Source organism: Excalfactoria chinensis, chromosome 4, assembly GCF_039878825.1.
Source record: "Excalfactoria chinensis isolate bCotChi1 chromosome 4, bCotChi1.hap2, whole genome shotgun sequence".
NCBI lineage: Eukaryota > Metazoa > Chordata > Aves > Galliformes > Phasianidae > Excalfactoria > Excalfactoria chinensis.
In genome coordinates, this window is record NC_092828.1 from 25,114,782 (window position 1) to 25,258,960 (window position 144,179).

The following is a 144,179-nucleotide window of genomic DNA, read 5'->3' on the forward strand; positions in this document are numbered from 1 at the left end:
AAAGAGGGAAAAGAGAGAATTAAAACTCTACAGCTTCTCATTTTGTTCAGCTGAGGTTTTTGGCTAGAACTGGCCTTTGACTTGAACGTAGGCATGACATGACCTTACCAGACTGGCAGGACAGGATTAGGGTGCTATGTAACCCAAAGCTTTCAAAATGTATGAAACAATTCTGTTACTGCAGTGTTGAACCTGTAATCCTGCTAGCTGAGAAGATCCCGAAGCTAGCCATTGAGATGCTTTCTGTCCCCATTCATCTGCGCCTTGTTTCTGAACAGGCATTGGATTTTCACTAGCCCAGACTGGTTTTTAACTCTGCCCATCCATCTTGTCAAATGTTATGATTGATTTCAAGTTGGTTTGGCAAACACAAAGCATTCCTCTTTCCTTGAAGGACATTTGTGCTTACTGTAGTGCTGGATTGTTCTGTAGGTCACATGCATAATTGAGATTATTGAAATCTCACAGGGCATTTCTCAGCTAACCTGGCAGGGCTTGTTTTATTTGCTGTGACAAAAGCCACTGCATGTGGGGAAAGTTCTCCAGCAGCTGATGAGACAGAAGTCTACCAAGTAATAGTTGAGAGAAAAAGAGCTTGAAGCTCTTGAACCTTATCTTGAGGATACGGTTTTGTCCATATACAAGTTTGATTTGTCTTTTAAGCAGAAAATGGAGGAAACTTTAATATTTGCTGTTGCAAATCTGCAGAGTGGACATCACTGTCTCTGCTTGGTAGGAGATAGAACTGAGGAGTGAACGTTGGGTTACTAACTGCTAATGGGCAAGTCATGGTGGAGTGTGCAACGAAGCTTGCTAGCATTTGAGTTTCTTACTTGGCCTCTTTATTGCTGTTGAGATGTACGTGAGCTGTTCTGGAAGGGTGTTGTTTTGCTTTGCTTCACTAACTAATGGAGTTGTCTTCTCACCCACGGTTCTCCAAAAGGAAAGGTTTGAATGTTCTAAAGAAACAGAATCACAGAATTGTAGGGGTTGGAAGGGACCTCTAGAGATCATCAAGTCCAACCCCCCTGCCAAAGCAGGCTCCCTACACCACGTCACACAGGTAGGCATCCAGGTGGGTCTTGAATATCTCCAGAGAAGGAGACTCCACCACCTCCCTGGGCAGCCTGTTCCAGTGCTCCGTCACCCTCACTGTAAAGAAGTTCTTGCGCACATTCATGCGGAACTTCCTATGCTGAAGTTTCAGCCCATTTCCCCTAGTCCTGTCCCCACGAACTACTGAAAACAGACCAGCCTCAAACGTAGTCTTGTTGATAGGTGAGCCAAAAAGGCATGTACTCACCATGAGACAAGCCTGTCCTGCACCTACATTTCCATCTAAAGAATGAAGAGAACATTAATGAAGATGATTTTTGTTCCCACAGGTGGTTTACTCATTTTTATGTCGTTTCTATACTCTGGAATGGCTTTCTGCTGATCAGGCTTTTTCAAGCTGAGTTTCTTGGAGCATCGCTCCCCCCGTGGATTCAGATCTTCCATAGTGCTTTTGGCAGAGATTTGCAGGACCAGAATACGGGTGGGTATTCCAGCTATTATGAAGAAGCCACGTAAATATTACAAAACTGTGTTACCATCCTTTGCTTAATATGTATTCTTCATGTGCTACCTCATAAGCTGCTCTTAGGCTAGGCTCCAAGTGACTTTCCTGCAATACTGGTTCCCTTTGGCATTATTCAAGGTGGAAGTCATTCTGTGTTATGCATTTAGTAGCTTTCAGCAGTTTTTTTTAGCAGGAGCAACTATTAGCACCTTGTAGATGTAGTTTTGCTCAGTCTCTGCAGTCAGCAGTGCATCAAATGTACAAATACTTTTCCCAGTGCTAGGTTAGTTTAAAAAGAGGGTAAGGATTTTGCTTTGGGGAGAGGAAAATGAGCTCTTTTGAAGTATTATTAGGGTTGAATCGGTCCTATTAAGTTGCTATTTTTAATTTGTAAGCAGACAGTGAACACTTCTCTGCACTCTTGGTTCTCCTGCTCCTATGGCTGCATAGCTTTCGAAGACTTGCAGAATGCCTCAATACCAGCGTGTTTTCCAATGGGGTCATCCACATTGCGCAGTATTGCTTTGGACTTGGTTATTACGTTGCTGTTGGCTCAACTGTGCTATGTCAGGTGCCTGCTGATGTTAGGAATGGTGAGTACCTGCTTCATTGTTACCGTTTCTTTCCGTGGAGGCAGTTGGCTCGCTTGATTTGGTGGAGGACTTGTGTGAGAAGTGTGTTAATTGATGAGAAGTAATAATAACTCTGCCTTATTTCAGTCAGCCTCTTCTTTCTTTTGGTACTGTGATGTCTCCGTGAATAAAACAGAAATTGTATGACCTGTTTCTGCCAGCACATTCCACTGAACTGTTGCTTGCTTCTCTGCAACCCTTGAGCTGACTGTAGCATTTCTCCTGTGACTTGATTTATGCAAAGTGGTCATTACCAAGTATGTGAGTTTGGCAAAGCTTTTAACCACTTAGAACCACATCAGGCCTAGTTTAATCAAGTTATTTTTAAAACAGCCTTCAGACTGCGTATGAGTAGATAAAGCCTTTGTAATCTGGACCTGTTTAATACTTATCTGACGGATACTCAGAGATGATATATTCACTTGTACATAAAAGACCATCTTCAGCACAGAGTTTTTGCTGGGGTAAGTGGTTTACAGTGTATATGTACCACTCACTGTGAACAGGACAAACTGTACTTATGTGTTGACTCTAGACATGGCAGTGTCTTTCATTAGGATAATAAGAGTTATAAACAGAGTTCAGTACTGAGATCTGAGGCTGTGAATTATATATCAGTCGTATGCAGTAGTGTACCTAAAGATTAAGAAACAAATTAGCATCTTACTGCTAGGATTTTATAAGACAAAAATGTGTATGTACCGTTTTGGGACAATGCTCAGAAAAAGATGAACCATATTGTAACGAAGCTTATTTTATTCAGGAAAAGGACTTTCTGTGCAGATCCTCTGGTATCACATCGTAGGCATTGTGATGTACGTTTGGGCCTCTCTTCACCAGCACAGATGTCTCGTGATTCTAGCTAATCTTAGAAAAAGTAAATCAGGTAAGGCGTTTCATTGCTGGGAACAAGTTACTTGTGGAAATATTTGCTGGTTGCTTCAATAGGCTCCTTATAGCTTCTAACACCTTAAAATGCCGGTATTGTTTCATGTTGTAGTGCGGCACTCTTTAAGATTTTCAGCAGGTTAAATGAAACCGTTTGGAAAAGAGATCAGACAGCTGAATGTCACGTACGTGTGTGTGTATCTCCAGAAGTTCCACTGAAGGGTCTGGCTTCTGTCATCCTAAGGACAGACAAATTATAATGCGCAGGATTTGTGCCGCTCCTCTGAGACCTCACTTCTATCTCCACAGGGGCTAAGAGTACATTTCCTTCTATGTATTTACACAAACAGCCAGAGGGTGATGCCTTACTTCATTAAGACATGCAAAGCTGCCAGATCAGATGGAGAGAATGATGATGATCATTTTAATGAGTGTGTTGTTCTGTAATTGTGAGTAGAGGAGTTCATTTAATGCGTTGTTCTCAATTAATTTCTTTCTGTTTGCTTGCAGGAGAGGTTTTAAGTCTGACCCACAATATACCTTTTGGAGACTGGTTTGAAAGAGTTTCTTGCCCTCATTATTTTGCAGAACTCCTTATCTATATATCTATGGCCGTCACGTTTGGATTTCACAACGTGACCTGGTGGTTTGTAGTGATGTATGTCTTTTTTAACCAGACACTGGCTGCTGTTTTGTGTCATGAGTTCTATCAGGAAAAATTTACCTCCTACCCAAAGCATCGAAAAGCATTCATACCATTTGTGTTTTAGAAGATGCCTTCTAAAGTGTATTTGGTGCAAAATGGCAAATGTTTTACTAAAGCCGAGGCAAAATCGCACACTTTCTCTATGCTACAGAGGTTAAAAACTCTTAATTTTCATCTCATCAGTGTTGCTAATTTATGTGGGGAAACTTAAGGTCTCTGTGTATTGTACAAGCAAAGGAGTTTAATGAAGACCTTAATTAGAACTGATGAGATGCTAACTGGGTCTTCTCTATTTTATAGTCCTCTTTTATGCAAAAAGCATTTACTGTTGTGCAGCAAACCACGATACATATACAGGAGAACCAAGGAGAAACGATAGTGCAGGGAATCATTTGAACTGCTGTATTTCATGCCTTGCCCAACACTTAAACATATTTATATGCGTTCTCTTTTCTTTGCCTCCCCCTGAAGAGTTGCAAATGACGTATTGGCTTTCTGTGCTTCCCTGGTGGTAATGAAAACCAGGCAGCGCCTTGCAACTGTGAACACAAGGAGCGGTGGAGGAAGCTGTGCTGGAGGGGTGACTCACTCTCAGCAGCAGCAATAAACAGCACAAAACACGCCTTGTTTATCCTCAATCTGGGAAAATCGTGGAAGGTTCTCAGCCTAGAGAATTTGCAGATTGCATCCTAAGTTCAGATCCTTGACGTCCTTCGTGTTTTGTGGGGTGGCAGCAGCCTGCCCTGGTCCTTAAGGGGCCTGTGTGGGCAGGTGCAAGGAACCGCCTGCAGCAGCCTGCAGCTCGGAGGTGCTGCCGGACGGGGCGGTCCTCCTCATGGTACGGGAGGGGCTGAGATCTGTGTGACGGAGCAGATGGCCGGTCGTATTCCAGCGCGTTCAGGTTTCTTTGTGTATAGTTCAGAGTGTTTTGTATATGACGAGTTTTTATGTACTTCGGGAATATCCTGCGACGCAAAATATTTAATTAAAAGATGTTTGATACATTCCGTTCCCGTTTCGTCTCATTTCTCAAAGTCGCGGTAAATACACCCCAGAACCTCAGCTCCTGCTCTCCTTGGGGCGCTGCGCCTCTCCCGCGGACCCCGTAACGCCGGCTGAGGAACGCAGAGCCGCTCCTTCCCGGCCCCTGGACCACGTCGCGTTCTTTCGGCGGCAGCGCTCTGGCGGCCCTCCGGAGGCGCCGCGAAGCGACCCGCTCCATTCACCGCCCTCCCAAGCGCCGTGGGCGGGTCGTGCCGCTGCCGTCACGGCGGGCGGGCCGGGTGGAAGAGCCGCGGCGCCGCCCCGCGCTCCCGGGCCGTGGCAGGAAGCGGTTGGGACGGGCGGCGCGCGGCGGCAGCTCCCCGGCGAGGAGCGATGACGCGCCGCTCGTGAGAGGCCCTCAGCGCCGCGCGGGCCGCCATGGGCTCCCCGCCGCTCTCCCCGCCGGAGCGCGGCCGCCGCGGCCCGGCCCCGCTGCCCGGGGCCGCCTTGCTGGCGCTGCTCGTGCTGCTGGCGGCGCCGGCCGGGCTGCGCGCCGCTCCGGAGGAAGAGCCCGGCAGGAACAAGGTGCCGGCGGCCGCGCCGCAGGGAGCGGGGCAGGGAGCCGAGCCGAGGGCCGAGGTGAGGCGGGGCCGCGCGGCACCGGCCTGCGGGAGGGAGCGCTTCTCTCGTGGCCTCGAGGCCCCGGGGCAGAGCGAGGGCCGGAGCGAACGAGGGAGCGAACGAGGGAGCGAGCGCCCCGGGGCTGTGCGGGAGGGAGGGGCGGGCGACGGGAACGCGGCTCCGCGCTCACTACGTCAAGGTGAACCGCGCGGAGTGACCGCGGGTGCGCGCAAAGGCTGCGACGGGAGGAGGCTTCTCCGGGAGGGCAGAAAGGCAGAGGAAGTGCAAAAGTAACGTTCTATCAGATAGCGCTGTAACGACCGCCCGAGTGTGGCTTCGGGAGCAGCCGGGGGAGTGGAAGTGAAGCCCCAGCTGTAGTGTTGCAGGTAACACGAGAACAGCGCTGCGAAGAGGGCGGTGGGAACGGAACGCGGAGGCAGGGCCGGGCCGCGTGTGGCCGCGTGTGGCCGCCCGGCCCTCACCTGGCGGCCCGCTGGCGGCTGCCCGCCTTCTGGAACGCGGCTCGAGAAGAGCTTCCACCGCGCTGCCAGACCTGCAGTTTGAATTGTGGTCAGGCTGTGGCACGGCTGCACAGAGCTGGGGGTGCCCCATTCCTGGAGGTGTTCAAGGCCAGGTTGGATAGGGGCCCTGGGCAGCCCGAGCTGATGGGGGGCAACCCTGCCCACGGCAGGGGGGTGGAACTGGGAGGGCTTTAAGGCCCTTCCCAACTCAGAGCAGTCCGTGACTCCATCCTCGTGGGTCTCTTCCAGCTTAGGATGTTCGGTGTGTGATTCTGTTGCTATGGCTGCTCTTGTGGCCGAGCAAGCATCCCTATTGTCATCTGTGATCCGGTTGACCACCAGTGGTTGAGCTCTGGTGATTTTTAAAGGATGGGAAAAGTTCACCAAAGTGTTATTTTTCATCCCCCTTTTCTGTTCACCACTTCATTGAAGTGTGCTCTGCTGGTTGTGTTGAAGAGATTGTGAGGTACTGGGGTTAAAGCTGGCAATGAATTTTGCCCAGGTTTTTTTATGTCAATAGGCATAATATTGATAAAGGTGGAGCACAGAGGAGATTATTCTTAAGTAGTTCAACGTTTTCTGTTTCAGTTACACGTGCCAAACAAAAGCCAGCATTTTGGCAAGCTAAAGATAGAAAGGCTGTGATTATCGGGGTTTGTTTTAATGCTAAAAGAAAGGAATTTAGGGGTCTGTGACAAAAAAAGAAGTGGTGTTGAGTCATCATCTGAGAAGCAGTAATTGACAAACTCACTCATTGGAAGAAAAGAGTTTGTTTTAGCAGCTTGTGTGTTTGCTTTCAGTAAACTACAGCGGGGAGGTGGTACCCGATGCTGTGCTGGGCAGCTGAGCGTGGCCAAATGAGCTCATGTTTTTCAACAGATAAATATTTTTGTACTAAGCCCCCATTGCTTGCATGCTGATGGGGGGGAAGGAGTCCTGTGTGTGCAAGCAGAAGAAAGCCTATCGGGTTGCAGCTCGGGACTCTTCTGCTTTTATCGGCGTTTAGGATTAGTTACTTTGTATTCAAACTTCTTAAATGTTACTCTTGGGGCTCCATTGCCGAGTGATGATGCAAGATAGGGAGCGTGAGAGTTTCAAACATCAAACCTCAGACTTCCCAGCATTATTGAGGCGAGTCTCCTGACGAAACACGCTGCTATCTGTCTCTGTCTCTGTTCGTGGAGATGTTAACTTTCTTGGCCATCTCTGGCCAAGCACGTGAACAGCAGCTTTGTTGTTTCGGGTCTGCTTTTGATTATAGGTATCTTAATCTTTATGAGAGTAAACACTGATTATTGAGGGAATTCTGGAATGTGCTGAGCTGGTTTGAGCACCGGGGAGCCTTCGAGCTGGTGTTCAACGGTGTGTACAAAAAGAAGTATATGAGAAGTTACATAAGACTTGAATGTGGCTGAGATGCAAAGATTCTTCAAGGGGAACTCTTAAAGAATTCCCTTTTCTCCCGGGTGCTCATAATTGCTCAGTTTCTTCTTGAAGATTTGAAGAGTTGGGTTCTTAGTATTCATATCATAAAGGTGCTTGCTTGCTTGAGCGTCATAATGTAAGCAGACAACAACCGCAGCAATAGCAAATAAAGTTGCTTCTCCCCTGTTTGACTGTGGTAGTGGCTCTCACGTTCCAGTAGAACGTTCCAATCATCAGAGCAGGTGCATCTTGTGAAAGGACCACCTATTAATTTCAGGTAGGTGGCAGCCAGTAACTAGTTAATAATAGCTAATACACGGAGGGTGTATAGTTAAAATGCCGCAGTAGGCAATGCGATGTAACAGGAGAAGCAGAGAGCTCAGTACTTCCAGGAATTACATGTTCAAGCCTAATTAACCGGTGTTTGTTTCATTTTGTCTCCTCCCCCGCATACAGAAGGGACCCTCGCCAGTTGCTCCAGTTCATCTTGTCAATGAAGAGTCAACTGACAAGACTAATTTGGGCTTTATTCATGCATTTGTGGCTGCTATATCGGTCATCATTGTATCAGAACTTGGAGATAAGACCTTCTTCATTGCAGCCATCATGGCAATGCGATACAACCGTTTGACTGTACTGGCTGGTGCTATGCTTGCCTTAGGACTGATGACGTGCTTATCAGGTTAGCCCTCGTTTTGTTTTGTGTATTTGAATGTGCTGGATAAGTCTGTATTTATTAGTAAGCCTTAACTGAAATTAAATTGAAGGTAGTAGGTCAGCAGGTGTGTGCAGCCTTCTGTTTCATGTAGATTTTGGGGGGCTGTGGCATTTGACTCTGAGCTCCAATTAGGTTCTCACACTCCCTATGCGTTTTTTAAGGAAAAGGAATAGAAGTTGGAGAGCCCAAGCAATCCCTTGTCTTTTAGGTTTCTTCATTCCTTTTTTTAGTATTATCTCCTGTTAAATTAGCATACCTAAAGAGAATGTAGGGCTGAGGTCTTTTCCTTCCCCAGGGGAAAGGTGCTTAATAGGATGTCATGTTTCCCTTGACTGACACTTGTGTCGTTGTATGAGTAGCTGGCTGTAAAAGGTTCAGTCATGAACCTTTGTGGTACACAGTACAGAGCAAAGAGCTGGAGGGGGATCAAGGTGTCAAATGGCACGTGGGGAGCTGTAGCTTTGGGTTGATTTTTTGATGTTTATTTTCAAGCTGTGCTTAGAAACGTTTTTGCCCTTGTGATATAATGAGCTGCAGTTATCATTCTAATTATTTCATGTGTACTGCAGCCTAATTTGATTTTGATCTGGTGATGTTACTTTGGTAGTGACAGTGTGGATGCCAGCAAGGAAGGATGTATGCATACATTAACATGTTTCCACTTGGCTCAGTGCACATGCAGTATGATGGTGTGGTCCAAACAGCTGAGAACATTAGGTGTGAGGTTATCATTTCCTTGTATTTACACAGGGCTTTTATGTCCGTAACTGTGATCTTTGTGGAGCAATCAGTCTTGGGTACATATTTCTTCCAGTTGAGAGGTAGCTTTGGCTTAGTTTGATCACCTTCAATACCCATAAAGGTAGATGCACTGTGGAAGCAGTTCTTTAGTCTTTGAGTGGGATTGATGATTTGAAATTAAAGGAGGATTGAAGTTGGTGGAGTGCAGGAGAGAGAGAGAGGAATAGTGGCTTCCAGGTATTTGCACTCAGCCAACGAAGAAAGGTGTGAATTCAGGCAATTGGATGCGGGCACGTCTAGTAAGTTTATCTTGTAGAAAATCTCATTTTGCCTTCATCTAATGAAGATGGGTCTGAAATAAGTGAAAACGTGGTTGGAAGAAGATGGCATCCAACATACAGCCATGTAAATAAATAGAATTAATTGATGTGCTCCATAACCAACCCAAAGTGATTATGGGTGAAATCTCTTGGTGTGCTTGGGGGAAAGCAGACTTTGTGTAGACCTTGAGTGGAAAAATAGATTTGCTTGGACAGATATGGGAGAAATAATTATACTCATTCTTATTTTTCAAATGATGCATTTGTTTTCTTTTCAGTTTTGTTTGGCTATGCCACAACAGTTATTCCTCGTGTGTATACGTACTATGTGTCAACTGCTCTGTTTGCCATTTTTGGCATCAGAATGCTTCGAGAAGGCTTGAAAATGAGTCCAGATGAGGGCCAGGAAGAGCTGGAGGAAGTTCAGGCAGAAATTAAGAAAAAAGATGAAGAAGTAAGTCATGAACTCTCTCTGTGAATTATGGTTAATGAAGCAGCTATGGCTTTGAAGTTGCAGAGCAGCGCCATGTTTCATGTTCGGGGCGTTCAGCCGCGGCTGCAGTTAATAAGTCTAACACAACAAACGTGTGGTCAGCTGGATGGAAGCGGCCATATGGATGCTGTTTCAGCAGGTGATTCCAGATCTGTGGCATATCCCACTTCTCTGGAGAAAAGGGGTTTTCCCTGTAGAATTTCTTACATTTTTTTTAATGGTCCACTTATAAGGAATAGTAATCTTGGTTCTTTGGGTCAATTCTATCCACTCCTGATTTGAGAGCCACCACTTTTGAAGAGAGGTTCCTGCTTTAGGAAGTTAGTAATGCACAGTCAGTGGCTAATAGCATTCCAGATATTAACAGCTTTGCAACTTAAGTATTTCATTTGGATTCTTTAGTTGACATTTCTAACCTTATATATATTTTTTAATCCCCTTTGTCTTCTGCAGCTTCAGAGGACTAAATTGTTAAATGGGCCAGGTGATGTGGAAACGGGATCAACTGCCACTATACCTCAGAAGAAATGGCTCCATTTTATTTCTCCCATCTTTGTACAAGCATTTACTTTAACGTTTTTAGCAGAGTGGGGTGATCGTTCCCAGTTAACAACCATCGTCTTGGCAGCCAGAGAGGTGAGTGATGCAGAATGCCCCTTCTTTTGCTCACCTTGGGTTGTCTGCAGTTATGTTAAAGAGATGAATATCCTCGTGTAAGGTGTCACATTCACACCTGCTGCTTTATAGTGCCTTACTTAGTGTCACAACTGTGCAGAGATGTGAAAATAAATGCACGGAGGCTCTGCATATTATTATAACTACGGTCACATGATTAGAACTGCACGGGCATTTCTGAAGAGTTGTTTGACATCATGCAGCTGAATGCAGTTACTTGATACTGTATAAAGACTGGGATGTTACAGAACTACTTTTTCTTTGATCTGTGAGATAACGCAGCTTTAACACAGCACCTTTAAAAAGAGACCTTAATCCTAGCAAATTTGGAACTGTTGTTAAGATACTGCTCTTTTAAAAATCACAGATCACAGAATCACAGAATGACCCGGGTTGGAAGGGACCTCAAGGATCATGTAGTTCCAACCCCCCTGCCTAGCAGGGCCACCAAACATACGCCTTTACTAGATCAGGTTGCCCAGAGCCCTGTCCAACCTGGCCTTGAACACCTCCAAGGACGGGGCATCCACAACCTCCCTGGGCAGCCTGTTCCAGGACCTAACCACTCTCCTAGTAAAGAACTTCCCCCTAACATCCAACCTAAATCTTCCCTCTTTTAACTTAAAACCATTTCCCCTAGTCCTGCTATTATCAGCCCTTTCGAAGAGTTTACTCCCCTCCTGGAAGTAAGTTCCCTTCAGGTATTGAATCTAAATGAATTTGTTCAAGTGTGTGGAAGTAAAACTCTGAACTGTGTGTATAACTGTTATACGTTTAGAGGAAAATCAGGCTTATTAAAAGGCTGACTATAAGCCTTCAGTAGTTGCCCTGTGTTTTTTCCATGCATTGAGATGATTTGCATCTTTTTCCTAGAGCTGATGTTTCTTTCAATGCACTCTCAGACCTTCCCGGGGAAGAAATCAAGGCTGCATAATGAAGGAGGCTATAATCTGTAGGAGCCTCTTGCCTTTATTACAGTGTAGAGAAGGCACTGAGAGCTAGTGAGGCAGGGAGCAGGTGAGAGAGGAGGGTCTCATTGTTCAGGTGGCTACGTGCCATGTGGCAAACCAGGAATTATTGTTACTGCCCCCACTGAAGATATTGTACGGTGCTGGGTAAGTTGCTTAAGCCCGTCCTATCACAGGTTGACTTCTCTTTTGTGTTTTTTCAAGTGTCCCATTAGGAAATGTCCATCAGGCTCTGAGGTGCAGTCCGTGTGAAGTACTGAGGACTGTGAAAGGAAACTGTGGATGTTAAGCTTTTAACATATGAAACATTTGTATAAGTGCTGCTTCAGTGAAAATACAATACGCTGCTCATTAAGTGAGTAGTATCCCTCCTGTCACTGTGAATGGTTTCTTTGGAGGGAAAAACAGGATCATGTAAACTGTCTCAGAGCGCACACCAGGAGAAAGATTTAAGTCTGTCTTAACCTAATCCTGACAACAATCCCCAGGAACTTGAATTTACACCGTAGTAGTTTTCAGTGTGTAAGAAACACTCATCTGCCTAATTATTTGGAAAGGGAACTGAAATTCTATCGCATCGCGTTAGGCTGATTTTCTTGGCTGTATCTGGGCATTTCTACTGAACGTACTGAACTTGTGGAAGAAGTGATAAATTATTTTCCCCATGGGACAGCAGTTGCCAATGGAGTAGAGGGCAGGATCCACCCTTTGCCAGTGGGCTGCTGTCAGCATGGAAATGAGGAGTTCCTGCAATATTGGATTCTGTTCCCAACTGTGGAGGCAAATGTGTTCTGCTGGCACAGCTCTGCCTCCCTCCTGGGCTCCTGAGTAGCTTGCTGTCTGTTCTTTGTCCACTACTCTTAGCTTCTCTCAGTAGCCTGTGCTTCTGGTTGTCTTGATCAGTCAGTGCTGTGTTTTCCTTACATCAGATCATGTCCTGGACAGTTTCTGTTTGCACGTTAGAGGTTTCATGCATTCCTCATGAAGTGAGGCAGTGCCTTTTTCTCCTCTGAGCTGGAAGTCTTGCTTTGTTTCCTGAAGGAGAGCTTCGCAGGACTGAACTCCACCTTCCCTAATTCATCTTAATGCAGAGGAAAATCAGGCTCTTACCTTGCCTTCTTCATCTGTCATTAAAAGACTTTTTTTTTGTCTGTTTCTAGTGCTGAACTGTTCTGCTTTATCAGGTGTTTAATATATATGCTGTAATTTGTAAGCAGATCTTGGAAACTTCATTCTGTAGTGGATTTGTTACTGTAGTGAGGTGATGCCCATTACACAGTAAAGCTGTTGCTGATACATTTTGAAAGCAGTTTATTATCCTCTGGACTTCTACAATTGGATTTTACAATACTTCTCTCTTTGGTTATTTTTTCTATTGGGGCACCAGAGTATAAAGCACAAACTTGTTGACTTGTTACAAACTTGAGCTGGATAATAAAGTAGTTAGAATATTTTTGCTTCCAAAAGCTTTCGGTTGCGGTTCTTAGGTTTACTTGTGTGTTTTTTCCTTCCTTTATAGTTAAGTTGATGTTCTTCCTGCTGGCGTGTATCAACAGCTGCCACCCTCCCATTAAATATTACTTAACTGTTTAAGCACAGCAGAGCGATCTCTGCATCTACACCAAACCACTTGAAAACGCTTCTTGATTGAAACATCCCAAATACCCCTGTATTAGTCAGGTTTACATTAAGGCTGTCTTACTGGCTGAAGGCTCTGTTACTGTTCTTTAAGGCAGTGATAGATACTGGAGCAGAGTAAACACCTGGGTGGTGTTCCACATGCTTGATGCCAAGCTGTGGTTCCATCATGGTAGGAGGTTGTTGCAGAACTAGCAGGCTTTCCATTGCGCTGATGTTTCCTTTCCCTTCTGTGTTTCCTCCTCAGGATCCTTACGGTGTGGCAGTAGGAGGAACGGTGGGACATTGTCTATGCACTGGTTTAGCAGTTATTGGAGGGAGAATGATAGCACAAAAGATTTCTGTTAGGACTGGTAAGTGAAAACTCATTCCAGCTGAGAAACGTATTCATACTGGTAACGTCTGTGGTGTCAGTGGTTGCACGTTCAGGAAGAATGCTTGATGAGACCTGTGTAAAATCAGTTCAGTGTTTGGGTGTTTTCTGCAGTTTCAGAAAGGGAGATGAAGGGGTAAATTTCACTCGAAAAGGTGAGATGTGCGTTCTGTCTTGTTTGTTAAGACCTTAGATGATGAGCGCTAATTTAGCAATAATTTAATGTGCTATCAATAAGCCCAGCATGGATCTCTGGCAGTAGGAATAACCTTAGATTAGATCAAAGATCCATCTGGCCTGTTAAGCTTGTTTAGAGAAGAATGAGCCAAATGTAGTGATATACTGCTCCAACTTCTAGCAGCCTCTGGCCATTGCAGGCAGTTAATGGTTTCAATACCAGCTCATTCAGTACAGTTACCTTCACACTAGCTGAAGTAATACACATTACTTATTATTGTGTGCCTCCGGTGGCGCAGCGGTAGAATTCCCGTTTGCAACACCAGGGGGCCCGGGTTCGAATCCCCTCCTGTGGAGCAGGGGGTAGAAGTGCCGCTCTGCTACACAGAGGGCTCGAATCCCGGGAGTTGGACTCGATGATCTCTAAGGTCCCTTCCAACTTGCACAATACTATGATACTATGATACTATGATACATGGTCCTTCCTAAGGTCCAGAATATGTCTTTGTAGATAAGATTAAAGAGTGGGATGGTGTATGGGCAAAACTGAAATAGCATCTACTGCTTCACTGTTTGCAGCATTGAGTTTTAAAAAGATTGTTTGGTCATCAGACTTCTTAACAAACAAGTAAATATCTTCCACGACACATTATAAAGATGAATTCATTTAACTTTCTCGATGTCTAATTCATCTTTGCTTTGTTTTTCCTTTTCAGTGACAATCATAGGAGGTATCGTCTTCTTAGCTTTTGCATTTTCCGCACTATTTATAAGTCCAGACTCTGGTTTTTAAATGTTTTTCATCACTGCGAAAGGACGAGGACTGGAAGCATCTCGCAGCTATTCCTCGTCTGGTTTTGTATATTAATGTACAGAATTAGAGTTAAACAAGCACCCAAGATGAGACACTGAATTTTTTATAGCAACTGATTGGTGGGATTGACACGCTTACGGACAGCTTCTGCGGTGGAGATCTGTTTGCTGTCTGGTTTGTATGTTCTGTGGTGCCTGCTGCCTTGGTAGGATTTGCGTGGTTTTCTTGTTTGCTGAACCTGGCTCAGCTGAGTTTTGAGAATCTACGTCCATAAATGTTGGAGCTTTCTCTTTTTTTTTATCCCCCGTTACACATGACTCCCCTTCCTGTTGCTTCAAGAGCTTACTCTTGTGCCTCCTTGGAAGCAGACCGGAGTGTTTTGTTTCATATTGCTGAACGAAGTGTTGAAGAGATAACAGTTGACTCCCACCTCCAAAGACTTTGGTTCTAGGACGTACCTGAGGCTGGCTAATGTAAGCAACAAAAAGCAGGGGTGGGTAGGGTGGACAGTTCCTATAGCATTTAATGGCTGAGCCACCAACAGAAAATACTATGAATTTCATTTAGAGGGCAAACTTCTTCTTAATCAGGGATTTTTATCAGGAAATTGCGTGCTGGTTACCAGCCTGCTGTGTTCGATGTGCAATCTGGAGCTTGTAGCATTGGACTTCTTCTTTTTTTTTCTCCTATTTTTTTCTTTTCCTTCTTTCTAAACGTTATAAAGTACGTGGAAAGTAATAAAGTGGTCCAACTTAACGGCGTGTCATTCCCAGGACTGAACAATAACGGAATCTTTAGATTTAGATACGCTCATATTTTTCTTTTTAGGAATAGAAATGTAATCTGGAGGAGTATTAATAAAACATAGTGTCTCAATTGGAGTCATTTCCACTATTGTTTGTTGGCAGTTCACTGAAGCGCGTGGTTCTCTCTGCTGTTTGGTAACGAATAGATTCTGAGCTAACAGCTTAAAGAAGATGTTAAGAGCTATTCGGTAGCAGTTCTGTAGAGCAGAAGGGAGAGTTTCTAATAGCGTCTGTCTGCTGCTTTAGCCTGAAGCTAAAGTAAGATCAAATGCTACAAATTCCATTGTCCAAATTGTAGCTTGAGAACAGAGGGTAGGAAGCCCCCTCTTGGATTTTGCTGCCAAAGGAAACCCTTTATTGCTGAGGTTCTCGGGCACCGAAGATTGAAGCCACTTGATTCCTGTTAAGCAGAGTGGTATGAAAACAGATCACAGCTCCAGGCCTAGACGTTCATGTCCTGACCTGAAGGCAGGGTGTTGCTGGCAGTGCTGTCGTTAATTACTGGGTCATGCGCTGATTTGTTTAGTTTTGAACCAAGCATTGTAACCAATCGCTGCAGCCTCTTCTTTCCCACACCCTGTAAACACCCTCTGCACTGTGTTTATCCTCGTACCCGCAGGGGATGCATTGCCTGGATCACGTTAAGAAAGAAAGAACAGGGAACCCAAAGCAAGGAAGAGCCTAAACTTTAACTGCTCACCGGGAAGCTGCTTTTTGTGTGGTGCTGCTGCACAGTGTGTTCTTACCCATGTGCTGGGTAATGCTGGGCAATCACAGCGCTGCAGGCTGCCTGCCCTTCATCCTGCTTGAAAATTCTTGATCAAAAGCCAAACCAGTTGGCTGTATCCTAAGGTAGAAAGTTTCTGAACTTCCTGTGCGCTGCTGGAAACGGTTCTGATATTAAACCAATTGTGAGCAACTGAAAATTCCCATACAGCCTCATAGTGTATAGACCCCAGCTGTCTGCTTTGTTGGCTCAGCCAACTGCACATTGACTGGTTCAGTGGCTGGGATTTTAGCAGCTTTCCTTACTGCGTTCTCATACTACCGGTGCGTTGTCTTCGGACAGATGTGGCACTGTCCAGCCTTGAAACTCCTGTAGGCTTGAGACGGGTTACTGCCATAAGATGTGTATAGATGGACAGATGTCACACCTAATGTGGCCTACGCTTATGGGCAGTCTGCATCCTAAGCTAATGCCTGCAGTGCTGGGAGAGTGAGCCGTGATTCACTAAATAAACCAAACTGTCTCTGCTTCTCCCTGAGCCAAGAGATGCAGTGAGAAGTGTTGTGTGCTGTCTGAATGACTGGTTCACTCACTGCACCTCTGTCCAATTTCCTCCATTGTACCCAGTGAGTTGTAATGTGTTTAGCAGTGGAGTTGAGCACAGGAGAATGGGAAACAATGTCTTTTCAGCAGCAAACTGACTGTTGCTCTTTGGAGATGCAGATGTAGCAATCTGCTCACCAACTTGCACGCGGTGTTACAGCGCTGAGAAGAGCAGAGCGGTGGGTGAACAGGTGGGGCTGACCTGAGGTGTAATGTTGCAAGAGATGCGCAAGCTGTAAAACATCCAAGTGGGCTCTCAGCTGCATGGAAGCGGTCAGTAACTAACGGTCAGTTCTGAAGCTGTCCAGAATGATTTGCTTTTGCCTTGTAAACAAGAATACCAATTAGCAGGGAATAAAAGCATGAAGAAGAGCCACGTATTGGTCTGATTTAATGCTTTTGGCCACGTCAGCTCGCTCACAAGGATGAAATGCAATGCTGGCCTTGTTCAGTCCTGCAGCAGCTCTCAGGTGGGGAGGAGGAGCCATTTTCAGTGCTAGGAATTACAAAAGCTCATAAACCTTGTTTGCAAGATGGCAGAGCAGGCTTGATGCTGTGCTGCTGGGACACGTCTGCCTGGGCTTACAAATGCTTACGTCCTGGGTGTAACTGCTGCTCAGAAGACAATGGTATTGTGGGGGAAGGAGCTGCTGGTTGTATTAGCCAGTCAAGGCCCTGCTTTCCAGAAATGAAATGTATACAATTTTAAACAGTACTCTTAAATGTTTTGAGTTTGCTTGCACATAGAATGAGAAACAGAGACTAAAGGAGCTGGAGCTTTTGATGGTTCTCTGCTATTTTGTTTCCTTTTGTGGCTGGAGGATGTTAAATGTGGTGAGTGGATGCTCAGGCAGTGAAGATAAGGCTCTGCAAATCACCGCACCAGCAACGTGAACATAAGCCAAAGTACAGGTCCAGCTCAAAAACCAGCCTGTGCTCAGAGCAGCACAGATAGGCCTGTGTCCTGTGAGCTGCTGTTTGGAGGTGTTACAAGTGGCTGTATTCAGAGCTCTTGAAAAGGCCGCCTGCTGCTGTATGGCTTTCCTTTGCATCAAGCAGACTTGGCTCTTGAGCAAACAGAATCCAAATTCCCCCAGTTATTTCCATGATGCTGGGCTGTGCTGACATGGCATTTTCTCACAGCTCACCTTGCTTCACCCAGAAGCCAGCACTCACAGCAGGTTGCCACTACAACCTTGGACTGATGTTATTACTGAGGTGCAAAGCGGTGGCTGCACCCATCTATGTGATGTGCTACTGAGGTATATCATCCTCAGGCTCATTTACACTTCCTAAGTGAAAACAGAGTTGCTAAAGGTGTTTGAAAGAGTCTGCGTGCTACGGTGACTGCTGGAGATTGGAACTCTTGGTTGTTACCCACTGCCCTCTGACTGCTGAGGTCTGGAATTTGTATTGCTGACGCTGAGCCGGGGTGCTGAGGCAGCTGACCTTTGGATTGCTAATCTTCCCAGGTACCCAACATTCTCCTGCTAGCAGAGCTGTTCTCTTTCAGTTTCACAACAACCAAGTGTCATTGAACAGCACTGCTTCAGGTGCTGCAGTAGTTATTCATAGTTACAGCTCTTCTTGATAAGTGAGTCTATGGAAAAACATATTGATATTTCCAAAGTTCAGACCTAAGAAGATTGCTAATTGTGCTGTGCGCTATCAGCCTTGCTGTCGGTGGGTGGAGGCAGTTTTTAACTGGTGCTTCTTCAGCTCGTTTAGTTCCCTGTGGCATGTGGGGCTGCTGAGGGGCTGGAGGTGGTACACAACTTGCACGAGGATGCTTTAATCCCCAAAGGCAAGCGATTAGTAGCTTTAATGTGAGCATCTGCTGTGATGGTGAGGCAGAGGGAAAAGAACAGCAGACTGAAAAGAGTATTTATCACTTCCTCCAGGTATTCAGCCTCAACTGCGGGATCCCCTTCTCTCTCACCTTCCCTTAAACATTTGGTTAACTTCATATTACTCAATGACTGCCCTTGGCATTCCCGCTTTGCTCAGTGAGGACTGGAGCAGCCTGTAAGAGGGGCAGTGCAACCACACAAGCTGAAGGTGTCCGGCCAGCAGTTCACAAAGAGATAGAGCAGACAAGCAAGGAGTACAGTATGCATTTTTACTGAAGGTCTCACAAGTCATTTCTCTGGGGAGGGAGAGAAGGTAAAATTGACATCGAGCAACTTCTCACAACGTCAGTTGTTGGGGGGTAGAGAGTGCCTTGGTTACATCTGTGGGAAGGAAAGGTACGAGAGCACTTCACTGTGAAACTCATACCGAAGTGACATTGAGGAACTCAGAAAGAAGAACCAACCCAGAATTGTACAACCTCGGAAGCTACGAAAAGCAAAATTTGAAACGTTACATTTATTCAATTAAAAAAAAAAACAAAAACAAAACAACAAAACAAAACAACCAAAAATTGACAGTTAGTAAATGGTCACACGAACACCAGGGAACTGCATCTACATTTCCTGACGTCAATACGAGCGGCATTAGGGGCTGTTGGTGAACGGGTACAAAGCTAATGCCGGTTCGAAAAGTACAAAACAAAACTGGAACCCGAGACGCTGTGAAATCAGCACTGCTTTAAAAACCCAACCTTCCATCCGATGTGCTTTAAAATAAATAGTTTTTACCTTCCTTCTTAGAAAACACGACTGCTTTCAAAGCAGGAACACCTTTAAGACCGTTCCCGAAAGTGTTTCATAAATAATTTACCCATTGATTGTCTGTTAATGCAGCATCTCTCAGTCCTAGCTGGGGTCTCCATATAGGCCACACAGTATTTTGTTCAGACACAGTGTTTTGTTTTGTGGTTCCCCCCCCCCCCCCCCCATCCCTCCATTTTATTCAGTTTCTTTGAACAGAGCGTATCATGCTGGCACAATTCATGCAGGTGACACAGCATGAAGTATAACAGAGCTTAAATCACCTGGTTAAAAAACGAAATAGACAAGGAATGTAGTGTTACAAATCATGATACTGAAAAAGCAACCATCCAGTCTCAGGACAACCACAACAGTTTCAGTCAGACGTTCGCTCACAGTTGTCTCACCTACTGTAATTGGTTTAAACACGTCTTTCTTTTTTAACCCAAATTCATTCAACTCTTCGACTCCTTTTTTCCACCAGGGATAAGTAAAAAAATAAAAAGTTAATTATTAAAACTATTCTCTCTCCTTTTAATCAAAATAACCTTTCTTTCCAGTCCTCTGACTGTACATAACATCTCATTTTAATAATGATTTCAAATAGAGAATCTCACGGATGTGAGGTCCGCCATCTCCCGATGCCGTGACATCTACGGCACTCATGGTAATACCCGGGTTAAGTTCTCTGAACGTACGCGTGCTTTTGGAACTGACTTCAACATCTGCAAAAGGCCACGTCTCTAACCCTGCGGGGTGCGCTGTCACACGCCTGGTCATCCTAAGGGACGCTTACAATGACTGAGCAGGCGGCCGGGCCTCCCATGAGTCTCCCTCATAGGCAACTGTGCAACGTAAAAGCTCTCCTCCCTAGGAAGCCATAATTGTTCATCCTTTCCCCGCGCCGTGTGAAACACGAAGCCAACCAGGCCCAGAAGCCCTTCTCACCTCGCTCTTTGAGCCTCAAAGGATCACCGTTTTAAAGAAACATTTTCCAGAAATGTCTCTGTCTGACAGTTTGACGCGTCATTCCTCGATGCCCCCTTAACAGTTTCACCGACTAAAGAAATAAACCGCTTTTCAAATAGTCTTTTCAGTAAAGTGCTTCTTATTACTCCAAAAAATAATAATAATTAAAAAAAAAAAAGATAAGAAAGTGCTATTTGAATCTTAAGAGAATTTCATTATATATATTTTTTTTTTCCATGAGAAACTGCCTGATTGGTACAGCTTTAATTCATTCATTTATTACATAAAGCTGAAATGAAGCCTACCTGTCGTAAGGATACTGGGTTACTGATTTTGGTGTTTGGCAGCAGGCAGGATGCCCACACAAGTGGCGACACACCGGAAACCATAGTGCAGAAGGTAAACCTTCTAGATGAAATGGAAGGCATATGGAGAGCTCCTACTAGAATCTTTTCATATTTATATACAAATATATATTAAATATAATATAAAAATAGCTATATATTCTTTTTCTCTGTAATTTTCCTAGAAGCTTTACTTCAAATCCTCACCCATCGCAGGCGAACAATGTCTGTCTTCTAAACTCCCTGCAACTCTTGTCTGTTTCACTCCGTTCCGGACCACCAGACCGTGCCTTCACAAATACAACCCTCTCCTTAACAGACTCCTTCCCTTCTGTCAGAGTCATTCTGTAACATCTGCACCCCAAAACCTGCAGCGTCGCAGCATTCCTTATCGTGCTATTGATTAGGATGTTGCAAATAATCTATGACTGTAGTAAATGAGTCAGGCAGAAGCAAAAGGCTGATTAAGAAAGAGGCGACAGCCTGGTCCTCTTCCCACTAAAATCAAGGACAGCTCAGCAATCGATTCAGCAAGGGGGAAGCTACAGACACCTGAAATATACACCTTTGAGTCAGCAGCTGTGAAACAAAGCATCTGCATCCTTGCACAGAACACGGAACGAGCTCGACATACTCGCTTCTGTATAAAGTTGGCCTGATTAGCGGTAGGTATTTTTCAAACGGGTGCTGTATTTTTCCAGTTCCTTTGAATTTCCCCACCTTCTATGCTTTGTCTACTGGCTGGTAGCACCGTAATTGAACGAGCTCTCTCCAAGGTTACAAAAAGCTCCTTCATCAAAGCGTACATTTCTTTATTCTCTTTCAGCAGCCCCGCTACCGCTGTCATCTATTTTCTCTCACCTAGTTCAGCGTTTTACCAACAGACCTATAGCAGCACACGAGAGTATTGGGGAGGGGGGGAATGGGAAGAGAAGTTTAAATGGAGCTTCGTATCAAAAGCTGCATCATTAACTGGCTGGCTGTTATCTCTATTTTTTTTTTTTGTAATTCTCAGTATAATAGCTTAATAAACCTATTTTACCACTATTCCGTGGTTCTAACAGCACTATTAAAGCTCTCCCAGATTTCTTTTTTAGTGCTCTGTTATTACTGTAAATGGCTAACAATTTTTCTCTAACCTACTTCCATTAAGCAGCAGTGCTGCTAGCACAGACCTCCGGTAATGCAGCTCATTTCAGGAACAGGTGGATGGTGCAGCAGCAGAGCAGAGCAAGGCAAACTTTGTTACATGGAGCTCTACAGCAGCGGGCTTCTGACCCTTCTCCCAGCTCAGAGAATGGCAGAAATCCTATTAGAGAAGGGGAATTTCTCCTTGCCATGTCTGATACTGGCACCTGTTCCTCGCTACAAGAGGCCTCTCGGAGCAGAACGCAATCTAACTCTCTTTGGTACTGTATTTCTCACACTCCTTCCTTGTTCACATCTATGCTTTTTGGTACCAAACTCTTGCTTTGTAAGTGGGGAACAACAAAGATACAATGGTGGGACACCTGGAGAGGCAAAGGCCAGCCCCAAAATGCCATCGACGGCACGGAGCGTTCGCTGAACTGGTGCCACCCTCCTGAGGGTTTGGCTCACCCAGTAATACAATCAAACTATTCCAGAGTACAAAACAGTCCGTCACCATTTGGTTACATTCATTCAACTCCTCCTCGGTATTCAAGATTATTCCAGCTTTCTCTCCCTACTACTACTTTTAACTGCTTTTGCTGTTTAATTCTCAGATCTATCTGCGTTTATTTACTTTCCTCTAAAGTTGTGGTTTTCACAAACTAGTACCATAAAACCTTACCTAAAATAGCACATCGTATCTGTTGGAACTTTTTATTTTCTCTATAAAGTGAAGTTGCCTTCTGAAGTCTTAGTTCAGTGGTATCTCCTAACTCGGCCGTGATCTCCCCCACGACATATTCCAAACACTACAGAAATGATTTCAGGCTGTCACTATTTCAAACCGGGTTACCCTCCCTGCTCCCGCTAAAGGAGCGCCTTCTGCTCTTACATCTTCAAGGGCAATACCTCCAAGGTCTGAGATTAAAGAGACTCCTCAGTTTCTGCCTTAGTGTTTGAGGGGGAGCAGCACTCAAAGACGCTCACGTTCTCAACTCAGATGGTTATTGAGATGATCACGATGCAGAAACAGCTACGAAGTAGATACACGAGTTTGGCTGACGATGTACTAAGACTTCGAAATTGAGAATGGTTACAGATTCGAGACGCTGTAAGTCAAGATGTTTAACGTTATCACCTGAATTAAAATCAAGGCACTATGGGTTTTTCTGTCGCTGTTAAAATGACCCTGAATCAGTTCTGACTAAAGAAAGACCTAATTTTCGAATGAGAATAAAAAGATTCCAACATATTTTAACAAGTTACAATTCTCACCACAGAGAAAGTGGTTAAAAAGTGCCCCAAAGGTTATTAAATGTAAATATATTTCTTTTTTTTTTTTTTTTGTGCAAATTATTCCTGTAACTGAAACATTCTTGAAAATTACCATCTTTTTTTTTTTTCTTTTTTTTTTTTCTTTTTTTTTTTTTAAACATTTTACATAAATATTTTCCGACTATGAACTATATCAAAAGATAGCTTTGGGGAATAAAATTCCAAACCATCCGCAAGGAAGCAGTGCAAATTACTGTTATTATTCTTTTTTTTCTTGTCAAATAAAACGCATTAGGTATGAAACGATGGATGATACTCGATGGATCTGAACACCCTGAACCCCGATGCATGACCACCAGTTCAAACGGCTTCGTCAACGATTGAACCTCAAGAAGTCAACTAACCAACACACCGTACCTCACCGGACAGACTGTGACATCACACACAAAGCACAAACGAGAGACTTGTGCCCACGCCGAGGGTGAAAGTAACGATGCAGCATGATGTAAACAAAGGGGCAGAACGGAGGAAAACATCGGTCTGAGTATGGCGTGAAAATTGAGGGAAACATATTCAAACCTACAAATAACAGATTACGTTTCATGCATCATATAAAATATTTTGCTCTTTCTCCTTTTATGCAGACATATACACAATATTTTACAGCATCTGTACAACAGAGAACTGGATTTCACACGACGTTTTCAAAATATTTACTGTCCCATAATCATCTGAAAAAATTAGATGCTTGTCGGACTATATTCCTGCCATCTCTTCTGCTAAATCAAACAATTGCTCTGTGTCCATTTCAATACTTTAAAAATGTACAGAACTGATAAAAAATACCAATATTTCCAGCATCCCTCTCATTTCAGTCACGTTTTTTGATTTCACCTGGACAAATTAACACACGGCAGCAAACCCTTTAGAGCACAGAAACTTGGACAACGATCAAAGTTGGCCACGTCCCTGCCATCACCTGGTGCTCTTCCTTAACAGATTCCAGAAGTTAGCTGTAGGTCTCAATACCGCGGCGTTAGAAAGGCTTTGTACTGCTACCTCTGCAACTTCAGTGCAAGTGGTTATGGAGCAGCCCTCTCCTGGTACGTGACTTCCCAGAGAGGCAGAGCCCCCAGCTACTGTGGCTGCGCTTTGGAAGGATCCGTCATCTTGTCAGTTCTGTGCCGTGAGAGCTGCTGCTGCTGCTGCGGCTGGTGCTGCTGGTGGTGGGACTGAGTGAAAGTGCTTTGCTGTAGTGGGAAAGCAGCAGAGAGGATAAGCTGAGCTGACTGATTCCCGTGAAGTAACCTGGATGTCTAAAACATGCAAACAGAAGAAAATTATGTTTTCTGCTGCTCTGAGAAGTGCAGGCCCGGCTGCTTTTTAACTCTGCGGAGGAATTCAGTCAAAATAAACTTCTGATTTGGCCACTGAAGCTGAACCAACAATGTAAAGATTAGTTGGTATTAATGGAGATCCTTAGAGCATTTGATAAAGCAGCTGGTCTTTGCAGTTTTTTGTGACAACAGGTAGAGCACACGGCAACCTGTCCCCAGTTCAAACCACAAGAGCATAACGGGGTTTAAGGAATCCGTTTTAACCATATACATCGGATACTGCAGTCACATAGGAAAGCATGACTTTGCACACATCGAATTTATCCCTAGATAAAAACTCAAGGAAGAAAACCAAGGGAGCTGCCCCATTTGCAGACCCAAAGATCTCCTTTGAAGGGGATTAATCATTACTGCAAATAACACCTATCTTTAATGTCACTCTCCTTTGAAACAAAAGATGATGGTGCTGAAGAAAAAGCAGCAAAGGACAGGTACAAAAAGAACTGGACATCTCAATCCAGAACAACTAAATCACCTGCAGAACCAGACTGTGAGAAGATCATAAACACGAGGGAAATCAACTTTTTACATGGGGACAGTGAAAGGACATAGGGGACTGGTTTTAAACTAAAGGAGGGAAAATTTAGATAAGATACCAGGGGGGAGTTTTTTACTGAGAGGGCGTTTAGTTTGCGGAAGAGGTTGCCTGGAGAGGCTGTGGATGCCCCATCCCTGGAGGTGTCCAAGACCTGGTTGGATGGTGCCCTGGGCAACCTGGTCAAGTACCAGATCTGGAGGTTGGTGGTCCTGCCTGTGGCAGGGGGGTTGGAACTTGATTACCCTTCAGGTCCTCCCCAATCCAAACTATTCTATTCTATTCTATGATTCTCTGAACACGGGCAGGAAAAGTACTGCTCCTTTCCTCTCTTCTTTAAAGAGGAGAAAAAAAACAAAACAAAACAAAAAGAAAAAACCAAAGCCAAAGCCTAGCAAACCATGAGCTTTATTTCAAATTCTAACAACTTAACAGGGAGGGAGGGCTGAGCATTTTATATGGAAAAATCTGAACTGTTGCCTAAAAAGAAATGTCAGGACAGGAACAGACCACTGGAGACCTTCATCTGCCACAAACCTTCTTGTTTTCAAAAGAATGAAGTCAAAACTGCATAAACTTTTTAATTTAAAAGCAGGGACAGACACTGCCTACCAGCTGAACAGCATGAATGAGTGCTGGAATTCAAATAACTAGGTATTCTTCAGTTCTCTTTTTGATCAGAGATCTCAGCTTGCAGTTAAAAAGCCTTTGCCTGCTGAGTAGCTGAAATTACATTTTCTTATGGAAAAGTTTGTCTAACAAGCTCATATTTTCTGCCACTGGCCCAGATAAAGAAAATTTTACTCATCCACAAATGGAATCTTAACTATTCCTGGTCTATATAAATTTAGATTGAGTTCCCAGCTACTTACTCCACTGTATAAATTCCACCTTTATCCAGGATACCTCCTTTATTGTAAAAGGGAGACTGCACATAGTGGAGTCACCGACCCCGGGGGTGTTCAAGAAATATGTAGATGTCGCAATGAGGGGCATGGTTGGAGTGGGCATGCGGTGATGGGTTGGCAGCTGGACTAAATTACCTTTGTGGTCACTCTAGATGGCCATGCCATCACATGTCACATCATGAAATGAAGAGCATCTGTCAGCTCACCCACATGAATCAGCAGATTATGACCAGGGAACTGCAAACAGAGCTGAAGTTCAGCCTCAGTACGTTGGAAATGACGGCAGCAATGCTAGAATATTGCAAGGTTTGCATCAGATATGTCCCATGAATGCTCACATAGGAACAGAAAGAGCATCTCATGCAAGCTTGTCAGGACCTACTGAACCAATAAGATGCTGCAGGTGACAGTTTATTGGATTGCATCATTACTGGTGACAAGACGTGGTGTCACTGCTACGAGCTGGACTTAAAACGGCAGTCCACAGAATGGTGGCGTGAATTTCCCACTGAAGAAAAAGTTCAAGACATGGCCCTCAGCAGGTAAAGTGATGTGCACTATCTTCTAGGATAAGAATCCTGGATTTCCTGGAACTCAGACAAACCATCAACTCTGACTGTTACACCACAACGCTGACTAAGCTGAAGACACAAACCACCAGATTAAGGTCAAAGAAGAAGACAATCTTTCTCTTGCAACACAGTAGTGCCTGGTCCCATATCAGCTTAGAAGACTGTGGAACAAACAGCCAGTCTTAACTGGACAGTTCTACCACACCCACCATATAGTCTGGATTTGCTACCTTCTGACTTCCATCTGTTTGGGCCAATGAAAGATGGAATGCGTGGGCAACATTTCCTAGCAACAATACCACTATAGCAGCTGTGAAACTGTGGGTCACCTTTGTTGGTACAGATTTTTATGAGCAGAGCATGCAGGTTCTTGTTCATCGCTGGTGAAAATGCATAGCTAATGGTACAGACTATGTTGAAAAACTGTTCTGTAGCTGAGAGCTCTCTCTATCAAATAGTGCTACTGTGTTCCCTGTATCAGTTGTAGATTCAATGGAAATAAATACAAGGCATTACTTTCATGGCAGCCTAAGATAAGCATTAAGATAATTCTATGATAAGCATGCTGAAAGTCTCAGGGCTAACAAATTTCTACAGAATGCTACGTTACCTGTAGGAACTGTTGCGGGTGCTGGGTCAGCTGTGGCTGAGCTGGTTGTTGAACTGCAGTGAGCTGCTGCTGCTGCTGCTGCTGCTGCTGCTGGTCTTGCTGACTTTGCTGCTGCTGCTGCTGTTGCTGTGTTACTGGCAAAGTCTGTGGCTGCTGCTGTTGGGCAGCAAAAGTGGGATAAGCTGTCACCACCTGTCCCATAAACATAGTACTTGGTACCATTACCGCTCCACACGCTACTGGGGCTGTGACAAGTTTTGTTACAAGCTGCTGACCTTGAGAAAATCTGTCAATAGAAAAAAGACGTTTGGCATCACTTCAGGAAAAATGCATGAAGCCTCAGGTACTCTTGACAAATGCAGATTTGTCAGGTTCATACCTTGTAACACTACCGGTTATGATAAGCCTATGAACACACCGTCTCGGGTAAAGTTTAGCTGAACAGCTGTACGATCACAGTAACAAATAATATGGGTTTTATGCTACTTTTCCATACATGGTATTATAAGTGCTGTGGTTATATAGCTACAAGTCATCCCAATGTGCTCTTGAAAACCTACCTGATTTGCCTATCTTGTGTAAAAGTGGTTACTGCAGCAGCATTCTGGTTATTGTTCTGCGGTAAGCTAGAAGGAACCTGGACCACATTTCCGGTTGTTGGCTGAGAAATCACCATAGTGTTATACAAAGGCGTTGAGACTGTGTTCTGTGACTGACTGGCAAGAGAAGATTGTTGACCGTGTCCACTAAGTACATTTGGTTGACTATGCTGTAAAGGAAGAAAATGTAATGAATCAGTCACTTGAAAACAGACAGCTACTACAACCATCTTCCTCAGTGTAATTACTCATGCTTTACAATTGCTAATGTTTTTCTATTACAAATGAATTCTTACTTTAAAGTAGACAGGTATTTCCTATCAATTGAGGATTTGGAGGTGGGACTGGCTCTAGGGCATCTGAAAATCTCTTAATCTCTTCTCCTCTTCAGAAAATCTTTTTCCTTAATATTTCATCTGCTTGCATACTGTTTGTTCAAGATCCTGTCTTCCATTCCTTTAGCATCTCTGTGCCACATTAAAACACGCACATTACCTCAATCAATTTCATACTTCAAAGCCTGGAACTAACTTAATGCTAAAGTGATAAACTGTCCACCATTACTCTGCCTCATCACTAAAAGTCATATGAGATTTGGAAAAAAGTAAAGAGGAGGATGACCACAGAGACTGCAATTATAAGCAGCCTCTCTATAAAATTGTCAAGCATGCTAAAGCTCCTCAGCTTGAGAAAAAGGCTTAGAGAAATACGACAGAAGACTCTGAAATTATGCACAACTAAGAAGATGAAAAGTGAGCAACAACGCAATGTATTTCCCAGTATAAAAGCTAGGTGGCAGGTTCAAAAAACAAACAGCAACAAATTTTGCAGGAGCTAAAGCTGTAGAACTCATTGCACGATACTGTGGAGTTCAGAAGTTTACATACAATCAAAACCAATTGGATAAACTCATAGAAGAAAAATTCATCAAAGGCATTTAAAATGCAAAAGGTATCACCTATGGCATCTGACTGAAGTTGCTGAGGAGCAGAAAAGTCAACTTCAGAATCATCAATATATGCCTTCCCTGTTCTTATGTTCTAAGCATTTACTGTAGAGATCAGTGTCTGGACACTGGGTTTCAAGCTCAGTTAGTACAAATGTTCTCATGCTGTACATTCTGCCAATAGAAAATTCAATAAACATTCACAAAAAGGCAAGCTAATTGTTTTCTGTATATTGGTTTTTCCAAGAAGCATTTGGAATTATTTGCATTTGTAAACTGTAATTAATTATACTTGGAATTATTTACATTTTTAGCTTTAAAATTAAAGCAAGGTGTGAAACCGCATTAGCGAGAATGTCAGTACATTTCAATTGTAAAACTTTGAATATCAGGAAATAAACTCAATTCGAAGGACATAGTCACAAAAAAATTCGCAGGGGGAGAAGTCAGGGAAGCTGTTATTGCATTTCTCACTAGTGAGAATTTTACCTGTGATGCAGAGCTCTGCAAAGGCTGTTGCTGGATCATGTGAGGTGTACTTGTATGTCCTGTGCTCATCCCACTTTGAGTCTGATTAGTCTGAACAACCTGACCTTGCATGTTTGCTGGTGCAAGTTGCTGAACACTTGAAGAATTTCCAGATGTAAGCTGCACAGAACTGAAGTTTAGTCCAGAAGTTGACTGCTGCAAGAACATCTTAAAAAAAATCCTAAAATTAGCTCTTAAGAAAAATCTGTTAATCGTGCAATACCTCAGGAAAAAACTAAAATGAATTTCTTAAGATATTAATACAAGATAAAGCTTCATCCCAGTTACTAGATGTTCAAACAGCACTGCAGTTACCAAGAGCAAACGGCTAACTCCCACACAGGGTCTGTATTCAGAGACTCTACTATAACAGCTAAGAATGAGAATCCTAAATTTTAAAGCCCAAAACTTTGAGGTTGAATAGTTGTTCTTAAATTAGAAGTGATATTTGCAGACTGATTTATAATGTAGGTTGTGACAGTCTAAAGGTTAACTTCTTCTGAGATCTTGCTTCTACTTGTCAAGCCTCTGGAAGTGAAACTAATTCAGAATCTCAGAACCATTTGATACAGACCTCGCACCAAGAGGGCAATCTTCCTTGGCAATTACAAAACCATACTGGTTATACTGAATTTTCCAATATCACCTTGTTACAATAAACTCAATTTAGCATCACAGTGTCTTGAGTCTTTACAAAATGTAAGACTAAGAACTACAATGACTCAATGTAACAACATAAAATGTGCTTTGATTTGCCTTCTACTTTCCTTCATCCTAAATAAGGTCCCTTTGCGGTGCAGGGGATGATAGTTGTGACAGCTCTCCTTTCAAGCACCTGTAAAGCAATCTACTGCTGGAAGGCTTATGTGAGATCACAGTAAAACACAAAAAAGCACATGCCAGAAACTCTTATTCCTCAACAGAATTTAAGCAACGTACTCAATACTTCCAGGAAGCACAGTTTTTTTTTACTCTTTATTCGCAGTGCATACTGAAAATATTTAGATTCTTTTCTTATGATGTACTTTAGTTTTTTGTTTGTTTTGGCTTTTTTTTATCAAGCTAGAAAAGTCCAATCAATAAGGTCATTCTTTTCTTCCCAAGATAGCTGCTGCAAACAGAATGACAAAAATACATAAAATACGGATCTTGGTTAAAACACAAAAATCAGGTAGATGGGTCTTTGTTACTCTCAGCTGCTAGACTGAGTAATGCACAGGACCACAGAATCACCCAGGCTGGAAAAGACCTACAAGATCGCCCAGTCCAACCATCCACCCATCACCAATAGTTCTCACTAATTCATGTCCCTCAACAGAACATCCAAACATTCCTTGAACACCTCCAAGGTCGGTGACTCCACCACCTCCCTGGGCAGCCCATTCCATTGCCTGACCACTCTGTCAGAAAAGTGATATTTTGTAACCTCCAGCCTGAAGCTGCCCTGCACAACTTGAGGCCATTCCCTCTAGCCCTCTAGACTTCCTGTCTTTGTGGCTGAGTAACTACTCCAGAACACCACACAATCTCTAATCACCTCACTAGAAGAGTGTGTAAGAGGATCTAATCCTGATAGTTGGGACAATCTTCTAAGAGGTATGCATTCATCCAAGAGGATTTACACCCCTGAGCTAAAAGGGGAAATAAATATTCATTTTCACATTTTGAATGGCAGAGCTATCCAAGAAGTAACAATCACTGCAACACATTTGTGAAAGAATGTGAAAAAATATGAAAATTTAGGTAGCACAAGCCACTCAACATTGAAAGAATATATTGGGGCACACCTAGATACGTTCAGAAGCAAAATTATAAGTACCTCAGAAAACAGTAACATTAGTTCTACGAATTTTGGGCAGGCAGGGTCCAGAAGACAGCTGACAAGGAGTACAGAGAATCCACTGCGGAATGAAGTGCCCAAATCTAATTTTAGATCCCTAAATTCTCTACAGATCAAATGTGTATGAGTTACGCTGACTCACCTGCAGTCCTTGACCGTGGACAATCTGAAGCTGTTCTTGAATTTTCCGCAACTCTTCCTGCTGCCGATGAATATTTGCCTCTATCATGCGCGTTCTTTGCTCTAGCTGGTCCTTTAGGTGCTGCATGGCTCCCAATTGAGCTGAAAACTGAAAGACAGGCTGTAATGCCATGTATAAATTATAAGCTGAGCAAAAATAATCACATTTAATTCACAAGTAGTAATTATACTCCTCCAGACTAGCGAAGAAATCAAGCATTGCTTTTTAAACTGCTACTAGTCATCAACCAAGGACAAAATCATCAGTACAAAAAATGTCACAGATTTCATGCTTATATGTTTAACTGATGCATCAGGATTAGTCTGCTTAGAACAAAACAAAACAATTCACAGCAAAAGAAACTGACTGGCACTCAAATCACTAAGACCCTATGAAAACTTTAGTAATTCACATGGCACTGTGGATGCTAAAAGCTCTCACAATTTAGAATCTGTCAAACAGAAATTTGCTCATTTTGAGAAGAACATTAAAGGCAACTTTAACACCTATGAACTCAGTTTTTGAAAGAGAAATGAACACGATAGTCAGATTAAGACTGTTTAAGAAATAATAAACCAACTTAGTAAACTAACTTAATCCATACCTGGGACATGCTGGACTGGAGCTGTAAGGTAGCAGGCTGAGACATCGTTGGCTGTGTTACTGGTTGTCCAAGAGACTGGGAGCTTAAAGACTAGGATTTAAAACAAAAGATGTTCCATAACTTGAAGAAAATAAACTTCATACATGGTGTGAAATATTTCCTACGTAAACTATCAATTCCAAAATGGCATCACATGAGTTTATGAAAAAAAAAACCAAACACAGGTATATTTCTTGAAATACCTAAACCTAAATATTAAAGAATTAAGAACAAACACACACAAATTCACAGTATACATAATCTCTGTGTAATTGTTTCTCTGATAAAAATATATAAGAAGCAGCAGGTTATAAAACAGGAAAAACAAGGCTGCTTTAAAATTCTTTTTCACAGTAAGGGCAAAATCTTTTCAACAAGTTTGAAAGTTTGACCCTTCTGTTCTTAAACTAATACATTACACAACATAGTAGGCAAATACGTGATTTAATACACATTCTGTTTTTGAAGTAAATGTGGTAGTTCCTCTGGAACACGAGCACTAAGCACACAAAGCATTTGTATTTTCTCACATTATGTATCAGAAACTGTATTAAAGTATCTGTTGATATTCTTAGAGGTATAAATCTATATGAATAATCTATAGGGACACACAGCATTATGTTGGCAATTATATATAAAGTTTTATATACACACACACAGCAATACATATAAAATGCAGAATCATATAAAGAAGTTATGTGTGAGTGAAAGCACAGACTCGGACACATCTGTACAAATTCTGAAGCTTGAAACATAAATATCTACATGCTTCATTATTGCATTCCCTTAAAATGTAGTATACTGAAGGTGCGTAGAAATGACAGACAAATACCCCAAGTAAAAGTCTTACAGTTTAAATGTTGTGTTTTTAGAGGAAATAGAATGAAGGTTACATGAACTTAAAGGAATTTTAAAGGAAATACGCACTGATTTAAGTACAAAAATTCTTCCTCAAAGAGTTACCTGACTACTCAGAGATGATCTTCTTTGTGTAGACTTTTCATGAGCTGATAAGCTTTGTCTTGGGGGAGTGCTAGTGTCCACTGTCATTTTAGTTGGTGTCGCTGACAAAGTTGTTACAAAAAGAGACATATTAATAGTAATCTCAATTCTGCAATGCAATAATCAAATCACAGGAAGCTCTTCCTGAATAAAAAAAGCTTAGGGCTTGAACTCTATTTTTCTTTGCCTTGCATATCCAACAATAATGCAATCTGATGGACTGAAACAGGGCAGCGTAGGGGCTCCTATTGCAGTTTTAGAAGTAGAAACCACGATACAAGGTCTGAAAATCTTAGTGGCCAGAATATCTCTGACACATCATAAAGGACATTCTCGTCTGCACACTTTTAATAAAATGATGATCAACTGCTAGAGATGGATTTAATTAAGTTAAACAGGGAAAGTCTTCACTAAGGAAATTATATATTCAATAGTTGATGCTTACACGAATGATCTGATACTGCAGTATGTGAAGATTTTCTTGAACTCCTGGAGGACGCGGAAGGTGTGGGGCTGGTATCAAACCTTTCCAGAGCTTCTTTGAGGCTCACTGTGTTTATGTGATTATCAGATCCAGAGTCTTGACTCTGAGGAGACACACAGAAACAACAGCTATTTTATCAGACGCATCCCACAATGGACATCCGGTGGCGCAGTGGTAGAATTGCCGCTTGCAACACCAGAGGCCCGGGGTTCGAATCCCCCTGTAGCGCAAGTGGCAGAAGTGCTGCTCTGCTACACAGAGGGCTCAAATCCCGGGAGTTGGACTCGATGATCTCTAAGGTCCCTTCCAACTCGCACGATACTATGATACTATGATATGATACTATGGACATTTCTGGAAGCAATATCCAAAACCATACAGCAGCTCATCAATCCCTTTCATCACTAACTGCACAGAAGTAGCATCCTGCTTTGCATCTGTAATTTCTACTCTTTTGTAACAATTTTTATAACAAAACAAAGCCACAGAAGCCTACAAAACAAAACGTACGCAGACATCACAAATTGACTGCTGAGCTGACCTCCTTCTCCAGCAACCCAGTTAAGTCTGAACACCTGTGTTAGGAGTGAACTGCTTATCCTTTTGAAGAAGGAAAAGTTAATTCCACTATAAGGAGCGATGCCAGATGGAACTTTCTGAACTGCCAAGGGAAAAACACCACAGTGTATCTGCACAAGCTTGCACAACTAAGACTTGCTGAGCTTCCAAGGATGTTCATTCAAAACAAATTTGGCATACATCTGAGAAGTAGAAGAAAGTCGCATAATGACACAATTCCTAGATTCTTGTGAATTCCTTTAAGTCATCTTTGTGTGCTGACCTTGTTCTTTCATGTTACAGGTCCTTCCAGTAAAGAATATTCATGTATGAACCTAACTAGACATGCTATAATTATTGGTATGTAAACTGCTGAGAAGAGGAGGAGAGGAATAACAGTTAAACATCCTCCCTAAACTTCTTTAATGACTTCAAATAGATATATTATTCAAAGATTGAAATAATTACTTAAACAGGACAAATACTCCTTGCTGCTAAGTATTTACTACATATTACTTCTACTGTGAAATAAAGAGGTGAAACAAAATGTTTGTTACTCACTTTATCTGCTTTTATCTCTGGAAGAGACTCCTCAATACCCAGTTCTCGCCGCCTTTCTGCTCTGACTTCTGCATAACTAGAAAAGAACAAACCAAATATGACTGCTTAATCCCTAGATGATTTTAAAAATACATCTCAGAAAACAAACTCCTCCAACGTATCTTGCTTACAAAATACCTCAGGAAACTTTCCAGTAATTCTTTACTATTTATTATTCTCTATCTCAAAAATATACTGACTAGCAATACACCTCCTATGTAATCTAAATATCGCTAACATGGATTTAGCAACAAAAACTTACCTTACAACTGTGTGCGTACAGACAATAAACTCTGGCCTGGAATTCCACTGGTGATACGTGATATAGTAATGTGTTTGCAGCCAAATCCATTGCTGTCCCTTTGTAAGGAATCTGTAATAACACGACTTCCCTTTCCCATATTGCATTACTGTAAAAGCGAAGAATAAAGTTTACTGCCTTTCCAGTTTATAAATACTGCAATTATATAATAAGCATTATTTCCCAACTCTTTATGTTCTGAGCCCATGTTCAATCTGATATGAAGGCTAAGAAGAGAATTAAAACTGTAGTTTTCTACCAGAAAGAATTTGCATTTGTCTGAGAAGTGCAAAATTCAAAATAGCATTTTTGTAAAGCTTTTATATATAGTGAAACACTCACGTGCAAAAATATTGAAGAAAATCATAGCTAAACAGAGAATTTATTCTATCACATGCCTAGAGTGTTTTTGTATTTATTAAACATCAAGGAGCCTTTTAAATGCTATTGGAAGAACTGGAGCTGTACATTCCAATTCACCACAACAAAAAATCTAAGCTAAAAGCTGAATCTATTTTCCAGTTCTGTATCAAAAGAAAAATATCAAGATCAGCAGTAAGTCTCAAATCAACAGGAGTAAAGAAACTTCACTCACAGATACAACAAAACTTCACTCAAACCACTAAACAAACTTGAAACCGAACATCCAGAAAGCAAATTCACAACGTGGTCATACTCACAATGCTCATGACATTTTGCCAGATTATCTAGATCATCCACATGATAATAATCATAGCCCGACGTTCCCAAAACTTCAAATGGAAGATAGCCTATTATTGGAGGTGCCCTAATGAATAGAAAAATTACAGTCATTTTCTTTTCACGAGAAAAAAAATCATTATATACATTTTTTTTTTTTGCATTGCATTTTTTATGCTCCATTTTTCTCAGAAAAAAATAAAAAATTAAACCCAACATAAGCTTTGAATAGTTACTACTGATTAGCGAACTCTACATATTATAGCCATAAAAGTGATTCAGCTCCTATTGCTGCCTTATATAGAAAGAATTGCAGCACCTGTGATCCAAGAATAGGAACTTCCATTCTAAGCTATGCCTAGATGTGAACTCTTCATTGGGTTCTTCAACAGTGCACATTTCCTGGAAAGTGAAAAAGAAAAATGAATCTCTTTCAAAACTGCTCTATTCTAATTCATAAGTTCTTTTTAAATCCAGGCTTACCTCCAGTTAGTGGATAATTTTACAGGAGGTACAGAATTTGTAAATTTCACTGAGATTTTTGGTTAGTTGCATAGCACTGAGGTAGAATCTAATGTCAGCCCTGCAAGGCTGACGCTCAGATGATTTAAATGCAGCTAGTAAACTCATTCTCAGTGTCTACAAGCACAGCAGTACAAGCAGTATGTGCTTATAATGCACAAGAAGTATCATTAGGAAGATGGTCACCTTACTTTGGCTTTACAAATAGGACAGAGAGTACTCTAAATCTCTTTCAGCTACTGCAGGAACTTGCAACAGCACTCCCATAGTAAGAAACATGGACATTTTCAGTTTCATATGACAGAACTCCTTATGATTTCCATCAATAATATCTGAAGTGCTCTATGCATTTTCTCTAAAGTGTTCCTGTTCAGACTACGGTTAAAGATATATAAAATTGATATGATATAAAAGCGCATACCTTGATAAACTGAGGTGTAGCTAATCTAACTGTGGCTATAAAGCAAACTTTGTCTTCATATGAAGGCCGGTGCGACCGCTGAATAGTTCCTTCAAAACCATTGTGTGCTGAATTGGGAACTGAGGGAAGACAGAGAAGAGGTCAGCAAAGGTTACAACAGAGGCATGGAGAACAGCAGTCATATCACAACTCAAATGGATCAGTATTTATCTATTGCAGTTTCTTCAGAATTTGTCACCAGCGTGAAAACTGCTGCACAGAATACGATGCACAGATGTACAAAGGAACAGTGGTAATAGGAGCACAACCATCAGGAAATTTTCTCCACTAAAATGCAATAATTTGGTGACTGGTAAAGCACTTTGGCCATGTTCACTTTACCTTCCACAGTAACCGCTTTTTCTGAAGGACTATTACTTAACTGTCGAGAATCTTTTTTCCACTGTAAGGTTGGTTATTCCCGAACGCAGCATTTTGCATTTGTTCTTCACGAATGTGCCTGTTTTCCTCCCCCAAACCCATTTATTTGCTATACTTGCTTCATTTTGCATGTTTTTATCATTCTTGCTTCACTGTATGACTGCAAACTACGTTCCCTTATTCAAAATAAAAATGAAAATACTGACAAAAGCCGGGAAAAGAAAAAACATCAAAACCTTCATTTGACAGCGCTCATTTGTGGTAACTTTTTCAACCTGTTCCTGCAGCTACTCCTAGCAATTTCAATTAGCATGTGCTTCCCTTACATGCTCATGGGTATGTACTATGATCATGGTCGAAAGCCATCTTAAAGCACACAGTTTTTGTCTTATCCACACAGTGTGTTACTCTGGTAGAGAAAATTGAATGGATGTGAATGCTGTTTGTACCTGAAAAGTTCACAATGGCTGCTACTCAACTCCTTGTTAGCCTCCTGAGGCTCCTATATACTTCAGCTATTTGTTTGGGAACATATGATTCTGTGATTTCCCTATCTTGAATTGCAACTTATAAGCCCACAGTTTTCCAGCTCCTCTTTCTGAGACTAATACTATATTTGATCTTTACAGACCCGTCTTTCTAGCTTTTCTACAGTATCAGATACTGAGCACAGCCCACAGTCCATCTATCTGGCTAACCAAACAGATGTGCCTCTCAAGCAGCTACTCTGCACAGGCTGCACAAACAAACTTAAGATACCGTAGTACAGAAGTGGGAATAATGAATAAAATAAGTTCAGTGGATGAGAGAGGTCACTCAGTGCAGAAAAGTGAAATCCTACAACAGTCCATCCACTGATCTGAGTAGTAACTGTGAAAGCAGAAACTGTGGGGGGAGGAGTGCAGAACACACATTTTCCTTGTCAGCTCACTGCAAGAATGATGAGAACAGCAGATACTTAGTATTGGTGAACATGAAGTAACTCAGCCACCTGCTTAAATACGGATTATACTTAAATTAATTCAGGCTCTTACTTCAAAGTGTCGACTTAAATTTCTCTCGCACTCTATTTAAAAATGTTTTGAAGCTTTCTTTAACTGAAAGACTGAATATTTTGCCTTCAAATGCACATATGTGCAATATCTGATGGGCGGTCTGACTTTGTTTTCATTAAAACAAGAAAAAATTGATGTAACTCTGTTTCAGGCTCTTTTCAAAGACTGATTTTAGCTTTTCCTTAAGTTTTGCACTGTCATCCTAAGCCTGCTCACGTATGAAGCTCACAAAGTATTCCACTCTAATGTGACTGAAATTACTTACCATTATTCAAACACTTGAAATTTCCTATGAATTTTACATATTCATATGTAGGTTGCTCTTTTGGGTCTATTGTTCCTCGCAGCATATGGCAGCAGAATTCTAGCTGATTTTTTGCTGAAAAAAGAACAAACAAATTAAAAGATTGCGTGGTTGATGAAACGCACAGGGAACAAGAAACTGAAAGCAGGAATAATTAAGTTGCACACTTTACTGAGATGCTGTAAATGTGGTGATTACAAATAGCTACAGCCTTTGCTTTTAGCCAGTGTAATATCAGCTAAGCTAAAGAAAAGGAGAACTCATTTGGAATGTGTGTGTGAGAGGACTGAATGTCAATGACATAGAGATCCCGTGAAAAAAATAGAACCATTTTAAACAAGCATCTGCCCAAAACACAACTTTATGTCCTTCCAACACCCATGGCCTGTTTTCATTCTTGTCAGCTGCTAGAATGGTCTAAATAGAAGCTATGTAAACAAAGTCATAGAGTGAAATGCCGCGCAACACAAAATTACTCTTCAAGGAAAAGAGGAACAGCACAGCATGAAAGTGCTTCCATTCAAGCTGCACGTTTCATTCTGAATGTCTCATCTACACATTTCCACTTACATAGCACTGTAAAAAGGAACTAATCACATACAACATGAAGGGGATTGTTCTTAATGCAACTACTTACATTTTAAGTATTCCGGTGTCAATGAATCACTTTCCAGCAGATGAGAAGACAGAATTTTATATATTTCTGAATGTTCCCCCTCTGGGATAAAATTAAATACACTCTGATCCACAAGATCAGACTGAAAGGAAAATATTTAATACATTTTAAAATAATGCAAGACGTACAAAATCATAAACGTCACTATTTTAGTGCAAAACAATTACAGAGATCAGAAAAAGATGACTGAAATATTCCTAACTCATTACCGCCACTTAATGGATTACATGCAAACACTTTGCAGGTTAAAAAAAACCACCATTTTCATTTGCTTTGGTATTATGAATCATTGAATGAAAATGCCATGAATGCATCAGATATGCATGCGCATATAAGTACAGTGGAACTTCTATTAATCTCTCCAGGTGGTAAATAAAGCAGCATTTAAACGAGAAATTATATAATGGTGGCCTAGTGCATTGTAATCTGTCAGTGGCAATCAACACATCCAAACAGCATTTTGTAACAAAAAGCAGCACTCCCTACAGCCCTACATCAGTTCTTCTCTTACCACTGTAAGACAACTCGCCCGTACCAATTATTTGTCCAACTCTTCTAGCTCTGCTCCACTCAGCAACTCTACATCTTTGAGTCCTAATGTTTCTCATTTCTTAGTGATATTATTCAAAGGTAACTTCTAAAACGTTTAATTTAGCAGCGAGCAATGTCAACAAAATTAAAGATGAGTGAACGTGATAAAATTCAAAGTATTCACCTGGCCTAAAAAGCAAAATCAGCAGTAATGCATTTCTTATGAGAGTTCTTTGTCAAATAGACAAAAGTAAAAAAAACAGTTAAAAAAAATTCCAAGGTACTGCTCTTTAGCGATATTCTTTTGATTCATGTAGAGGCCATGATAGAAGTGAACTCTAAAGAACCTCCTACAGTCACATCTGTTGTTACAGTCATGTTGAAGAGAAACTGATGCTAGTCTGGTCACTCTTAATCCTGCATAAGAGAGCACCAGCTGCATTCTGCATATCCGAAGGAAATGTTTAATGTGGGACACAAACCAGGAGCAAGGATTTGTGCAAAAGCATGAGAATACCGTACACATCTGCCCAACTACAATGCCCAAAAGAACAAAGATCATTAGTACTCATAGTAGAATATCACCCGCAGACAAACTGGCACATTACTGAAAGGAATTCATACTTACTGGCAAATGTTCAAGTAAAGGAGTTACACTTTCAGACACATATATTATATTTCCATCTGTCATAATTGCTAAAAAAAAACCATCAAGAGCCTGAAATTAAACATAATAGGCAGTTAAATAAAAAGAAACTGCATGTTAAAAGTGTTAAGCTATATGCAACACTGAAAAGAATTTAGACCAATTTTAATTGAATTTATTATAACAACGAGAGTTCTGTATTAAAACTTCTCACTCCCGCTTTTACACCATGAGCATTACAATTTCCATATTGCTCTGTTCTCAAATAATCTATGATTTCACAAGCAAGATTTTGGTCCTTACGCATCTAGCTGTTGTTAAGTTGGCTCTGAGGCCTGCCATCTTGTCTGCTTGTTATTTTTAATTACACCATCTTTTTGAACACCATGAAGCTCAGGAAAATGAGCTGGCAGCAAAAGAAAGAAAAGCAGGAGAAATGATACAAAGAACAAATGAATCAGGCGGTGAAATCAATACATTTCAGTATTTAAAATCTCAATATCTCCAATTTCAATAGGAGAAATTTGTAGCAAGATCTCACTTAAGCTCAAACACTGTGAAATACACTTCTGATTGCTTTATCTTCTGCTTAGCTCAGACATATTCCCACTGAAAAAAAAAAACATGACCGACTTTTGGTGGAAAACTACCAAACTGGAAGGCACGACAGAACTGCATTTCTAAATAGGAAATTTTAAAGGTCACATCTTCAAAAATCTTGCTTCATTTTCTTCTAACTGTAAGTCACTAGTTGTGGACACAATACTTTGTAAGAAGACGCGAGAAATACTACAAACAGCTAGCAAAGCCTTTAAAAACAGAAGCAGCTACTTCACTATGGTATACATTTCATGTACATGGAAAATTCAGCTGTTTACCTTCATGAAAACACACGGATGGAACTAAAATAGGCAAATGAAAGACATGCCACCAAATCAAAAAACGTCACCATGGACTGACAGCTCCCTAGGATGTAATATTCTACTTCCAGGAAAACTGAAATAACATACCTCTAACATTAACTGTGTGAACTCTTCATTACTAAGGAATGTTGGCTTCCAGTCCTGTCGAATCTCACTGGCATCCGATTGTGCAGTAATTTCTACAATGAAACAAAAATACAGTGTAAGGATTCACGCTCCTAAAAGCCACTGTTTTTTCACTAAGTCACACATCAACAGCAGGAAATAGCAAAAGCTTCTCCAATCTCCTCTGTGTGTGGACGTTGCTCATATATCAATCCTTCAATACTTTAGCATTTTCAAAGTTTTCTTGTTTACAAATTCAAAGCAAAGTGCAGCACTCAAAGCAGCAGTACAAAGGGAGAAGTTCTCAGCAACGTAATTTCAGCGAGTTCAGCCTGTTTTTTTGTTTGTTGTTTCCTCTACAATAAGAAGCAGAATCCACTCTGGCCAACAAACAAATCAGACAGTTCATTTGGACCCGTTCCCAGTGTACCAAGCTTAGTCAAAGTGGAAGTGGTCCAGAAAGAACCAGAAGCAACATACTTAATCTAAATCTGGTGGCTGAGCACAGTAGGATTGTCAACAGAAAAGCAGGCGATCTTTGAGGACAATTTATTCACTGCTAGGGTAATATAGTGAACAGATCCAAGGACCTCAGGAGGCAAAGCAAGCCTCCTTAAGTCTGACCTTAGCCAGCGTTTGTGTGAAATATTGTAATGTAAACCTGTGCAGAACAATGCTGGTAAGCAATGGCTGTTGGAGCTTTAGATACCTTAATATGATAACTGCAGTCACACATATATTCTGCCCCATTAGGTCAAGGACAAAATCCCAAGGCCTTAAAACATATCCACTCCTACAGCTACATTTTTTCTTTTATTCTCAAAACCAAAACCAACCAAAACCACTCACACACACACAAAAAAAAAAAAACAACAAAAAACAACGACAGAATAAAAACAGCAACAGAAAAAAAATAACTTTGAGTTTATTCTATGGCACTCTGCAGAACACATCTGGTGCTGCTTGAACTGTGTTAATAATACTAAGGGAATATTTACCACATCTTAACATACCTTGAACTTACACACTGTGGGATAAACAAATACCTATTCACACCCTTAAGAGCCTACTTATTTTGTAACTAACTAGGAGCTGCTTCCTTTGTTGCTACAGTTTTCTAATCAGCGTACAAGCTCAGAAATTACTCAAGGAAATGGCTAAACTTGGGAAAGAGCTTCTTTTCTTGAATTCTAATCTTGTTTTTGGCACTGTGAACCACAAGGTACCATATTAAGAACAAGAGTACAAGCAGACTTAGGGATTTATCATTTACAGAAATATCAGCCATAAATAGTGTAGGCTTAGTAGAAGATGGGTTTTTTTGCTAAAAGAAAACAACTGGTAATGAATTTCAATATAACTCATCTTGATGCATCCCCCCTCATCAGCCGATGCAAACAACCAAAGAAACAAACGCACAGCAAAGATATCCAAAGATATTTCTAGTTTTAACATTTCACATCAAGTTCACAGAGCATACGCTCATTGCCTTATATATAAGTGGATATGTCTCAAAAATGAGAAAGTTCAGCTGAAAACATTTATAGATTTTCTGCCTTTCTTTTCTCCTGAATGCTGCAGCCACAAGGTAAAAAGAAAATGCCTGTGTTCCAGGTCTGCATTCCCAAATTCCCAAGGCATGCCACTCTCTCTCTCATCAAACAAACTAGCCCGATAAAGCTTGCTGGAGAACACAATACTCTATCATCCCAGTTAAAGCTGACAGCCATGTGGATGTCAGCCAGCAGAGAGGGAGCACAGATTCCCTTGCATTAGCTTTTTCAGTAATTTATCTTGCTTTATATGGAAGCAGGAGAGACAAACCAACTGTTCAAAGCACAGCCTTAAGTATCAAAATATGTGCTTCCAACAAATACGTTCACTGAAACGGATCAGCAGAGCTCTCCTGACAAGCAAAACTTTGACAGCTTGAATCTTATGAAGCAACTGTATAATGGAGGTCTCCATCGGCCCAGCTCAAATGATTTCAAGGTTATTTAGAAAACAAATGCTTCTCTTAATGAAACAGTCTTGTTCGACAGCTAAGAGATTAAAAAAAAAAACACCAAAAAACAATACTGATTTTGAAAAATACTGTCAAAAACATAGTAATACAACTGGTACCTAAGTTATGATCACAGGAATGTCTTTTTTTGGGGGCCCTTTAGATTTTTTCACAATCCCCTTAAAGGAGCTGCACAATTGCTAATGCTTTATGCACTATATGATACTTTGTGAGTATCATATATACTTTCATAATTTACAAATATATTTTTTCTTGTTACAATTACCTTTGTGCTTCCGTAAAAAGTCAATGCTCTTCTGCAGTACAGTGGATTTATCCATCTTCCGAGCATTACCTGGAAGCATGGAACCCAGCTCTTTGATAAGAACATTAAACTGATCTCGACGTTTCTTTTCAGACTTGTTTCTAGACACTCTGACAAATAAAACAGAAAATGTTTGATAGCAATTATGAGAACTTATAATACACACCACAAACCTCCGCTGTAAGAACTGTCACACCTACTCCAAATCACAGGCAACATTTTCAAAGAATGGCATCCTTCTCAAGGAGGGGTGCACTTGGGCCTTCACAACTGACCCCACTAGACAAAAATACAAATAAACATGCAAGGTATCTAGAGAGTAATAGCAAGAGAAATGCTTGAATGATGTTGCAAAATGTGGTTACTTACAAAAGACTTATGTTTTTTATTCCAATGAGAAATCTTGGTCCAAAAGTACAAGCAAAGGACATACTTAGTATTAGGTAAACTCAAAAATTACCTTTTTGCTTTATCTTTGTCATCTTCTTCCACCAGACCATCAAAAATGCTTCCATCATTTCTGAAAGAAACAAAAATAATGAGGAAGAAAAAAAAAAAATCACAAGAGAGAGCTCATTATACATCACCTCCCTTAAATCAAGAAACTGAAGCACTGTTTTATTACTGCGCTGTCTCACAAGGACCATTATCAATAACCCAAAGTCAATCTGCTATTACTTCTTATAGGCTGTTTACTAAACAGGCAGCATAAAGACCTGCATTTCTGATACAGTCCAAACTAGTTTTAGGATATTTCTAACGTGAACTCAGAACCCTGCACAGACACCTAATTGAAAAGTATTTAATTCTGTTTTTCTATCTTCTTAATTATTTGCTTTACCTTATCCATTTGAAAACATTACAGGAGAAATACAATTTGTTACTTCCACTTTTTCACAACATCTATTATAATATTGGAAATATTTACAGTAAGAAAGTCCTTGCTTTGCCTTAAATACATCAATAATGGAAGGGAGCTCAGGAACATGCTATACTTCACCCATAAAAGTAATTTTATGTATACACAATTAACTCTAAACAATAACACTAATGATTCATTATATTTGGTTCCCAAACAAGTATCACAAGTATCACACAAACTGTGTGTGAATTGCTAAAGAGGTTCTAAGACATCACAATGAGAACATTTTACTTTTAAGAAGCTTCAGTACACTTTATATTTATTTTATCTCCTTTTAAAAGTCAAGCTGAAATTGTTCTTCTGTTTTCCAGAACTGTTGTATGCAGCAGTTAATGATACACTCATATTTTTTTTCTCTCATTTCTTCTGTCTGCACTCAGTTTACTTATTGTTGTCCACCCACTGCCTACTGCGTGTCCAACCCTAATTTTTTAACCTCCTGTTTCCTTCCCTTGAGGCAAGTAACTGTCCATCCAAAAAGCTTACTTCATCACTCTGATTTACACTGATAAATCATCAAGTAATCATATATTATGATAAGCAGAGATGTTAGGAAGTAATTGCCTCTGTCTCTATGTCAACATGAAATGTTCAGAACGAATTCACATATTCAAAATGCTGAAGTTTCAGGGAGATTCAGCAAAACTTCACTATAAAAACCCACATAAGTGTTTTAAAACATTTAACCTTTATATTTATTGGGTTTTATTCAGAATGGGCTTAACTTTCTGTAAATTTTATGCATGTCTCATTTCCTGAAGTCCCAAAAATGGCAGTAAGCAGTGTATTAGGGACAGATGTTCACCCAAGCTGCTAAGAAAGTCTAGGGCAAGGAATCAAGTAGAAACCACGCCTCAGCTATTACTTTTCCCTTGAAATAGGTTACCAGGTCACTTTACTGTCATCTGTAGCACCACTAATCATTTAAGTGCATTTGTTTCCCTTAATCAAACAGTGAAGTACTTAAAAAAAATCAAGTAAGCATTAAAAATCAACTCAACTTGCACAGACGCTGTTCCATGCCTGAAAAAAGCCATACACTTTAAAAGTCATCTCAAACAACAAAATAAACTATTTCCAACGATTACAACACAATTCGTTTAAAGACAACCAAAACAGCGGCCAAAAGTAGCCAAAAACTCACCCTTCTTTTTTTTTTTTGCATAAATTATTGTTCTCTGTATATTAACTGTAAGAACAAAAGCAGTAAAGAAAATATTTAACAGTAATTCTCTCAAAACTCACAGCTTCTACAAACATACCTGTCTGCAATGGAGCTCATTTTATGGGTGCTTATGGTAAAAAACATAACATAGCACACTTTAGTCTTGTGGTAGACATTTGTACGTTTGCCTGTAAGAAAAGAAAAAGAAATCAAAACATAACTCTGGAGGAATAACAATATACTTCACTAGAGCACACTTGTTCTTATTTGCTCTTTAAACTGCTTTTAATCTCCTCTCGGTCTTCTGTTCTGTGCTGCCATCTCATCTAATCTAGTCCCCATTGCCATTTATAATCTGGACTTTCATATTTTATTTTACATGACAGTTTAAGAGAACACTGCTTCATTACATGTCATAATCAATACATTTGGACAAAGCCAATATAAACCTTTTCCTGGCTTCAAATTTGGGGATTTAAAATTAAAGTATGCATTTATTTCAACAAATATCTACTTGCTGGTACCCAAAAACTACAGAAGTACAATGGTGTACAAAAAGATTGAATGCCAAAGATAAAAACAGTGCAGTAAAATCTGACATAAAAAAGCCAGTTGTCAAAAGCTGCTTAAGGAGCAGCAGGACAGGAATGTAAGAGATTAAGGAATAACCGTGTGCAACAAGAAATTTTATATAAGAAATACAGTAGCAGATCTTCAGGTGTTTTTAATACGGTATAAACTTAATATTAAATAGGAATTCCATTTCATAGAATCATAGAATCATAGAATTACTCAGGTTGGAAAAGACCTTGAAGATCATCAAGTCCAACCGCAGCCTAACCAGTACCCCATCTCTTAAAAAACAACCACGAAACAACACCACAACAACAAACCTCTGCTAAATCATATCCCTGAGTACCACATCCAAACGGCTCTTAAACACATCCAGGGATGGCGATTCAACCACCTCCCTGGGGAGCCCATTCCAGTACCTAATCACCCTTTCTGTAAAGAAGTTCTTTCTAATATCCAACCTAAACTTGCCCTGGCGCAACTTGAGGCCATTTCCCCTCGTCCTGTCACATGTCATTAGTGAGAAGAGACCTGCCCCACTCTCACTGTAAGAACCTTTCAGGTACTGGAAGAGAGCAATAAGGTCTCCCCTCAGCCTCCTCTTCCTCAGACTGAACAGCCCCAGCTTCCTTAGTCTCTCCTCATAGGGCTGATTCTCCAAGCCCTTAACGAGCCTCGTTGCCCTTCTCTGGACCTGCTCCAGTATCTCCATGTCCTTCTTGTGCTGAGGTGCCCAAAACTGGACACATTTGTTTCAAAGGAGCTCATTTTAGTCACTGCAGTAACTCACAATTTCTGAGAAAGATTCATTTGTTTCTGAAAGTGCCAAATCTGGCAGAACTTGCAGTGTTAATACCACAAGAAATATGGCAGCTGCTACTTCATGATCCAAAAATTCAACAAAATGTTCCAGGAAGATTTAATTCCAGTTTTTGAACAGAATGGGAAACTGAGGAAGAAAGCTTATGTTCAAACCAAACTGCCTCACTGTCTACAACAGCCACGTATTAAGGACGTTTCCTTCACAATATTAGCCTTTTTCCCTGCAAACTTCAGAACTGAGCACAATGGGAAAGTTATTACTGGGAAAGCTGGGCTGCAGCACAGTCTCTTTCAAGGCACATAAAACAGCGTGCATGCAATTTTGCCTAAAAGCCCTCTTAGCCACTTCTTCAAGGCCCAGCTTTGTGCTGCATTTATTCTTCCAAAGTCCAACGCCCTGTAGAAACACTTGAAGTAAACCATTCTACTGCTGAAACACTTCAAAATAGCAATTATACTGGCTGTCCCTACAAACTGAATTCCCTACACTTGTTGGCCAAGGTTTATAAAGTAACAAATCTATACTATTTGAAAACAAGCCAGAAATGGCAAGAGAAAAACGAATTTTGACAGTTTTTGTTCAAACGTTTGTGAAAAGTAGGCAACAGTAGAGAGGTTACATTGCTCAGCTGTAAAAGCAATCTACCATCACTAGCAAAGAATTAATGATTGGAACTTTGTTTTCATTTAGACTATACAATATGCATTGACAGAGGTACGCGCTAGTCACAATTCTAACCCTGCATCAATTTTTAAACAATTTGGGAACTTACAGGAATCGAGAGTAACATGTAATTCCACTGGCTAAATGATACACTGTTCCATTAATATGCAAAAGAAAAATATACAGCTAAGTGTGTCAGTAAACACAACTTGCAACATAATTGATACCTTCCTTATGCAGAATCTGAATTTTAGAGTCAATATTTTTCCCTTTAACAAAGTGCTCAGTTTATAGAACAAAATAATTCCCTTGTTACACTATACAGATCTTCTGTCAGAACTGGATTTGGCATCCAAGACAATTAAAGGAACTTAAAAACTATCTCAAATGTACACGTAGTGCATTTTTCTCTCTCTTTTCAAGGTCTGAGCCTTTTGCCTTTGCATCTGAAGTAGCAAGACACTGTAACTGTCAGTGATACGTGTCAGTGGATAAGACCGCAGAGATACATCCAACGAAATCAGGCAACTTTAAAGCCAGCAGCACAGAAATCAAGGGCTACGTCTATTTCTAAAAATCAAATTCAGTCATGCTCTACAGCAAAAAAGACACTACTTTGCCACGGACTTTCAGTGATGACAGAAAGCCAGAGGAATTTTATTAATTAAAAAATACCTTTTAATTTACCTTTTATACTTTGGGACTTGTTGAAGTGTATGGTTTAGGGATGAAACGCTGGTTCTTCTCAAGAATAATGTGGAGTATCCTCTTCTGCACAAAAGCGTTAAATTATGAACTGCAAAAAAATCACAAAGGAGAGTTCCTAAGTCAATGAATTACAGAATTATTATGTTCTAAATTAAAAAAGTATTCATTCCAACCAGGGTGACTTTTTAATGCCGTATTCTGCCTACTTTCACTGTCAGAATTCACCTTGCTTTAAAGCTCTGTTCCGTGTTAAGCAGTATATCCTAAAACTATTTCATCTCTGCTTCAAGCTGCTGTCACTTTATGTCTATCTTTAACCTTGACATCATTTAAATGTGGTATCAACCACACCACCTACATCTTCGCTTTCATATGCTACCTGCAAAGCAACTCTCTACACTGTTATTTAAACGTTACTTCTCTAGAACTCTTACCTGGCTCTCCATTGCCTTTTCCACTGATGCCTTCTCTTCTTCAAACCCCCAAAATTGCTACAGGACTGCAGAGTGTATAGAATGCTGCTGGTGACCAGCAAATTCATCAGCTACTTATTGCTGCTGCCTCAGACAAACATTAAACTCTTCTTTCAAAACCCAGATGAAAAACCATTCCAAAAAACTGGAATGGTATTCCAAACTTACCCCACAAATGCAGTATTTACATTAAGAAAATTAGTCTAAATGATCAATTTCTGATGTCCTTATACTATTACTTTACATTGGAATGTATTTTTATAGTTTTTCTCTCGCACCATGTTACCTCCTACATTTCTAAGTTACCTGAAACTGTTTTTTCCCCCTTTATCTCATTTTTCTCTGCCTTGCTTTTTGTTCTAAAAATGAATTCACTGAACAACACGTTCATAAAACTTTCTACAAACCTTATCATAAAAAGCATTAAATTCTAAAAAGGACATCGTGATCTAAAAACAAAGCTTATGCTACTCTCAAATTCATTAATGCTACTGAAAACAACAGAATTATTTCTGTACTTTTAAAAGTATTTGATTAGAGAATTTAAATTTCTCCTTCCCATACGCCTAGCAGAGGTTCTTAAGTGGTTAAAAACCAGACATAAATATTAACATAGGAAGTTAAAACACAGCAGAACAATCTGCCAAAAAGAGGAAAAACAATTACGGCATGATTCAATGAAGCCACTCACTCTTTTCTGGCCAAATAACCTGCTGCCCCATTGACCTACTTTTTTAGGTGCTTACAGCCTCCTCTCCTCTCCTGTTTTGTTCTGTTTGACAAGTGCAAACATTAACAGTGACAAAGAGTCCCATGTAGGCTAGGTTACAGAGACTGCAACATGAAACCCATGTTTTTAAACTGCTTGGAGTTGAAGAACTCTGCCAACTCTCACCCAGCTCCTAACAGAGGAAAAATTTAGACTTCATCTCTGCAGCATGCAGAAGTTTGGGGTTTTTTTGCTTTATGGTTTGGGGTGGGTTTTGGTTTTTTTGCATTTAATCACCATTAAACACCACAGACTATAAGCACAGAACCATATACATTAATGTCTAAAACCAAAAAACCACAAAGTTTTTAAGGATATTTCAAAATGCCATTTCAAGATGAAGAGAACGGGAATATGTTTATGTTATAAAAGAACATAGGCAAGCTTAAACCAGACCAAAAGGAAAGCTAATCACAGTGGAAAAGCTTTTGTAACCAAAACCACATAGATCTCTAACTCAGTAGAAATGGCATGCATGTGAAAGCGAGCAGAAAGGTCTGGACGCCTACACACCAGCTCTTTCAGCCACAAGTGTTCAAAGGTCAGGAGTCTGTCTCTATAAATCATGAGTGCCGAGGTTGTTGGTTTGGTGTTTTCTTTTGCTGTTGTTTTTGAAAGTTATTTTTAATATGGTCCATTTTTTTTTTTCTTTTTGTTTCTATCTTTCGTACACATTCAGTGCATGCTTTCAAATGTTTCTGTCCAATCAAGAAGAATAGCGACTTAAGCATTTTGAGGAAAACCTAAGTTCCTCAATTAAAAACCTCAGCTGCTGCCATGGATATACAAATTATTAATACCCAACATTGCTCAATCTGTAGCAAAAGCAGAGCAGCTAGCAATACCACAGCCTCTGTGCTGTGCTGACTTATCATTCTGAGAGTGACACGCAGTTACTGGATAGCAAGTTACTTCCTGGCCAACGAAACACAGTACTGACTAAGTCCTAGGATAAAGAGCCAATTCCGTATACAGTCAGTAAGCAAAGCCTTTACATCTCCTCCAACGCTTCAACACTAACATTACTAAATATTTGTGAGAAATGTTGTCCTTGTACTGTAAGAAAGAGGTACCTACATACATGTTAATTTTATAAGTAATGCTTTCATCGCTTTACAGATTACAGCTCTCAGACAGAATTATTGGAAGATGACAAGCACTATTAGGACAAATAATTTCACCCTGGAAAGATTTTAGGAAAAATATAGTAAACAATTCAGTTGTCCAACAATACAGCATCTACAAACTGAATCAGATTAGCATTCTTAATACAACCTGATCTCTATGCCATAATCCTATTTTGCCAGGGGAACAAACAGTGATTATAATCACTGAGGATTAGCTTTAGAGATCTTGTTTAAAGAATCAAAATCACAGGACAACAGTCTGTACTTCCACAGCAGCTGATGCCACAGAACAGCGGGAGACTCTTGAGTTACAAAGCACAGTAAGCAAGCCAAGGAGCAGAAAAGTCATACTGTGAGTGAACAGCAAAAGCAGTACCTGACTCCCAACACAAGCATAGCAACAAGAACTTATTTATTAAACAGACTCTGAAGATAATTATAAACCATCTTGATACCACTTTCCAAGAACAAAGGAATGCTTATGTCTGCCAGTTTGTGCTACAGACTTTTCAAGTTTTACTCTAGTGAGACATCCCAACATAACAGGCCAACAGAAACCCATCTGTTGTCTTATGTCCAGAATAGTGAACCACTATAACTCACACTTTCACTTCGTTCTTTCCTTCCTATTTCTCTCCCCGGTCCAATCATTTTTCTCTTCATCTTTTTTGGATGAAGGAGTAGAGAGAAGCAGAGAAAGAATTAGCTTTGTTTAGTTTTGAGTAAATATGGATTTCTGGAGAGAGAAAGGGTGCTTAAGATAAGTGAGCCATAACCTGCTCTCTAATCAGATACAGGATGGCCTAACAGAGCAAGTTAGCATGTTTCAAGATAGTCATTTATCTGCTTGTAATGGTACACACACCAACAGAAAGCAAATTAAAGTAATGGGACAGGAACTGTTTAATATCTTTGTCGGTGACATGGATAGTTGCATTGAATGCACCCTTCACAAGTCTGCAGACAACACCAACACACTTGGTTGTAATCAACATGCGGCAGGAGCAGAGGAAAAACCAAACCTCCAAACCTCTCCTGCATTTTCAAGACGTTTGACTGTCCTGCTACTGGGGAAATACTTCACTTTCTAACTTGGGACTGAAAACAGCCTGCAATTCCTGTCTCTCCAGGCCATGGTTACAGGACGCACCTCCATTCAGCATTTCCCTGTCCCATACCAGTCGGGCTGATCTCTGCTCAACCAGCTGATCTGCTACTACCCTTCCACTTTTCTCTGGAGTCTTCCTCCCCCTTGCTACCTTCAGCATGGAGACTGGCACACCGCTTCCTGTCTTCTGAAGAGTTCTATGTCAAAGAGCTGGCCTTGAGCACAGTGCAGATTTCTAATCTGGGTTCAGGCTCTGACTCACCAGTTGGACTTCATAGCTAGTCTTTAGACTTGACTTCATATCACAGAGTAGAATGATGATCTGGGCTCTTGCCTGAACCTGACTGCACCCTGCCGATCCTTTTGGCTCTCTACAGTGTCTAGAAAGAACTCAGATAGTAATTGCAAAGGTTCACACAAAACTGGTAAATGTGGAGGTTGGTGGCCCTGTCTGTGGCAGGGGGGCTGGAGATTCATGATCGCAGAGTTCCCTTCTACCCTAGGCCATTCCGTGATTGTGTGTGTGATTCTGTGGTCTTTGAAAGTGAGGTGCTGAAGGCCTTTTTTAGTGTTCAAGTGTTCATCAGTCTTCTTTTCCTCCCCTCCATCTGTCCTACTCAGAGTTTGTCAAAGCATCACAGAACAGCTGAAGTTGGAAGGGGTCTCTGGGTGCCTCAGCTCCAGCAGTGACACCCAGAATAGGGTGTCCAAGCACATGCAGCTTTGGAAGATCTCCAAGGAGGAAACTCCACCACCTCCAGGCAGTGCTGGATCACCCTCACAATGAAGTGCATTCTGATGTTTGTTTGAGCCTTTTCACCTGTCCATGGGCACCACTGGCTCCCTTCTCTTTTTCCACCCTCCCTTCAACTCTTTAAAGAAATTCCTCTGAGTCTTCTCTTCTCCAGGCTGAACAGGCCCAGCTCTCTCAGCTAAAAGAGATGCTGCTCCATGCCTTCCCGTCATCTTCAGTGCCTTTAGTTGGACTCTCTAACAGTTCCAGGTCTCTTTTGCACTGGGGAGCCCAGAACTGGACCCAGCAATCCAGGTACAGCCTCAGCAATGCTGAGTAGAGAGGGGAAGGACATCCCTCAACCTGCTGGCAATAATCAATAAAGAGTACAGACCTAAGTAGATTTATAAGATAAACATCAAAGGGCAGCCATGAGGTCAATATTCTTCCATATTCTCACATATAATATCTTCTCATTCCTTTGCATTCACAGTTCTTTATAGGAGATTCTCTTCCCTCAATATCAAAGCCATGTAAGCATGACACAAATGCTGCCTGTATATCCTGTGAAACTAGTTTGCACAAGAGGAAGTCTGCAGCGACACATCACAATTCCTCTTGCACCAGTTTTTATTTTATAAGGTTCCTCCCTGTCTCTTGCCACTCTTACTGGACTTTCACTAGAGGCTTGTACCCTTTTGACTCTGGCCACAGAAAAGCAGATTTGTGAAGTAACGTGTTTAAAAAGAACCCACATATCACTCACAGTTTTAAACACAAACTTTATTATTTTGTTCTTATTTAAAACTGTGGCTTTATGTACCTTTGAAAATTGGCTTAGCTGTGAAGGAGGAAACTATTAAGTAAATCTGTGACTGCTGGGGTTATAACAGGATACCAAGGGTTAAGTCTTGAGAGTATGTGTTGTCTCACATCTGAATTGCAACTTTGCTCATAATAAAGCCTGTCTGAAATGTACCACTAGTACCTCCTTATAGAGTATTTAAAAACAGTACTTCATTGCATGAATTTTAATCTAGACAAGCTATCTTGCTAATGCTACAGTTCCAAACCAGAAACATTCACGTTCCTGAAAATCTCTACTTTAATGGGATTTGGGACTGAAATAGTTTACACAGTCAGCTCAATAACTGTTTCTAAACAGCTGAGCAGAGAAGAAAATGCTCTAAATTGCACAAAATCTTGACGTTCTGCTGTTCTCACAAGAGGGATCTAAACTCGGTCTGTTTTACAGAGAAGAAAATCCCACCTTCATTCTCTTACAGACAACTGAGAATGCACGCAGTTTCAGGTCAGCTGCTTTTTTCAGAAGTTCAAAGAGGTAATAATACCATATATGAGCTCAAAAACTGAAATTCCTACTGAAAATCATTAATTACCCCCAGAAGACGATCTGTTAAGTACAAGATAATTATCTTCTACAGAATAAAACTACCAGACAAACAGAAAGGTTCTCTTCATTTGATTTCTCAAGATTAATAAAGCGTAATGAAAAAAAGCTCATTAAAACACTATTACTACACTGAGAAATGAGACAGATCTACAAGCTGAACATTCTTCTTTCTCTGTCCCAAAAAACAACAAGGAAGAATGTGTAGATATGGCAAGGAAAATGCTTTATGAAAACTGTCCTGGAGATCATCCATTATCAAATTCAATAGATGTAATTACTACACATTCAAAACAAAGTAGGGTAAATTAGGTTCTTCTTCCATTCCATAAAACAATTCTGCTCTGTTTTGATAGAAACCCACATTTAAAAGTATAAAATGAGACCTTACAGTTATTATTACTGCAACAAAAACCAAAGCATTTGTCTGTCCAGTACAATTAATCATATCGGGTGAACACCTTACCTGCCAGACTTTTAGTAGCAGTGCATGTATGCACTGTGAAGTGTGAAACGTAGTTTAAAGCAGTTACTGAAATGCAAACAAATGAACCTTTGCAAAATTCTACCCTAGACCAAGAAATTCAACGCAAGGAACATTACAACAATACTTTAAAAAATCCTAAAGAATGCTCATAGTTTGTACGTGAAGAATCAGACCAACTAACAAAAACCTTTGGTCAAATTTTTTTGCTCTGTTATCACTCCTACATTCTAAAAATCTTTAGAGATCATTGGAGTCAATAAGATGGCCAAGAAGGCCTCTAAGAATTTACGTTATGAAAGTTTAAGGGTTTTTTGTTGTTGTTGTTGGCTTGTTTTTTTATAGGAGACAAAGACTTATTCCTGCATAGGGCACTCATCCAGAATAAGGAGAGACGCACTCAGTGTGTACATGAAAATTACCAGATGTAAGATATCAGGAACTGAGTATGCATAGGCTGTGAAGATAAGGGCATGGCTACAGACATTAGTGACTTTTAATCACCTTTACCAAATTCCTTTGTAAAGCTGAAGATTCTCAAGATGATGTTAGCTTTTTCCAAATTATTATTTTGCCACTCATTTCTACAACTGTACTAGATTCCCTCTCTACTGCTAGCATTAGGAGCTGTGATCACACGGTCAATCTAAAGCCAGTCCAGCCTAAGGACAACCCAAACATTGTTTCATTCAGCTAAATCATCTGAATTTACTTCACCACAGCGCTGCTCAATGTGCCTGATGTTGGCACAAGGGAAGGGGAAGCACTGAATCACCAGGTTAGACATCTTCTGGCAACAACGCCAGCTCGTGCTGATCTACACCATGAGTTAAATTACAACCCAAGGAAAAACAAATTAGAAGGAATGAGATTTCAGTTTCTGCTCACAGAAGACAGTGTTGTAGTTCCTACTTGAGAAGTCTGCTCCATATTTTAGATGAAACAAACTTTTGCACTCTCTCAAGAATTGCTGTATCTCACGTGACAACATGGAACAAATGACATTTCAAGGTGAGGTTTGTATACATGCACAGTTTCAGACTAATGAACAGCTTAGTTCCTTGATATAGAAACAATTCCAGAACTCAGCTTTTTCAATAGGAAACTCATAGAAAATGCAAAGCACAGATGTATCTATATATTATGAGATTACTCACCTGGAGCTACAAAAATTTAATGACAGAAAGACTTATACTAAGACCACAATTGTTAAAGTTGTGCAAGCAAGCATTCCAAATGGACAACCATAAAAAACAAACATAAGGATAGTCGAAAACAGCAACACTTAAAAAATAAATGACAGGTGCTGTAGAAAGCTGATATTTAATCTAAATCTTAATTATTCATCTCATTCAGAAATGCAAATGTAAATACAACACTTGAAAAATATTTAGTGATGGCCCTTTTTTTTTTTTTCCTAATTTGATTGCACAATCCTCAATCTGTGCAGCTGTGCAACTGTTTCTGATGCTTAGATTTCCCAGCACGCATGACTCATGCACAACCAAATTATCCTGTAAAGCATTTGGGAAAAGCAGACTGACTGCCTGTGGAGCGAAGTGACAGAACACTTCATTGGAAACTGTCTTGGAAAAGAAAGAGGAACTGAAACTTCATGTTCATCTTACCATAAAATGGAAGAGACGGAACATTTTTGTTCAAATACTCAAACAAAGTCCAAGTCAAAAATACCAAACTAGTAACTTCTCCTCCCTGTAGCTCTCTCTGTTCCCCCACACCTGTATTAGCACACAGTTGCTGCTGTATTCATAAGATTAACGAGAATTTAATGAAGACTTACTTTTCTACAATCTGGTGTCTGCCAGTAAGTTCTTCAGTGTTTCCTCTCCACAGTACAGCTTACCTGTTACAGAAAGAGTAAATTTATAGATCAAACAAAGTCTCAACACTACAGCTACAAAATTCTGAACATCTGCATTGTTGTGCTCTCTTTCGTCTCATTACGCAGAACATTAGAGTTTGTCTTTTGTCAGAACTTTCAGCATAACAATCCAGGCTCAACTGGAATTACAGTGATTGCAAAACCTGAGACACAGGACACATACTTCATTACAATGGCAAGAAGTACCTTAACTGGATAGAGGAAAATAAAAAAGCAAAATAAATTAGAAAGCTTTACAATTGGTGCTCAGAGGAAATGTCTTAACTGTTGTCTTAGATGCAAAAAATGAACAAATCCAAGGCAAAAGATGCTTCTTGTCCATACAAGACAATCTGTAACTACTCTGGGGATAGGGTTTAAGGTATCCTTTAGTCACCTTGAATGTTATAAACAAGAACCAAAAGGAAATGGATCACGGATCACAACATTTAGCAAAAAGCATGACTTGCTCAGGCAGGAAAGATGGCATATTAGAAAAAGAAAGAACAGTACTGCATGCAGCATGCAGACACAGCACAGCAACAATGTATAAACCCTAAATGTAATTTTACTGTAATCACTCCTTACATACATAGTAATAAAGGAGAAACATCTGCTTAAATATTCAAATATTAGAGTACTGAACACAACTGAATTTCTGAATGTTCAATTAATGCTATTGAAAGGAATGCAATTTGAAGAAGCAAAGCAACTTCTAAACACCTGTCTTTAGCCATTTATCTTTGTGATACCCTATCAGTTTATGCAGATGTGACATTTGTTCAACTTCTTTCTTTATTCTTCTGAGCAGCAGCAGCACACACTCCTTCCTTGTGGCTCACTACTGACACAAGCAGAAACCTTCAGAACTTGTGCATAGTATGCGGAGTTCAGCAAGTCCACCTGCTCACCTTCTGAGGGTCACCAGAGAAGCACCAAAACACACCAACAAATTCCTTGTTCCTATTAACTACAATTACAACCAAAGTCTGGTCTACTTAATTGCAAATTAGTTTGATAGATTATGACGACAGAATTCCTCTTCAAACATCAGGTATTCTTTTAAATGAACATTTTCTGGAGCTTGCAGAGTAATTCAGCGCTTGCAGCACAACTACTCTCAGCCATTTCCGCTCTCCAAGCACTTTCAATAATGTTTTAAAATCATACTTACTGAAAGGCATAAAACATAATACAATTGTAGAGTTTTCAAGCTGAGTGTGTTTAAGCTTGGCTGCTCAGATAAGAACTTTCAAGAGAGGGTATGGGGAAAAAAAAAGTACATTTTTCAAATTAAACTCCTTTTTTATTTTCAGAAATTCAGATTCTATTCTGATACTTCTCTACGTGCTTTTAAGAGCTTCATACGAGTGCTCCAAGTTACCTATGTTAGACCTGTTACTCTTTTGCGCTGTCTGTACTATTCAACATGAAACGATATCAACTATTTGGGACCACACACTGTATCAGCGTGACTCTTTAACTGCTTTTTAGGCTTCCATCAGCTTTTATTTCTTTCACAATTTTTCCAGCTTTTATTTTATGGAACAATAAGCTGACACCACTTCTACTCACCTACACCCAACTCAGCGTGCTTACTTCTTGCCCCCTCAAAGCCTTTTCTGCTCTCTCAAGTTCTCAATAACTCCCAAATTAGTATCACCATGCTTTACTCACAAACACTTAGAACCCTCCCTTCCAGGTCATTACTGAGGATCCTAAAATTAGCACTGCTTAAAAGACTGCCATCTCAAATAGCAAGGAGGATCTAGTTAAAAATCAAGTTGCACTAGATGTGACCTACAGTTAATAGCTGAAATCACAGCAAATGAGGTAGGACGTTCCATTTAGGCTCTTTTCTCACTTTATTAACAGAATCTGATTCAGACTGAGTACTTTAGTCCTGAAAAGTAACACGAAGAAAGTATTTATAAAGGCATTAGAGATTCCTGGGATCTTGCTAGGTTCCTATTTAACACTGGCATCAAGGAATAGGACACCAATATTTATTCACATTCATAAGAAACACTGGAACTAATATAAATCAGATGTTGAGGGCACGTTCTAAAAGGCTAATGAATACAGCCATACTTTACTTAGGCATACATTAAGCTTGAAGCAGTTTAGTTATGCCTAATGCATGAACAAATTTGTAAACAGCAAGGACAAAATACAGAAGAGAGCAATATTCTGAAGGCAACGTTACTTAAAATAACAAGGGCTCATCATCACTTGCTGGCTTACGATTTTCAAGTTTTGACTCTCAACATTTGCCTTCTTTTTAAAGGCTTGTTCTTGCCTCAATAAGGCCTCCTCTTAAGGCTGCTGGATAATGCAGCAGTATTACATTTTGATTTCTACTTAATATTCTGGGTTTTTTTTTTGTTAGCTGAAGTCTTTGATACATGTATATAACAAACTCTTTCAGAAAGGGTTATACAATTTGAACAGAGAGATGCTTTAAGCCTGGGAGAACAAAATATGACACCTAACATTTTCATGCTAGTTATAATATGCAGTAATGCTGTAAATATAACCAATTTAAATTATTCTGCAAATAACTTGGCTTGGAAAAAAGAAACACAACAAAACAACAAATCCACACCACATTCTATACAAAAAAAAACAAAAAACACCCCAAAAATAACAGCCTGAAGTTTTCCTAAATGGTGCTAATAGCTGTAATGCTACAAGTTCAGATTTGTTTAATGATCACATTAAAGAACTGATGCTCTCAATGGCAATCTTGATAGAATACTTGAACCTTGAATGATTCTAAGGAGAAATGCATCAAGAGCTGAAACGTGGAAAAATCCAATAAACAGAAAATATAACTGAGTTTATTCCTAATCACTGCCTTAGACAGGCAGGATATCACCCTAACAGCAACTGTTCACAAGTGTCTGGGAATCTCTGAGAATTAAAGCTGTACAGGCACAGATGGGAAGAACTCTGACAACTGTTTGTTCAAGATGAAATGATTTAACACTGGCAACTAAACATTACATTTTCAAAGCATTAACAGCTGCCATCTTTAACCTCAAGCTGAGGAATGAAGCAAAAAAAATAATCAGTATTGATTCTTGATTTAATGCATAGAAAAGCAGTAGAAACAGCAAACATTTGTGAAAAGCACCTCTTTTTTGTTGCCTTGCTCAGACTTGATGTTTGCAACAGAACTCTGGGCTTGAGGGCCTTTTTGTTTTTTAAATCAACATTGATTAAAAACTCAAGGAAAAATCTGGAATAGGAAATACACAGATTTCAGTGCTGTACATTGTTACTAAATAAAAATAATCATAAGACTCCTATTTTCCACAATTTAAGAACATAAATAGGGAAGAAAACCAGATGAAACAAACAATCAATTACAAAAGACAGCTATAAGCCACTTGATTCACTGTCATTTGCAGGGGTTTTTTTCCCCCTATTTCCTTAACAGTTTGTATAAAACGAAGCTGCAAAGAAAGTCTGTGGAATTTTGAAGGCTGTGTAGGTTGTAAATATTAGTCCTGAAACGTATAACCAGATTCAGAAAACAGATCTGTATCACAGACACTGATGATCCTCAGCTTCTCACTAATAAACAATGCAAACAATTTTGGCCATGTCACCACTATCAAGTAAACTGGAGTAGTAGAAAAGGACCAGCAGACCAAAGCAGCTCATGCTGATACTGCTCAAGCAGGTCTATTTTGTATCAGATTTCATTTATCCTCCAGAAGCAAACGTTACCATCACACAGGCCACTCAAGGTTTTCCAAGGATTTAAGAATTGATTCGGGCCTGTATGTCCCCAGTGGAGACAGAAGAGCACCTCACACCTGCAGCAGAGCTTAAAAGTTTGTTTTCTCAGAAAGGAATGTAATTAAAACACAGTGAACCAGTAGGTGCTACAAGGAACTAGTTGAGAGCTCCTGTCCAAAACCGTATGAATGACATAAATCAAAATGGTAACGCATATACTACAATTGTACTCGTCCTTTCCAAAAAACAGGTACCATCTTGCAAAACAGAACGGGCACTGATTCTAGAAAAACTGAAGCTTTTGCTCATAACTGCTCACCATGTTAAAAGCAAAACTAAACAGAAAACAGTATGTGCCAACCTATTGGCTATTTCTTTCAGATTTTGTGTCTCAGTAATTTGTTTACTCTTATTACCTGTGCTACTAAATACAGCGAGTGAAAACTGAAGTTGCTGGCATCTCTGAACTTTCAAAGCTCACAGTCTTTTTCTCACTCCGCAGTTCACACGGCTGACACTAAAACAGGTCTATAAGCGCTACTACCAAAATTTAACTTGCCCATAACAAACTAAATTGCAGATGAACATGAATTGAAGATAAACTGAAGATGAACATGTACTTTCCTCCATCATTCAAACTCATCTCAACATCCAGCAGTAAATGACTATGTGAATTTAAAAAGAAAAAGGGTTAATGATACATTATTATTTGTTTACGCCAGTATTGAAATGCCTGATCCTAATCATCCCAGAGAGCAGCCACAGGAACACTGTGGCAAATATGCCAATGGAAATGAATCAAGAAACTTTGCAAGTTTCTTTAAAAGAACTGCATTACAAATATAGTTGTACAAAAGCAAAGGAAAAATCCAGGAATACATTCATAATGTTTGTCTTTTTCTGAGCTACATCATTTGCTTATCTAATAATTCAATCTTCTAGATTTTAAGTTAAATGCCAGATTGTATCTTAGCATTGTAAGTTATAAACAGGATTTGGTCTCACGTGATTAACTCATCCTGTTGCTTAGAACGATTAAAACATTCACAGAGACTCACCTAATTTTACCAACATTCAATATACAGCATCCAAAGAACTTTCCAGAGGTTTCTGCTAATGAAGGAATGGGCTTCACACTGCATTTGCTGAAATTGAGATGAAAAGAAAACAAAATCATTTTTAAGCAATGCCCCCCCAAATTTATCTTTTAAGGAAAAAACTCTAAATACATACAACCCTAAAAACATACAAACTTTCTCAGAAGTTGAAATTTTAAGAGATAAAGTATTATATGTATTTTAGAAGATTTCTTCTGTGTGCGCCTGGGCTTCAAAGCAAAAACAACAACAGAATAATAAGGTAATAATCATTTTCATCAACTATAATAATAATTCAGTTGAATGGCTGTAAGCATCATAAAGCATCTGTGAAATTTTAATATGAATACTATGTTCTTAATCTATAAAAGGTGAAGCAGTAAGAAGTCACCCAATTCATTCCTATACAGAACATAAATTCCACCCTCCTGTAACTCATCAACACCAGAAACTTTTGGGTCTGGTTCTACACAGAAAGTCCAAAACACTTGAAAAAAAATTCAGCACCATCCTGTAATAAGCAAAAGGTGGGAGGGGAAGCATTAAGACAGTCCTCAATGCTACAGTCTGTTCTCAGCAAAACAAAGTGGAACTACAGCCTCCTGCCTGTCTTGCAATCTGTATTACTGTTTCACAATTGGAATAGCCTGACAAACAGAGCAGCAATTTTTCCTACACAGCTCCTCTCCCTCCCCACTGCCTGCACAGGGCATAGCTCTGCTTTGGTCAGCAATTTCACTTCTTTATTTAATTTCAGTCAACTCCTCTGATCCAAAGGTAAAAGCCGGGATAAACTCTGAGCTTGCTCAGAAGGAATCTCCTTCTCTTTAAATCTGTTGGGTACCTATAGACCACTTGCAGATAATTACCTCTCTAGAACCTACTAAACATATTTTGATTTAATGAGTTGAGATTTTTCTTCACTGTGATAAATAGAGTGGCCCCAAAAATTATGACAAAGAGAAACTACCCGCCCTATAATGTTACATTTCCCATCTCCTATGGATGGGCTCCAATTGCACCATCATTCCTTCTTACACTATGGAAATACAGCAAATAAGAACAAGTTTAAATGACGGTGGTTTGACTTGACTTTTCTCCTGAGTAAAGGGGTTTTTCCACAAGTGATGACACAGGCACATTTCCAAAGAAGTAAAGGCAGAACTGCACGCATTTACACATGCTCATCAAGGAGAACAGCAACTTTCAAATCTCTGTTCTCTTCCTATTTCTACAAATCAGCATTAAAAATACTTTCATCTCTACTGAGCCATTTGCTTGCATGGAAACATTAGGACAGCATTTATGAATATTCCGGGCTTTACTTTATAAGTAATCAGGATGCTCAAAAAATCCTCTGTTGTGATTTTAACCTTGTACAGCACACGTTATTGCACACAGTCCACTTTATTATGAATCATTCTGAAGACAAAGGCAGCAATAAATAATCATAATAAAGAAAATGTGTGCCAAAAATGCTCAATAATTATAGAAATATCCTACTGAAGGTGAACTGCACAACCAGAATGAACACAAAAATGGGGGTGTGCTAAGGAAAAGCATTGAGAGCACAGAAGTCTCCTTATTCAGTGCTTGTGCCTGACATTACAAAGGCACAGAGCAGATTAGGTCTGTTCACCTATCACAGCCCAGCTAGAGCATGCTCACTTGTTCTGTCTGGTTATAAATAAAGGACCTACCTCATCTGATTTGGACAGATGAAACAGATACACGTAAATCACTGAGCTGGTACAAACAGTATTTTTCAGAAATCTACCATGCTGCCTAATGTAAGAATGTAAGGTGGCACAAAGCAAATAGCCCAATACTGCAATATAACCGTTCTACTTGTCTCCTAAGCACTTGAGTGCTTGCTCTAACATACACAGGTTTTATATCTTCCCATTTCTAAGATTAACACTGCAGTTCGACTCATGAAAACAGTAATGCCCTGCTCATCCATCTCATTCTCAGAGACATACTGACTTCTGGTAAGGCTTGAACTGAAGCAACTTTTGGCTAAGTTTGAACAACAAAAAAAAACTTCTGCTCATTAAATCCTGTTAAATTACAAACAAGAAAAGGTCCTAGAACAGAAAGCCTGAGGCATCATTAACTATAATCACACCAATGCACGACAAAATATCAGGAATACAGGAAGGTTTTCAGCAAGCAAGACAGAACTACCTAGTTTGAGAAAGACTGGCACAAAGTCTGATATGTCTAAATAGATCTGTATTTCTTGAAGGGATTCTTTAATTTAATTTTTTTTTCTTCTTAATTGACAGAATCACCTTAAAAGTTGAACAGTAATACCCAGCCACTCACAAAAGGAACCTCAGACTACCTGCCTGGTCTCGCGTGCTCCTCTTTGCATGACCATGGATGCACAAAGCAATCGGTAAACATACTGCATGACAAGACATGAATGAATCTTGCAGAGATGAAAATCTGCACCTCCTGGCCCATCTTCAGCTGGATAGCACAGAGTACCAAATCAAGGCAGTGGGGAGATGCAACCCTCTCAGAAATATGATTACAAATGAACAGAAGGATTGCTAATTGGAACCTATTAAGGTGCATTTGTTTGCTTTGTATGTAGTTGTATATTAATGGAGTATCATTACCACTTTAACAAGAGCATCTGTGAAAGAAGGCCCCAACAAGCTGTGAGCATAGCAATACATACGCTCATTCACTGCAACATATCCCTGGGAGAGTCACTAATTCAGGCTCCTAAAGCAGCAGGGCCACATTAGCATATGTCATTGCTAAGGATGGTGCCATCATGGGTTGCTTCTTCTCCTTCTGGTTTCTCAGGCACAACTGTTTTATTCTATGCTCCTATCTATGGGATGGGAGCTTATTAAAAGCTTATTTGAAGTATATTCTGCCACCCACACAACATTAATTTCAATCTCAAATTGAAGGGGAATGTCTACCTTGCCTGAGGTAGAAAAAAAAAAGTTGCTTCTGTTTAAAGCAGTACTGTTTTAGCAGCAATAAAATCTACATACTTACTTAAATTACCTAGAAATCCATTATGCCTTGAAAAGTGGGTGGATAGCTTTAGTAGTCCAAATGTGATGTCATCTGAGCAAAAGTCTTTTTTGGCACAGTGTTCTGAAAAACAAAACAAAACAAAAAAAAATAGCTCTATGAAAACGAACCTATTTGAAACAACTTGTGGATGAGCCCTTGATTGCTGCCCTGCTTCATCTGCTGCTATTATGGTCACTTTAGTTCTAGCCCTAAAGTGTTCACAACTTCACACCCCAACTCTTTACTCCCCAAAATCAGAGTACACATGAGAACTTCAGATGTACATCCCTCCCTTTACTCAGCTCTAAAGTCTGAACTTCCTTCAGCCTGAAGTCCAAACCTGCAGCCTAACACACAGGCCCAACGGCAGCACCACAGTTACAGTTCTAACAGTGCCTACTATATGTTAACATTGTTACAATTGCTTTGCAGCAAGTTACGCCCTTCTTCCACTACACCAGTAATACACCAGCCACATTTCCAGAATCCATATACACCGATACAATCTTAACTTTGTACGAGGGTTCAGGCAGTAGGTGTGATCCACCTCAGAACTCAGAGGGAACACAGCATACCACAGCACAGCAAAGAACAAAAGCCATCTTCCCCTCGCTGAGGACAAACGTAAACCTCAGTGAGTTCCACCGAGTAGAAGCAAACCATACCCCAAATATTTATGTAAACAAACACTACTTCACAAAAACAACTCCCCATTTCCTACAAGTATCACTCCTACAAACAGGGATGAGCTTTATACATACGCATGCCAGAATTTGGTAACAACGGCAGTGCTGACAATCCTGCAGGGAAAACCACTGCTAGTTATCACTGCTGATACCTTGCGGTGAACACTTGCATGAGGCAAAGTATGTCTGTTAAGGAATCCATACATCTATTTCCATCATATGCAAGGAAAACCAATTCCTTTTGATGTATGTAAAAAAAAGAACTTCAAAATCCCTAATTCCTCCCCATCTTGTCCCCAGATACATACAACGCAGCTGGAAGATGTCACAATAGAGAGAAAGAATGCCAGTGACTGAAGAAGGCGACTGCAAAAATATATATTTCATTAGGCAAGTCTAATGCGAGAAGAAGAAAGGCAGATTAACATCCATTTATCTACTTTATTACTTTACGGGAGAACATTCTAATATTAGAAATCAACCTATTGAATCAAATCCCAGTATAACATATAGATAAGAAAGGACCAGCTGTGTTTTTTATAGGGTTGGGAAAGCGTCTAGGTGACATTTTTAAAACATTCTATATAAATTTATGAGATTGCTTTGCATTCCTGCATCAGCAACACAAATAAGATTCAAACAACTCAATATAAACCAACCATACATTTACTTTTCCATTTAAAGGTAGTACCCGTTTAGCTAAGATCACTTGGAAAAGCAGTTTCAGCTAACGTAACAAAAACATTTCAGATACTTTTTGACTGAGATAAAGCAGCAGCACATGAATCACCTTTGATGCCCGGTGCTTCTACAGACCCACCTCAATGGGACAGAAATGCATAAAGAAGTCCACCAGCTCATACAAAACCTGACTGGAATGAAAGACAGTGACAGGGGAACACACATGCCTGAGTTTTCAGGCCAGTGCTGTTGATCCGCCACTCCTTTTGAAAGCAATTGAAATCAAGAGCTAAATGTCAGGGTGGGGCAGGGGGTAAGGGAAAGTCTTAGCACTAGGATGTGTCCCAGCTTTCCTGCCATACCGATCAAACCAGCACATTCCCCAGCCCTTTTCCTGTCTCTTTCTATTTTTTTCTCTTTTTTCCTCTTCATAAAAGCCATAATTTAAACATTTCCTCTGTTTTTCCTCTCTCCATTTCCTACCAAGTCACCATTCATCTTCATCTTGATTCTGCCTACTCTTCTGATGTTGTTATGCTTTCCAAATCCTGATCAGTAAAATATTTTCCCTCTATTCTTTCAAATTTCTGTACTATTTGGATTTGCTTTATGCTGCCTTCTGCCTCTATATTCTCACCTTCTTCCATGCTGGTCTACCTTACTCTGCATGTAGAAATTACAACTTGTTTAAGTTGTTTGCTATGACTTACATTCATTTGAATCCTTGTCCCCTTTTCTTAGATCATTCTCCTCATTTTCTATATCAGTGGCACTTAGATCACAAGCTCCTTGAGGCTGGAACTGTGTCTTTACCTGGGAAACATCATGCAAACCTTTAGCGCAGCACAAAATGTTTAATGCTGCTAGGCTGGCTATATATATATATATATATATATATATATATACATACAATCTGAAAAAAACCCTCAAAACAACAAAAATATTCTCACCTGAAAATCTGCATGTATTGCTGCTAGATAATGAAATGTATTTTAAGCAAGGGTACTGAGATGATAACAAGCTATCACTGAAAGTAGCACACTAGTTCCAAACTCTACATTCACCCTCAGCTACACACTTGCTAACAGCAGCCTGATTACATATAATGAATGTTGCTGCAGCGGATGGCAAGAAAAGCTTTATTAAATCATATTACCTCATTAAAATTGACAGCGAGGAAAGCGTGTGAATAGGGGGAGAATGTGCATTCCTACTCTGACAGTTCTTGGAAGCCATGATTCATGCTGCTACTTGCTTTTCTATGCACAGACAGAGGAAAAGCTGGTTTCCTTCAGAATACTTGTTACTACGAAAACTGCTTTAAAATAAGCACAAGTCAAAGCCATGTGGCTATTTTACATCTACTACACTACTTCATAACTGACATATTATTATAATCTGCATCCTACAAAATTTGTAAACATTCTATCTGTAACGGAGGTTTGAAAAGAGTATCTGGCATTACTGAGCAGAGAACTGTCCAGGAGTTAAAAGTAAGCAAGCTAATGAACTTTTCTTCACTTCCCCCCCCCCACTTCCACTAAGCCTGACAGAAATTTCTGTAGACCTACCATCGGAAAGGACAAAACTCTCCACTGAGACCAAAGAGAATCTTGCAAGTCGATCACAGTGCTATAAACTTCAGTGCCTACGTTATCACCTCATTCTGATGAGGACAATAATTCATCAGTTAACGATCAAAATACCCAGTAATGGGCAGTAGGGCACAGTTCCTACAGCTCTGCCTTTCATCAGCACTCCCCTGCCCCACAGTAACATCCAGTCTACAACCAATCACCTCCTGCACAGCAGAGACCTGCACATGCTGAAAAGCAAATCAGAGCCAAACTCGCAGCATGGCGTCTCTCTCTCTCAAGAAAGGGTACTGACAGGTTTCTCTCTACCCAGTTTGTTTACCTTCCCCAAAACTGTAGGAATGCGACACTCTGAGATCTCTATCCCTCCTACAAACATGGTTGCAAGTGACCTGTGACTTCAAAAGCTATTGGCAAATACATAAGGAAAGAATGAGGGGAAAAAGGGGGGTAAGCAGCATCAATCATTTTCCGTAGGAAATCAGGCCTAAAAGAAAAACAAAAAGCCACCTCCCCTGTTGCTCGTTTCCTGAGCCAAGCAGATTTAGGTGAAACACTTCCTGATTTCTCACATCTTCAGATTTATGTTTCAAATACAAAACACACCCCTAGTGGACTAAGGGCTGGAAAAGTCCTTCCACGTACCACCACCATTTTTCCCCATAACACAGCCTGAAGCTTTTGGATGACCAAGGAAAACCAAGCCAGCCTAAGCCTCCGGCATTTCTCTAACAAGTTCCACAGGAAGAACTCCCAATCTCCCCCCTTTCCACACCAGCATGAGTTTACCCTCTCAGAATTCACAACCACCTTCCTGCAAGCAGTCACCGAGCTGCTGGAACATGATTCTTCCAGAACAGCGCTGTCAGAGTGCGAGTAACATCCACTACTCAAAAGACCAACACCAGTCTCTGACGTTGCGTTAAACGTGCAGTGAAACAGCCACCAAAAACATCAAATACTCTTAAATGCCAGCAACTAATATTTACTACACCAATAAAAGCTTTTATCATCCTGGATGCACTTCACAAAGTGAACAAACGGTAACTTATGTTTTATTTACTGCAGCAGCAGCAGCGAAATTCTTGGAAGTGGAAATATGAAGTTAGCTATGTTAATGCCATTTATTTTACAGTGTTCTTTCTTCCTTATCGTGCATCTTACTATTTCATACTCAAATATTTTCCAAGATAATCATTAAATATGTAAAATTGTACTTTTTTTCCTCAAATTTTTGTTAAGGCGCATTAAGAAATGCGCACGTTATCACTCCTCTTTCTTCCAAGGGCCACTTGTTCCAGGGCTGCCCCCAATACATTCACAAACACTCTTCCTGATGGCACTCACAAGGCAGTGCTGGAACTTTCTGGATAACTGTCAGGTCAGCAGTTAATGGGATGCTTATGGGATCAGAGATCCCATACTTAGGGAGCTGCATGCTAAAATCCTTTAGATTTGACCTACAATGCCAGTATTACATCATTAACAATACTGTACCCTACTACTAAGCACCTAAAAGTTAGATACAGCACTGGATGACAAGCCCATTCCCAAGCATTCCTCTTCCAAGTGTCCCACAGTTCTACTACCACCAAAAGGTGTTAGTAATTCAGTTCTAATATCCAACCTGAAAACTCCCCATGGCACAACTTAAAGCTGTTACCTCATCCTGTCACTGTTACCTGGCAGAAGAGGCTGATCCCCACCTCACTAGAACCCCCTTTCAAGTAGTTGTAATAGAAACAAGTACCAAAGCCAGGGACAGCTGCATTGCTCAGCAGTACTTCTAAGAAAGTTAGTAGAGGTAAAGTAAATACAAAACTAAGCCTTCAGCATCACCTGTTTCTGAAGGTCTAGGACACTGGTAAGGTTAGTACTCACAATACTGATGTATATAGCTAGGCTTTTCCCATCAAGACACACCAGAGAGGGAAAATAAATGTTCACATTTTTGTCCAGCAGCACAGTTACAGCACAGTAAGCCAGAACAGAGAAATCACAGCCATGGCCTCTACACAGATTCCATGCTGTGCTGGAAGTTGGATCAACTCCTGACCTCTCCTTCCAGCATCAGTCCTCAGAGCAAGTGAGAAAAACTGAGAAGTAAAAGGCTTGCTGAACAGAACTGAACCAGCAGCATGCAGACCTCTCTGGGTCCCGATGTGACAGAGAAGAGTTCTGGTTCCCATTCCATTAATGACATTTAAAGTTTTATATGGGAGAAAAGACTGAAGAGCTCTTGGAAGAGGCCACAAAACATCTGCCCATCTCTTTCACCTCCAGATCCAAGAAAACAAGTACTGTAGTGTTTTTCTTTTGCCCAATTAAACTTTAATCACTTTGTATGCAGTGAAAAGTGGATTTTTAGTGTTTGGGTTTTTCGTTGTTGCTGGGAGCATCTGAGTTTAGTGGGTTTTTTTGGAAGGAGACATCAAAAAAACCTCTACCCCATCCCTCCTTTGTGCTTCTGAACAAAAGGGAGAGTCACCAGACTGGCCCGAGTCCAATCCCGTAGGTGTGACTCAGGTGCGGTTTGAACATGCCTTTGGACAAGCGAGTGCCTAATTCACAGATTGCCTAATTGATGAATACTAAACAGGCGGAGGTGCCAAGATGCTCCGTTTTGACAAGAGCACGGAGGATCTGAGTGAGAACAAAGCTTCAAGGTGCCCGGAAAACTTTCACAGAGAGCTGTAAAAACACAGCCAACATATGGCTAAAAGTTCATCCTGGACTAGATATTCAGAACCCACCTTAAATCACAGTTCTGACTCCTCTCTATTCCTTCTGGGTCTGGCCATATACCAAAATAACATGCATCAAAATCTCCTCAGAAACACCTGCAAATATCTTTTTACATCTACAGAACTTCACAATGTTTATATTGTAGTATTTATGTTTAAATTCACTTCAAACAGATCTTTCTCCGAGAACTGTCTCATTCTGTTTTAACATAAGGATATTACTCCAACGCCATTTGTCCTGTGGTAGCAGGTTGTCATAACGAGTCAGATGGTTTTTAGCTCCAGAACTGAGGCTTTCTCACACACTTAGAGATTATTAAACACTGCTACAAGGACAAAGCATTTGCCTCCACTCTTACGCCTCACTTGGATACATCTGTATTGGAAAGGTGAGGAAAGCCTTAAGCTTCATAAGATTCTACCAAAACACCAGTTCTGAACCTTAGACAATATATCAACTTCTAATGGATCTGCATTGAATAAAGCACTAACATTACTACGGATGATTTTACGATATGCTCAGCATTGCTGCTCAGAACACCACTGCACAGTAAGAAAACTTGTTCAGTGATTTTAATGACAAAATGTAACAGCTGGAAAGAGTTCAAAGTAGGCAAACAGTGAAGTGACAAAAGACTCTACAAACAAAGTCATGTTGCCTCTGCTTAGTATTACGTACGTGGGAACTGCAAAGCACAGAAACTTTTTAAAGATACGATTACATATTCTGAAAGCAGCTGTATTTAAGAACTCATATTATACACTAAAACTACGGTAGAAGAACATTAAAGCCATAAAATTAAACACTCAAGCATGAGGTATGCCCAAATTAAAGCAGCCTTCACATTACAAAGGCATTTTGTGGCAGCAGTAGGGGCTGAGAATTCAATCCTTCAGGGCAGCAGGCAGCTGCATTAACCATGAGTCTTCTTCCTCTCCCATCACTTTGCATTTCACATCTTTAACTCCTGTAGCAAACTGGGGAACACCTAACAGTTTCAAACTACCATTCAAAGCCCATTACCTGAGCTAATAAAGCACCCAGCTGCAAGTGTGAGCTGCTTTCCCTAGGTGGACCACGCAGAAGGGAATGAGAGATCCTCCCGATGGGAATGGCTGCATCCCCCTCTGCCAGCATCACGCTGAGGCACTGTAATCTTTCACTTCAGGCTCTGTTGCATGACCAAAGGCGCACTTCTTACACCTCCTGTTCTGAAGCAATACTGAATTCCGAACAACGTTGCTTCTAGCACTAACTCAGCATCAGCAGAAAATAAGAGGCAACCAAATATTCATACCTGTATTCCTCAACCGCAAAGCGAGGCTGAAGCTGTGCAGCCCTGGACACAGTGCCCCTCTGTGCAAAGGAGGGGAGCACAGCTAAAAAGGGGCTGCTTCCAAACGATGAAATTACCCACTGATTTCGATTCACAGCTGTTTTCAGCACAAGTCTATTGCGTGTAGTAAAACTCGACAGCTCTACCTTGATACAATCACTTTGTATAAAGAACCCAGAGGGTGATATTTCCACTGCTGATTTATTAATATTCCCTCCTGACTTTGACTAGGGCCAAAAAGCAGCAAAAGCTCAAAGCTTTGAAAAGCAGCGATTTCCTCAACAAGGCCAATCCGCGAAGATTTATAATTTCAGTGAAACTCTATGCTAACAAGATAATTAACCAACACTACAAATTAAAGTAATTACCGCTCCATTTTTATATTGTTGAGCATAAGAAGTCAGATTAGTTACAGGAGGGAGTTTATGAGCTCTTTCAAGCATTTAAAAAGCAATACTGCTTTACTCATATCCTTTATCTTACCTACGTTAGTTAAACTCTTTGATGTAAGAATACAATGCAGAATAATTAAGAAATAAGGCATGTCTGAATAACATCTTAAAGTATCAGACACCAAACCTGGGAGGCTTGCAGGTTGTTTTATCTAAACCACATGAACTGTTTCTTCGAGAGAGAACTGCTGACAAAATTCTCACCCCTTCCCATCACAAGCACTTATATTCAACCAAAAACCCCAACACAAACATTCAGTATTTTATCTATCTGAAAGCAACGCCTTTAATGCTCTGAACAAAGGACCTCGAACGGATACATACATGAAAATCAGTAGCAAGCTTTGCAAAACATCCCACTTATCAAGTAGAATTTCCCTATTAAAACAATCAAACGCTGCCTGATTTCAAACCCACAGATACCCACAAATAAAGCCAGTTTTACTCCCGTATGATATGATATGATAGAAGTGTGACCCAGCTGCTCACACAGCCCTGCCAGGACTGCCCGGGTCACGCTGTATTTCTCAAGCACTCCTCTCACTAGCGCATTTGCCCTAACAATCCTCTTCTGCCTTCTGGCACACCTGTCACCCAGAGCAATGAGCGAGGTTAAATATAACCACATTAAATACATAAATAAATAAATAAGGTAGTTAATTTTAACAGGGATCGCTGCCGGCCTTTTGCGGGACGCAGCTCCACGCAGCGTGGTGCAGGCAGGGCTGAGGGCAGCGGGAGAGGAGGGCCAGCAGCTCCGGCCCACAGCGCCGCTCGTCAAACCGTGCCATCAGAGCACACTTGCTGTCAGGATTTAAGGGATCGCTATCTGTGCTCGGCCACTACGCTCCTTCGCACCTCCGTGCGTCCCAGAGCAGCTGCGCCTCGCTTTCCTTCTGACTCTCCGAAGGTCAACGTTCAGCGCTTACAGGAGAGCCCTGCCCTTAGCAAGATGTCAGTGTAAATACCCCCGGGGAGTTTACAAGCCTTGCTCCTCGTGAAAACACATCCCGAGTTTATGTCCCGGGCTCAAGGTACGAGCCATCTGAAACCGAAACCAACCAGAACCCCACGGCCGCCTTAGGCAGGCACGCACAGAAAGCGGGGCGGCCCGGCCCCGGGCTGCGCACCGACCCCCGGCACTCTCACTGCGCCCAGAGCCGGAGGAGCGCGGAACGACTCTCGAGGCTCAGCTTGCGCAGCAGCGCTCGGGAGGGCACTTACAGCCACCGCACCAAGTTTCTACAGGGAACGTCTGAAAGCACCGAAGGCGCGAGAGCCGCCTTCCCGCAAGGACCGCGGCCGCCCGCCGCCCCACCTGCCGCAGGGCCGCCGCCCGCCGCCCCGCAGCGCCCCGGGCCCGAACGCGGCCTGCAGCCGCCCTCCGCGCTGCCGGGAGCGGCCGGGCCGGGCGGCGGGCCAGGCGGGCAGCGCTCCAAACGTGCCCGGGAGTTGTGACAGGAGCAAAGTGGGTCACCGGGCCTAGCGGGTGCCCCGCGAGCGCCCCCCGGCCCCGCCGCCGCCCGCGCCCCCGCTCAAGGGCGGCCGCTGCCCTTCCCCGCGCCCCGCCGCCGCCCGGGGGACCCGCCGGCGCTGTCAAACTTCGGCGGCCGCCTCGCGCCCGTCCCCCGCCCGCCCCCTCCTCGGGAGCCGAGCCCGCCGCAGCCGCCCGCACCGCGCCGCTCCTCGCTCCGCACGCCCCGCTCCCGAACGCGGCTGACCGTCCGCCCGCCCGCCCGACCTCTCCCGGCGAGCGCCGCTCCCAGCGCGCAGCCCCGCGCTCGCCGCCGGCACGCAGCCTTCTCCGGCGGCAGCAGCGCCGGCAGCCGGGCCCGCCAATCCCCGACACCGCGCCTGCGCCGCCGAGCCCACCGCCGGCAGCCGCGGCGCCTCGCGCCACCGCGCGTGCGCCACGGCGCACTGCAAGCCGCGGCACCGCGGCCCTTCGCTCCGGAGCGCGGCGTCTGCGCGTGCGCGGAGAGCCGACGGGCGGAGGGGCGGACGCGCGAGCCAGCGGGGCGCCCTTCCGCGCGTGCGCGAGATCGAGGAGCCGGGTGCGGGAGGGGGCCGCGCAGGCGCGGAGAGCGCCGCGTCTTCCTGACCCGAGTTCACCTCGCCTCGCCTCACCCCGCTCCGCCCGAGGAGGAAATGGCGGCGGGCGCCGTGTCGGCGGGGAGCGGGGATCCCGGCCCCGCAGCGCCGCCTCTCCGGCTCGGAGCGCCGGGGCCGGCGACGGCCCGTGCGGGGGTGAGAGCCCGGCGGCGGGGCCGGGCCCGTCGGGGGGGGGGGCGTCGTGCCCGCGGGAAGGTCGCGCTGAGCGGTGCTGCCGCGGATCGGGGGGAGCCCCGCGCCGTCCCGCTCCGCCGCTTCTGCTGTCGGTGCGGGTGAGCGGGCGGAGCTCGCGGGTCAGCCTGCAGCATCTCCGCGTTGGCGTTTAGCGCCGCTTTGCGAGGCGGCCTCAGCTGTCAGACGTCGGAAGCGGCCCCGGCAGCGCTGGGAATCTCAGCGCCTGTGGAAATCCGCTGTATTGCGTGTTCGGAAAATACGTTGTGTCGGCGCGGGAACGTGCGGCTGCAATTGGAGGCGGCGGGACTGTCTGCTAATAAATGTTAGCTTTCCTTTGTATGCCCGCGCGTGGTTTTTAAAGCTCGTACGAACTGCGGGCTGTGTTGGTGTTGCGGACTTTGCAGGGCGCTGTGGAACGCAGTTCAGCCAACAGCTACAAACACGGCCGCCGTCAATCAGGTGCCTGCAGCGAAGGAAGGGACTTGATTTGGCTCCCAAATCTCATTTCTGGATCGCTGTTCAGGTAGGCTGATTTTCCTGTTAGAGCCGCCTCGTGGCTGTACACAGGTAGTGTGAGGATGGGAAACCTCCAGAAGACACAGAAACAACACGAAGGTGTTATTACCAGAACGAGGACACGGCCAAGAAGCCTGCAGGCTGAAGTTAGCTGCACGCATGGAATTTGACACACGACCTCGGGTAGCCAGTAGTAATCCTGCAGGAAAATGTGGTAGACATACATGCAGCATCTCTTCCCTCAAAATACACCTTGCAGAGAGCAGCATCAACCTACTGCAGTGCTGCTGTGCCAAGCCTCTCTTGGAAGCTTGCACGTCTTATGTTTGCAGATTTGCCAGGCTGTGCAGATCACACTGCTGCACGTTCTGCCTGCCGTAGCTTAACTGAGGCAGTGCTTTTTAATGTGTTACCTTGGAAAATATTTTATGGCCTTCTGAAGGAACAGGACAAAAAGCTTAGAAATGTAGTAGTAGTTCTGTGAGGTTATTTCCACCGAGAAACACTGTGTCCCTAATCCTGGTGGTCAATGTGAGTTTGCTGTGATGGTTGTGTTAGGGGCAGCATAGTCTGCAGATGTCGGATTATGAGTTTACAGTGAGTGCTGCGTGCTCCTCTAATGCTGCAAACCCTCCATGCGTAATGGAGGTTTGCTGCGAGGAGGAAGTGGGTGGTAGCGCCCTTTTCACAGCAGTCACCTCAGGTGAATACCAGCGTTGCCTGGGGATTCGTATCAGACATCGCTGATGACCTGCTTGCATTTAAAAACTAGAACTAGTATGAGTTTAAGTGGCAGAGAAGCTGTTAACTCTGCAATGCATCTGTCTGTCCTATGTGAATCTGTAAACTATAAGCTTCCAGTTCCATACCTGACAGCAGATACCTGCTTATAACTGCTTTATCCTCCTGGCTAAAAAGAAAACACTGATGTTCACTTTCTTGTTTTCCTGTGGTACCTTCATGCCAAATGTTAAGCGAACCATTTGTTTTCTTCCTGCATACTGATGCAGTAAACCATGTCGAGTCTGTATAATCTTTAGCACGTTGAGGTTTTTGGGTTCTTTTTTAATTGAGTCATTGGAAAAAAAACCCAACAACTGTGATATCCAATTTGGTTCACTGCTCGCGATAAATAAAAATGCCAAATCAGGAGTGTGCTCACTTCATTCACTGACATAGTTTTGCTTGGCTTATATACACATGGACCATGAACTGTTTCGCAAAGTATGCCCTTATTTTTACTGCAAAGGAACAACTGATCCAGCTGTGTGCATTAGGAGAGTGCAAAGAGAATCCTTGGCGCTAGAGAAAAATTCTTGCATACCTGTCAAGCAAGCAGAAATCATTAGTCATTACATCCAGGGCTAAATCCTGTTTTTATATCAATGTACGCATCCTTTTCTTCAGATCAGCAGTTCAGTGGGGGGGAACTAAGAAAGTATTTAGAGTAAAAACCCACTACAGTTGTTTCACCGTGAGTTAAAGGAGTCAAGCATTCACCTCTCATAGTCAAAGAAGAGGAATAAAGTATGGATTACAGCCAAAGAGCTCACAGCCTCCTCCCCTTCCTCTTCCATTGGAGCACTCTGAAAAGAGGAATGCAGGCTCCCAGCATCCACAGGAGCTGCCTCCGGGAATCCAGAAAATAAGCAGGGCTTTCATTTTCTACGTTAAGTTTTCTACTAAAAATCAAAGCAGAAAAACATACAAGTGAAACAAAATCCCTTTTTATTGTTTCAGACTCCCAAATGCAATAGAAAGCTACGTTTGTGCTGGTTTGAGCCTGAGCAGGTTACCTGCGTGGAAAACTCATCCTCAAGTAATAAGTGGTTTCAGTACATCGCTGCCTTTTGTACTGATGTTTTCACGAACAGAAATGCTTTGCATCGATAATGTCATCAGATTTATAATGTCCTTTTTGGGGTTTTCTTCTAAGTCACTTTCAATTGCTCCAACTTCTGCTAGCTTCCATTCAAGCTCTGTAACAACAAGTGACAATTTACGCTGTTGATTGCAATGCATTTTCACTTAAGGGCTTTTGTAAAAGAACCAAGCTGTATCTCAACAGCAAGAAAAAAACCTGTTAATGTTAACTGTGTTGGTGTAAAATACCTATGCTTGCCAAAAGTTCTTAGCACTGCAGGATTACATGAATTATTCTTGGCTTTTTGTTGTCCTCCCTACAAAAATATTCTGATCTTTTCCTTTTAAGCGGCAATCTTTAGATCTAACGATTACAAACAATGTAATTCTTCTCTATAAAGTGAATTACTCGGAAGTATTTCCCTTACCTTCCACTTTAAGATACATCCCGCCGCATTCAGCTACCCCGATGAACCTGGCTTTTATTTCACCGTTTTTGTAGATCAATATTGTGGGTAAACACCTGTCGTGGTAACTCTGGATGCAGCTGTTCACAGCGGCTTTGACAAACTTGGCTTCCGGAAACTTTCTGGCTAAGAGGCTGAGATGTTCATCGACTAGTAGGCACATTGGGATGCTAGGAAAGGATAAGAGGGTATAAGAGGTTTTGTTTTGTTTCCCTCCTGCCCAGTAAGCGCTTAGATGTCGGCAACTTGGCTGACAGGAGGTCCCGTGCTCAATGGAGTCATTTCCATTGCCTCCAACCAGCTGCTGTTTGATAGTCTGCTGTGTTTCATTCCTCTTAGTATTCCTGTCTAATCACCAGCTGCACTCCCTGTTTTGATGTACTCAGTACCTGAAACTAGAAAGTAATTACCTTGACCGATAAAGATGAATTATGACCCAAACATCCTCAGGAGCATTTGTAACTTCCTTAACGTACTGCTCCCCGCTGATTTCTCTCAGCTCCCCATACTTTCGCCTCCTCTGAAGACATTTCCATTCTTGCAAGCGTTGCTGCCTAATTAGAAGGCAGTAAGAAAAATAAGTCTATTTGAAACATTTAAAATGCATTTTTAATAATATTTAGTACGTTTTGATCAATTCCTTCTAAAAACCCGTCTTGAGCAACACTCTAGCTCAAGGTCTTCAGTATCATTTCAGAGCTAGAAGAGTTTCTATGCTAATCTTATTGAATAAAGGTAACAAATAGTATACGAACATAAAACTAAGAAGGTCTTTACATCAGCTTCAACTTTGGGAAACTTAAGAAACAAACACTGCAAAGTGCTTTAATCACCTGAGAAAAAGCACAAAGCACCATACAGGTGCAAATCATCTTCATCATTCTAAACATCAGTAGTTTGAGTGTGAACTACCAGTATTTAATGTACAAATGTGATACAACACATTACAATATTTCATGAAAACTGGAATGTGGAACCAGTAGATGGCAGCTTTCATCTGTAAAAATAATTGCAAAGTAGAAAACAGAAAATGAAAATGCCTTCTTGAGATGTGTTCAACTACAAGAAGCTATTCATTGTACTGACTGAAAGCCACTGTAGAACCCGCAAGACTAAGGGTATGTGCAACATTATTACACTTCAGCAGCAATACATCATAATTTACACACAGAACAGGAACAGTATATGGTATGTCATGGAAAGGATGTCTCATTGTATCTTAATATAGGAATCTTACTACACCTGTACATCTCAATCGCCTTCCTATCAGCCTCATCAAAGTCATCTTCAGCTTCTTTTAATTCTTCAAGACTCATTCTTTCATATGGTTTCACTAGAAACAAAACAACAACAAAAAATAGTTTGTTCTCTAAAGCACTTGCACATTTTAAATGTATGGAAATTATTATACAGACATGGAATCGATGAAAGAGATGCTGATTTCAGAAGGTGTTCAAGGCCAGGCTAGATGGTGCTTTGACTAACCTGACCTAGTAAAAGGTGTCCATGCCCATGGCAGGCAGGGTGGAATGAGATAATGTTTACGGTCCCTGCCAACCCAAATCATTCAATGACAGAAACTAAAATGATGCAGAGTGGTATGTCATGCTACCATTTATTATTATTATTATTATTATTATTATTATTATTATTATTATTATTGTGTATTTTAGCTGTATTTTTATACAAACAATATCCTGATCAATGCTGCCTGTAAGAATTTGGCAGAGTCTACTACTGAAGAGACAACTTTCTCTGCTCTGTAATAGTGACTAGAACTCTGTAGAATCTGAAAACCCCTGAACAAGTTGTAACTTGCCTTTCAGCTCAAGTCTAAAACTTGTCAGAAAGTGACAATTCCTACAGCACATTTAAACAAGAGCCTTTGTTGCTCTATGGAAAAATGTTTGCCTGCAGGAAAGTAGTGGGAACCAAGAGGACCAGTCTGTGGTGCCACTTCAGTTTCCCACACCTTAATGCTTTCTATCCTTTAAGTGGAAATTATAGAAAGTGGAGGCTGGAAAAATTTGGCTGGGTTTGGATGGGATCCTGAGCAACCTGATCTAGTGAGCGGCAACCCTGCTCACAGCAGGGGGTTTTGAACTGGATGGTCTTTAAGGTTCCTTCCAACCCAACCCATTCTATAATTCTATGACAGCTGCAGTAATGATTCTGTAGTACTTTCAGGTATCTACAAAGAAAGTGAAAATACATTATTTTTTTTTTCCACAGTCTCTGTGAAAAATCAGTTTTTACAATTCCAATTAAATGAACATTTGCTGATGTCATGGTTTTGCAATTTTGTAATTTTGCTATCAGTATTCCACATCATAACATCATGTTAAGCATAGATAATTTTGACGAATCTGCTGCTCACAGAAAGAAGACTACATGTCCCAGGGAGCACCACGGTCAGTCATATGACCAGGACTATATAATCTCACTTCAGTGCTGGACTCGCTCTCTCGGATCCTGCCAGCCATGGGGGAGTGTGTGGAAGCGTTCCAGCCGTTTCGCCTAGAGTTACAGTAGGCCTCTCGGTTTTGGGACTCACTCTTATTTTACTTGATTTGTTAGCCTTAATTCCAATTATATTGCATTATATTGTGTTATTCTGTATTCTGATATAGTATTTAGTAAAATAGTGTGCCTCTTTAGATCGCTGCCGCTGTATTTATTTTCTCTTTCCCTGTTTTCTTTTCCTTTTGGGATAGCGGCCCTGCAGGCCGTCTATACCCCTGTCATGGGTGCCGGTAGATTTTAGGGTAACCTTTGACAGCTGAGAATTGGATATTTATAACTGACTCTGCTTTGAGGGAAAACAAGCCAGATTACGTTCTTTCCATTCTTGTTTCTTTTTGATCTGTGGTCTATGAATGTTCTCTTAACTTTGACTGGAAGAGATAGCAAAGGATGGCCCTTGCAGCAGGAAAGGTTCCCACCGTGGGGATGAACCTCACACCACACACTTCTGTGTTTCAAGTGTCATTATTCTAATAGCATGTATTTGAAATTTGACTCGCCTTCTGCTTCTTTCTGCAAGCGTAAAACCATTTCTTCAGTTTCATCTTTTGGCTCTTCTTTTGGAGGAAGGATTCCAAACTTTCTTAATACGTCGTTCCATTCGGTATCTTCATTTGGGTCCTGTTTTGGTATTATGGAACAAAATTAAACTGACAAATCAGTCTTCCGATTGATTTTGACCAAGCACAGCCATTTTTCACTCTGGCACATGTTAAGGATGTAACAACTGGAAATCGGTACTTAGAGATTGCAATACTTTAACAGTCCATTCTCTACCGTGATTTCCCATTTGTCATCCTTCAGTTCTAAACAGAAACCAGCAAGAAGATGGGAGAGAAAAAAACCCCTCAAAATGTAGGTCTAGACAAAGAAATCAGTATCCAAAACACCTGCTGAAGCTTTCTAGGAGACAGGTGGAAACCTGCTTCAGAAACCCAGAACCATCCACGGCTTACTTAAACAAATACTGCAAGAATTTTGTATCAGTGTTTTTATGTTGCTACTGAGAATAAACTACAGACATATTGTATAAACATACAGAAACATGCCTAGAATCAGGGGGGAAAAAAGGTGGGGGCACTTTTAAATGAATGATTATTATTAATATGTTAACATAACCCTATTTATAGCATGTGACTTCTGTAGGCATTAAGCCTACATTTGTAGTAATTTAATTAAGATAAAGGAACCTCATCTATTTGTAAGGCTGCATTTATTCTCAGATTATCACATTAAAAGAATATTTTAACTGGGCTGCAACACATAAGGATGTCTTTCACAAGGACTGGAAATGCTAGGCAGATTTTAAAACAGGTTGTTAATCGGTGTTGTATTTTTTACCTTGAAATACAGCCTGAAAACCTCCATGAAGAAAGGCCTGAATAGATTTTTGTATACCAGAAATATTTGATGGCGTTCGTAATAATGCAGCATCAAATGAACAAACATTGCATTACAAAAAGGTTACCTGAGGAAACACCCGGGCTTTGCATTATGTCATTACCATGGCTGCGAGTGATGTGTTTGCCTTCCCAGCCAGCAACTGCCTTGCTTTTATTCAACAGATTACAGAGCTTAGCAGGAATACAACAACACAGTTCTAATGATACCACAAATCAAATGCTAAGATATAAACACTTCCAGGAATTTTGTAATGATAAAACAAATTCTTTTGCATCTCAGATGTAAAGAAATAGGAAACCTGCTAAGACAGTAAAGAGCACCATCCTGTTGCTCCCTGGGAAGCACAGTGGGTCTGCAAGGTGGCCTTTACCTCTGCCATAGGCTGGAGCAGGCAGGAGGTGGCAGCAGCTCCAGGCAGCTCCTGCACCAGTCCTGCATGGGCTCAGCAGGCCTTCAGCGCTGCTCCCAACTCACACTGCTCACACAGCACTCTGGCCTCACAAGCATCTAGAGCTTATTGCTGAGAGAAAGGGATTTTGTACCAGAATGCTTCAACTGATTCCTTCTGCAACACTCAGACATTCAGGTTCTGAACCAGGAATGCCAACTCCACTGCAAATAGGTATGTTATTTGGAGAAGTATTTTCTGCAGCATTCTACCACTGAGAAGCTGATTTTATTGCTCAGCCTGGAAAGTACAGTAGCAAGCTTAATTCCTTGCTTACATTTTTATATGTGAGTAAAGTTAGAACAGGCAATGTTTGCTCTTTCTTTGACTGAAAAGTAGTGGATGTAATCCACTTCAGGCAATAGGCCCCCTTCACAAAAGGGAACACAGTGCAGGCCGCTCTGCTCATGGCCCAACCCGTCCCTCCGGCCTCTGCCCAGCCGGCAGCTCCCCATTTCCCCCGGTTTCCCTCAGGCCCTCAGTCTCGCACCCACCTGCATGGCCTCCCGCAGCCCTGCCGCTCTTCACGGCGGCGGTTGGGGCAGAACCGGGTTCTAACGGTTCCATTTACCTCATAGGGGCAGCTGGTACAGCGCGAGATCCGTGGTGCGCCAGTATGGTGTGGGGCTAGGCGACAGCACAGTGTGTGAAAGCCAGTGCTCTGCCCTTCGGCTGATCACACGAGCAGGAGGGGTGCTGAGTTCTGCTCACCTTGTGACCAGCCAGTGTTAACAATAATCCCTGTCTACACTGTTATTAGGTCAATGGCAGAGCATCCACCACCACTCTGGGCAACCTGTACCAGTGCCTCACCACCCTGACTGTAAAAACCTTCTCCCTTATATCTGATCTACATCTCTCTACATCTGGACTTCATGCACTGTTTTACCAATCAGGCATTTGAAAGCTTTGCTTTGGTGTAAGTCTTTTCTGCAGGACCCAGCTTGCTTGTATCAAGATAACAAAAGATTGTGCATTTTCAGTAAATATGAGAGCAGAATAATAACTTGCAAATGTAACGGCTACATAAATTTGCGTCATTATATATAACAAAAATGCCCTCTCAAATACAAAACAAACTAAACTGCCATTCTAAGGACTACATGAGAGATCTGCAGAACACTCAGAAAAAAAATGGTAGCCTACGTTGCAAACATTCCCATTAGAACAACTCTCTCAGAGCCTTTATTTGTGAAGGCAAATAAATGTACACAGCGGTGTTGTTGGGGACAATATCTCTTGCATGCATACACTGAGGATTTTTTATTGTTCCATTTAACACAGTTGTAAACGTCATAACAGTGGGAAACAAATCATTTTAATATGCTTTTAATGCAATCAAGGAAGTAAAGAAACATTTGAATTCTTAAGTGAATCTTATGTAAGAGCATTTACATTCTAGTGATTTATAATTGTACATTAGTAAGGAATTGTCTCTGTGAGGAGAACCCTATGTCCATATACTCAGCATTCTTGCAGCATAAGTTCTACTTCAGGAATCTAAAACCCTGAAAAATAAGAACAAGTTTTAGCCATTGGTATGGTACACAGCAAAATACTTAAGATATGTCAGAGGTGTAAGATACATTAGAAAACAGAGCATCGGAATATTAGCAGAGAATTGAATGATTTTAAATCAAAATCTGAAGTCCACACTTAATTTCAATGTAAGGGTAGATCTTAATTCTGTGTAAGAGCAGCCCAGGCTGTCAGTTTACTTCTCAGTATGTATTTGACGGGTTGTTGGATCAGTTCTTCCTGATCTTTTCATTTATCATTGATAACTTTACAGACTGTCTACAGATCTGGGGTCTTTTCCATTTCTTGCCTCCAGAAACACTTTGTTCTCTCTTCTGTGAACTGAGCATCTATAGCTTCTACTCACTTTAAACAAAGATATGTGGATAAAGCATATTTCAAAGAAGACTGTCTGAAGAACTCTATTTCCAATCATAAATGCTATGACATATTTGTACAAAAAATGAAGTACTTTCAATGCAGGTGATGATGAAAGCATTAAATAGATACCTCCTCAGTGAAAATCCACCGATCTCTTCCCGTTACGTGGCTGAAAGACAAACATCCAATAAACACTGTAGAAAACTGACCGGTTTCAGTAACAAAATCCCACACAACCTGATACCACTAACCTTGTTTCAAGCTCAACGTATCCAGAGACAACTGTAGGTCACCCTCAGTCTAAATTCTCTAGAAATTCTTATTTTGAGGTAAGTTATCTTTAGAATACGAGTTCAATACATTAAGGAGATCCCTTTATGGATCAAATTGAGGCAATGTTTGTTTTTCAAGATTCTTAATATTTATCGTAGTGAAAAACATATCAGTAGTTACCTGAATTTGAAAGATTCTAATCACATTCCATCTCTTTTTTATTTTATTTTATTTTATTTTATTTTATTTTATTTTATTTTATTTTATTTTATTTTATTTTATTTTATTTTATTTTATTTTATTTTATTCTTTTTTGATACTTAAGCATCATCAGGAAGTTTCAATCTGGTTCTGTTATCCTGATTACTTTACAAGCACATGGTCAGTGCTGTGCAAAACATGACTGAAGTCACTGGAAGTTGCGTTTCTCATCTACTGCAAAGACAAACATTTCTAATGGAATTGCTTATGGTCGAAGACTCTCAACAGAAGAGTTTTCTCTGACACAGTAGTTCTTGTTTTAATTCACTATACCATTCATTTGGTAACAACCTAAAAAGAAAAAGGAAAAAACTGGAGAACAAACCATACCCTGAAGAAAAAGTATCCTCTGCTTTGAATCCCTCCAGCTCCTTGAAGATCCTCCTGAAAAAGAAATAGTATTTCAGATGATACCTACTCTTGTGAATGAATCCCCTCAAAGAGATTGCTTATGTACTTAAAATAAGCATTTCTTCAGTACTACTATACAGACTCACCCCTTAAAACACACTATGTACATATTTCTCTATGCAGCTTATACTCTCACGAGGAAATTACAGAAAACACATGAATGAAGGCCAAAATCCACTCTAAATTTTGACTCAGTTTTGATTGTTCTAGAATTGGACCAGTCTTTGTTATTGACAGGCTTCATTGCAAAAACACAACCAGTTCCATAATCTTGGAGTCTTTACGCACAAAGCAATTTGTACCTCATAGAAGGACAACAGTGGGAAGAACCCACAGAATTGCTCAGGTTGGAAAAGTCACGATCCCCAAGTCCTCAAAGCTTAAAAAAACATGAGTATTTGGGCCCAGCCAAGGACTGAGGTCCCAGACTGATCCCAGAGTTACATCCTGATAAACCCTCACAGAATAATTTCCAAAGAGAAGACCAATACTTATGACATTCTATCCTACTCATGCTGTACGCATTGAGAAACAACTGTCTACTAATCTGTACAGCAAGGAGCAAAGAAAAGATCAATGAAGGAAACAGAAATGCCATTTAAACCTATTATGTACAGAGAATGAAGTATCCAGCTGCTTTAATGAGACCTTCATTAGAAAACATACTAAGCTTAATCACAGTATTTTCATTGTCTGTGTCTGTCCTGCAGAGGGAAGGACAGACCCACTCAGAAATGCAGTACTTCAAATCTTGAGCTTAGCAGCACATAGAATTTAGGTGGAATGTGTTTACTGTATGATCCCTTAACAATGATAGTGTTTCTCAATTAAGAACTGAGGTTGCATAATCTCCTGGGTTATGATCATAGCCAGAGTAAAGACAGAGAATTTCCAAAACCACTCGCTGTTTCTTAATGAAAGATGGGTGTGTAAGCATAGATATCTGTATCTCTTCATACACAATGACAATAAAATGTGCACTGTGGTGTGGTACTACATCTGTGCAAAGCTTTCCTCATTGTAAAAACTGAGGAGTTTGCTGAATCCAGCTGGCATTGTTCCTTAATTATCACACTAATTCGTTATGTGAAATTCACTCTTAAGTGATTCAATATACAACAACGAGGAGTTGAAAGAAATGTGCTCCTAAGCTCCTGTTTTAACAAATCATGTAAGCGATTGTTTAGGGAAAAAAACAACAACACACCACAAGGCCACATGATTTTCTGAATGGTTCCTCAAAAAGAAGAAAACCTCTAATTTCATTGTAGCTCATCAGCACCTCCTCACTGCTGAACTTTTCAAGCTTTATCAAGATGAGAGACAGCACTTCACAAAGCAAAAAAAACCTGTCCGGTACATTTTAATCGCAAAGACGTTTTCTTCCTGTGTACTGCACGTGTCTGAAAAGACGTAAAATCTCTAAAGAAGAACATACCCTCCACAACGCACCATACAGACTTCACTATGGACAATCTAATCTTGATAGGACCACCTCTGTATTCCACTTTTGTATTATGTCAGGAGAAGACAATAAGCACGAATAGTGGTCAAATTAACCAAGAGCCTGCAGTGGATCTAAGGGAAAAACAACCTGAAGTTGATGTAAAACAGGAAGTATGTGGATCTTAGGTTTTGCTATACGTGAACTTTTGGAATTCATATAAAGATTCTTAATCTGCACTTTTCAATTCTTTTCATAGCGGTATTATAGGGATGAGCATTAATACCCATCTGTTCTTCGTTTATGAAATTTGAAAGTGAATTTGAGAAAAAAAATACTGAAATTTGATGATATATTGGAAACAATTGAACTATTCCACTGTGTGTGAAAATTCTGCTCCCAAATAAGACGTTTTTCTATGGAAAATCAGTTTTACAGCGCCTCTAGATTTCAATAATATGTAAGCAAGAAAGGGTTAAACTTTACTGAGCTTCATTTAATACCTTAAATTCAAAGCAAACTTTTGCTTTTCCATCTGCAAAACAGACAGTGACTGCTCACTATTTTCAAACTGCAAACTCCAAAATAAGAAATGCTCCAAATTGTGTGTCCCTCTCATTGCCACCTATTTTATCAAAAGTTTATGTGCTACTTGAAGTGAGAAGATGTATTCCTCTTCCTAAGTTTTGCTTCTGCTGATTCTAGATCAGGTAATAAAGTCATTCAACAGGAATTTAACATCCATTACAGGGTATGAGAATGAAAGAAAAATAAAGGCACTATAGAAAGAGAAGTCATTTTATTCTCAAAAGACCCATTTCTGTGGCTTGTTGTTCAGGAAACCAAGACACTGGGCAAAAAACTGTAAGAAAGAACTTTCTTATCTGCACCTTAACTTAAACAGTAATATTGCCTACATAGGGTTTTTCTGAAATCCTTAGCTCTGTAGGTTGTAAATAACGTGCTTAAGGAGTAAATATGGTTTGAATTCCAAATGGGGAAGGAAATAAAAACCAGCCCTCTCTAGAAAGTACAATTCAACTGCAATATAATGTACAGATAAATCTGCAAGTATTCTTCTTTTTATAAAGCAACTACCCAGACCAGTTTGAATATAGGCTCAGTGTTGAACTGGCACTCTATGCTAAGCATTTATTGCTTTATGTTTAAAATGTTAAGTACCACCAGGATCATTTTTCACTAATTAAAGAATAGAAAAAAAAAAATGCAAATTTCTAATGAAAACAAATCAGTGTGACACTAAACCCTGAAAATAAAAAGGCTTTGAGTAGAAGGGCCTACAAGGACATTTGAGGTGTGCTAATGGATCACCTAATGTGAGAATGCAAGCATGCATAGTTTAAGATTACATACGTCCACTTTGTATCTCTTCAGTCTTCTCTCATTAAGCTGGGGAACAAGTTGCAGCAAAGGATGCAGGACAGACGACTGAGAGGACATGAACAAGACCCATGAGCAACAGTGAAATTCTGATCTTATGATGCAAAAATAATATCTCTTCCTGCAGCAGTGGCTTATGGACCAGTGGGTACCAAGGACTGAAGATGTTACTTGCGAAACTCATTTCTGAACACTCTGAGTTTATAACAAATGGGAACATACATTTATATTTACATGGAATGTGGCTTGCAAGGAGATGGAGGGACAAGCTGTGCATCCTCACCTTTATTCTCTGGCCCATCAGAACTGTTAACAGTTCTCCTGCCCAACTAACTGCAGTTATTCAGGCCTTGATCAGCCTCTGTATGTGGTACAGAGAACATTCACATACACTACTCTTAATTTCTTATGGTTACCTGCTACAGAGGTTAACATCTTCAATTTCTGTTGTATGAAAATTCATTTAACTTACTTAAATTACTTTATTACTAGAAAACAGTTTGCAGAGGGGATCCATTCTGAAGTAAAATTAGTGACTGTGACACTGGTCATCATTCTGCTTAATAGACAAGCTCCAGTTCGGAAATCCCTGGTCCTTTATGAGGTTTTGTGTGCTCACACAGAGCCTGGGAAGCACAGTGGCAATGTGTGCAGCCTAAGTCCCCAAGCAGTGACTGGTAGCACAGAATCATGTGGGCATGTGGAGAGAGCTTCAGGATGGGGAGGAAAGGGAATGCAGTAAACTTTTAAGCAGGAGTAGGAATAGAAATAACTAATTTCCTTGTGTCCTGAGTACCATTAAAAGCTCCAGAGAAGCTTGTGAAAATACTGACCGCAACATTAGCAGTACTCTCAGGAGGCCTGGAAAACTGTATCAACTTTCCAAGGAATATATAGCCTATTTCTGAAGGAATTTAATGAACAAGGCAACGATGGACATCAACATATAAAAATGATTGTTAAGAAATGAACAAAAACATTCTCTAAATCCTACAGTGTACATAAAAAACAAACAAATGTGCCATAAAACAACAGATGATGACTGAAATTTCAAAGCAGGAGTGAATCACGTGATTTATTTGTTGGCTGCTGCGAATATTTTTATAGCAAAAATACTAGACTGTTTTTAAGTCGTGATATTTCTCATAGTGTACTCCAAAATGTAAACGAGACTTGCATACTTTTTTGCCTGTAAGATATTTGCGATACAAACAAATAGATGCATACCATTTAATTTATAATTAATAAAGATGCTCTAAGGCTTCTTAAAATTTATGGTCATGTTCTCAACCTCTATGAATCAGCATTGTTTCACTGTATGCTATGTTCCATTACCAGAAGTAAGTGTTTTATCTTATTCTTAAATGTTGACTCTACAAGACTAAAATATTTGTTGTTTTCCATTTGCACACCTGTACCTCATCGGTGATTGTCTCACATGTTATTAAAGTACAGCCTCTGTTTTAAATTTGAAACCCTCCTATCTGAGCCTGTACAGCTGCAGAGACTACTGCAGAAATGAATGTCGCCTTGGTGCTACTTAAAGGCACACGTGTACTCACATGGAGGTGCCAGGCCACTTACCCTGACGTCTGAGTTTCCTGAGTCATGAGTCTTAGAATAATGAAATAAGAACTGTTCAAAGAAATTAAAAGCGGGGTTTTACTTACAAAATAAAGGATTTTGCTATTAATTTTAGAGGGATCGTAAGGCATACATAGAAATCTTACCCTTTTCATGTTGTCTTTTTCATCTAAACCCTGTGGGAATAATAATCAGTAGAGAGATTTGTATTTGTTCAAAAAGAAAAAGTTGATGATTTCATTTCAGAGAATCACAGGATACCCCCAAGTTGGGAGGGACCTGAAAGCATCATGGAGTCCAAACCATGGCTCCACACAGAACCACACAAAATTCAAACTCTATGTCTGAGAACACTGTCCAAATGTACCCAGAACTTCGACAGCTCAGAGCTGTTATCACTGCTCTGAGAAGCCTGTGCCACATGCACTGCCCTCTGGTGAAGGACTCTTTCCTAACACCCTGCTTGACCATGCCTTGACTCAGCTCCATCCCATTCCCATCCGGTTCCTTTGGGTCCTATTACTGTCACCAAGGAGCAGAGATCAGTGCTGCCCCTCCACTTCCCCAGGGAGGAGCTGTGGGCTGCAACGAGCCCACTCCTCAGTATACTCTAAGCTGAAATGTTGTTTCAAACTTTTCAATACTAGATTGAAATATCATTGTTCTCCTTTGACAGATTTACTGTATGACTTTGCTTATCAATGTAATTACTCTTTTGAAACCCTGTATAAAGCACTGATAACTCTCAATTAGAAGAATTGATGGGTTTAGTGGGTGCTCCTTGTTGTTTTCCTAGCAGTAACAGCAGCAGACTCTCATGAGTAAATTTCTTACCCCACAAATTTTCTAACCTAGACCAATAAAACCAGCTGAAACCTTGTATCCAAACTGGAGATCCTTTAACAAACGCTGGAGTCTACCAGTTGTCCTTAATAGGCATTGTGTTAGGACACACAGCATTTCAGAGTAAGAACTGGCATGCTACTTTCAGCATTGAGTGGCATGTGATTTACTGGGCCCTCAGAACCCGCTGTAGGCACTGGCACACTGAGAGATCTTGCTTCAGAAATGCCAAGTAGCCTTTTGTGTGCGTTACCTGTGACTTCTGGAGGAATCCCATCACCAAAAAACAAAGTTCTTCCAGTGTACTGGGCACCTAATGAAAAGAAAACATGAGCTCAGGTATCACACCCTCATTCTTACCGTATAATAAATACCATAAGTAGTAAAGCAACCTTTATTTGTCTCACCTGAGGCTGAGAATCTGTGGACATGTAGGCAGAACAGGCATCGTCTATCTGTAAAAGTTCACACAGTCCTTTTTCATAAGTCAGATTAACATAAACAAGTTAAATAACTATATTCTCAATATTATGGTTCAGCCAAAGGCATGGCAAGCTTGTCCTGTATCAAATTCCAGAAAGAATTCTCATAGGTATATTCATGAAATATTTTGAATTCAAGGGGGAAAAAAAGCAAACCACCAAATAAATACATATGTGCTTGATTTCAGCTATCACATCTTCAATAGCCTTACACCATTTATGTCCCTACTAAATCTGTCTCCAGCTAAGACATAATGTGAGTATCTGGGGCATGGACTATGAACTTCAATATACTCTGTGATATCTTTGTATTATAAAAAATAGCAAAGCAACTGACAACGCTGCAGCAAGTGATTCAGTGCTCAGTCCTCAAACACTCCTCTGCAAATTGCATTTTGGTGTCCCTTCAGGTGTATGACCCACTCATCTCTTGAGTGATGATGATATGTGCCAGCACCTCTTACGCATGCTACTCAATTTGTGTGAGTCACCAAGCAGTTCATATCTGAGGTTTGCAACGATTTCTTTGGCACATGAGGAGCCTTACAAGATTTTGTTTAAAATCGCACCAAGATCCCCCTGGCTGTTTTTCTTATCCCCAAAAACAGGTCAAACCTCAGCACCTGAGGAAGAGCCTAAGAAGAGACCTGTGGTTTAGGAAAAGTCATACTTTCTATCCACCAGCAAACTTTGCAGGTACTCTGAGTTGAGTACAGGTCATTTGTAATGAAGCTCAGAGGATTTCTGTTTTGTGAATTGGACCAATCTCCCTCTGAATCATTGTAAACTCTTAGCATCTACAACACCCTATGGTAAGGTGTGCTTAAACACTCCACAAAATACAATCTCTGTTTGCCTTGGTCAGTCCTTCCAAAGCTCACTTCATTCAGCGCTACCATGATCTTGTCTTGGCAGAAGTAACAAAGAAGTGATTCCCACTCATCCTCTACCTGCTTTTCATATATTCTTTCTATGTTCTCTTCTCCAAGATGAAAGAGTCCTGCCATAACAAATCATTTTCAGTGGAGTTTTTAATCGGAGAAAAAGAAGTGGAATAAAGTACACTTGAAATCATGGAAGAAATGTTACCCCAGCTGAGAGCTCAAGGTATTCTGTAAGAAAGAGAAAATGTCTCCAGAACTCAAATCAAATCTGCACAGCTTAAAAATAATGGGAAAAAGGCTCCACTTTTCATTATGTAACTTTTAGGTTGTATCTATTGTGATCCATTTGATATGCACCAGTTTTCTTCCTTTGAATATTCATTACTGTTAGTAGAGGTGCCATCACTGTCTTGTTCACAGACTGCATCAAAATGCTTTGTTATTAAATAAAATGGGCGATGCAGTGGGCCTTATGATTTTATTGTGGGTAAAAGCCCTAAACAGTGCTCTTTAGTGAAGAAAACACTCAATGAAAAAAAGCAATAAACAAATAATGCATATCAGTACTTCAAGACAAGAGACGATGCATTTCTCTAGAGAGAGGCTATGAAAAAGCATTATCAGAGTGGAAAGCTAATAGCTCACAGGATTCCCCCCTCAAGTAGCTTTTGTTTGTAACACGACCTTCCTAGTCTCTATTTTCTTCATCTTGCATTTGTTCGTCTCTGGTATATTGGCTCAGCTTTATTACTTTCAGGGTAAAACACGTAGAGAGAAAAATCTGCAGTGAAGGACATAAACCAAACTGAAATCATTTTGGAAGCCTAAGTTAAAGAGGTACTTTTTCTTTTCAGTGAGGGATTCTTTGTTGTTATTCATTCATTGGTTTATCCACTTGATTTTCAGTTGGAGGAACTATTAGTGATCACTGTAATTTAACAGCAGGATAAGCCAGACTTCTTTGTATTCAACAAAGTACAAGGCAGTGTATCTCTCAGCTAAAACCTGCATGGAAAAAGCAAGAGCTGAAGAAAAGCCACAGTTTATGCTGATTTATTTTTAAAAATGCATATATAACTTTCATAATTCCCATTGCCCCTAATGAATCTTCTCAGTAATTTTCTCTCCTTCCTCAGAAATGTGGCCTGGGGTTGGGAGCCTGTGTGTTATTTGGTGCTGGTTAAGTAACAAAGAAATCAAAGGATGTCAGAAAGTTCCGCTGTTTATGAGCTCAGAATCATTCCTGGAAAATAGTAGTTTAATTTTGAGGCAGTGTTTCTGCTGAATGATCAACTACTCAAATAACAAGCAGGGAAGAATACTCCAAGGAACTCCAGTGTGAATTTGTTGCCACGCTGAGTAGAAGTATGTACCTACACATCTGACCCTCTATTTAGTTCTTAAGGCTCTTGTAGTCCTGTACTATACTTGCTAAAGCAGTGTCTTACACCACTTGTGTTACATAATTTTGCACAGAATTAAGTGTCCATATGCATATATTTTGTTCACTGAAATCAACATTAACCTTGCCTTTGCCTTCAGTGATCACTGACCTTAATCCAATGCTATAAATAACAAATCCCATCAATAAATGCAGAAATGTGTAGAACAGCATATTTTCAGTCTGGAATTTAACTCATTTTCACAAACTCCTTGGAACTGTTAGGATGTTACTTCCCAAGAGATCATTTTTCTCCTAGGAGCACAGCACCATCAGGGCTTGTTCAAGTGCCGGGCTAAGAACATGACAGTGGTTGAGTCAATACTTGCAAAATGCACTGACAGTAAGGAAGAAATTTACACTGTGCAGCTGTACCCAGGGTGAGTCACTTGCTTTCTAATGTTATCAGAAGCTACAAAATTAAATAACAACAGAAAACTTGAAAAGTTACAGCAATGGCAGGGCACACAACTTGCAAGCTGAACCCTCTCTCTGTGTTATGCTCTGATTGTCCATCTGCTCCAAAAGGGTACAAAAGAGCTCATGCCAACACACAAGTAACATCATGGAATACATTTCAGAGATGAGAATTAAAGCTGTAGTTGTGGTTGGTAAAAAAAAGTTAGAAAGGCAAACTGCAATGGGGTGTTGTCCTCTACTTCGTGAATTAAGATGCTAAGGTGTGACTGAATACTGGGTCCCAGCCCTGTCAGCAGAATGGAAGAAGCCAGAGACTGTTGGAATGAGTTGAAACAGTCAGTGCCTATCATACACAAACTATAAAGGTATCGATTGGGACACTGTGCTGCTTCCAAGAACAGTGACCTCCTGGTCAATGACAGCTAGAGGATAACTGCCACCAGACAGAGCTCTCTGCTGAGCCAAAGCAGTCTGTTTCCCAAATGAAATCTCAGCACCAAATCTCTGGATACTGTTTGGAAATCTGGAAAATAAGGTGTTTCACATCTTCACCAATGTCAGAACAGGTACATGGGAGAAGTAGGACTGGAAGAGGAAGCACCTCTCATACGAGAGAAAGCATGGAGAGGGAAGGCATGACCACAACAAAGATTGGAATAAGAAATAGTGTTAAACTTGTATCCCTGACCTACCAGGGTTAAGCTGGCAAGGATGCTCCCAGCCCTCACCCTAGAGCCACGGGTTTTCTGCAGTTGGCAAAGCCAGCCTGCCCGCAGAACTCACCTCCTTCCACAGCTGCAGTTCCTGCTCTGCCTCCAACGCTTGGGATGGCATCGGAACACCTGGAAGCACAAACAATGCTCAGCAACACCGCGTAGCAAGGGTCATTCTTGTGGGTATCCTAAAAGCACTGTGTCCCAAGGAAGCTTGCTGCTTGCTGGTAAGGTTTGCCAGGAGTCATCCAGTTTATCCCTGTGCCCAAGGTTGCTGTCTGTGACCATACCCAGCCAGTTCATGCTCCGTTTTTACCAACCACTGGTGAGCAGAGATTTTACAGCCTCCCAGAAGGTCTATAGTTACCTCTGGTGCTTTTTTTCCTTCCCCAAATAATTGTACCAAATTAAACAAAGAAAAGGATGAAGGCAGTCTTAATGAGAATAGCCAGGTGGGCAGGATGTGAACCCAGGATATCCAAGTAGCACAAATAGCAATAGGAATAACTTCCAGGCATAAAAGATATGTTGCAAAAGCCCCTTTTGGTATTGACACAGGCTTGAGATGTACAATCAGCATGTAGCGATAGAGGGGAGTCTTAACTTCATCCTGTGTAGAAACTATTTCTGAAATCTCTGCAGGAAGTTTACATGGCAGTAAAACTGCCTTTCAATGAAAACTGTGCTTTTTTGATGCGTGCTTTAGTTCAAGGAGCAAGTCCAAAGAAATCAAGGTTGCTACAGTTCTCATTGTCATTGTATTCTGCTCTTAATTCAGAGTGTTCACTTTGGAGTATTGCCTGGGACTGGTGCCTTGGTAGCCATGAGTGCACCATGATTCACTACCTCATAGGTTTCCTTAACCCTCCTCAGCTCACTCACAGAACTCTGATGGCAGGTTCAGTCCCACTTCGTGAGCTCCCAGCAGTGCAAAGCAGCATCCCTCCATCACCCTACCCAGAACAATGCTGAACCTACACAGGGGCTTTCGTAAGTGCCAGGTGCACAATTTCAGTCATCTCTGTGACCACACAATGCGGTGTGCTGCTGCCATTCCTCACCCTCCTTTTCCCTCCTTCCTCTCTCCCCCATCTCCAGAATTCATTTCTAACACAGTATGTGGTGCATTACAAATACCCAGCACAAAAGCCCGTGATGAAAGTGACTCGCACATCCCCAACACAGGCAAACAGACTCAGTGCACGGCAACAGATGATGTGAAGTGCTCCACAAGGTGTAAGCGCTTCGTGCATGCAGAGTGGGACAGCAGGACGGGCAAGGCAAGGCACTGTGTTCTGTTACAATGCCCATCAGCTGCTCTCGCTTTAGAGTGCCCTCTCGTATAAAAATAGCGGCTGCCAGGTGTAACACAGCACTCCCAATGACACTAACGATAACCGGTCTCCCTGTTTAAGTAGCTGATCAACTTCATCCATCCCCACTACGATGACATCGGTTTGATCAACAGCCGTTTTCCCCCTTTATCAGAGCGCAGTTTGGACGGGACAGAGTTATCCCCGGGGCAGGAGGAGGGGCCCCTCTCCGCACCCCAACCCCTGTCCTGGGACAGGACCCATCCTGGCCCTGGCCTCGGCACCTCCTCAAGCCCCGCACGGATCCCACCCCGCTCCTCAGCCCGACGGAGCGCTGCGAGGCTTTGGGTTTCGCGGGGATGCCGGGGTAATCCCTCCGCCCCCCAAATTTGCAGTGATGGGGCTGCGGGAAGATGCTCCTCACCTTTGCAGACACGCACGGAGGAGGCGAGGAGGAAGAGAAGCAAGAGAAGCGGGGAACCCGGCAACCCCCCGCCGCTGCCCGGGCCGCGCGGTGGGATGGTCGCAGGGAGCTGCTGCTGGCAGAGCTGCGCCATAGCCGCCGTGCCCCGCTCTGCCTGCCCGCCGCTGGCCGTGCCGCTCCCTGCCCAAACTTTTTAAATCTCCCTGACACGTGGACGAGCATCACCCTGACTCACGGAGCGCACGTCAGCCGCCCTGCCCGCCCCGCCGGCCTCCCCCCGCCCGGGGCAGACCCCCTCTGCTCCGCCGGTGACTCAGACCCGCTCCCGGCCCTCTGCGGCCGTGCGTGGCCCCGCTCGGCCTCGGGACGGAGACCGGACGGTCTTTGCTTCTTCACCTCACCCCTCGGGGAAAAAGAAATCTTAGCTTTAAAAGACGCGTGTGAACATCCCCAGCTATGGCCGCGGCCTCACGATGTGCGCGAAGTGGCCGGCTGCCCCTTGCCGCGCCTGGTGGGAGAGGGAGATGAACTGAGGGGGGTGGGGGGTGGAGGTGAGCTGTGGGCATCGCCTGATGCTAAAACTGTAACCCCACCTGGCAGCTGGAGAGGTGCGAGCAGCTCTGATCGAGAGGAGAATGAAGCCAGGTGATAAAGAAGCCACCAGGTGTGCTTGTGGCTGACTCTGCTTCCCCAATCTACACCACGGGCAGATTTGCAATTCTAGGGCAGAACTGCAATTCTTTCTAATAGGGAAAGAGAATTTACTGGAAAGAGCAGCACTGTTGTATTTAATCCCCAGATGACAGCAGAGGAAGCTCTGCACAGCCCCAACTTTGCGATCATAATGGAAATCAGCTTCTTATCTAGACACTGGGTGAGCCCTGGGACAACAGGGAAGGCACACACACACACCTGAACTGCCACACCAGGAAGCAGAACTCAGCAGTATGGTGGTACAGCCCATCTGAGGATTCAAAACTCAATGCAGAGCCACCAGCACACAAGAAGCTCAGCAGGGTGCTGGGCTGGTGCCGGCTGCGCAGTGTATCTGTCATGGGAGGATCTTCTATATCATGTTCAATAGCAAAGCTTTTCTTGATATGAGTGCGGGCAGAATTAATCCTTGTGTTGATGGAAAAACCATTTATTGGATCAGAAGAGAAATCAAAAAAGCCTGTATTTTGTATTTATTATTGTATTCACATCTACCCAGTTACAAGAGGTGTTTTAGTCCAAAACAAGGAACTGAATTTGGTTCTGGTTTCTGTTAATAAAAACAGAAGATATTTATTTAGAAGACATCATCATAAACTGGAAGTCATTAGAGCTGAAAGGTATCTCCCTCATCTATCTCAATCCAAATACATAAATTAGCACCCTGAGCCTTGGCCTTTGGAGGGATTTAATCTGTTGTGCATTTTGCTAATTAATACCTTCTAATTAAACTGTTCAAAAGATTGGATGGGAAAATAAAGGACAGTATTTTATAAAGTTGGATGTTTAATAGCAATCAATGTTCTTATCCTGCCTAGAGGTGCAAATAACATTTTATGTACAGCACAAGAATGGTATCTTCTCAGATAGAAGACTTCAGAAATGCACAGCGGTTGCACGTATAGTGGTTGAATTTATGTGATATCTGTTCTAACGTTGCACATTGAACTATTATGCTGAATCCACTTGCATGAAAACATTAAAACTGTCTTTTGTGATAGGACAAGGGGAAATGGTTTCAAATGAAAAGAGGGAGAGATTTAGATTGGATATAAGGAAAAAGCTTTTTCAGTAAGGGTGGTGAGGCACTGGAACTCTGCCCAAGAAGATGGTGGATACCCCATCCTTGGAGACATTCAAAGTCAGGCTGGATGGGGCTCTGAGCACCTGATGGAACTGTAGGTGTCCCTACTCATTGCAGGGGAGTGGGATTAGGTGGCCCAAAGGGTCCCTTCCAACTCAAACAATTCTATGATTCTTTGAGATGCAAGTGAGCATTCATGCAAACAGGAGTAAAAAATGTGTCTTTCTGTATCGTGTCTGCTTTTGTTTTGTTTAATTGCTTGATGAAATTAATGTTACACTATTGCAGGAACAAAGCACATCCTAAAAAATAGCCTAGAGGATGTTTTGGATGCTGTAATTAGCTGCTTTGAAATATTTATTTTCTTCCTAATGTTGCTTGAATAAATGTTAATTACAGCCAGCCCAGAGGAAATCAAACAGCTGAGTATGTGAAACCATCGGCTTCTCCGTCTTTGTAGAAGCCAAGGTCAGGAGCCACGACACTGAATGCACTCCCTTGCCGTGCACATGCACACACTGCCCGAAGTGTCAGTGCATTATGGTTTTTTCTAAGATTTAAGATCTAATAAAAATTAAGAGGAACCCTTCCACCTACATATGAACTTAAGTACCAAGAGAGTCCAGAGAGAATGTGGAAAGGCTCAGTGTGTGCTAATGTGTTCTGATGCCACTCACGAATGGATCTGTTCATATCTTTCCTCTTCTGTGCAGTGAAAAAGTTGCATGCCTGGATTCCTGTTTGTGTTCTGGGGAATTAAACTTTGCTGAGGGAAATCTCAATAATCAGTTAATGTCTACTTAGGTATTGCACACCTTCAGGGCATCCTCCATATATTACTGACTCTTAATGTGCAAGATACTTGTACTGGAACAAGGATCCATGAAGGGACTCAGTTCAAAACTCAGCCTCTCTAAATAGACTTTCATCACAGCCTTAATTCATAGAATCATAGAATCACCAAGGTTGGAAAAGACCTAAAAGATCATCCAGTCCAACCGTTCACCTATTACCAATAATTCCCACTAAACCATGTCCCTCAACACAACATCCAGTCTTTCCTTGAACACCCCCAGGGTCGGTGACTCCACCACCTCCCTGGGCAGTCCATTCCAGTGCCTGACCACCCTTTCTGAGAAGTAATACTTCCTAATGTCCAGCCTGAATCTCCCCTGCTGTAGCTTGAAACCATTCCCCCTGGTCCTATCACTAATGACACGAGAGAAGAGGTCGACCCCCAGCTCACTAAAACCTCCCTTCAGGAAGTTATAGAGAGCAATGAGCCTCCTCTTCTCTAGGCTGATTCATAAACACTTTCACTTCCTAGAAGTCTTTAAAGGTATTTCCCTACAAATAAGAGATAAACAACAATAAACAAGCCATATAAGGCATAATTAAGCCTGTATTTTCCCAGAATATAATTTTCTTATTTTAGCCAAGACAACGTCTCAGCTCTTTCCTCATGAATAAGTAAAAATGTAATGAAAATGGCTCATCTCCAAGATAGTTCTTCCATCACAGTTTTCTCAAATAAAACCTATGATTCATCAATGTCCATGATTGCTTTAAAACCAGGATGATTAGATCTACCTGGAAAAGAAAATAGTTTTGAGCATGATGCCAGTTATTGGCACATAATTAATAAAGTAATGAAAACTGCGTGTCACTTTCAGAATTAGTATGTTTCATAAATAAGGTTACGTTAAGTGTGAAAAAAAAAGCACTAAAGGTGACACTGCTGACACTGAGAAAATGTCATCCTGCTTCAACACAGCTGTGAGATGAGCTGATTTTACATTGGGATCTTTTCTCTTAAGGAGAGACAAACCAATGCTGGGACATAGCAAGAATTCTGTTTATTTCACTGACAATAGAAATCCAGCTAGGAGGAAGGCACCTTGGAAATCTGCCATAGAAGCTGCATGTAAGTATTGGCTTGGTGGTCTGAAGGGAAAGATTATGAGGAAATAAGCTGTTACCACGAGGAAGTTCAAGCACTGGACCAGGCTGATGGGAGAAATGACATCTCTGTCCTCAACACCCAACTGGATAAAGTCCTGACCAAACTTAATTCAGTGCTGAGCGCCATCCTGCCTGAGTTGTTCCGTGGTTCTCAGTGGAATCCCAACACTCTGCTGTCTTGGCTGTCAATTCCTTCACTCTCCTCCCAAGAACAGAACACTTAGTGGATGTCAGTTTTACTTAGAAATTGTATTTGTTAGTCCATCAGGCAAGGTATGAATAATAAATAGATTATGCTAAGTCAAAATAATAGTAAACAAAAATCAGCCCTAGCAATCCTTTCATTCTTTTATCTCCCAGCTCTGGAAAGTTGCTCTTGCTATGAATTCATCTGTGATGCAGCTTACCCGACATGGTGTAATGAACGTGACACAGGATATTATTTCTACATACAGCCAACCCTATAATATTTTTTTAATTAAACCAAACACAAAATGCAGAATAATGCCAAAAACAATCCGCAGAGTCATTAGCCCTGTTCTCCAAATATCAAAACTCAATAAATTCCCCTTTTCTTGGTTTGGGAGCCTACGAGATTGTTCATTCTATCTCTGCAGTTTAAGAGGTAATGCATTTCTCTGAGCAAAGTTGGACATTGGAAGGCCATTCTCTTGAGATGAACAGCACTGCAGCCATTAGCCTACCCAGTGATGCCCTGAAAATTAATTATCACAAGGAGAGTTTTATAATGCTTCTCACCTATCTGATCACAGACAGCATGATCTGCTACGTGAACTTTTCACTGACTTTATAATGAAAACCTGTAACTTAGGAAAGAATCAAACCCTTATATGCATCTTATCTTTGAGTGTCTTAAAGCTGAGCAGCATTCTGTAGAGATTTCTCACCTCATGCTGTCACTAACTTCAGATCAACTTCAGTCCTGCAAAATGCTCCGCATCATCCCAAGCTCCTTGGCACAACAAATCTGCAGCCATATTTCTAGTTCTGTTCAATACTATTCGAAAACTTTAAAGGTTGAACAAGTAAAGCTGCAGGATTAACTCCTTATGGAAGTTCTTACAGCTTGGAAAGCAAAGTGACATTTGCTTACCTACATGACTGTTCATATAGCTACTGATATAAGATTATATACTTATACTACTTGCAGTGTATGAGCAGTAAAAATGACACCTCAGAGAATGCAAAGCACCACTGAGCCAAATGGAAACTTTGTGTAGCTCTTCTGCTATGAAAAAATGGGGGCAAAAAACAACCAACTTGCTGAATCAAGCCCAAAACTACATTCTGCAGCTACCAGCAGAGCAAAGTGCTTGTCTTTGAGATGAAAGTCCTTAATGATGTTTTTTGGAGCAATAAGAACCCATGAAAAAAAAAAAATAATAACAGAACTTCTTTCAGGAAAGATCAAGCTAATACATAAGGTCTGAAATCTACCTCTTGGTGGTCAGGTGCTGGAATGGGCTGCCCATGAGGTGGTGGAGTCACCATCCTTGGAGGTGTTCAAGAAATGTTTAGATGTTGTACTAAGGGACATGGTTTAGTGGGGCAGTACTGGTGGTAGGTGAATGATCTTGGAGGTCTTTTCCAACCATGGTGATTCTATGATACTCTCACAATGGAACTGAAAATCTCTTTACAGCCATTCCTGATGCAACCACGTTTAAGGTTAAAACAACACTAAGTCTGTCTGAGTATGAATCACTATGTAAATTAACAAGCCCCATGAAAACAGAGGTTAAGATAACAGCACACAGTGTCAGAAAATCATGCTTCTTTTGTCCTTTCTGGACAATCCCATAATGACACCAAGAACATCAACACCAGCAGAGTGACCATGAGTAGCCTCTGAGCTTTGCTTTTGCATTTGCCGTGTCAGACTTCTACTGTCAGATCAGCTGCACCTCATTACTTGGAGGAGTCATGCTTCAGGAACACCTTGAAATGTCATGACCTTTCCATGACAAGAAAACATGTCACCAAGGAAAAGGGAATAGAAGGAAGAGACTGAGAATCACAATTAATGAAAACGTATTTATTTCAATATAGATAGTAATGGACTTCATAATGAAAATACAGTTGTCACCCCAATAGTTAAATTACTAAAAGAGACAGAAAATACTGTTTCAAAAACTGGTTTCAGTTGGTCAGTACCTGGTTAAAAAGTACAAATAAAAGAAGTAGGAGTTTCTCTCTGCTACTCTGCTTTGACACAGGTGAAGTAACAGAGTTTCACTAGCTTTAAACTGATCTAACAGTTGATGAAGCCCAATCAGTTTTCAATATAATTAGTGTCTGGTTTGGAAATTTTGATTTTAAAGCTCCCACTTCAGTGTATTCTGGGCTTGGAGAGCTAACACTTCACTAGACACACACGACCTGACAGCTTTGGGCACTGATTTCTTGTCATGAGTTTAGTGGCAGCTTTTGACTTTCACAAATGTTTGGAGGAGAAAAGCTGTACAGATGCTGTGTTGGTCAGCAGTTACGCTGAAAAGAGGAATGAGTGAATTACCTGAATGTTCACCAACAGAAGTTTTGCTTTGGACAAGCTCGATAGCTAGGTGCTCAGGGCTGAAAATTTGTGCATAGAATATTGTATGTGCAACATAAATTGCATGTATATACATACATGCACATATCTATATAGCATATACACTGCATGTTGTATATGCAGTATCATGTGCAACAGGAGTTGGGATCAAACTACAAAGATCAGCTAAGCATGAGAAACAGGCTTTGGGCAATGATGATGCGTACTTGGGGGAAGACTAGGAACAGCCCCTTATAGATGCACAACAGTTACACATTTGCCGGCTTTACAAACCTTATTAACAACTTATTACCTAAATAGAAGCTTGGCTTCAATCCAGATACACTCAGCTAAAGAATAAGAGCACACTGCCTTGCCTTGCTTCTTTATCTAGACTGTGTCCCTCTGACATTGTGTGTGTGTTTGTTTTCCAGCCCTGTGGACAAACATATTTGATAGGATAGTACTCTTACTGAAGCAAGTATTTTAAAAAGTTTGTTACTCCCTACATATTACCTATTTATCACAAATACTGAGACCGCATAGAATAATACATGTATAGAAAACATTTCTTAGGTGTCTGAAAGGAGAGATGTCTCAGTTTTTAGTTCCCTCATTCTTATTTCAGCACATGGAGGCATCTTCTCTTTCTCTGGTTGCTACAAAGACACTCACACATTCACTGGCCACTGTTGCACCCCTTGTACCTGCCGCAGGACAGAAAGGCAGTAAATACACGCTACTGGGGCACAGCTGTAGCTGACAGACGGGGAGAAATGTGACAAGGGACATACAACTTCTTCCCTCAATCAGTACCAGGCTCCATGCACATTCACGGAGCTCCTGGCTTCCAACCTGATTTGAAGGGGAGGCTCTTTTGGTAACACCAAAATGATGATTGTACTCCAGCTTCTTATGCAGAATAACTAATCACAGTTATTTGCAATTTTCCCCTTTCAGACAGCATAATTTCATGACTGTCAGTCTTAATTCTTTGGTCTGTTTAGGGACTGAAGTGTTGCTTTTTCTATATATATTTGAAGCTTGATTCACAAGAGGCAGTTGGGATATTATCCTCCATGAAAACTGACGCACTCCATTCATTTTAACTGATTTATATCACACTGTACATTTCCAGATTCGAGTTCTGAAAAATTGTAAGTGCTTCTGTACCTTATGCAGACTTACAACATTCCCCAGCTGAAGAACACTTGCAAATTATTAATGCTCAAATGGGCTTAATTCCACATACTGTGGATGACTCAAACTCGTATTATTTTTTCCCTTCTCCTTTTTCTTTTTTTAAACCTATGTATTGATGACTGCCATAAAACAACTGCAACATTTGTCCTATACCTCTGCAAAGAGTAGAGTAACTATGGCTAGGAATGATGCATTCTGATATATTTCTTTTTTGAGAAATAAAATATTCCTTACTGGGGTGTTTTTTTCCATTCCCAGCTTCCTCCCGGGTTTGGCAGCATCCCTTTTTGGAATACCAAATCTTCTCTTTGAGATTCCTTTTTGTATTCCCACAGCTATGTAAAATTGTGGCTGTTTGGCAATTTTTCCATTGGTGTTAATGCAGCCAGGATTGCAGTTCAGGGGCCTTTCTTTTTTTTTGCAGACTCACATCACAGCTACACAAAATGCTGTGCTACTCCATATGAAAAACTGTTTCAGGTTGCTGAGGAAAAGACCTGTCTGCCTTAATGTCAAATCTAAGTTCAGTCTTTTTTGTATTCATTATTAATGTGTTTGTTTTATTAAAATGTTCACATTGAGAATATAGAAAGTCACAAACGTTTCCTGAGCACTCCTAGTTTTGTACCTTTCTCTGTAAGCAGATCCTGACACGCAGCCAATTCACCAACATGGAATCAGTCTTCTGGAGTTGTAAATGTTTTCCCACATACTGTAGGCGATAGCTGTAAGAGATTCATGCAACCTCTGTATCTGTTTTGATGTACTGGTCGTGATTCATCCCTAATCATAATACATGATTTATTTATTTTTTCCCTAAAGAACAGACTTAGAAATAAGTAACTGAAACAAAATGTTGTGTTTAAACCTTGTAAAATGTAAGGTCCGTGGGCTTGTGATGTGCAGTAGAGCTCAAAGTTATATTCTCAGATAGGTAAGTAGAATCACAGAATCTTTAGAGCTGGAAGAGACCTTTAAAGGCCATCTAGTCCAACTCCCCTGCAATGAACAGGGGTACCACGGCTAGATCAGATTACCCAGAGCCTGGTCCAGCCTTGAAAGTCTCTGGGGGCAGAGCATCCACTACATCTCCGGGCGAGTAATACTTGTGGGGAGAAAAGACTGGAACTCGGTGTTATGATTTATATGTTATGATTTACGCATTTATACATTTTGTCTATCTCTACTGAATTCCATATATTGAAACAACTGATATGTTTTAAGGCGTTAAGAAGACTGCAGCCTTGAGTCAAACTGGTTTTTGGGTAAGAATACTTTCAGCAGCGGAGTATGGAAGTCTCCATCTGCAAAGGGGTTTCATTGTTATTGGTAAGAAAAATCTTGAGCTGATAGTCTAAACATGTGAATAAGTATGGATACCACAGTATTTGTTCTTGCACCTTTATAGCAGATCCAGATCCAGAGCAGCCTCAGTGCAAAGGCTACTTAATTCTTACCATCCTGCAGTCTTCCACTTATCAACAACAATCAACAACACAATCACATTTTAACAATAAACCATTTACATTTTGAACCGGATAAGTTGTTAGGAGTTGGAACAGTAGGATACTTAAGAATATCTCAAGGCTATCATTATGGGTCTACAGACTTATAGTGTCCCCTTTTATCACGCTGAACCAGCCTGCTACGTATTTAGTGTTATCATGACTGGTAGTATAGAATGGGGCAATTTAATTTCTCTCCATTTGGCTAAGATGGTCTTCTTTCTTATTACACAGTTAGTGGCAGCAGTTGTATATCATTAACAAGGACAGAAGCTAAAAATTACATCTGCATATTAACTCTGATAGCATGTTTCCATATGTCTCTAAAGGCCAAGTTTCCTTCAGACAGCTTTCCCACATCAGTCACAGTAGATATTAGGCAGACTTCAGTATTGTTATTTTCTATTTATTTATTTATTTATTTATTTATTTATTCCAGCTCCTTATGTACTATTTGGCTTCATAGATAACCAGATCATTACAAACAATCTTCCTGCTACTCATCTCACAAGCATCATAGACCCGGGCTTTCAGTATTTCCCTCCTAAATTGGCTGTCTCTCCAATAGAGAGGTTCCACCTTGCTTTAAGATGCTTGCCTGCTCAACATCCTGGCCCTAAATAAAACTCCCTCTGTCAAACAGAACTGGCTTCTCATAATGAATGCACAGCCATGGAGCTGATAAATTTACTTCGATGGTTTTTTTAATACTTGCTTTTTAAAAACAAACTTCTATCTAGTAACTAATCTAAAGTCAAATCCTAGAGCTTCTAGCTAGCACTGCTCAAGTAAAAAGCTAGTGGATGGGAGGACTTCTGGAGTAGACCTTGGCACCTGAACATTTTGCTGACCTTATCCTGCTGCACACCAGAGCCCTGGTCCTGGTTGTGGGACTGGAGCCCTTTCTGGCTTCCCGAGGCCACCGCCATGGCTCTCGAGGAACAGCAAGGGAAGGTGTAGGGCAAGGCAGGGTCTCCCTCCAGCATAGGTTTAACACACAGCTGAGACACATGACTGATGTGGGGTGCTGGGAAGAACAGAAGGCATGACTTCAAATATAATTCCCCTTACACTACCATGGCAGTACAGTAACTTTCACATGGTAACAAGTACCATATGTAGTACATAAGCCTCTCACAGGATCTTGTCCTGTATCTTGTTTCAGGTCTTTTTCTGCTAATAATCCATCACTGAAGACAGTTTACTGAAGTCTCCATTAGAAGCACAAAAAGGGCAATGTGAAGATGTACAATGTAGGTAACTGGGCAGGGTGACCCTGGAGGTCATATCTGCTCACACATTTTGAAACAGCTTCAACAGCAACAGTAACAAACCAGACATCTCACATCTTCCTGAAACACACGTGCATGAAAGGCACAAATACACAACAAAACCATCAGATAGACTAGATACATTAATATGGTTTTGTCTAGGATCACCTTTCTGTAGACCCCTGTGGACTCTATGTACTTAGCAAATATAGCAGCTACGACTGTAATAAATGGATAATCAGTCTCTTCTGATTGTTATTCCAGGAATGATCTTGTGGGATATTTTTCATAGTATGACTAATCTTTAAAATTACGGAAGTCTCAAGAAGCACCTTCTACTTTCAGAGGCACATTGTCAAAGAATTAAAGAATTAGACTCTTATGCCTAATTTCTTCAAGGACCTCTTTGGAGGCATCATTTGAGAAAAGAGAAAAAGAAAAAAGAGCCTTATTTAGCTCTCTATAGTTGTCTTCAGGGGCACTTTGAGATATCTTGAACATAACTTTTCTTCTGCCCTATTTGGTATAGTAGGTTTGCTTACAAAACCCCACACTGCATCCCAGAATTTTTGACTGGGAATCTTGAGGGAAGAGAATGGAGGCATTTCCAGCCTCAGCAGTGCTCATTTCATTGCATAAGATACAGGAATAAAAGAGCTATTAGTGGCAGCACATTGTAAACAGCTTCACTCTCTTCTTCCTTCCTTCCTTCCTTCCTTCCTTCCTTCCTTCCTTCCTTCCTTCCTTCCTTCCTTCCTTCCTTCCTTCCTTCCTTCCTTCCTTCCTTCCTTCCTTCCTTCCTTCCTTCCTTCCTTCCTTCCTTCCTTCCTTCCTTCCTTCCTTCCTTCCTTCCTTCCTTCCTTCCTTCCTTCCTTCCTTCCTTCCTTCCTTCCTCCCTTCCTCCCTTCCTCCCTTCCTCCCTTCCTCCCTTCCTCCCTTCCTCCCTTCCTCCCTTCCTCCCTTCCTCCCTCCCTCCCTCCCTCCCTCCCTCCCTCCCTCCCTCCCTCCCTCCCTCCCTCCCTTCCTTCCTTCCTTCCTTCCTTCCTTCCTTCCTTCCTTCCTTCCTTCCTTCCTTCCTTCCTTCCTTCCTTCCTTCCTTCCTTCCTTCCTTCCTTCCTTCCTTCCTTCCTTCCTTCCTTCCTTCCTTCCTTCCTTCCTTCCTTCCTTCCTTCCTTCCTTCCTTCCTTCCTTCCTTCCTTCCTTCCTTCCTTCCTTCCTTCCTTCCTTCCTTCCTTCCTTCCTTCCTTCCTTCCTTCCTTCCTTCCTTCCTCCCTCCCTCCCTCCCTCCCTCCTTCCCTCCTTCCCTCCCTCCCTTCCTTTTTATCTCTTAAGAGTGCATTTTAGAAAAATTGCCACTGTGCAGGCAATCTAAAACTACAAGCATATGCAATACAAGAGGCCCCCATATGATGAAATGACACACCTGCACCCTGACAGGGGCAATCCACTGGGCTCTGCTCACACATGACCCAACACCACCACACTTCATTCTGTATCCAGAGTTAACCAAGAGGAGCTCTGGGCTCTGACGCCTGCCTGGGCAGCAAGCCAGAGGTGCAGTGCCATCAGAAGCCCATTGTTCGGTGTCTTGTTCTGTCATTCCTCCGGCCAATTATACTGCCTAGCTCTAGGATACATGACTCTTACATGACATGTGGGAACTGCTGTTGCCTTGTCTCATCTCAGCTCGCTTCTGACCTCACTCAGAGCCGTGTGTCAGCTTCCTGACAGTGCTAAGTCCTGTGCAGGAGCCCAGGGAAAACAGCCTGCAAGAACCTGGACCAACCTCACAGGTGTGCTTTCCTCAAATCTTTGCTGACACAGGAGACAAGACAATAATCCCTATAATTACAGGATTGCTATAGCTTTGAGGAATGAAGATTCCTATCCTTGTCCCAAAGATTCTGAAAATATTTTTGAATTTGTGAAATCATTTTTTCCTCATCTCTGATTAATACAGACCCGAGCAGGAGTGAGTTGGCTGTAGGCTCAGTACGGGAAAAAAAAGGGCAGAAGAGACACATCTCTGTAGAGATCTCAAGCGTTCTTACAGCAGCCTCTCCAGCTGAATGAGGTCTGGGGACAAGTGAAGATCTGTCACTTCCTTGAGATGAGAAGTCTTGTGAGCTGATTTGGCAGCTCATTCAGCTCACGCTGTGCCCAAATACAGTAGACCAGCTTCTGCACCACTCACTGGAAGAGGCTGAGTGGTTTGGACATTTGGAAATCCCAGGGCAAGATGATATCTGCAGTTACCACCTCATTTCCTTTGAGGAAATGTTACAGGTGTTTCTTCTCCAGGCAGTGGTGCAGGTACTGCAATGTGTCATCCATCCTCTGCAGAAAGTGTCTTGCATGCCACTGTTCCAAAGGGACAACCATCATGTGGTGCATGACAGCTGTCTTCACAGGCAGGAGGCACACCTGTATACATCTGAGATGGATATTGTCCTCCCAGGCATGGGCAGCTAAATGCCTGACCAGTTTCATCAGTGGTGGTTGGATGCCTGCCTTCCGTCTTGCTCTTTTTAAACAGATGTCTGGGTTGGTCAGATTCCCCTGCTGGACAAACGCTTGTGATCATGACTTCTCCTGTAGATGGAGGTAGAAGGCCTCATCAACCCACTCTACTTGAGTGGTTGATCTGTAGCAGACACCTATTAGAAGGCTCCCATTGCTGCCTCTGTCTCTAACAGCCAGCCATAGGCATTCAGCTTGCTCATGACAATTATTTTATTCACAATTTTAGTCTCTTGTTAAAGTTTTCGTTCTCTGCTATTTTGTACTTAAAATCATAGAATCTGTCATGGTTAACCCACGACAGAATCATAGAATTGCTCAGGTTGAAAAAGACCTTAACGATCATCGAATCCAACCACAACCTAACCATAGTACCCTAAGTTACAACCCTCCACTAAATCATGTCCCAGAGCACTACATCTAAACGGTTTTTAAACACATCCAGGAATGGTGACTCAACCACCTCCCTTGGGAGCCTATTCCAGTGCTTAACCACCCTTCCTGTACAGAAGTTTTTCCCGATATTCAACTTAAACTTACCCTGGCACAACTTGAGGCCATTTCCCCTTGTCCTGTCACCAGCCACCAGTGAGAAGAGACCAACCCCACTCTTGCAGCAACTTCTTAAAATATGGACTATGTTACTGGCTTCTACCTCAGTCTTTATCAACTGATCATATTTGTATGTGTGCTTCTGTATGTACCAATGCTATTAAGAAACTGTTTTTCAGTAGTAAATATTAAGACCTCAGTCTCTCTTTTACCACCTTCATAAGGAATTATCAGTCTCTGAAGAAGGATTAAACAGCCATTCTCAGCTACATCAAGCAGCCAGAGCTCCATTCAAAGTCGCTAGGCGCTGTACATAGGCAGTATCTCAAAAAATCTGCCCATTAGATTTGTTTTATTGAAAGCAGCCGTGATGACATACAAATGAAACGAAACAGTACATTCCCCAGGTTAATGAAAAGCTGGGTGCTTAAAAACATTTTTTCCTGCTTCATTAATAAGCAAAGAATTTTCCAAACGAATCTGCCTAAAGACATTTTGGCAAGCTTCACAGGGAAAAGCATTTCATTATTTTACTTCTCCACAAAGCAGAGATACGTTGAATGTTCCTACAGTTCTAGCCTAATACTGCAACATTGCTCATTAGAGTCTCTGTCTCTGTCCTCACATTCAAGCAAGTGGGGCTCTCAGGAGAGAGCACAGTATGATTGCCATCAGAATAAAGTCTGATTGGGTGCTTCTCTGGGATGTAAAGCCCATCTCTCGATCTCTTGATTCTGAGAGCTGCTACTTCTTTGCACATAACTTCTAGGTTTATCTGGTGAGGCGCATCAATAAGGATCAAGTCATTTTAATTTGCTGGAAATGTCCATGCCCCAGGCATACAGCATGGATAATGCAGGTTCTTCAGATACCGTTTATTATTACCTTGTATGTATCTTAGGAGGATATCCTCCTTGTTTTAGTAAAACAGTGACCAAAGTTTTGTTTTTTCAATGTACAACTCCTTTACTAATTTGTTATTTTTACCGTGATAATGATCAATATATAGTGTTCCTGTTCCTTATTACGCGGTTCTTTTCAAACTCAACTTTATATAATTGCAAATACGTGCAAAAATTCTGGTTAGATCTCCACCAGATATAAAGCATCAGAAGCAGCGTTAAGAGGACATTTGCACTAAAACTAAAGATATCCCCTAGATGAAAGACACGTGGTGCAGAAATTATCTTTCAGGTATTCTAGATCCATTAAATACTGTGAAGAACACCTATGTCTTGATCACGAGAACCAAAAGAATATCCAATCCTTTAAAGAATGGTTTAAGAAGAAAGCAGTAATGCCTGTAAGACTGAGGAGGGAAAGGTTACAGTACTTAAAAAAAATGAGGGGAGAAGGGTAAGCAAAGAAGAAGAGGGTAGAACATGATTTTAACTGACAGTACAGATATAGCAAGGGGGAATCAGTTTGTTGTAAGAGCTGCATTATTGGTACCCTGCAGAACTGGATGTAGGAGATCTTGTTTGACATGCAAATTTTTGTGTGTAATAAGTTTAAATCCTTGTAAAAATAATCCGACGTAGACAAGTGATCAGAGTAGAATCTCCCCACCTAAACTACCAACAAAACAGCCTTAAAGAGACTGTACAGTTTGACTGGTTAAAGGCAATTTTTATAATGCAATAATGGAGCTTACAGATGGGCACAGGGAAGGAACCTTGTAATAGCAAAAAAGAAGTGACTGTTGGCTGCTCTGCATGGGAGTGCGACACGATGCTGCCATTGTTTGTTAAATCAATTGAGGAAGATTTTCAAGGAACAAAGTGCTTAAAATATTCATTAGTTTTAGAAGGACATACATCTTCTTCATTAGCTCTGCCATTGGATTGAGTAAACAAGATTTTAATGACAGTTAGCAAGTGATGCATTAATTAATTTAGGAAATGATTCATGCTCTCTGACTTTTTAAATTTGCTTCTAATACGATAAATTCTGGCATGAGCTTTCCAATTATGCATAATGTCCTTGTCTCACTGTGCAATACTGCATCTTGAGCACCAGGATGGAGTGAGTACATCCAAGCAAAAAATTAGGGCAATTAATTCCAAATGATTGTGTGACTCCTGAAGTCAAGGTTTCCTTTTCCAAAAAATATTTGCTTTTGTTCAGTTTTGGCTAAAGGTGCATCAGTAACTTCAATTCTTCCTTACCAGCCTAAAATATGCAAGTAACAACTGATTAATGTTATTTCTTAGACATCCGGCCATATGCACAACATCAGCTCTAAATGGACAAATAACAAGCAAATAAAAACCAATCATCATAATAAAGAGCCATTTTTTTTCAGCAGTACCAGACTAGACCATCTTCCTGACCAAATCAATCAAATTGCTCACATTAGCACCAGGTTAGACCTGAATAAAACATGTTTATTATAATTAGGAGCTTTATCAGTACTTATGCAGCAACATGCAAGGTCATGCTAGCTCTCTTTGGGTAATTTTTAAAGCACAAAACTGTATGACTTATGGTTGAGATCTCTTTTGCATGTATCCCAGCCATAGGCTGGGAATCATCTTCGTCTACCCTAAGACAAGATAGAGGCGGAGGAAAACAACCAATTGAAATTATGTGCCTTGGTATGTCTTAACATCAACTACGCCTTCTAAGAACTTCTAAGAGAAAGTCAACCCTAAATCGAGAACTGGGCACCCTATCTTAGGCTGTAGTCCCTTGAGAAGTGTCATTCTGTGAGCAGATGAATAAAAAGCCTTTAGAAGGTTAGCAGGCCAGAAGGCATAATTGTATGGCAGAAGTCATGATTGTAATACTGAAGCTGATATGATCCATTCTCTTAAATGAACCTCAAAATGAGATTAAAAGAACACCATAATGAAATTTGGGAGGTTAGTTTTCTTTCATTTTATTAAGCTAAATCCCAAACTAGACAAGGAATTGCTCTGCTGGATAAACACTGGGAATTCTCCTGATACCTGAAGGCATCCACGTGGTTCTGCTTTAACAAATATGGATTATTTTTTTTTCAGTGAATTAAATTGAGAAGAAAATTAAGACAATGAGCTATAGTATTAGCACATAAACACCAGCTGTATATTCTGAGGTTGCTCTGATTACTCTGAATTTTTGAGTTTGTGGGAAACAGGCTTTCCCATCCTCTGGGCTCTTTAATCAGTCTTTAATCAAAATGTAAAATCTCAGCCATAAGTCTTGACTCCCGACATATGCAATGCTTCCCAGATGGCTCTTGAGGCACCATCAGTCATCTTTCCAGCCTTGAATGTCTTCTTAGTTAGCAAACCTCCAGTGACTGATTATTGAGATGTTAAGACTGCTTTCAACTTTCAGCTAGAGCTTCAAGCCTAAGTAGCGAGGTACAGCCACATGCTGACACTTTTCCTGTGCACCTGAAGCTTTGTATCTAGACAGCTGAGCAAAAACCTTGCATCCTGACTGCACAGAGCTATACAGAGGTCGTGTTGAATGCAAGCACTGATATGCAAAACGGGGAAGATCTTTTCAGCCTAGAAAACATTTAGCCTGTATCTCCTGCTGTCTTGGAGAGCATCCAAATCCCAGTCTGTGGAGTAGAATACACTACACAGCTGGTGGCTCACCTGGATTTCAAGCAACAATGCAACAATTAGTTGTGCAGCTGAGGGGGGAGAGACAAAGGGGAAGGGCATCCCACTCACCCTGCACACGTTCACTTGGACCAGCTGAGAGTTCAAGTATCTGTAGGATTTTAGACGTACTGTAAAACAAAAGCCACAGCTTTAAAACTGCACAGAGCAGAGTCCGTGTATGCTTTGAAACAGAACAGAGATGTATGGGCTTTGCCAGCTCTAGTTCATCACAAGAAGTCAATCTGATGCCTGAAATGAGTAGCAAATTCACCACAATTCTCAGCATAACCTATTGCCTTGTTCTCAGTCTGGAGCTTTGTAGTCATTTTTAGGTACTTTATCTGCAGAATATTTTGTGGAGAGATTTAGGACCGTACTCTGGGGCTGAAGGCACCAAAAATGAAGCAAAGTTGTAATTTGGCACCAAGACAGTAGGCTCCTTTGAAAATCAACCCTTGTGCATATTCAGAACACAAACTCTGTGTAAGGAGAGCTAACTCACGGCTGAGACAGTCTACAAAACAGTCTGTAACACCCAACACATAAAACACCCCATATAGATCCAATTTGGACACCAATTGGACTTGCCACTTAGTGAAACAAGAGCAAGGTAAGTAGTGTGCTAACAAATACACAGAAATAAGGCCAAGCAGTTCCTGAAGAGAAAAGAAGAAAGCACCATCACTCTGCTCTTCTCCACACAGCACTTGGGATGCTTGATGGCTCCATGCAGCCACTCTTCTCATTGAAAGACACGAGGACAAATGGTGGCAAGGTGAGGAGAGCATCATAGAAAGGGTAGGCAGACAAAAGTTTGTGTGCATAATATGCTGCATTCCACTGGTGTGCATTTGATAAAACTATCCATTTTACGATAATTAAATCCCATAATTGCGTCACAGTAACATTCTGCATCTTAATAATTACATCAGTTTTCCATGTGACCTACCCTTTTCCAACCAAGCAGAAGTAACTGGAAATTACAGCATCATCTGACAAATTTAAAGAGATCTGCAGAGGAAGGACCAATGTGCTCATGAGGTGCCTGATTCGATTTTTTTTAATGTCCAGAAGCCCTAAAAAATTAAATTTTTTTTAGGGTTTCTGTCCTGCAAAATCCAGACTATTTTTGTTTTAAATTGAATTGGACCAGGGAGAGGATGAAAATCTCTCTGTGAGGATTAGACAGATATGGAATAACATTAGGAATGACCCAATAAATGCTTTATGAATCCTAATTTCATGATACATCTGTCGCTTAATGAAACAAAACTGGATTGCTTTGCAAAAGAATGACAACTCAATCTGTTAATTTTCCTGGTGTCATTTCTCCCAAACAACTTTTTCTAGATATGGGCCTGTAGAACAGAAAAGAATCATCAAAACCTGATGGCATGGCCATCTCCCTGCCATAGGAAGGATAGAAAGGGAGCCTCCAAGGAAACAACTGAGCCCTTTTGGATTTTCTTTAAGATTTTTTCAAGAAATATCAGGCGAGGTAGTCAACCATTTTTCTCCCAAAAACAAGTTAAAATTGAGGATAGAATAGGAAAGGACACGTTGGCAGCTTTTTGCTTTGGAATGAAGAACAGCAAATGATTTTCAAACCACGCAGACAGAAGGTGATTCTAGGCACCCTGCACATGGTGGGGTACAGAGCCTGCCCTGGGAGAGGCAACTGGAAGACTTCCAAACTGGACTAATTTTATGCTTGACTTTCATGGCCAGTTCAGTAGTATGTGGACCAGGTGATATAAAGTTCCTGATGTGAAAGAGTAGCTTAATGTGTAGAGTAGCTTATACATTTATAACAAAATTCATTTTCTTTATGTCACACACACATGAAAACGTGTGTTTTCCCCTCAGAATTTTATTTATTTATTTATTTATTTATTTATTTGGAACACAGAAATGAAATTGCACCTTATCTTATTCAGTTAGGCAAGTAGCCACATCTATGTGGAGGTTTGCACATCTCAGATAAGCTGATGTGAGCTTACCCTGAAAGAGCTTCCTAACTTCCAGCAAGGAAGCAGAATGCACACAGTTGTGCTTGATCGCAGCAGGGAGCCTATAACACATCACTGCTATCACAAACATTAAGGCTTCTTCTCACTGTATTTGATCCCACTGACTTCAGCTAAGTCATAGCAAATTCTGTGGGACAAAAGATGGGGAAATCTTCCATCATGCAGATCAGTATCCTTCTGTATCAGAAAGCAACATATGTAATTTCAGTCATCAGCTTAACAAGTTCCATATAAATCAGAGCAGAGTCAGAAGGTTAGCAATGGCTGCAATCGTTAGGCTGTTCCAGTACCTCCCTTTTCAGTACCTCAGGGCAAACTCTATACAGATGGGTGCAATGGTGCTTGCTCTGCCTGTGCTTAAAGCCAGTCGCTTGCAGACATAGGTCCAGAAGCCCCATAACTTCATTAGCACTGATTGTGCCTGCAAGGGATACGTACCCTCAAGCCCAGGGCTGTGCTGACACAGGCTGGTGCTGTCCTACAGAGACAGAGCACATCAGAGCAATGTGGAGGCTGTGTTGGGCTGGAAGAATGAATTCATATGTTGATTTCTGCAAACCAGCTCATTATTTCCTATTGCTAGATGTTCCACAGTTCATAACGTTTTCATAAACATGAGTATGATGAACAGTTCAATGTGATTCACAGAGCAATCAAGCATTGAGCTTCTTTCCAAATGATACATATTCAATAGTCTGTACATTTATCAGGGAGTGATGCTTGTCCCTGGTCAGCTTTTATGTGCAAGTAATGTTCTGCCTATGCACACAGTCAAGGATTTTAAGCATTTCTACACTTGAAGTTATTCCATCATTTTAAATGATAAATCAGCTTGTACAAATCACTACAAATCATTGATGTGACAGAGTGTAACAATTATATGAGAGATTGGTTTATTAGTGAAATATTTTTGACACTGTTGAATAAGCTACTGTGTGAAACCTTACACTGTAATATACTTTAAATAACAGTGGGATGGGACATTCATTCCCCTGAATTAACTCCTTGTATAGGCCATACATATATCAAGAAGAGACCATGCACTAATTCACCTTGAATTTCCTTGAAAGCTTTGGTCTCAGAGCATTCAAGATCATTTGTTAAAGAGAAGCATACTAAAGCCTTAGACTCCACCAGTGAATCATTGCTTTGCTGAGGCTTAGGTAAAACAGACGAATCAGTTAGCTATGAAATGCCATACAAATAACAAGAACAATGCTGACTTCTAGTGGCAGAGAATGAAATAGTCACAGGATGGTGAAAGTCGTTGATGCATTGTAAAGAAGTGAAGTGAGTGTGAGAGCTTTGAAAGCAAAAAGATACTTCTGAGAATGTGAATAAATATGTTTCTGTGGTGACTGGCTAAGAAGAGCAACATCTGAGATAAACAAACTTCAAAGAATCATAGAATCATAGAATCACAAGTTTGAAAAGGACTTATGAGACCATCTAGTCCAACCATCTTCCCATCACCATTGCTACCGCAAGCCACTAAACCATATCTCACAGTTCCTCATCCAGACACCTCTTGAACACTGCCAGGGATGGCAACTCCACCACCTCCCAGGGCAGCCATTCCAGTGCCTGACCACTGTCTGAGAGAAGAGGTTCCTTCTATCTAAACCTCCTCTGGTACAACTTGTGGCTATTTCCTCGTGTCCTGTTTGTTGCCTAGGAGAAGTGGCCAAACCCTCCTCATCGCAGTGAGTGCAATGAGATCTTCCCTGAGCCTCCTCTTCTCCAGGCTAAACAATCTCAGCTCCCTCAGCCACTTCTCCTAAGACTTGTACTCCTAAACCCTTGGCAGTTTTGTCGCCCTTCTCTGAACATGTTCCAGGGCCTTGATGTCTTTCTTGTAGCGAAGAGCCCAAAACTGAACACAGTACTCTTGATGCAGCCTCACCAGAACTGACTACAGGGGGATGATTACCTCTCTGCACCTGCTGGCCACACTATTTCCTATACAGACCAGAATGCCACTGGCCCTCTTGGTCACCTGGGCACACTGTCAGCTCATGTTCAGCCAACATCATCATCCAACACCCCCAGGTCCCTTTCCTCTTCACAGCCATCCAGCCACTCAGCCCCAAGCCTATAGCGTTGCATGGGGTTACTGTGGCCAAAGTGTAGGACCTGGCACTTGTCCTTGTTGAACCTCATCCCACTCACCTCAGCCCAGAGATCCAGCCTATCCAGATCCCTCTGAAGGGCCTCCCTACAGTCAGGGAGATCGACACTACCTCCCAGCTTGGTGTCATCTGCAAACTTACCGAGGGTACACTCAATCCCCTCAACTAGGTCATCAGTGAAGATATTAAACAAGATGGGCTCCAGTACCGACCCCTGGGGGACACAACTTGAAACAGGTCACCAGCTGGACTTTGTTAACCACTGCCTGCTGGGCATGGCCCTTTAGCCAGTTCCTTACTTAAAGGAGGGTATACCTGTCTAGGCCACAGGCAGCCAGATTCCCCAGGAGAATACTGTGAAAGCCTGTGTCAAAGGCTTTGCTGAAGCTCTTTAACTGTCTCCATCTGAATCACTGGGGGTGTATTTTGCGTTCCACCAACTTTCAGACCAGGGTGTGAAGTGACCTGAGGATAACTGGTCTGCCCATTAAAGGCATTGAGGACCTCAGCCTTCTCCTTATCCTCAGTGGTCACATTGCCCTCTGCATCAAGTAAAGGGTGGACATTTTCCTTGGTTCTCCTCTTAGCATTGATATATTTGTAAAAGGATTTCTTATTCTCTTTTACTGTAGTGGCCAATCATATATGCTGGTAACACACTTGTAAACAGGAGAAATTTGGACAGGATTACATGGATCACTAACAGTAGCAATTCCACATGGCATATCTCTCCAAGTCTCCTTCAACACTTATATTCAGAATGGCAAATCCCAAGAATGATATTATAAAGGTTCTTCTACAAAAAATCCTGCATCTAATACAGAATGTGCATTTTTATGTCATTATACACATGAAAAAAAAAATACTACAATTTGACCTAGTCCTTTGCCTTTAAAAAGTAATACTAAATAAACAAGTTCAGTCATAACCTACTGTGAAAAGTACCTGACTCATGTCAGACTTATTAAAGAAAAAGGTAAACCTTTGAGAAAAATAATATAATAGAAAAAAAATCTAAAAATGGGTTTCAGAACCTCACATTTATAAAAACAGTGCCCAGCATTTCCATTTCTCTCAGCCAAGGAGGACAGAATTGCCTTAAAATGTAAGTCCACATCACACTGGAGTTCCAGCTACATGTGTACATCAATAACTAAAAATTAACAGCAAATGTGGTAATGGTACGTTAAACATTATGGACAGACATGGTTTACCCTCCTCATCTGCCACATTTCTGTCTCAGGTAGCCAAAATCCCTTAAACATATTTTGAACTTCAACAAGGCTGAAAGAAAGTCAGTCAAACCAAACCAAAAAGAGAAGGCAGATTCAGGAAAAAGAAGATTATCAAGAAATAGTTACTGACTCATAGAATCCATCCACAATCTTTATAATTTCTTCAGATAAAATAATACTTCTTGGAATTTTTTCCAGATCATACTTGTACATATCTACACATTTCTGTAATGTCTTATTTTGCCACATGAGATGATTTAGACATCAGGTCAGTATTTGTTTCTTACGCAGCAGTCAGTGCTCAAATAGTAGTAAATACTTAATGCATATAGTAGGCAATACAGCATGAGAAATCATTGCATATCTCCTTTAAGCTAATTTTCTATCTTCTATTGTTTAGCATATTAAAAAAGAAAACCAGAACAAAAACAAACAAACAAAAAAAAACATCTTTAAAGACTCAAATACTTTCCAAGACATGAGAAATGTACCACTGTTACATTAAAATGACTGAAACTGTGAGAAGTCAATATCTCTGCTGGAATGAGAATGATGATGAGGAAGGCTGAGAAACTGCTATGCACCAATCCACACCACAAACCCAAACCCTTCTCTGTTCAAATGTCTCTGCATGTACCAGCAGGGACAAAGCTGCTGTACTTCTCGGTATATCTCGTGTTCTGGGCTACATGATACCATAGAGACCAAGCACTGTGTAGCCACTATCCACAAGCTAGATGTACCTAGGAAAGGCTTGTAAGAAATCAATTTTCCCAAGGATGAACATCAATTACTTCCTTTTACAGAAAGTGAAACAGAAATACTGGGCTTAAAAGTGTGTTAAGGATGACCACACAGTGGCAGGATTCAAATTGAAGTTCCTGGACGTCCAATCCCTTTTCAGCTTGTTTTTCTAATTTTCTGCCTTATTTCATTCGTAATCACTATTCTTTATATGCTTTTACCTTTGGCACAAAATTGTATTAAGCACTGACTGATACAATAAAATATATCTCTAATTACATTTCTGCTCACAGCTTTTATGAAAAGGCACCCAAGTAAGGGAAAGGGCTTACATGTATGATTTAGATTTTGTGTGTAAGGATGGTATAACCAGAACATGTGGTTGAATCCTGCTGGTGAAAGTCTGCGTGTGGTCACTCACTCAGGAGTTGGAAAACTATCTTTTCCAGACAGGAGGGGCACTGATCCTTGCTAGGAGACCACTGTACGTGAGTGTTAGTGATCCATATAGCACTAACCTGAGTTGATAGCTGACTTGCTGCACTCAGGCTGTGCTGTGCAGCACATATCCCTGGGTTGCAGGAAAACCCCAGACAGCTCATGGCCTTCACACAGCTCTCTCATGGTACCAGCAATTGCTTCAACCTCATGGCTTTGCCTTGGTCTGTAAGACCAGAAATAAGTTGTCATGTGATCAGCATCTTCGGAGAGCTGTTATCTTGTAAGACAATCTCACAACAGTTTGAATGACCAAGCAGGAAGAATCTCACACCACAGAGGGAATCTGTGTACTAAGTTGTGGGAAAATCCATCTGGTGTCCACCTGATGTTGCACAGATGTGAGGTAGCCAACAACTGGACATGACTTGCTCATGTTCTATAGTCTCCTTTTTGTTATATGTCTCTCATTAAGCCTTTTGTTATCAGGTCAGTTTTTTACTGAGATTCAGAGAGAAAGCTGCACCATTTCTCTCCTACCTCTTCACCTGCACAGGTGCAGAATTGAGGAGTTATAAATGAGTTTGCATTGTTTAGAGTGAAATTATAAGTTAATGTGCATTTTCTGTCTCAACTTGTGTCAACAATTCTTTAACTCACATTTTAGCTCTGAAGCTGACATCTAACTCATTGCATCTTCCACTGCCCCTTTGTTCCGCCGAATGAGAGGAATACCCAGCTACCTGCCCAAAATGGTACTGTGAAGAAAATCCCCAAGATTACAAATGTGAGGCACTATGAAGCACAAAAACAGTGCCTTGAAAATACCTAGGACACACATGTCAGTCTGGATATTGTTGTTCAACAGCCTAATGATGCAAAAAGTGAAGGATCATGCTGCCTTCTGAAGTGCTGGAGCAAAAGACCCATCAAACCCCTCACACTTAGCTTGCTTTTCCAGTTATAAACTGATTCAAATAAAACACAGCCTGCAGGTAAAAGCACCGGGCAGAGTAATTAAAGAACAAAAACTGGGAAACAAAGAAAAAGCATGTGGGAACTCCTTCTCTACCTCTGCCTTGACAGCCTGCGTGCCTGGCAGCAAGGCATGCCTTTAGTAAGACAGAACCTTTACTTTAAATATGTGCCATCAGGTCTATTAGGGAAAGCATCAATAATTAAAGTTAATGCCTGGAAACTGGCACCAGCTACGGGCATGATGACTCAACCTCTTGGAGATCCATTCATTACATTCAACTACAAAAGCAAGAAGTTATAAAAAATGCATGAATAAATCCTTTAAGTATTAACACGCTGCTTCTTTAAATGTTTGTCCTGACCCAGGTGGCACTGCTCTGACTTTTTTCACTTAGATGACCTTAGATTATTGCAACTGTCTCCTGGGATTAAACAAATTACTCTCTAAAAACATGGTATTGAAGGTTCCTACTTTGTAAGAAAGAAAATGCTCTCTGGCATCCTGTTTTCAAACTCATCATGAAATGTAAGATTTCAGAGCAAAGTACATAATCTTAAGTATTTTGAGCTAGATATCTAATTCGCTAGCTTCAGTTCACTGGGTAGAACAAAGTGAGAGCAGCCCAAGAACTACAGAAGAGTCTCCTATTTGGCGCCTATAGAAGTCACCAGGCTGAAGATGGTAGACCGCGGTTCCACAGCAGATCTTTCAGCCAGGAGTGCTGAAAACACAACATTAAATCAACAGCAGTAATAAATAAAAAAGAAAAAAAGAAATTATGGGTAAAAAAATGCAATTTAAATAGTTACAGCTTTATTATGTTACTCAATCCAAGCTAAATGTTGAAATCTAGACATGTTTCAGATTAGGGGATCTATAACACAGCTCTCACCTCTGAAACTTGCCACCTTCAAGGTTTGTTAGTGTCCAGTTCAGCTCACACACTACTGCTGTTGTCCTAGATTTTATAGGCCACCCACATACTACACATCTCCAGAGCAAGACTTCCCAGTGGCCATTATCCTACTGGCTATATGCTGTAGGATATTGTTTGCCATTATTCTGTTCCTCACTACAGTTAATACAGGTGGGTTTTTTTTGGAGCGTGCATATAAGGGTTTGGATTTTTAAATGCCATTTAAATCCTTTTCTGCAAAGTTACAAAGCTGAATCATGTGATACTTGGAGAAACACTCTCCAGCTCTGTAAGCACTGAATCCTCAGTTTCCACTGAAACAAATGATGGCTGAAAAGTTCCCAGCACATCCTTCCCTCTCAGAGTCAGTCCCAGAAAGAAGCACAGGGGGAAGGAATTCCTTTACCACAAGCAGGCAGCAGAGCATATAACCAAAGGGGCTCCTATGGTAATTTAATAACCCACTTCTTCTGGTAACAGAAAGAATTGCATCAGAGTTAATTTTAACAAAGGCGAATGTAGCAATTCGCTGTGTAGCTCAAAGCCACTTAATGAAAGTGCATTATTGTAGCACTTCCAGCAAATGGGGAACTGCTTAAAGCGTGGCTATTGTCAGAAGACTGGCTATGTAAGAAAGACATTTTTGTACCCCTCACATTCATTTTAGGTACTAACTCAGGCATTTCCCACCCGCTTCCCCCAGCCCTCACACTGCCCAGACCCACCCGCCCTGCAGCCACCCTTTGCCCCAGGCCATCATGGCAGCAGCTTTTCCCCCCAACCAGCCCAGCCCAGCCCTGAGTGCGCCCCCATTGCTCAGCAGCAGCCATTGACACAGCCTGGGGTAAAACTAGGGCATGAGGTAGGTGCAGTGCGGTGCTAAATTGAGTGATGCATGTGCATTTTGATACATTTCCTAAACACAGCCCAATGAACAGCAAAGAATGGAACTTGAGAACAAGTTTCAAGAGTGCCAAAAATATCATCAGATTTTTTTTTACTAGCGACTATATTTTCAGTTGACATAAATACATTGCCTGCACGTTTTCAAATGGAATGTGTAGACTTGCAATTAAATATCTGACCATGCCTCCTTACCAAACTTCTATAAGGCCTCTTTTACCAGAGAGAAGTACGCCTCTCTTCACAGTCGTGCCTCCTTCACATTACTGTTTCTTGGCAGTATGTACATTTGTGAACAACTGTTCTCAAGGATGAAGCACAGAAGGAGGAAAATTTCTTCAAAAAAAATCTCTGATGAGTGCCTTGAGAGCTGAGAGTTGTTACCACTGCCATCAAATCTGCTTGGTGCACCAGTTTCACCACAACAAGGTCACATATCCCACTGGTTTTATGGTTTTGTTGCCTTCTTTTTTGTTTTGCTTTAATTTTAAAATAAATAAATAAATACATACATACATACATACATACATAAAAGTTTTGTTACTTATGTACATTAATTACATTGCATATTTTATGAAGGCAGCACCAAAAGCAATGCCTCCTATTTTATTACATTGGCCCACAACATTAGATGCAGATGTTGGTGGTATGGCAGTAGAGGTGGAACCTTCCCATTAGTATCCCATTCCATTCTGTTGCCATGTGACGGATGGCAGCAGAAGAGGAGTTTGACAAAATGCTGCCCGGCATGTAAGTGAGTATGAAGCAAAGCTGTGTCATTGAATAGATGCAGCCCAAGGCAATTCTTCTCAATCGTGCCACTAATAAATTTGTGAAGAAAATTTATGATAGAGAAAATAAAGACCACAGACATGAAAAAATCAGTCCCCCAACTGTTCCTTAGCATTAATTTACAAACCATATAGAATCATTTTATCCAGAATAATGGTGCACATAGCATTTTCTCAAATGGACATTTTCAGTCAGCCTTGGTAATGAAAAATGTAACATAACTATGCACAGATTAATCTATTATATTATGTGAAAAAGAGCAACTATATAATGATGGTAGGATATCAAACTTTGTATAATTTTGTTTCACAAAGCCTCGGTATAAATGAACACAAATTTGACCATTGCGATGTCTATCTACTGTTACTGGAAATGCTGATGATTATGTAGTTAAATACTTCAAACTGGAGAACTTACAGTAAATGACATTGCTTTGGGATCTTGGAATCTTTCTTTCGATTCTAACTCCCACTGCTAATATATTGCCTGTGGCATTCATTTCTGATGTTTATTCATGCGAGAGGTGAGAAAAGAAAGCACTTACAAGATCCTCTAAACCCCAAGAGCTGAGAAGATATTAGATGTTTTTTTTCTGTATTCCATTACTTTTTTTTTTTTACTGTAAATAGACAAACTCTCATGAAGTTTAAATGCCTATCTCCTTCTTTATGAAACAAACCACAAGCACTGCTGAATCTAGGATGTTAATAATACATAAAAAGGTAGATGGACATTTACCATGTGAGAAGAAGATATCACTCTCTGTTTTGGAGGGCATTTCCACAGTCAAAATATGCTATGGACATATTAAACATCTTGAAAATATAACAGAAAATGGTATTGGGAAAGTACGTGTTTGTCAGCACTGTGGGAGCTACAGAGAAGACAGAAGATAAGCTTCAGGGTTCTGGAGGATGATCGCTGTCCCAGAATGGGTCTCTTAGCACACAGATGTCTTTTAAACAGAGAATGAGATAATGGAATGAGATAAAGGAAGGGGTTGAGAAGATTTATTAGCTTCTCATTATAGTGTGAAGACATATCTTTTAGTTAGTTATTGAGACACTTCTTCCAAATATAAAGATGTATTTTGTCCTTTGAGGAAACTGATTTCCACATAGAACAATATATTGGCTTTTGAGCTAATATGTGGCTCTCAAACTCAAGGTAGCTTCCTCCTGGGAGCTACAATATTGTAAGATGGGTGAAAGATTGTAGACACAATGAGCCTTTAGGCTATTTCAGTGTTAATAGTGGTGCACAGTATGAGAGCAGAAGCCTATCCTCTTCACCTAAAAAGAAAGCTGGGAGAATACTCTTGTCTTCCACATTATTATCTCATTCACACTACCCAGTTTTCCAAGGTATTAGATGCTACTATCCATGGATGTTTGCATAAAGATTTTGACACCCCAACCAAAGAACCAGAGATGCTACCCACCTTTTAAGTAGCTAATACTAAGGGATTTGATCCATGACAGTATGATCCTTTATCTCAGAAGACAGGATGCTCTCTCCTAGTCATTCTTATTACATGGTTAAATGGGATGATACTTCATCCTCTGCTCCATTGAGAAGCTCTGTCTCAAACAGCCCTTCAAAATCAGAAATTAATGTAACAACTTTGATTATCTCAGAGTAAAGCACTGAAGAGTTTCTTCTGGTTCAGTAAGTATGATATTATCTGAAATTCAAATTCAATTTTTTTAATAATGGGAGAGGGAAGGAAAAAGACAGTTTACATGCTTTGTGCCTCAAGGTCTTTACAGACTTCCCATGATCTCTTCTGGGTTTTCCTCAAGCTTTTTCTCTGCCTGGATGGAGCTTATTCTTTTGTTTCTGCATTCATTCGTTTCTTACCTTCCCATACACATACAAGATCTAACAGCGCTCAAAAGCGTGAACAACTGCTGAATAAGCTGAAAAGTGAAAACAGAAGCAACATACATTGAGTGGCTATACTATTACTTGCTGGGGATACTGTAGTCTCCCAGCATATAAAACATGAAGTCTCTATATACAGTACTAACTCTTCGCACATATGAATACCCACTGAAACTCAGAACAAATCTTTTGATAAGACCGAGTAATAAAACTGTCTAGGAAATGGCAGACATAACTCACATCAGCACCATTTCATTCACTGCCTTCACTAGCAGTGGAATAGCCTCCTCAGTGAAGAAAGTCAGTGGATCAATTTTGTTTCCTCTCCTCCACTCCTGCCTAAAGTATTTACATATGGAGCAACACTCATTGTTTTTGTCTGCAGAGTACTCTGCAGGGCAGGAGATTATCATAGCACAGTTACTACTTTCATGGTTTTTGCAAGAACAAGAAATTACATTTCTGTGTTTTGAGTAGAAGTTTTCTTAAAATATATATATATATTATATATATATATATCCACAAAACCATGAAAATCATGAACACGCTGCTAAAACATGCAGAATATTTCATTTGACATTTATAAATTGAGATGCACTATTGTAATGTAGCTTGGCCATTACTTGGAGCATGATTTATCTTTGCATATATTATACATTGACTTTTATTTGCTTAGTATTGACAGAAGAGTCCAATTCAAAATACTTAACCTTTTATACCCATCTAGAACCACTATTTGATTCCATTAAATAATTCTGTGAAGTCTCTCCTTGCCTTCCTGTGCATGTCATTAAACACACCAATAACCAAATGTACTTCTGGGCTATCACTGAATACCACAAAGTGTCCTACAGATACTCTGCAATGTTCTAATAGGGTCAGTAAGTTCCCCCATTTCTCCATTGTCAATAGAGATGAATCAGGTTTCTTACTTCAAAGTTCCCTACAGAGAACATAATCGATTATCTCTGGTACCTGGCACGTCATGATATAAAAACTACAGCTTTCATTAGAACAAAAATATGGTTGGTAAACAGCATCAGAAATTTACTTAGAGGGACTTCTGTCCTCAGGGACTCATCCTTCGGTTGAACACTAAGTGATTTAGAAACAGAGAAAGAATCATAGAATAGGCAGTAAGACTTGTTCCTTATTTGTAATATATATATATATAAGAATACAAATAAATTTTTTTCCCTTACTTCCCAAAAGACTTCCATGTCAAATTGTAGTGCAATTGCCATACAAACTAGATTTTAGATTGCCTGCTATAACACAGTCACTTATATATTTACATACTGGTTTATAATAAACAGAGTGCAAGGTCTTGTGGAAGAGGGCAGAACACACAAAAGCCACCTCAAGGCACACTGTGAGGACACTGAAGTTAAACCATGCCTTCAGGCACTCACTGACATTTCACTTCCACTGAGTAAGAGTCAGTTGGACTGAGTAAGAGTCAGTCATTCAGCACCCTTTTTTCCCCCTTGTTAGATCAACCACTGCATAAGGAAGTAAATTTGCTTTAAAATCTCACTTGCTATGTGTTCCTTCACCTTCCGTCCACAGAAAGCATACTACCCCCTATGTGTCCTATCACTCTAAGCCCACCATTGAGTTTGTTCATCTTTGACCATCCCTGATTCAGGTCCCTAGTGGGTGAAGCAAAAGGAGAGTATCACCTGCTGCTATGCCCACACCTCATCCAGACCACTTTTTTGATAGTAAAGTGGTCAGTAGAGTGTTCATGTGTCCAAAAATCTAAATGGTCCCTAAGAGCAACCTACCACTAACACTCTGGGAGTTGAGCTGGAAATTCCCACATCACTGTGAGCCTTAGAGTGGACACATTTGCAAGCTTAAGAAAGGCTTGGTAAAACAGTAATTATATGGGCAATTCAGTGTACAATTCAATGAAAAATGGCTTGCAAATCTCTTAACTTGGTGCATAATGTAACTGATATTTAGTTTGTCATTCATTTTTTGTATGAGTGAGACAGTCATTGCTACAAGCTCTTAAAAGAAGCATCTGTATTTGCTAATGGTATAGAACAAGCTTATGCTTATGGAAAAAGTTTATCTTGTTTGTGTAACTAAACAGAAATTTGTAATTCTAAAATGCCTGTTTGCTTTGTACCCACTAAAAAATAAAATCTAGATTTCTTTGCTCATCACCATATAGGAAGATCAGGAGTTGGACTCGATCATTATGGGACTCTTCCAACTCAAGAAGTTACATGATTCTATGATTCTAAGGCTATTTCTTTTAAATAAAGATATTAAAACACTAAATAGTGAAGAAAAATATCTTGTTTCAGCATGTCTTTCTTGCCCTGCCCAACCAGGATAAAATACTCAGCAACCCTGTGGAGATTGTCCTCGAATTAATTTGAAACTCTAAAAAACCCTCATGTATTCTAAAATAAATCTTCCATCTTGAATGTTCATTGCCCTGGAATCAAAGAACTGTTTCCATACATGCTTAATTATATCATTTTATCCTTGCTTTTCCTGTTTCCCCTCTGCAGAATGTTCTTCCCATTAAAACAGGAGCAAACACTCAACCTGCTTTGCTACTTCAATATAAGTAGTCACAGTTATCTCAATGTACCAACATATTTTAGTTCTGCAGTATTTATGCTTGATAATATACACTGAAGTGCCAAGTTTCCCCTGAGTACTTATACTGCCAGTGTTCAATACTGTCATCTGCTCTTCTTTCATACCACAACAAAGACTGCCAAGTGCAGGTCCCTCAAGATGGAGAAAGTGGTCTCAGCCAGATTAGCACTCCTACACTCAATGCAGGAATGACAGCTTCAAGTGAAATAGTCTGAAATGTCAGAGCCATTATTAATGCTGCACACTACAAGCAAAAGCTCTTACTTCTTCTAAATTATATTTGCATAAATGCCATGGTTATGAATATCAGTATTATCAGATAAATTATTTATCAGCAGAAATCTATTTTACTTACCTGCTTCCAGTCTTGCTGGCTTCTTTGCTCAAAGCAGCTATTCAGTAAATACTAAAGCTTTTCAAAATCTTTGTTCAGAGACAAACAGAATATGCAAATATTGCCCCAATTGTTTATGTGGATTTCATCTCACCTCTCCCCATGGGGACTTAAAGCTTCTACAGCAGTCGTGGGGGAACATGTTAAGTATGAACTTTGCTTCAGAAAAAATACTGAAATGCTTTTTAATTTATAGAACAGATTCTTTATAAAATACTGTGATGTACAAGTAACACATAAAACAGTTTTATTGAATGTCTTCTTCAATAAATAAAAACAGACAACACCTACAACCTTCTAACTATAAGCATCTACTCCGCAAAGGAGCTGATTTGCTCCCTGCTTGGACCACTGCAGAGTTCAGGTCTGAAATGTGTTCAGTCAACAACAAGAAGAAAAAGCCAGTTGAAACAGCCTCTTTTTCTTTTCCTCCTAATGCTGGTACAGAGGTAGTTATACTCCTATCTTAGACTAACTGAGGCAATGTATTTTCAATATCCCTAAATGAAAATTGGTTTCCACAAACTGTTACTGATTGACCGTCATCGAATTCCACAATAGTAAATCATTTTTAATAGGATGACAATAGTCATTTTACAGCGCTATAGATTCTCACTAGGACTTCAATAGCAATTATTTGGAGTTGTTTTCTTACACATATATTATAATGAAATATTCTGCAGGGCTTTTTTATTTCAGGGATTTAGAAAAAGGTAAGAAGAATGTGATATGATCTATCCAGACAGGGAGCAAGAAATAGAAGTAAGTGGTTGTTTTTTGTAGTGAAAAATTCTAGGTCAGGTCTGTTGGGGATCAGCATTCTGCCTGAGCTCTCCAAAATAAGGACAAATTAACTGGAAAGGGAGTAAATAATGAGGTAGCAAAACACATCAACAAAACAAACATTGTTCAAATTGGTCAAACCTAGACCTGGTGGTGAGTGACAATCAGATGGAATTTTGCTGTACTGCTGTGCTCATTTGAGTAGTAGAAATAGAAAATAAAGTCGAGAGAAATGTGGCAATGTGGCAAGACTGATCAATGATGTAAGAAGAGGTTAAACAGATCAGGGTCTTTCAGTATATAGATTAAATGATTAAGAGAATAATGAATAAAAACCTAGAAAATTCCAAACAGAATCAGAAAATAACTATTTTTTATTTCTTATAATATAAAACCTAGGGAATATCCAAAGACACTGTTGGACAGAAGGTTTAAAATGAACATGAGGGAACACTCTTTTTATCTGACTTACTAACTGAATTACAGAACTTACTGCCACAGGATGGTAAGGAAGACAAAAGTATTAATCATTTTAAAATGAAATTAGATAATTTCTTTGAAGACAAGTCTAGTGATGGCTACTGAACATAATGGATTGAATATAGTCTTGGTCTTAGAAAATCCCTAAGATGCTGACTGCCAGGATCCAGCTACAGACCATTCTACACAGGAGCGTAGTGTAGAAAACAATTTAAACTTTTAGGTTGTTTTAGTGTTAATACTCTATGTCACGCAGAAAGAGGGATCAGGGAAATCTCAGTTTGGTTTAATCTGGCTTTTCTATCTTTTTGGTATCAGAGCTAGTTTTACCGTGTACTGTACATTCTGACTATGCAGAATACCTAGACATTGCAAAGATCAACTAGGTTACCCGTAAAATAGTCACTGGTATTGAAAATAGATCTCTTCAAGAATGAAACAGGCTGAGTTGAACACTGCCCAGCTCACTTTTGGACTCCAGCTAATGTATATCAAAAAGAAAAGGTGTACAAGAGTACCTGAATGAAAAATAAAAGGAAAGAAAGCTTCAGAAAGGCTTGAACATTTATGTGTGTGCTACATTTTAAATATGAGAACAGTTAATCCAATGAGATTATTCATATTCTTCAAGGATAAGCAGCTGGAAGGGACTGAAGCGAAGCAATGAAAAACACCAAGGAAGCAGAAGCACACGTGTTGCTGTGTGTACATTATTTAAAGCATACATTTATTATTTAAACCATCATAATAATCTGAAACATTATAGCCTAAGAAACACAACATCTGCGCTTGCACAGAATGCAAGGATGGAAGTGCACACAATCACTATTCCCACATATCTAATTTTTTTGTCTCTTGGTTCACACTGCTGAAAACCGTTGTAAAGCAGCTGCCCCCAGTGGACACTGAGCAACTCAAAATTCATGAAAACAGGCTGCTAAAGACAAAGTGGTCCCCTGGAGGAAATACACAGGCAAATATTGTAGCCACTTGAAAATCTACACAAGGTAGAATGCACCCACACAAGTAGGAGCAATAGTTTCAGCTTTATCAGAGTGCTGCTCCAGAAGAAATAAAACCGAGGTGTGGATTCTCTGGTGTCCAATAAGGCATTAATTACAATCACAGCTTTTCCTGTGGTGAGGACATTCACAATAACTCACACAGGCTTGGTCTGATGTCTGAGCCGGGAATAGCTCCCACACGTCCGGAGTGCAACTCTGCTACAAAATGAACCAGACACCAGACAGAAGCTCTCTGGAAACTAAGTTTAATTAGTTCCAGAATTAATTAATTATTTAATTAGTTCAATGGAACAACTTGATTCTGAAATGTTTTTAGATCTGGCAGACACAGCGACACTTCATTATCCCGTTGCAATATACTTCAATCATGTAGGGGAAAATGTGTTTGTTGTTTTTATTGAGAGCTATTTCCAGGCGATTAAGAAAATGTTCCAAAAAAGAAAAAGAAAAAGGGAAAGGGAAAGGGAGAGGGAAAGGGGAAGGGAAAGGAAAGGAAAAGGAAAGGGAAAGGGAAAGGGAAAAGGAAAGGGAAAGGGAAAGGGAAATGGAAAGGGAAAGGAAGAGGAAGAGGAAGAGGAAAAGGAAAAGGAAAAGGAAAAGGAAAAGGAAAAGGAAAAGGAAAAGGAAAAGGAAAAGGAAAAGGAAAAGGAAAAGGAAAAGGAAAAGGAAAAGGAAAAGGAAAAGGCAGCTTGGACTGACCAAACAGCAAATTTAAATGAAATCTGTGGAAATGTACCTTCTGACCAATGTAAATGAAGACTATTTCTGTCTTTTCCAGATTTTGAGAAGTGTGCTGGAATGAAAGATATTGTTTGGCTGAAAATATGTTTAACATTCTTTTAATACTTTAACATTCTTTGCTGAAAATTTTTTTGAAATGTGACCAGTTTGAAGTGCTGTGTGTCTCAAGAGGTAAAGTAACAGAAAAGCCGTATTTATATCATTACTGTATTGCGGATACAAGTTTTGCTACCAATTTTTCTATGCCAGTTACTCATATGATCACAACACTTGGACTTCACAATTCAATCTTTGTTTTTTAAACAGAAAAACTCTAGTTGTTTCTATATACAGTTTTCATACACATGTCGCTTTGCACATGTAATATTTAATAAATATACTACCATAAATCCAGGTACAGCATATTCTGCATGTGATAGAAATAGATGTCTTTGCCACTTAACAATACAGCACCTGGATTTCCCACTGGCAGTGTAATCAACATGAGCCTGTGCTTGTTTTGTGATGCTGCGTGTAAAGGAGCAAGTGTAAAAGTGCAGAACCTTTTCAAGCTCTAATTTTCCAATATTAGAAAGGCAAACACTTGAGTTCTGTAATCATTAAGTCCGCAATATAAAATAATTTTACCCATGTTATTCTGCATGACTGGCTTTAGACAGCAAACCAGAGGGACATTAGCCATTATATGAATAATAAACATGATTCTGAATCAGTTAACATATGACCTCAAAGAGGCATGTACACACCAAGGAGAAGAGGCTAGAAAGCCTGGCAGTTTTTCAGACTAATGTGACTAAGAACTCTGTACTCATCCTTACCAATTATATTCATTCGATCATACTTGAAATAAACACTGCGGAACTGAAGTAACCATTTAATTACAGAATTAGAAGTTCAAGCTTTTTAATGAAAAGAGGGCCTTGTTTGTTTCTAATTTTAATTATTACAGACTTAAGTATTCTAATGGAAGCAAAGTTCTTACAGTAAAATTAACAGCCCTGCAGATGCTACATGAAAGCATCAGTGTTTTTTTAAAGACGTCTCTTAGTGAGAACAAATGAAAAAGGGTTCAAATGTCTTTGCTGGAGAATTCTGAGTTTGGATGTAGCCACCTGATAGTATGGTTCCTGATGGTCAGATCTCGAAATCTTTGCTTCTCCACTACTACAGCAATTTTTCTACTAGCAGCTTAAAATATGTTCGGTGAAGACAATTTTATCCTTAAAGAGTGACTCCACAGATTCATCTATTTTCTCACAGCAAATGCTGCAGGTGCAACAGACCTTCCAATGGACAGAACTTGTGATTTTCTCCTCACAAATCAGCAGGTCAGCAGTAGTCTACCAATTTGGTTTTATGCCTTCTGCAGCGTCTGCTCTTTGGCAGAGATCAACACATCAAACCTTGTGCAGGGTCCTGCTCTTCATGTCTATGGAGGAAGGATATTTCTGTCTTCATCTAGATCTTTACCAAGATGCTAACGGGAATAAAAATAATTCCTGACATTGTGATGTCTGTCCACAGAAGGGGAGAAAAAGGAATTATGAAACATAATAATAGGAAAATGCTAACTATGAATGTGAAGTAACATTTGCTTACTGAAAAGTATTACTCAGAGGGTCAAGATACTTCACTGCCGTGAGAAGTGGGGACAGGTGAAGTTAGCGTGATCTGGGTTGTGAACTGAGGTATGGAAAGGACCTAAAGATGTTGGGATATACTTTTTCAATCTTTCTGCCATCATTTCTAGTTTTATATCAAAATCCTGACAAGAAAGAAAAGTACATCGTAGTTTTATTTTATTGAATTTAGCATTAGCATGCAAATTTTTAAATTAAGGGGTGAAATGTAAGAATTAAATGAAGACTAAGATAAATGTTACTGCACTCCCAAGTAAAAAAAAAACTCAGAACTTTGCCCTGGATGCCTATTCTTTTCTCAGTGCAGCCAGAGAACCCTAAAGAGGTCAGGTGGGTGAGGAAAACAGCAGTGGCTGAGAGTTCTTTTAGTGCTGCAATTCAGTATGGAGATATAAGACTTTATGAGACCAATGTAGAAGCTGTAGCTGCAATTAAGAGCAGACCAATGGCCTGGATAGGATTAATCCTGCCCGAAGAAAGACAAATGACCTACTCTTCCTGTGAGATTTCTTTCAGATCCAAGTATTTTCTTCCATGCTCAGGACTCCCATGAAACCAAACAATTCAGAATTGCCACTTGCCTTAATTATCACAAAATGTTTTGGCTCCACAAACTTTAAGATCAGATCGTGTAATCTGTAATTGCAGAATCATTACATCTCTGTTAATCATCCTTAGACTGAAAACCTACAGCTTATAACTGATTAAAGGTACTCTTTTAAAATGCCAGCCACCTCTGAAAGCATTTGGAGTTGTGTCCATCATTCCTTAACCAAGTTTTTGTGTGATGAATTGAATTCACTCTCAACTATGTTGTGTTGTATTTCTCCTCTAAGTGTATTTGACATCAACCTTTTTGAGTAACTGACATTATAAGAATTTATAAATATCTGTGTAGAATAAAATGTATTTTATGCCACACAGCTGTCAAATATGTGCTCATCCCCTAAATACAATATCCATACAAATTATGTAGCTGTACAGATTCCCAGCTCTTTATGAATTTTTAAAAAATGGATTAGATATCCAGCAGAAGTTTATAGTGTTTTAAGAGTGCCTTGCATCACATCGGTGCATTGATTTTAAATATAAATCCACATTAATCTGAAGTAATTGACTATCTACATTAATAATAATGCTCAATTTTCGTGAGGAAAGAGAATGGCTCTTGTGCCAAGACAAATGAAATTTATTACTAGAGACAACAGAAGTTGAGATGAAAATCATTACTAAAAAGTACGAAAAGGCTTTTGAAAGAATATCTATTGAAGCTGTTCTGGGTAACTCTTCAAGAAAAACTGTGTTTGTTAAAAAAACACCAAGTAAATAAGAACATAAAAGGGCAGTTGGGTTGGCTTCACAGTCTAATTTGTTTCAAATGTATTTATCAAGAAACTAAGCGACTTGGTCGATACAACCGTCTGCTGGGCCTTTTTCCTCTTTATTTTTATAAAACATGCCACCAAGAGTTACTGTCTTTAATTCAGATGTCAAAATCCTGAACTAAGCTCTCACAAGCTTCCAGCTGTATGAAAACTAACACTTATTTGCATGCCTAGAGTGGCCTAAGATTATTCTAAGTTTCCTTAACTACCTTTCTTTTCACTGCTACCTTGAGGATTTTACACTCACAAAGAAAACTGTATGATGTTGAATGGGGTGTATGTGGATAACAAAATGCTGAATCCATCATGCCAGGATCTTATGCTGCTAGTTAAATACGCCTCCAGTTCATCACTGTGTTATGTGCTTTTCTGAACACAAACCTCAACTCTTACTAAATATGTTAACTTACTAAAGGCCCTCATTTTTTTATTTCACAAATACATACTATTCAACATCTGTAAATTTTTCATAGAATCACTTCTTTTATGAACTTTAGTTTTCAACCCATGTTTTTTAACTTCATCCATAAAATAGCTTCTCTTTACTATTCTATGAAAAATCGGTTTAAAGGAGAGCATTTCGTGGTATTTTGTCCTGCTGCTGTATAGCTTATCCAAATAACAGTCTTGACTGCATTTTCAGAATGATGAATTACAGTGCTCTGTATGAATTTGACAGATTAGAGCTTTAGTTAAATAAAATCTGAAACTCTTTCTCCTTCCTTCCAAGGAAAAAGAATAATACTACTTTTTTCTTTTTCTTTTTTATTTAATTGAATAGTTACATCACTAGGGAAAACAATTATGTTTGAGTTTTGATGCTATTTATCAGAATTGATGAAATCTCAAGTCATCTTCTGCTTGAGCGTGCACATATCCTGAAGCTGGTATAGCACTCTTCTAATGGGATCACAAAAGGAATTCAGGAGAAAAGCAGTACACTTTAACCAACTGATATCTTCCCACGTGTATGTCAATGCTTCTATTTTAAAACTGAACAAGTAGCTCCAGCTGTGCATCACTGAACAACATTCCTGCATGAAACCTCTTTTGTTTCTTACCGTTTTTTGTATAACCTAACTAATTTTATGTTTCACTGCACAGAGATCCAAGTTTTCTGGCTGTCAAAACATGAATAAGTAGACATGGCTTGGAGTCAGACCTTCTATGTAAATGTCAGTGGGAAAGCAAGCCTCGGGAAAGTAAATCATTGAAAACAAGAGAGGAAAAAGTAATGATAATTCAGAATATATATATATACACACTTATATTCAGTATGCCTCAGTGTGCCTCTACACAACCAGGTCACAGTAGAATATCTTTCAACATTTCCATTTCATACTCTAAAATCTCATTTAAGGTGTTAAATAAGCATTCTAGAGTCCTAAAAATGTGAAGAATGCTTTTAGACATTGAACTGAGTGCTAGCTGAGTAAACCACACCTGGCTGAAACCTCGAACACAAAAGCAAGTGCAATATAACTCCTATCTAAATAAAATGGTAAATAAGGTTTTTCAACCTATGTTTATTTTCCTTCTTTCCTTTTATTTGATAACACTGCCAAGAAAGGAGCAATGCTCCAGTGAACACTGCTTTATAAGGGTGTGGGACTTGCTGGGAATTTAAGATGTGAGAACAAATGCATACCCTCCGGAGTGCTTCATCATGCAGAACACAGCAAATTACCATCTGTTTTGGTCAGAGCAACAGATACCTTTTTCATACCTTATTCCAATCAGCAGGACCTGGTCAACGTGCTTGTTTTTAGCAAGGAAATGTCACTCTCAGCTCCTGAGTTGCCTTTCGTGGGGGGCAGCCCCTCTGCCACTGCTGGTGGTAGGATTCTTTTCCTAAGCAAAGGGTAGCAAATTGGTCTTTTCTGCATTGACTTAGCCCAGTCTTAATTTGCTTCTTAAGACGCTTATCATAAGTGCTAGGTTTATTCATTAAAAACAATTGCAAACATTATTGGTAATCCTTTCATTTTTACAAACAGAAAACATGGTGACTGTTGCTCTGCTCAACTAATGGCTACTCTGAAACCCACCAAAATTAAAGGAAATCTTATTACTGACCTAATGGGTTTTGGATCAAGCCCCAGGGTAATCATTTAGATGTATACACTAATGCACATCAGTAGATACAAAGGAATATAAAGACTCATCATAAAAACTGCTTCTGAAGCTGTTGAATTGCTTTTTCCCAGAACAGTGTGTCTGAGAAATAACGAAGATTAAAAATGGTGAGATTTATCCTATTAAGATCTGCTACTACATCTATTAATGTCCTGGATACACTAAGGAAAAAACGTAAGCTTGCATGGAAATGGCAGGGCACAGAAAGGAACAGGAACACGTAATATGTGGTAGAAAGGTCTAATACAGTTCCCCAGTGAATATTTCATTTTCTAGAGAGGGCCTTTGTAGATCACAGTTAGACTGTGGTATGGGGTGCACAGCTTCCACAGGCATCTGCAATTAATCTACTTTGACAGTTAAAAACAAATCCAAGCTAAACTGGATTTAAATTGGATTTAAATTGGATTTAAATTGGTTTATGGTGTTGGTAACAAAAGGGTTTATTTGTTCTATGTGTGAATGTGGGAAGAGCTCAAGTAGGGAGGGCTGACAGGGGTGCTTGTTGCCAGGAGCTTAGCCTGGTCCTGGACCACCATTTGTGTGCCCTTGCTGGCTGGGTGAGTTACGACCCAACTGTTGGCTTTAAGTTATGAATTGTTAGGATTTTGACTTACAGTATTATGGCTAAGGTGGACCAGAAACCTCATAGATCAAAACATCTGCTTATCTTCTAGAAGACTATTACAGTGTCACTTTTTCTACTCAGTAAATAATGACACCAAGAAGGCATATTAAGGTGAAAGCTCTTACTGACAGCTTCTGTAGTGTTAAATTTGAGTCAAATGGGAAAACTTCAATTTGCAGAACAGAAGGATTTCCTATGGTAGCATGATTTCAGTATGCTTCTTCATACATGCTTATGGCTGTACTCAGCTGCTTTCAGCTAAACTCCAGTTTGTGTATGAAATATGAAGGATTGCATGAGTCAGGTGAAAAGATCCTCTAAGTCCTTAAGAGTTCTATGTTTCTGAATATGAGTGGGGAAAAAAAGAAAAGAGAAAGAGAACAGAAATAACACCAGAAGAAAAATCACAGGAACAAACAGAAAAAGGAAACAAAAACAATGGAAGAATGTGTAAGCAGGGAAGAAGTATTGTGCAGACATTGCAGATGCTCTTTACCTTCTGTAAGAGTCATCCTACAAAATCTGTAACATGCTGGTAACCAGGCATGGAGACATAAGAGCTGCCTTTGTGCATGCTGCACAGGGAGGATTCCTAAGCCTACTGAGCCTTACCTCGCTTCCACCCAAGTCAGTAAAATAGCAGAGAGATTGGAAGAAAAAAGTTGTTTTGTGAGTCACCTCCAAAATAGGACAGACGTTTCTTGGCAATGTGATATAATCATAGAGAAAAAAAAAAACAAAACTATAAAGTATACAAAAGATATGAAAACAATATGATGATTGGCATTGTCCAAATGGCTACAGGCCATCCCACTGTCAGCTCACCAGAGCTGTCCTGCTGTGTTCTCATCAAGAACAACACCAGATTACAGATTTTCTTGTTTCCTATCAAAATATTCGACATTAAAATAATCACTGTAACATCTCTGTAAAGAGATGGTACTTGTGATACTCAGTGTGGTCACTCAGTGTCCTGGTGTAGTATCTGAGAATGTACTAGAGCGTACTGCAGAAGTAATTTAATCTCTATCATATTTTTTGAAAGGTAATTTGATTTAAGAGGAGGTACAAAGAAAACAGTTACATCACAGCATAAGGTTGTTCAAACACTTCTGCCTATACAAGAATGCAGGAGATAGAGCAGCAGCTGTGCACTCTTCAGTACTGCTCAGATAGCAGCTGCAAAGCCCTGCCCCACCAGCGGCCAGACACGGCTTTCAGTACAGAGCTGCTAAGGTACACGATGATACCAGGCATGCACTGCTGACCAAAGCAGATTAATATCAACATTGCAGAATATCCCCAAAGAATAAAATAATGCACCAAACCAAAAAATCGCCCCTGTGAAAACTGAGGCAAAATGACTTAGAGTTTGATCAAACTGTGAAAAATTAAAACCTAAGTCAAAAATGCCTCCCCAGTAATGTGAGGAACATCCAGGAGGGGGAAGAGCAGAGTTCCACATTGCCACTGCCTCAGCTCTGTCACATCCAGGATGCCAGTGCTATGTCACTCACCATCCAGGCAGTTTTGCTGCCATCAGCTGAACCTCTCACAAGGGCAAACTGATAGATAATTCTTCCAGAACTGAAGATTACTTTAGCACCTCTACATCTCCTGCTTCAAACCTGCACAAGAACAACCAAGTATCAGAGATGCAACGCGAACTACTTAGTACTTAGTACTTGCACTGACCCCTCTGACTGTGATGCTGGTAACACCAGTGGTGAGGAACCAAAGTCTGCGCTTATGCTTTGTGATAACATACATCCCAAACCTAAAGCTTAGAGTAGTTTTACTTTCCCAAAGCAGGGATGAAAATTCATCAGTAGATTCAAGATTCACAACTATCTTTCCAAATACATAAGACCAAAAAGCCTACACATTTCACTTACTGTCTACAAGACAGGGTTATTCTCCCCAGTTTTACACCTACACAATTCAAACTGCTTTCATATCTCTTCATGTCAGTAAAGCACCATGGATGCCTCTGGCACTGAACTATTCTAATAATATTGGAAAAACCTCATTATTATTACAGAATTACAGAATCACAGAATGACCCTGGTTGGAAGGGACCTCAAAGATCATGAAGCTCCAACCCCCCTGCCTGGCAGGGCCACCAAACTTCCACATTTACTAGATCAGGTTACCCAGGGCCCCATCGAACCTGGCCTTGAACACCTCCAGGGATGGGGCATCCACAACCTCCCTGGGCAGCCTGTTTCAGGACCTCACCATTCTCCTAGTAAAGAACTTCTTCCTAATATCCTACCTAATCCAACCATTATTATTTTCTTTTTTTCACTCATTCAACTTCTACATGCAGCCAGAAGTTAAAACACTAAAACAGGCAATAGCGGACCCACAAATTAGAGAAATAAGTGTACACCAGATGCTGCCCACGTATGTTCAGGGTGGCAAAACTGCTACCACTTCCAAAACTGCTGCAATTGATGCATCCAGCCTCTCACACGTGGAAACACACCCGTGTCCCCTGACTACATTCTCCCTCTGAACACTCCTGTTGCACGGATGAGAGTCTTTATGCCCACTCTTCTGCCGTTTGTAAAGAGCAGCACGCGGTAATTTTCCCCCTAGCTGCAAACAGCTGCACCGCCGCTCGCCCAGGGGCCGTCCCGCGACGGGAGGAGGTGGGCGGGAGGAGGCGGGGCGGGGAGATGTGCCGCCCGGCCGCTCCCGTGCCGCAGCTTCGCGGCTCTCCCAGGGCTGCGGGCCGGCAGCGGGGCCCCTCGGGGCTGCGCCCAGCGATGTCCCCCCGGTGGCAGCCTGGGCGGCCCGCGGCGCGCCGCTCGCTGCCGGGCGGGTGCCATGTCCTCGCTGGTGAAGGAGGATCTGACCAAGAGGCTCTTCGGGCCGCGGCGGCTGCGGCTGCACGAGTTCATCGAGGTGGAGGACTCGGGCGCGGAGCGCTGCTACCTGTGCGCCGCAGGTACCGGGCTGCCAGCGGTGGGTGCGGGGCGTGGGGTGCGGGGTGCCGGCTGGCTCCGCGCTGCCCGGCGGCGGCTGTGCCTCCTGGCGCTGTCCCGGGTGCTGTTTCCTACGCCTTCCTGACAGCTCGAGCGCTACAACCCGCGGGGAGACTTGAAGCTCCGCGCACAGCTGTCGGCAAATGTGCGGGACGTGGCAGCGCTTGGAGTGGTTGTTGGAAAGAGCGATGCATCACTCTAGTAGGAATTTGTTAAGGTTTTTTTTTCGTAAAACAAAGCATAACAATGCACCCGTTCTGCCGGAAGGGTTTGTCATTTTCAGTGCTTTTGAGCTATCCCTTGTCATACTTTAAAGTCCTGCATACTGCCTAGTTACTTAACTAACAATTGACTGTGTTTATAGCTTAAACAAATACATTTCTGAATTACTAATTAGCAAGAATTATGATTAAAACTAGTTCGTGTGACAAAATTAATTATCTGGGTTTTTTCTGAATTTGATTTCAAGTGCATGTGTTTCTTAATATAACATTTTTAATTATTATTTTCATAATACGGAAAGCTGTTGGAAAAGAGAAAAATACTCATGCATCTTGTGCTCAGAAAACATTTAGATGTTGTACCAAGGAATGTGATTTAGTGGGATTGATGATAGGTGGGCAGTTGGACTGGATGATCTTGGAGGTTTTTTCCAACCTTTCTGATTCTGTGATATAAGGAGTTGGTTTGAAGGCAGTGGTTCTTGCAGTCTGTTTCCTCTTGATGATCAAAACATAAAGAGCAGACAGAAATCATCTCTGCACTTGAGAATTTTTTGGCCAGTATGGGATGGTGACAACCTTATTCTGTGATCCTTATGTTTGTAAACATCTGGTGAATAGTTCTATTTTACAGATTAATGGGCATACTGAGCAAGGTCTGTTCCCAGCAGACACATGGTCTTAGTAGAAGAGATTTCATACTTTAGAAATGTAAAAACAGTTTTCTTCTAAGAAATGGATTCCTGAGCATTATAGAGCTTCTAAATGTACAAAAATACCAACCTGATTCATAGGTTATAAAACAATTTGATAGAAGCATGATTAGATTTGTATAGTAGAACTAAACAGATTGCTGTTAGGAAACTTCCAAAGAGGGAAAAAAAAAAACAAACATTTGTTATCTATAAAATTGTAACTAAAAATTTCTTCTTGAAGTAGAGAAAAACAAGCCATTAAAGAAAGCCTCTAATCAGCTTGACTGATTGATTCTCATTGAAGACATTAAGGAAAATTTGTGTAGAGTATCCAAGATTAAACTCTCTTAGTATATCCAGGCATAGTCAAGTGAGTAGTAAGTAGAGTAGCACTCCAATTCTGAACAGTGGGTTGCATTAATCTGCCAGAAGTTACTGTAATCTTCTGTGATTCTGTACTCTCTCTAAAATCTTATCTCTGCAATACATCCTCACTGTATTCCTTTGTATTTCAAATTAATTAACAGTAAAAAATAAAAAGAAACAAAATCAAATACAACAAAAAACAACCAATCAAACTACATGTAATTAAATGTTTAGAAGTTTATACCTTTTCAAATCTATATTAAAATGAACTCTTGGCACGGATAACTCAACAATCTTATTTTTGTGCCATATGCCCAACCTTATTTCCCTTCTTTGTTTCACAAAAGCAAACGTGCTCCCTTACTAGAGTAGCTTCTTAAACACCTCTGCCCCTGTCCTTATTTTGAACAATTTCTGTTCATATGTGAGTGATAGAGAAATGGGAGTCTATGGGTCTCAGAGGTGCCTAGAACATCTACTTATGAAAAGACTGTGGGCTTTTGGGTTTAGATTTGTTTTCTTTTGACTGTGGGGGAGACAACATACTCCTTCACAGGGCAGCAAACAAAATGGGAGGAAATGAAATTGAGAAAAGAACTTTCTATGAGTAGCCTACTAGATGCACAAGTGAAAATGTTCTTCACAGAAGGTAATACACCAGTGATCTTTTGATTAAAAACCACTGAGAAAATATGACTGTTAGAACCAAGGAAAAAACAAACAAACAACTAGTGATGTGTATTTCCCAGCAGACTGTTTGAGAAGCCGTGGCTGAGAGAATTACAGTTAATTTAAACATTTTCCTCTTTCTTAATTTACAGTGGAAAGAAACTACATAACCCTTTGTCTTTATTTTGTAACCATCTTATAAACAAGTCAGAAGCAAAGCACATTTTAACATAAATAAGATAAAGATACTGGAGTTTTAGAATGGATTTTCAAAATTCCAGGCAGAGTTTAGATAAGAAAAAATCTTGGTCCTTCATCTGTAGCATCACATTATGATGTCAAAGGTGATGGTTGGCGCTTAGCTATGTTAGTCTACAAGGTGGCTTGGAAAAGTGCTCTGCCCAGCAGCTGCTATGCTGGATGTGCAGAAGATGTTTCAGGCTCCAGTGCTTTCCACACTAATTGTTTCATGTTAAAGAAGTCTGATCTTCTACACAGCACTCAATGTAATCAATTAATAATGGTAGTTATTACAAGGAATGTCTTCGTGCTCTTTTTACTCTAATTTCCTGTCTAAGTCAGAAAATAGTAATTTCTACAAAGATAGCACTGAGCAATGTGAGGCTGTAAGAAAGATTTTCAGCGTTACTTCCGTTAAGTGACATAATTACAGATTTGATAGGGAAGTAAGAGTTTTGTTTAAAAAGTAATGACTCCGTAAGAGAACTTTATCCTCAGAACAGAAAGTAGTCATACTCAGAAGAGCCTTGATAGTGATTTGGCAATTCTCTGACTTTAGTACCCCAAAGGATTCGCTGTCAAAGTACATAGGATACATGGATTATCCACACAGTTCTAGTGGTGGAGTTGGGCCTTCATTGCACTGTTGGTGAGTTCAAACCAAAGGCTTTTGCAGTGATAAAACTGCCTTTAACGGGGAAGTTAAATACCTAATCTGTTTAAGACAGATAGGTTTCATAGGCTGAGAACACTGGCCTACTTCTACTACATTTAAATTACTAGTTTAAATGAAGTTTAAGTATTTTATCATTAGAACTTTTGGGAAGTATTTGCTTGCATATCATAACTATTTTTGTCTTGCAGTGACTAAAAGTGAAGAAGTAGAAATATGTATGGTGAAACACTTTCGAGATCGAGAAGAGAAATATGAAGTAGTTGAAAAGTGGTTTTTAAAAGATCTGGAGATGATTGATGGAAAAGAAGCAGATACTGTAAGTGTTATGTATTATTAAATACACAGAATATACTCCTAATGTGTTGCAACTTGGAATCCAAGTATTGAAATGCAATTGAAGATATTACCTGATGAATTTTTTTAAAACAAAGCAAAACAAAAAACCTCTATAGATTTTTGAGTTTATTGCATGTGAGAGGGTCTATATTGCATTTATATTGCTTGGGGTGTGGGGAGAAGGAAAGACGTTTATTTTAATTTTCACCTCTCCTTTTGAGATCTGAGGGACAGTCTGGATGTTTCTTCATTTGTTCATTGTAACTGGGAATAAAAATTCACAACGTGCAATTCCTGATGTAAATTTGAATTAAGATTGGTGTATTTGAAAATATGTTTTTGGAGACTCTAATCCTTCTGTTTGAATTTAGGAACTTGTTCTTTGTACAACAAAGAGAATCTGTATCCGTATGTAAAACATCATCTTTCACATAATTTAAATTTAATTCTCCTTACTTGCATCAGTTGGACGACTGAATAAAACAGCTTTGGCTGGCTATGACTGATATTACTGCTAAAAAAGTCATAATCTCTCAGATTCAATTACAGAAGGGTAAATGAGGATGCAATAAAATATACAATTTTATACAAAACACCAAAAGTAGAATTAAATTTTATTTTATGGAAGCTATAAGAGTGCTTTGAAGAGAAGGTCTTACTGTAGGTAAAGTGTTATAACAGGCATCCATACATACAGAATGTAGTTCAGGAGAAAATTACTTTTTTACCTTTCACATTTCCAATGAACATAAAATAGAATTCAGATTATACTGACTCTGAGCTTCAGAGTCTTGATTCAAGGAAAATGACAGACTTCAGTTGTACTCATTCCATTCTGACAACTGTTCCCTTTCCAAAAAAGTATTCCACAGCTCCTGCATGGGCAACCAGCCATGATCTCTGCAGCCGTCTGCAGTCCCTTGCGCATTGCTCTCTACTCTAAAACTAGGAACCTAGGAGACTGTGGAGGTGAGAGTATCCATGAATCACATGAACTCTTTGCAGTTTAAGCCACAGGGGAAAATAGCAAAAGCTAATCGTATTTTATGTTCTCTCCAAGTTATCTTGCAGTTGGAGATGTTTCTATCTCTTTACCAGATGAGGCAGACAGAAGATTACCTTATTGTTTGCCAACATAAATTCATTAACTTTCAACTTCTTTGAAGTTCTCATTTTGTTTTTGCTTTTGTTTTTTAAACTAAAATACCCTTCAGAAATTACTCAGCCTTCCACAACATGGATGTTCAAAATCTTATTTTTGGTTATAGAAAAACACAAATAAGTCTCAAACTCCTCATTACACGGTGATTAGCACTGATATAAATATTCATCATATTGCTACTCATATCCATATAATTTAATAGAATGTAGCTGTTGCTAGTATTAATTGTGCCAAGGAGCTTGAAAGCACACAAAATTACAGTTTGAGAAGGAAGAACAATCAATATTATTCTGACAAGCACATATAGTTATAGTCCAAGGCAAGTATGTTTTAGGCAACATGACAAATTGGTTCGCTTCAAAACAGCATTGTATAATCACTATAGAGTGCAGCGTCTTCCTTGGACAAACTCAGAAGGTTTTACTCAGGCAAAACTCCCAGTGGCAAAGAAAGGCAGCTAATTATAAACTGTTAATCTGTAAATTTTACAAGGCTCTTTGATAGGAATAGAAGAAATACACAAAGTCCATAGCTAATACTTTGGGGAATCTATAAAAATGAGAAAAAGTAAGCCGAAAAGCAGGTAAACAGAACACAAGAAATTGCCATTCTGATGTCTGCAATGCATGTAATAATTATGTTCTCAATTTTTTTTAGGATAATCCATATTTTGATATGCACTTCCATAAAGTCTACAGTATGGAGGCATACAGTTGCGCATCTAAATATACCTTTGCTCGAACGCTAAGCAATCTGAATGAAATGTATCTTAAAAAGGACTTGAAGATTGTGAACTTTGATAGCACCTACCTAAATGATGATTCGATCTGGTCATCCAACAATAGGGATTGCTTAGTACTTATGAGAATATGCTTCTACGCTTCCAACCTTTTATGTCTCTCCTTGTGTCCTTTGTCCTGAAGATGTATTTTATAACATAAAGGGGACTGGTTGATTTTGCTAACCAGCATTTTATAAATTATCTGACGAAAATGAAAATAAATGAAATGCAGAACCTGCTTTTAATTTTACCTGTAAGTCCAAAGGGGAGCCTCCTTTTTTTGATATCCAACTGACCATCAACTTGTATCTATTAGAAGGGCTTCACTCTGGCAAACAGAAATATATGAGGCTTTCAACAAAAGAACAGTGATTCTTAAGTTCAGCAGTGGTTGTTAATGTAAGTTAAGTTCAGCATTTTCAGTATGTTTATAGGGGTATAAATAATTTTTCATGAATAGCTAGAAATATTTAAAAATATTTTAAGATCATTAGCAGTTCATTTACATCCTAGAAGTAGAAAAACAAAGCAAAAAAAAAAATCATTCTGTACAAGAATGATGCATGTTTCCAT

General features: G+C 40.7%; 6 protein-coding genes across 10 annotated transcripts in view; 3 read left to right on the forward strand and 3 right to left on the reverse strand.

The window, feature by feature from the left end:
- SRD5A3 (steroid 5 alpha-reductase 3) overlaps positions 1-4,794 on the forward strand; it is a 5,695-nt gene extending 901 nt beyond the window's left edge. The window contains exons 2-5 of the mRNA XM_072336440.1: positions 1,386-1,537; positions 1,960-2,154; positions 2,957-3,079; positions 3,592-4,794. Coding sequence (XP_072192541.1) covers positions 1,386-1,537; positions 1,960-2,154; positions 2,957-3,079; positions 3,592-3,851 — 730 coding nt within the window. The 3' untranslated portion in view covers positions 3,852-4,794. The remainder of the gene's footprint in view (positions 1-1,385; positions 1,538-1,959; positions 2,155-2,956; positions 3,080-3,591) is intronic.
- Positions 4,795-5,084: 290 nt separating this feature from the next.
- On the forward strand, positions 5,085-15,136 carry TMEM165 (transmembrane protein 165). The gene is made up of 6 exons (XM_072334946.1): positions 5,085-5,410; positions 7,795-8,020; positions 9,396-9,571; positions 10,064-10,246; positions 13,139-13,244; positions 14,158-15,136. Exons 1-6 carry the CDS (start codon positions 5,210-5,212, stop codon positions 14,232-14,234), a joined length of 969 nt encoding a protein of 322 aa, XP_072191047.1. The 5' UTR covers positions 5,085-5,209; the 3' UTR covers positions 14,235-15,136.
- A 7,696-nt stretch (positions 15,137-22,832) lies between these two features.
- CLOCK (clock circadian regulator) lies at positions 22,833-73,191 on the reverse strand. 3 transcript variants are annotated; one of them, XM_072334923.1, is made up of 25 exons: positions 73,061-73,191; positions 63,804-63,905; positions 60,744-60,830; positions 55,858-55,920; positions 47,931-48,039; positions 45,282-45,372; positions 43,558-43,617; positions 43,059-43,207; positions 40,750-40,841; positions 39,722-39,811; positions 38,524-38,644; positions 37,848-37,961; positions 36,108-36,226; positions 35,484-35,566; positions 35,146-35,252; positions 34,427-34,574; positions 34,126-34,201; positions 32,968-33,109; positions 32,484-32,584; positions 31,482-31,571; positions 30,839-30,985; positions 28,818-29,024; positions 27,344-27,552; positions 26,784-27,069; positions 22,833-24,077 (listed from the first exon to the last, which is right to left on the reverse strand). In XM_072334923.1, the coding sequence occupies exons 6-25, from the start codon at positions 45,326-45,328 to the stop codon at positions 23,898-23,900; spliced, it is 2,568 nt and encodes an 855-aa protein (XP_072191024.1). In that variant the 5' UTR covers positions 45,329-45,372; positions 47,931-48,039; positions 55,858-55,920; positions 60,744-60,830; positions 63,804-63,905; positions 73,061-73,191; the 3' UTR covers positions 22,833-23,897. The 3 variants fall into 3 exon arrangements, with proteins under 3 accessions (XP_072191024.1, XP_072191026.1, XP_072191023.1); XM_072334925.1 differs by having other exon boundaries at positions 30,839-30,997; XM_072334922.1 differs by having other exon boundaries at positions 22,840-24,077; positions 30,839-30,997; positions 63,813-63,905.
- Positions 73,192-75,936: 2,745 nt separating this feature from the next.
- Positions 75,937-81,393, reverse strand: PDCL2 (phosducin like 2). The gene is made up of 6 exons (XM_072334469.1): positions 81,244-81,393; positions 79,475-79,595; positions 77,694-77,784; positions 76,862-77,005; positions 76,413-76,621; positions 75,937-76,100 (listed from the first exon to the last, which is right to left on the reverse strand). Exons 1-6 carry the CDS (start codon positions 81,391-81,393, stop codon positions 75,937-75,939), a joined length of 879 nt encoding a protein of 292 aa, XP_072190570.1.
- A 591-nt stretch (positions 81,394-81,984) lies between these two features.
- NMU (neuromedin U) lies at positions 81,985-94,784 on the reverse strand. Of its 3 annotated transcripts, XM_072335934.1 has the most exons (10): positions 94,620-94,784; positions 92,953-93,011; positions 89,350-89,397; positions 89,196-89,255; positions 88,246-88,275; positions 88,100-88,150; positions 86,489-86,563; positions 83,590-83,643; positions 82,855-82,894; positions 81,985-82,334 (listed from the first exon to the last, which is right to left on the reverse strand). In XM_072335934.1, exons 1-9 carry the CDS (start codon positions 94,750-94,752, stop codon positions 82,859-82,861), a joined length of 546 nt encoding a protein of 181 aa, XP_072192035.1. In that variant the 5' UTR covers positions 94,753-94,784; the 3' UTR covers positions 81,985-82,334; positions 82,855-82,858. The 3 variants fall into 3 exon arrangements, with proteins under 3 accessions (XP_072192035.1, XP_072192037.1, XP_072192036.1); XM_072335936.1 differs by lacking the exon at positions 86,489-86,563; XM_072335935.1 differs by lacking the exon at positions 88,100-88,150 and having other exon boundaries at positions 82,202-82,334.
- Positions 94,785-138,187: 43,403 nt separating this feature from the next.
- EXOC1L (exocyst complex component 1 like) lies at positions 138,188-143,746 on the forward strand. Its single transcript, XM_072336563.1, has 3 exons — positions 138,188-138,423; positions 141,516-141,643; positions 143,483-143,746. Exons 1-3 carry the CDS (start codon positions 138,303-138,305, stop codon positions 143,744-143,746), a joined length of 513 nt encoding a protein of 170 aa, XP_072192664.1. The 5' UTR covers positions 138,188-138,302.
- The last annotated feature ends 433 nt before the right edge of the window (positions 143,747-144,179 follow it).

Bases quoted from the DNA above. Each gene is read 5' to 3' on its own strand.
- NMU (XM_072335934.1), bottom strand. From the start codon at position 94,752: ATGGCGCAGCTCTGCCAGCAGCAGCTCCCTGCGACCATCCCACCGCGC. The intron at 88,151-88,245 runs GTAAGATTTCTA...TTCTTTGAACAG, and splicing joins AAAAAGACAACATGAAAAGG to TTCTTATTTCATTATTCTAA. The intron at 83,644-86,488 runs GTATGTAATCTT...TTTCTTTTTCAG, and splicing joins TGAAGAGATACAAAGTGGAC to GAGGATCTTCAAGGAGCTGG.
- TMEM165 (XM_072334946.1), top strand. From the start codon at position 5,210: ATGGGCTCCCCGCCGCTCTCCCCGCCGGAGCGCGGCCGCCGCGGCCCG. The intron at 5,411-7,794 runs GTGAGGCGGGGC...CCCCGCATACAG, and splicing joins GAGCCGAGCCGAGGGCCGAG to AAGGGACCCTCGCCAGTTGC. The intron at 10,247-13,138 runs GTGAGTGATGCA...TTTCCTCCTCAG, and splicing joins TCGTCTTGGCAGCCAGAGAG to GATCCTTACGGTGTGGCAGT.
- PDCL2 (XM_072334469.1), bottom strand. From the start codon at position 81,393: ATGGAACCGTTAGAACCCGGTTCTGCCCCAACCGCCGCCGTGAAGAGC. The intron at 79,596-81,243 runs GTTGGGCCATGA...ATACCAAAACAG, and splicing joins GGCAGAGGCCGGAGGGACGG to GACCCAAATGAAGATACCGA. The intron at 76,101-76,412 runs GTAAGGGAAATA...TTGTTGTTACAG, and splicing joins GATGTATCTTAAAGTGGAAG to AGCTTGAATGGAAGCTAGCA.
- EXOC1L (XM_072336563.1), top strand. From the start codon at position 138,303: ATGTCCTCGCTGGTGAAGGAGGATCTGACCAAGAGGCTCTTCGGGCCG. The intron at 138,424-141,515 runs GTACCGGGCTGC...TTTGTCTTGCAG, and splicing joins CTGCTACCTGTGCGCCGCAG to TGACTAAAAGTGAAGAAGTA. The intron at 141,644-143,482 runs GTAAGTGTTATG...AATTTTTTTTAG, and splicing joins ATGGAAAAGAAGCAGATACT to GATAATCCATATTTTGATAT.
- CLOCK (XM_072334925.1), bottom strand. From the start codon at position 45,328: ATGTTTTTTACCATAAGCACCCATAAAATGAGCTCCATTGCAGACAG. The intron at 34,575-35,145 runs GTGAGTATGACC...TCGCTTTTACAG, and splicing joins GGCAAAATGTCATGAGCATT to TAATGCAATATGGGAAAGGG. The intron at 33,110-34,125 runs GTGAGTAACAAA...GTGTCTCCTCAG, and splicing joins CAGAGATAAAAGCAGATAAA to AGTCAAGACTCTGGATCTGA.